Source organism: Leuresthes tenuis, unplaced genomic scaffold (genome assembly GCF_036924035.1).
Source record: "Leuresthes tenuis unplaced genomic scaffold, fLeuTen1.0.hap1 SCAF_3, whole genome shotgun sequence".
NCBI lineage: Eukaryota > Metazoa > Chordata > Actinopteri > Atheriniformes > Atherinopsidae > Leuresthes > Leuresthes tenuis.
Window position 1 is genome coordinate 30,043,997 of NW_027325357.1, and position 144,179 is coordinate 30,188,175.

General features: G+C 41.2%; 1 protein-coding gene across 3 annotated transcripts; it reads left to right on the top strand.

The window, feature by feature from the left end:
* The first annotated feature begins 3,494 nt into the window (after positions 1 to 3,494).
* fbln2 (fibulin 2) lies at positions 3,495 to 117,766 on the top strand. 3 transcript variants are annotated; one of them, XM_072382941.1, is made up of 17 exons: positions 3,495 to 3,615; positions 5,150 to 7,033; positions 57,139 to 57,259; positions 58,887 to 59,016; positions 59,884 to 60,070; positions 64,898 to 65,107; positions 71,679 to 71,807; positions 74,958 to 75,059; positions 87,486 to 87,620; positions 89,088 to 89,225; positions 99,191 to 99,334; positions 101,067 to 101,195; positions 102,445 to 102,570; positions 103,475 to 103,591; positions 106,420 to 106,548; positions 108,467 to 108,590; positions 116,487 to 117,766. In XM_072382941.1, the coding sequence occupies exons 2-17, from the start codon at positions 5,257 to 5,259 to the stop codon at positions 116,845 to 116,847; spliced, it is 4,059 nt and encodes a 1,352-aa protein (XP_072239042.1). In that variant the 5' UTR covers positions 3,495 to 3,615; positions 5,150 to 5,256; the 3' UTR covers positions 116,848 to 117,766. The 3 variants fall into 3 exon arrangements, with proteins under 3 accessions (XP_072239042.1, XP_072239043.1, XP_072239044.1); XM_072382942.1 differs by having other exon boundaries at positions 71,682 to 71,807; XM_072382943.1 differs by lacking the exon at positions 71,679 to 71,807.
* Positions 117,767 to 144,179: the final 26,413 nt, after the last annotated feature.

A 144,179-nucleotide genomic window follows, 5' to 3' on the forward strand; every position in this document is an offset into this window, starting at 1 on the left:
TGCAGATCCGGACGGCATCAGTTCCACAAAGTCCTCTCCTCAAGTCCTGCGCAGACCAACTCTGTGGGATTGTGGAGCACGTCTTTAACCTGAGCTTGAAGCTGGGGAGAGTTCCACAACTGTAAAAAAAAAAAAAATCCTGCGTTGTGCCGGTGCCAAAGACGCTGCACCCAAAGGACCTCAACAGCTACAGGCCAGTGGTGCTGACATCGCACCTGATGAAGACACTGGAACGGCTGGTCCTCGTACATCACTCTAGTGGGACCATCGATGGATGCATTACAGTTCGCCTACCAGCCCAACATCGGGGTGAATGACGCCGTCATCTTCCTCCTACACAGCCCTCTCCCACCTTGAAAGGCCTGGAAGCACTGTGAGAGTCACATTATTTGACTTCTCCAGTGCTTTCTACACCATCTAGCCTCTGCTTCTGAGGGACAAGCTGGAGCTGTCAGCCGTGGACCACCATCTCACATCGTGGATTACGGACTACCTCACCAACCGCCCACAGTATATGAGGACTAAGGACTGTGTTTCGGACGTGGTGGTCTGCAGTACAGGGGCTCCACAGGGAACAGTCTTGGCTCCTATCCTGTTCACCCTGTACACTGCAGACTTCAGGCACATTTCTGTACACTGCCACCTGCAGAAGTTCTCTGATGACTCTGTTATAATTGGCTTTGTTCTTAGACATTATGTATTCATATTTGGTATTGTACTAAATAATCTATGTTCCTAGGTTGTACTTTTCCACTCTGATAATAGATGACCTTAAATGGTCCAAGACTTTTAAGATAGCAGAACTAGACTAAATAACTGGGTCAAATGAAGCGTCTCTGTTTTGTCAGACAGACTGGTACATTCCTAAAACAGCACTCACACACACACAGCACAGTACAGCAACCCCCTTACCCTATCTGCCTACCTGTAAGTCGCTTTGGATAAAAGCGTCTGCCAAATGCTTAAACATAAATGGAGAGTGGACTCTTATAAGTACCCGTGTGTTCACCTGAACAAAAAACCAGACTGCTCATAACACCCATGCACTTTACAGGAGCAGACTCTACCTGCTGTGGAAACTCAGGTCCTTTGGAGCGCAGGGAGCGCTCCAAAGGACCGTCTTTGACGCTGTTGTGGCATCAGCCATTTTCTCCGCAGTGGTCTGCTGGAGCAGTAGCATCTCTACAACAGACAGGAAGAGACTTGACACACTGATCAAGAAGGCCAGCTCTGTCTTTGGTTCCCCCCTTGACTCAGTGCAGGTGGTGGGAGAGAGGAGGATGACCACAAAGCTATCATCAGTGATGGACAATATCTCCCACCCCATGCAGGACACCATCAGTGCACTGAGGAGCTCCTTCAGTGACAGACTCCTTCACCCCAAGTGTGTGAGGGAGAGATATCGTAGGTTCTTCCTTCCTGCTGCTGTCAGACTGGTTAATGTACAGGTCTGACCCCCAGTAGACGACACACACACTCTTCAGGACTGGGAACTGTGAAATAGAAATAATAATAATGTGCAGTACTTAATGTGCAATAACCACTGTGTAATACCCACTGTGCATTATAATAACAACAAAAATAATAATAATCAGTACTTAATGTGCAATATTCACTGTATAATAACCACTGTATACAATAATAATAATATCATAACAATGTGCAGTATTCAATTGTCAATATCCACTGTATATAATAATAATAATGTGCAATTTTATTTTTACGAGCCTATGTACAACTGCTGATACTGGTGGTATTACCTGCTATTGTATGTCTCTGTTTTCGTTCTTCTCTTGCTTGCTGCTGTAACAATGTGAATTTCCCCATTGTGAAACAATAAAGGAAAATCTGATCTATAAAAAAAAAAAGCATAAGAAAATATATGTTCACCCCATGCCTCAACAGCTTCTACCTCCTAGTAGGCCTTATCATGCCTCGAAGAGCCTAAGTTAAACGGACTCCAAAGCAGACTTAAGAAATGTTGTAAAAGAGTGTATGCTTTCACAGGTGGATGTGAGTCAGAGTGTAGATGGGGAATCCAAACAGGATGAGCGCTAAAAGCTTCTTAGCGAATCTGGGAAACACGGCCCTTTATGGTTACATGCCGCCATTCCGACATGAACCTCAAATGATCGGAATGGCGACACTTAATTTTCTATCAAACGTCCAGCCATTCCGACACTTTTTTTCCCCTCCTATGGTCGGAATGGCGGTATGTTCTATATTTTTTTTATCAACATTCTGACAATGCTTTTAATAGCCTATTAAAGTCTATTTTTAGAGGAACTCCACAACTTCGCAAATCAACTAAATTATCATCAAAATCTCCTGAAATTTCAAATGTCAGAATATAGGTATTAATGTAAATCGGGCGAGTCTGAAACATGTTAGATTAAGCAGAAATACAGTGTCAGTGACCTGTCACAGCAGCCAGCTGTGGCAGAGCTCTCCACAGAGCCCATGCTGTTTTGCACGCTGGCATCATGTGCAACATTAATAATTACAATTACAGACATCAATGATAGCTCACCTGTGTCGGACATCCCGGTGCTGCAAATAAAACCAATTTAATGTATTAGGCTACCCAAAACGTATTATTATTATTATTATTATTATTATTATTATTATTATTATTATTATTATTATTATTATTATATTAGTTTTAAATCAATAAGTGAACAGTATTTGTCTATGTTTGTCACTCCTTTTTGTGTAATAAACATTGAATATCATTAATTTGCTTTTGGAGTGCGTTTTGAAAATTACCACTTCCTCATGTCAGTATCCGACACACCAACATGACAGCTCATACACGCACACACCAGATTTATAGTGAATAGTAACAACACAGCCCTTATGGATGAATCCTATGTGCCATCAACTTTTATTTTTATTTTTAAAATCCGAAATAAGCCCACATCCACCTGATCTTTCGCTCTGACTGCTTGACCCTTAAATCTGTACACATGTTTTAAAACATGTAAAATGCATGAACAGAAAGAAGGGACTCACCTGTTGAGTAACACATTTCCTTATATGGAAAGCCTTGTCGGAATGGATTTAGAACTGGTTAGGACCAGATGGTTTGTTGTTGTTGTTGTTTTTCAATGTCCCGATGTTAAACACTCAGAACTGAAGCTAACTGAGCAAACGTAATTTATGCATATTGAGTTCATTCCGACTTCCAAACGACAGTGGAACAACATTGGTTCTCTGTTTTCCCTGACATCATACTGTCATCTTATCATGTCAGTAAATGTCTTCTATAGATCACCACTTATAACCGTGTTTAGTGGTGTACTGTGCAGATGTGACAGCTCTAAATTAACCAGAAGTCAGCTGAACAGTGTTCGTAACTGAGAGTTTACCGAGTCAGCCCCTCCAACTTTCCTTGTACAGTGTTGGCGGCCCCTGTCAGCAGAGCCTGCTCCTCATTATGGATCATGATGGGATCTCCACTGGAATCTCCGCCAGGGGAAACTTTCTGTACCTCCCCCTCCGCCTGCCTGGTCCCAACAACGCGTCGATGGTCAAAAGGTTCTCAGTCGAGCTCAGAGGACCCGGCAGCCGTCCGGTCTTAGAACCAACCAGAACCAACGGTCTGCACACGACAAGGTAACAAAAATCTATCTCTTGACGCGGCTTTTCTTTTTTTTTTTTTTTTTTGTTAAAGTGACAACAGGTTTGATGCTTGTATCCGCTAACCGGTGCAGTCTACAGTCTGATCCGTGGACGTTGTGACTGGAGCTTTATGTGTCACTCAGCAGAACTTATCTGTAAACTTTAAGGCGTAGCTTTTCAGCTTCCTTCCTGCTTCCAGATGCCAATGTCGCAGTCAGTTATAAGGTCTGAGAGAAGATACCATGTACAAGATAGAAAACCATAATTTTTCTGAAGGTCTAGTCTGTTAGAATCAGTTATGTAAAGAATATACGGTCAATTGCAGACTGTTTGAAAAAACTGTAGAGTTTTGTGTAGTTGCCTGTACAACTACAGGCAACTATGTTTTGTTGTTTTTATCTCTTATGCTTCACTGTACAGACTAATCTCCCTTTATGAGTTTCAAAGACAACTTTTTCTTTTCCTTTTGTCTTGTAAAAAGCATCTGCTCTTTTTGTCCATGCAGACATCTGCCTTACAGCAGGGACTGGTTAGAAATCAGCTGTGTGTGTGTGTGTGCGTGCTTGGTGTGCATGTGTGTGTGTGTGTGTGTGTAAGCAGAAATAAAGCGAGGAATCCTCCCTGCTCTCACAGCTGTGGGAAACACCAGCTTGGATAGTTAACACATATTTCCTTCCTGTGCTTCATAGTTGTATGTTGTGGTTTGATCCCCCTTTGCACTGTGAAAATACAGTATCATAAACACATGATTTCCATTGAAGTCAAAAAAGTTTGAGTTTGACGTAAGAGGTATGTGTTTATTTGTAGTGATTACCTAAAGACTGGGGGGAAAAAAACATGCCTCAAATGATTGATGATTAATAGATCTGTCCGAAAGTAGTTTTTTCAAAAAAGAATGATGTGTAGTTTTTGGGAATATTTCAAATTCAGAGCAGTGCAGTGTGAAGGAGAATATGTTAGTGACACATTCATGGCTTTGATTTGTATGTTGGTGCAATTTTACAAAATTACCCAACAGTTATACTGTTTAGTTTATATTATCCTTGATTTCTGCACTTTGTTTAAATTAACTAATGTGTGTCCATAGTCCCTTTACATCTGAAGCTTTTAAACATATCATTTAGAGCAAGACTCATTAGCCAAAGTAGGTCATGATTCTACAGGATCTCTACGCCGCTAATTATTTCAGGGAATAAGCTTTCCTTAAAGTACTTTTTCTGTGTTCAGCAGTACAATTTCAGGGTTAACTACAAAACAAGATTATTTGAGCAACTTTTGTGAATATAATTACAGAGGTAGTAGAATGTTAGAGGTTTGACAGGTTCCAGGTTTTGTCTGGACAGCCTGCATAACGATTCAAACTCTATGTCCCAGCTGATGCAAATAAAGACAATATTGTCTTAATGTTATAAAACTGACAGTGAGGCTGTATAAGTTGGACTGTGATGATTTTGGCTACAAAACCAGATGGTGGTCTGCTTTCATTTAAAAAAAAAAGTCTGACTGTTTCTCTCACTCTTCCTTGCAGAGAAAAGGTGATTCACATCAGCAGAATACACCAAAATCATTGAAGAGTAACTGAAGACTCAAGACAGTAACTGACCTCCTTTGACTGTCATACATTCACCAATTGCCATGGCTCGACCTGATACTGCAGTGCTGAGATGTGCGTTGTTTTTTCTCTACCTGATTGGCTGCTTGTGCCAGCATGACTGCACCGGTGTGGACTGTCCCCTGTTAGACAACTGTATTGAAGAAGCGCTGGAGAATGGGGCCTGTTGTGCTTCATGCTTACAAAAAGGATGCACATGTGAGGGTTACCAGCACTATGACTGCATCCTTGCTGGATTTGAGAATGGCAAAGTCCCTGAGGGAGACTCTTACTTTGTTGACTATGGTAGCACGGAGTGCTCCTGCCCTGTCGGAGGGGGTCCAATCAGCTGCCAGTTCATTAGCTGTCCTGAAATACCACCCAACTGCATTGAGGTTTTAGAGCCTGAAGATGGCTGCATGCAGTGTGAGCGCATTGGATGTGTTCATGATGAGAAAAAGTATGAGGCGGGCCAATCCTTTCAAATCGATCCTTGCTGGGTTTGCTACTGCCCTAAAGAGGGAGGGGATATAATGTGCTCTCGTGTACCATGTGATTCCCCGAAAGTCTATGAACACACAGAGGATGATACATCCAGCAGACGTGATAGTAACCCATATAGGTTTGATCAGCAACGCCCCATGTATCAATTCTCCACACCGTCTCGCCCACCTCTAAGTGGGTATCTTCCTCTCTTTAAATTGCCACTAATTGATAAAGAGGACTCAGAAGACTATGATTATAGTCCTACAGACATTACAGACACCTATCCACAATTTTTGGTGCCCCCCACCCAGTCCTCTATCTCCTACAACAAGGCTCTATCTATCTTCCAAGGCTCTGGTAGACTTGATGGAACCTCAACCCTTTCAAGGTTAAACATACAAGGCAAGATGGAGCTGAGAGAACGACACGGAGTTCATGACCATCCAACAGACAGAGAGGAAGTGACAGAAAGTCCCTTTAGTGTTGAGCTGGGAACTGGCAGTCCACACTTAGAGCCAACTATCTCATGGCAGCTCTCACAGGGTCTAACAAGTATACAAAGTGTTTCCTTCAGTGATTTGAGTCCACCTACAGATTTAGAGAAGCAGGTGGATGCACACAGGAGTTTGGAAAGTGTTGAATTTCCATTAAACCAAAGTTTACCATGTGAATTTCCCTTAGAGTATCCAGATGTGAATTTTAATAGTGCAGTTCAACATCAGAGAGACAGTGAGAAAGTGGCACATCTCCAAAATGCATCAGAAAGTGTCATGCCAGTCAGTCAGATGAGAAGTACAGAGGCATTACCAACTCGGGAAGAAGATTCTGAAAGAGTAGAATTTCCACGATATATGCTGAGAAATGTAGAGACTCCAGTTCATTCCCAGTCAAGTACAAATGATTCAAAAAAATTACATGGACCAGATGACAGGACACTGTTGAATGAAGATCATATAGAGGAGGAAAAGGAGGAACAGAAAGTAAATTTTCAAAGTTTTACTGGACCTGAAGGAAAGGACGTGCCCTATCTGAGCAAGTCCGAACAACTGGAGAGACTCCACGAGGACTCAGAGATCAGCAATCCTACCAGCAGCTATGAAAAAATCCGATCTGATCCCAGCTCTGCTTCAACAAAAATGCTTGAATACCAGAAAAGTCCCTTGCCCAATTTTATCACCACCACTACCCAGCTACCACTAAGGCTCATACTGGATGAGGGTCTACCCATGGGAAACCTGCCTCACATTACAGGCAGAGAGAAGGTAAAGTCTGAGGAGAAGAAGGAAGAAGAAGAGGGCAGCCGTCTCCCTGTTTCACATGTCAAACCTGAAGGAGGTTAGTCAAAAATACTGACAGCTCCAGCCACTGCCAAAAAGGATATTCATTTCTTTACATTTTTTGGAAGCCAGTTGATTTTCCAGTCACATCACAAAAAGATACCAACACGAACTAAAACAAGCTAAACATTTTATATGCCTGATAACTTGAGCAGAGAAATCAGATTAGGTTGGAAAAAAGTAAAAAATGTAATTTACAAATTTTGAGACCCAGATTTGAAGGCTGTTAATCATTAATCACAATTATAGATATTCAGTTGAAATATGTAAATGCATCAACTTCCCTTGGACATATTTACATAAAAACAGATTCACGTAATAGTGTGTAGCAATTATCAATACCTCACAATCAAGCTGGAGACAGCGACCATTACATATGCAGTCCACCCACTAACGGCAAACTGAATGTTTATATATGTAGAGGAGAAAACAGAATGTTTCACATCACTCAGAAGATCTGTGTTCTTTATTGATAACTTTTGTTAGTTGTGTTTTTTTTCACTTCACTTTTTTCACTGCACTGTTGCCTGTTCTTACAGCATCTGATAAGAAAGATCTTTCATTCTTAAATGTAATCCCTCAAACATCTCTCTAAACAATAACAAAAACTGATTCCCCTCCTTTTTTTGATTTTCTTATGTTGCCCTCTGAGCATTATACTTCTTCTAAGTGCCTCATGGCGACAATAAGGATCCATTGTGCAAAGAGATATAATGGGTTTATTCTAAGGTAATAAAAATAGTTACATTAGCAAACAATTAGATAATGATATTTTATAATCAATATAGATTATAATCAACTTGTAGTTACACATGAGTATATCAGAAATTATGTCAAAAAGAAATTAGCAAGAATTCCCGGCAGCCTCAGTCCTAAGCTGTATTCACATATATCTTTAAGAATAGGCGTCTATGCTTGCATGTCAAAAGAAATACATGATCTGCTCAAAATGAAATATCCTATAATAATATTCAAGTCTTTATAAGTAAATATGGCCAATAAACTAGGTTTCTATCAAGTCCCACTCCAGCAGTTATTAACCCTTTAAAAAGGTATTTGTGTTACTCAAAATTGTACTTCTCAAAACCAAAAAACGTTCATGTTCTTAAAATGGCTTGGCGCTGACTGTATATTTTTTCTCAGTCAGTGAGCGGGTATCTTTGAATTTGAAAATCAGCCCCACGCACATCTCCACCAATCATCTTTCTCTGTTTATTCTGGTTGAGTTTAGTTTATGCTATGCTCTGTTTAGCACATCTAGCATTGGTGTGGTTCAGCTGTGTACATTTGAACCAGTGATTAGTTCTCAAGAAGAGGAAGCAAAATTATACAAGATCACATGCAAGCTGAAGTATCAGAATGGTAATTACTATGGTTTTCAACAGTATTGGAAAGGCACTACTCAGCAGCCAAGAGCTGCAATGAGTGGGGTCCCATAGCAGTACTGCATCTTATCTCTCAGCCCATGGTTCTGAGGTCACAGCTCTTTTTCTTAGCTTGGCAAGTTCACAAATTCCTGATTGAGCACTCAGCTCAGAAGTTGTGGCTCGTTCACCCAAGAGCTCGTGCAGCAAGCCAACAAGCTCATGACCAAGCAACTTCCTCTGCTTGTTCTCAGCTGAGCTTGTGGCTTCTGAGCTCTTGGCCAAGCGAAGCTAAGTCGACTAGATTGTCTGACTTCCGTCTTTTGAGCGTGTAGGTGTTGCTTTGGAGATTCAAAGCATAATAATGAAGCAAAAAGCTTGATTTGAAATAGAGGGTGACTTAGAGCAAAGAGCAAATTAGAGCTATTTTGAAAGAATCCTGCATTGAATAGTTGACATATCTGTTTTCTGACAAGTATGTATGCTTTGTTTTGCTCAGATCTGTGGTTTTGGATCCAGTCTATACCTTTATTACTGGAAACATAGACTGACTTCTAACGTTAATTTTAGATTTTTTATATTTCCAGATTTTGCACATTTTCTTTTACATTTTGAATCCATCATGACTTTTTTAAATCAACATCCCTAGTTTTTTGCTGTTCAAAGTTGTCTTTGCCTTTTTTTCACTCACTAAATACCAAGACAGGCTAAATGTCATGTAAAAATGGAGTGGAGACAATCACAGGTCACCAGCTATCAGAAAAGGAACATAAATAGCGAACCTGGGGTTTGTCTGAACCAGGAGTCAAACACTCTTCCCATGGTGTACATCCTCTCACAGAACTCTCATGTCAGTCACCACCATTCTTCAGCTAAATGAGATGGATGGACTGGCCGGGGGTCTAGATTTGGTAATATCAGAAAAGGAACATTTTAACAACTCTGTATCTTGCAGCTTTCGAGCGCTTTTGTTTAAGAGGTTTTTCTTCAATGTAGATGTTTTCATCTAAAGAAGATTAAGAAACTGTAGTTCTGATCATTCAGATGTTTGTGGTGACCATTCAGCAGTGCGAGCTGGACTGAGAGATATGACTTTTTCCATGATTATCATAAAATTGGGTGAACACTTCATCTCACACATTTAGCTATTCTGTTTACATCACTGTACGGGGAAAAGTTAAATATGTGCTCTTGGGTACGGTCCCAAAGACTGACATGTGGCTACAGATTGAAGGACAGTGTGTTGACTAAACATGTCATTTTTCTGCTGACTAAAAGTGCTGGGCTGCTATTTGAATATTTGGTCTGGCTTTTAAAAGGCGTGTACAGTATGAGGCAGCAGCAGATCCAGATGTCGATGCCCCAAAGGTCTTGTATCCTGAGATATAGTGTACACTCTGGCTACACTGTAGAGAAATACAGGGATTTAGCACAACATCAACAATACTCGTACCTGTATTCTGATGCTTAAATTTATATGAGGTTTCTATTCAAACTCTGTGAAGTTCCGTAGATGTAAAATGACATCATTCGTCAAAGACATTTATTGATTCTTTCATGAAAGATACCAAATGTTCTGGATAAAAGTCCAACATGTTATATGTAATTGCTGGTTTTATATTGGTCTTTTATATTTTGCAGGACTTCAAAACAGAAAAAGTTGAAAGTTAAAAGAAAAAAATACTGTGGACATTACATTTACTCTTTATTTACAAACTATATGAACTCAAGTTGTTTCATGTTACTTCTTTTGTTAACTGAATTTGTTCTTGATATCTATACATTTTATACCTTGAACACATCAAAAAAGAATTAGGCTGGGTGAATTATTGGGTTAATAAAAAAGGAGGATTTCCAGTTTTTCAACTAATGTGTGAGGAAAAACAATGTTCCTCAAAGAAAGATTGGAATGAATTTGCACATTTCTCCCTCAACAGTATGTAATATCAATAAATAATTTCAGGAATCTGGAGGAATTTCACTGTGTAAAAGACAAGGGAGTAAACATAAATCTGTGATCTTCAGTCCTACATACTGCACTGCATCTTGAACTGACATTCATTAATATCTGATATAACTACAAAGGTAAGGGATTACTGTGGGAAACCTTTGTCAGGCACAACAATACAGTTACATTGACATTTTCACTTAAAAAACTTTACTATGCAAAAAAGAAGAAGCCTCTTATTACCCTTGTCCAGAGGTACCATTGATTTCTCAGGACTCTGAGACATCTTGGATGGAATATCTTTTTCTCTGGACTCTGAGACATCTTGGATGGAACATTACACAGTGGAAACATGTACTGCAGTCAGTCCAATCGATGTTCTGATCTTTTTTTGGAAGAAATGTTCCAAACCAAAGACAGAAGGGTCTTCCAGACCATCATCATCTACAACTCCAAAAGCCATGCACTTTGACACTATGGGGTCGTATCCGTGCTCTTTGCCAAGCTTATTTACGCTCTGTGATGGCAGTATTAATGTAGGAAGGTTCATCAAGGTTTTAGAGCAACATATTAGTTTGTTTGCAGGAAGAATAGGACAAAAAACAACTCAAAATCGTCATCACTTGGTATCCTCAATATCAGAATGCCTTTTAGGTGCTGTAAGAAAAAATGGCAACAAAGTAGTAAAAGCTTTATTGTAGGCTACCAACTTTTTTTGGAAATTTTAAAATGGATATATATTAACAAATAGAATGAAGTGAAAGAGGCAAACAATGAAATATCTTGAGTTCATCGCATCTTCTTTTAAAATAAAAGTCAAAGTAGATTTAGAAATGACAGGTTTTTTTGTTTTTTGATTTTACAATTGTTTTTTCTTTTTTTCCTTTTTTTTTTTAACATTTTCCATTCGATTCCAACTTATTGTGATTTTAGGTTATTGCTTCCTGCTAAAATGCTACATAATGCATTGCCAGTCACCATATATAGTCAAGATGCTCTTTAAATAGGGCATTTGGTTAATAAAATGATAATTCGTCATCTTTTAGGAAGCTGGCCTTAATCAGTTCATCTTGTGTAAAGATAATGTGATCTCACACCATGTACCATACTAAATTTATTTGAATAGTCTTTCATTGAAGTAAGGCAGAACTTTGGGTGGTAGTCTAGAATTACAACCTGATCCTGAACTGATGAAATTATTTGTAGGAGTGACAGAGAGCCCTTTTCCAGATAAAGTACTTTCTCCAGATGGAAGTGCACTGGACTACACTAGTGGCTGCTCAAATGTTAGAGATAGAGATAAAAAAGGAGCAAATAGGGCCTCTCTCGAGGCTGCTGATAATGCTGTTTATCAGCACATGCTCTCAGCATTAACAAGGCATGCAGGATTTGGCAGGATTTGGCAACATCTACACACATCTAACCAGCTCTTCCTACAAATGTAGCTAACATTTACTTTGAACATATAGATGCTCACATGTGTTAAATACAGTAGTGCTGCAGGTATTTTTCAGGGGAAGCAAGTTGATTTAGTCAGTTTGGCATGAAAAGGCGCTTCACACAAATTCACTCGATTACACTTAATTTGACTTGTTTGCAGAATTTGTTTTGATTGATTATTTTGAGTTGTTTTCCTGTCCCCGCATGAACTGAGTTTGATGAGTGATGCTCAGCCTGTCAGTCAGGTTGATTGACTGGCTGGTCAATACAAAGAGGATGATTTATTTGACAGGTAGCAGCACATTGTCATTGGAGACAGTTGAGTCAGTCCTGAGGTGGCTTTTCAAAAGTTACCATCAAGATAACTCCAACGCCATGACAAGCGCTGCCTGCGTGTGACTCAGATTTTCATCAGTTACATCTCAGACAGAAATTTAGGAATCTGCCCAACTTGAATAACTTGTGAAGTTACGTAAAGCACCTATTTATCTGTCATTTCTTAAGCTATTTTAAGGACCTCATTTTCTATCACGTACTGTAACAGTAACCAGAAACACTACACTGCTAGCCTTAACATTAAACTTTAAGTAAATAAATAAACCACTTTTTAACTGACCATTACTCTGCCTGATGGATAGAAAAGGCCAGGACTATACTTGCTTTTTAATCACACGCTCATGTAAGCAGTTTGCTCCATCATGGGTGTAATTATTCACTTACTTGCCTTTGTACTACACCTTTTACTGGAGGACTCCACAAGGGGACACAATAGAAGACAAAGGCTGGAAAAAACATGTTTGTATGCTTGTCACTATGTAGTGCCAAAGAAAAGGTAATTGTGTACTTTCTCTCTAAGCATGTCTTCAAAACATCTTGCCATTTTAACCTTAGGACCCAATATCCTATCAAATTTGGCCCTACATTGCTTCACATATTGTAGCTTCCAAACACATAAAGTTGATTTTTGAGGATGTCCACAAACGACCATGAAAAACATGTATATCCTTAATTGAAAGCTAATATATTTCTGACCTAAGACTGTCACCATTTGTAATACCAGCTTAAAGAGATTTTGATTTAAAGGTGGATTTAGATGAAGGGTTCGACAAGAAGAGGGTTGAAGGGACCATTGACACTTTAGTTAAATTAACCTTTTTTCACTTGCTTTATATTTGTGGATCACTGTATTCCAATTTCTTTCCCCCGTTTAAGACATTAGGTCAAATAAAGAAGTTTCACATATAGTAAAATGGTTAAAGCATTTCAACCACTATATTACTTGATGATTTGAAACTTTTTCTGTATTCTAACCTGCACATCTTCTGCTGAAGTGAAACTCTCATAAAAAATTGTTACTGCAGTGTCAAAACTCAGGCATTTTGCTTCTGTATCATTAAGCAACTGGAAGCATAAAACTAAAGTCACTTAAAAGAAGATTTTATTTCAAGCCCCCCAACAAATCCTCCACTCCCTGTCCTCTCTGTAACAATAGGAGCTCTTCTTCCTTATACCTTGGCTCAAATAGTCATAACTATCACATTCAGCTTCCCAATTCAATCAGCGAAATAATGTCTTCTAGCATGTGGAAATGAATGATTCCATGCAGTTGCACAATGTTTGCGGCTATGACTTACAAATTGACGATTATATTTGGGTCTGATTAGAACTGACATGGTGTACCTCCTGTGCAAAATAACAAGACCGAAAGAAGTGAAATGTAATAGAACATTTTTAAGATTTCATATATATATTTATTATACGTAAATAAGCAGCAATATACTGGTAGAAAGTATGAAATTACTATAAACTTACAGTTATCTTACTGTTGTGCTCTGTAATCCAGTATAAATTTGTATTGTTGAAAGTATTATAATAGATGCACTGCATATTGACAATCGAGTAAAGGCAGAAGTAATTTATTGTTTATTATTTTTTATTGTTTGAAATATAATGTTCTAAATTCTTTGAATTAAGTAACACTTAAAGACATACTATTTATCTCCTAGCATGTGCATGTGGCATTCCTAATTTATTAGTTGCAAATGTGGTTTACAAGTTTTTCCTCTCATTCATTTCTGACTTTAAACTCTAATTTTTGGTTTTCTTATATAATTTCCTCAGACTTTTTTGTCTCATTCATTTACCTTTTTTTCTGGACTGAAATGACTAACTGTTTCTACAGGGTTGATGAATAGTTAGTATTAAACCTTTCACATTTTACATAAGACCATAAACATATGAATATCCCACAGCAGAAAACATGTTTTCCTTCAAAAGAAGACTCTTCTTGACCCTGTGTGCCTTTCTGATCCAGATTCAAGGCCTAACCTAGACAGACCCCTGAGAAAAACTGCAATCAAAATGCCAGTCAGACTTTGAGGTGGAGACAGAAAGGATGGTTCTGGAATATGCTTCAGTTTTGACTGCTCAGACGGGTCTGAACAAACAAGAACAATTCTTGCTTCATCATTCTCTTAGAAACTATTTCAACTCCTTGAGCAGAGCTCTTTTAGCAAACTTTCTCACACCTGCTTCAAGGTATTTTGCTTGAGATCAGTAAGTGCAAGACAAATGTTTCCATCTGCTCACATATATTCACCCAGCTTCCTCTAGATATAAAGTGTTCTCAAGAAATGTATCTTTGATCTGAAATGTTGGTCTGTATCCAACCAGTGAAGTATGGACACAAAGCCATTTTTTTTGTCTAGACTGCTGATAGGGATGATTTACCTCTTCAAAAGAATGACCATAAAACAGCTCCAACTGAACTTGTATGTGATGACTGAATTTCTAAAGTGCTTTCCCATATGTGATGTTGGCTGAAGTGGCTTAGACTGCTTTTCCTGTCTAAGTGGACATGTATCCTATTTACATCTGATAATTTTTTGTCATGGCATCATATGAACATGGACATGAACACGAACAGCAACAAGAACATTTATATCTCTTAACCATGACCATTTATGAGAGAGAGCAAAGTAGAAAAGTTTAAGATTTGGGGAAAACATTGTGTCAGCTGGGTCTGGTGCTCATGGTTTCGGCATCAAGTCCTCCAATCAATGCAGTCGTTTGTTAATACCCATCAGAGCCGACATCATTTGCAAGTCTTTCCTTTAAGAAGCCACAAAGTTCTCACAGGGAGGAAGGAGAGATGTGGAGCGCTGAGAACCAGTTGACCAACGTATGATGCAAGATCGAGACAAACATGACAACTGTTTTTTTTCACTTCTGTGCTGTTCAGTCAATAACACGACAACACTTTATTGAAGCACTTTTCTCACTTCATTGTTGGGACTGAAATACACTCTAAAAGACACAATGTAACTGTCACCCTCCTGGACACCACTCTCACATTTCACATGTGGGACATTCCTCAAACTAATAATTCAGGTTGTATCTGCCTGCATGAACATAAAACCCATGGGCAAGTTTTGGTGAAGAGGAGAGTTTCATGTGTAAAATACACATTGTTACTTAACAAGATATGGATGTTCCTGGATGTTGCATGTGAACGTTGTCATGTGGTGAGAATGCATTGAGACATTGGGCGTGCATGTTGTAATGTAGCGACACTTGTAATTGTATTATGTAAGCTGTGTGTTTTGAATTTTCAAAGGAAAAGAGTTTGGAAAACAGTCTTTGTACAATTTGTGAAACTGCAACATATTGTGCTAGGATTCATATTGTCTTTTTCTGTACTGATTCCTGTCGTATTTATAAATGCCTAAATTGGTGACCTAGTTCTGGTTATTCTCAATACAGCCTCAACTCTATTAACATCTTAAGTGAGTGGAGGGCAGAGTTTTGTATCACAATTTTCTTAATCAATCAGGTTCTCAGTAGATCCCTTCTCATCACTGAAGCGATTATTTGAAAAATAAGTTTGTACTGACAAATCATTAAATTATTGTGAATATTGTGTATATCTCAAGAAGCCCCCCCCTAAAAAGATCCTGTAGAGTGCAGTTGGGTGTCAGAGTCTGCCCTGATGAGGAGTTCTGAGTCCTCTAAAGGAAGGTAGTGTCGGGGAGTGGGTGCCTGCATGACACAAGCATGAGAAACAATGAAGGAAGGTGCCATTTCTGAGTGTTAGGATATGTAATGGAAGGTGCTGAACGCATGCAGCGATTGGATGAATGAGAAAGAGTGGGAAGCAGGAGGATAAAGGAGAGGCTGGACTAGGAGTGGAAAGCATGACAGGACCAGGCTCCATCTCATTGTTGAACCACAGTCAACTTTACTTGTTTTAGTTTCTAAAAGAGAGGGTTTGAATACTTTATCAATCATATTTTTCTTTGGCCCCGCCATTCCTGTCCAAAACATGTATCTTCGGTGACGTGATCACAAGTAGATAGATGTAATAACAAAAAGTGATGTTTATGGCCACCAGTAGGCGGAGCTATAAGCATGTGTAAATTTGGGCATATGTATACATTCTGGGTGGAGCCCAAGTGCAACCTATGAAGTTTGGGGTAGATTGGATAATGTATGTGGGAGTTCTTTGTTTTTTATGGCGAGCAATGACCAGTCGTCAAACTTTGAGGTTTCGCCACAGCCACACCTTTTAAGGTTTGAGAAAGCTTTGCAAGATTTTTTATCCCCCATGGCTTAAGAGTAACCTGGCCAAGTTTGAAGCCGTTAGCATTTAGTGTGTAGTAGGAGTTTGATTATATGCAAGGTGTGGAAACAGGCAAAAATGGCGCCAAAACGCATGTTCCACTCAAAATGGCCGATTTCCTGTGGACCTGGCACCATGGCTTTTTTGTGCGTCTGGGCACGATGAAGTCATCAGGGTACGGCAAAATGACCCCATTCGTTAGGTGTCTTTGCTGTTGTATGTAACACCTGGTTGAATAAAAGAACCAGTTATTAATGTAAAATAAATAAAATTCAAATTGTGATGTGGACCAGTTATTCAGAAGATTAGATTCACTCGGGAGAAATGGGTGTGAGTAGGAAAAGACAACAAACAAGAGATCACTTTTGTGTTATATTAAAAATAAGTAAAACATATAATTTATTTCGATATGAATTGATTATCTTCTTCTCGGTTTCTATACAATAATAACACAAGACAAAATTAAAAAAAAACACAAACTATTCCCTCTTTTCCTTTACAAATCCACCTGTCAAGTAAGTATCTAAATTTGATGTCTAATTCTTAGTTTAGTGCTAATTTAGTTATTATTCTAATTGTCTAGTTTAATTCTAATTCTGTATTTTTAATCCTATTTTAGTGTGTTTCTTACTGTCAGGTGGTTTCCTTAACTTATGCCTCTCTCAATCAAAACAATAAACAAAGATAAATAAAAATAGTTACAACAGTAAAAGTAGGCTATACAATCACAATATATCACAAATAAACAAAATCGACTTCTCTGACAGTCTAGGTACAGTGGGGTTTGGCTCGCCACTTCAGTTCAGACTGTAATGTCTGACCAGCTGAACTGAAGAATTTGAATGTTGTCCATAAAGAAGGAGGGGATGATGATGAAAGGGGGTGGGGATGATGATGAGGAGGGTCACAATCAGCGCACACACACAAGCTCCTGGCCTTGGAAGCACAAGCCAGGAAAATAATCAATATGAATCTAAAACACACCTTATAAATTATGTTATGTGATTATAATATATATAATATATAATATAATATGCAGTGCATTATAATATCATTTATATTATTAATATAGAGTAAAAACAAAACACACCTATCTATAATTACAAACTGGATCAGCTGATAGTCAGCTAATTCACCGGCAACAATGCTAACACTGTAGCCGTTAACATTTAAAATTAGCCATTGGTAGCTAAAACACACCTTATAAATTATGTTATCATTGTAATATTATTTTTTATCTTATTAATATTACGGGGAAAAAAAACACCAAAACACACCAATCTATATTTAAATATTTGCAAACTGGATCAGCTGATAGTCAGCTGATTCACTGGCAACAATGCTAACGCTGTAGCCGTTAACGTTTAACATTAGCCGTTGGTAGCTTGCCAACGTTTCTTTTTTTTTTTTCTTAACAGTCACTGAGCTACTATTTTTTCTTTTTAGTTCCAGGGCTACTTTGTGGCGGAGTATTGTTTCACTCACCAAGGGTCTTTGATTTAAAACAGCAGGATTATTACTGTTCCAGGAGGGGTTTCTTCTTCTTTCTTTCTTTTTTATTTTAGCGGCTGTAGCTCAGGAGGAAGAGCAGTCGCCCACCAATCGGAAGGTCGGTGGTTTGACTCTGGCTTCCCCAAGCTACATGTCGAAGCGTCCTTGGGCAAGACACTGAACCCCACGTTGCCTCCCAGTGTATCACTGGGGTATGAATGTGTGTATGAATGATTAGAAAAAAAAGCACGTAGTTAAGTATCATAAGACGTGCTGTATGTATGTGTGTGAGTGGGGTGAATGCGGCATGTAGTGAAGCGCTTTGAGTGGTCAGTTAGACTAGAAAAGCGCTATACAAGTACAAGTCCATTTTCAATTCAATTTTATTTAAATAGCGCCAGATTACAACAATTGTCATCTCAAGTAAATAATATAGTCCAATTCAAGCCAATTGGAATTCAATTCATTGTAATCATAATCCAATTAATTCATATAGAGCCAATTCAAAAAATAATATCCTAGCTAAGGAAACCAACAGATTGCACCGAAACTTGTCTTCAGTCCAATCTCCCGTCCTGAGCATGCCTGTGGCGACTGTGGAAAGGAACGACTCCCTTTTAACAGGAAGAAACCTCTGGCAGAACCAGACTCAGGAAGGGTGGCCATCCGCCTCGACCAGCTGGGGTTTGAGAAGACAGAAAAGAGGGAAAAGAGGAGGGAAAAACACCATAACACCATTCTAAGGATACCTGTTTGAACAGGGAAACACAAGTTAATAACAACAATAATGTCACATGTACATAATATCATTTGAGAAATTAAACAGGGAAAAGAGAGCAAAGTGAGGAAAGGTGTGACAGATGAGGTCCCTCAGCAGTCTAAGCCTATAGCAGCTTTACTATGGGATGTTTCAGGATCACCTGAGTCATCCCTAACTATAAGTTTTATCAAAAAGGAAAGTTTTAAGCCTAATCTTAAAAGTGGAAAGGGTGTCTGCTTCCCGGACATTTACTGGCAGTGCTCCATTGGGAAACTGAAATACACACATTAAAAACAATACAATTATATAACTATATAGTAATTATGGATATGAAAATAGCAATAGATAATGAATAACAATGACAAGAAAAACTAAGTAGTAAAATAGTTAATTAGAAAGCATATTTACACTATGTACATTTGTGTGTGTGTGTGTGTGTGTGTGTGTGTGTGTACATAGTAACATTAGTTATCAATTATTGTCTGTTGAAAATAAACTGTCAGAAGTTGGAGTTATATAGCTTGATAGCCACAGGCCAAAATGATTTCCAGATGCATTCAGTGGTGCACTGTGATGGAATGAGTGTCCTGCTAAATGAGCTCCAGTAATGACCAGCACGACATGTGGCAGGTGGGAAGTGTTGTCCACTTTTGTCCTTAAATTGGACAACGTTCTCCTCTCTGACACCGCTGCCAGGAAGAGTCCAGTTCCAGCCTTACAACGTCACTGGCCTTGCAGCTCAGTTTGCTAAGCCTGTAGGCATCTGCCACCCTCTGCTGCCCCAGCATATAACAGCATAGAGGATAGCACTGATTACCACAGACTCATAACATACATTGCCATGGAGGAAACATAGATGCTATAGATCTGTGAAATGCCATAAGGCCACAAACAAACTACATGCAGTCAATCAACAGTAAAGAAAAAATTAAAAAAAATATTCAAGTGGAAAACATTTTAGATCGATGTCAATCTTCCCAGGAGTGGATACCCCAGCATGTTCATCCCAAGGTCAGAGAAACTGCACAAAACCGAAGAGCTAGATGTCATACTCTACAGATCTTGGTTAGCATTTTAGATGTTAAAGTTTATGATAGTACAATTAAAAAAAGATTGAATAATTATGATTTGTTTGGAATAGTTGCCAGGAGAAAGCTTCCTCTAAAAAAAGAACAAGACAACACTGCTTGGGTTTGCAAAGTTGCATCTGAACAAACTGCAAGGCTTCTGACACAAGAGACTGTCTAGTTCCCCAAAACGTGCCCATAGGTCCTTCATTCCTACAGGCAGATATGGCTTATAATTACATTCAGTAAATATGTGACCTCTTAAAGGTCAGGAGAGGACGTGCATGTGAAAGATGAAAATTATGTCCATGTTGGTATGACTGCATTGCAAAAATATTATTTTTGCCCTATCCATGGTAGTTTTCTTACCCTACCTGAGAGCTGCTACTGTCAACAAGGAAATGATAGAACTGTTTCACTAAAATGTTGTCCTGTGATTGACATAATGTATGTTGTTCTCAATCTGATGTCACAGAAAGGCCCATAGTTAAAAGCACAGTGTTTAGGGGTGCTCGCTGGTTGAGTGGTAAGGAGCATGTCCCATGTTAGCAATGCCCATTCGTACTTTGGGCTGATAATGCCTGAGTCCTGACCGTGCTGATCTTTCCTGTGTCTTCCCCCAGACTATCAGGGACCTCAGAGACTCAGGACACAAACGCAGGGTCTTTTCAGATGCAAAGAGTGTTTATTAATATAACACAGCACAGGCAAGGCAGGGCAGGATCTCCAAGAATAGCAAAGGAACAGGCTGTGGAAACCTAAGCGCTCTCCTCAGTAACTATGGCGGAGGATGAGCGCAGCTATGAAAGTTACAAAGCATAAACCGCTCCAACTCAGGAGGAAAACAGAAATGCTATGAACAATTTAACAAAAAACAAAGACATGCTCCCCTAACGAGGCGGATTTAAACAAAGGATGCACTCGAAAAATAGAGGCACTATGAAACTTGAATTATAAACTTAAAGCTCTATGAAAGGTTGCAACGAAAAATCTCTCCTTAAAACAGAGGAACAAACAAGGCTATGAAACTTACCGTTTTGAATAAATAAACTATGACTATGAATAAGAATAAGAATAAATTACAAAACAAGATGGCTCTACAGGAGGATCGCTTCACTGCAGGCTCGTGGAAACTGTAGCCAAATTATATATCGCCAGCACACAAGGCACCAACAATATATATTTATAGCGGACACACATAGCGTGATGTGATAAAATATAAGGATTTATCCGAAAGTTCTCACTATCTGAATAAACCTTATTTAACCTCGTTTTAGGGCACCACCTTCAATCGAAGGAAAAAGACAGAATCTTACGATTCTGGTATGTTAAATTAATAATCAATTATTAATTAATAACTAATAAATTCCAGTCTCATATAGTCGCTACTCGTGAATTCTCATTTTGTTGGACTCACACGTACGTAAAGAACACATACATAAAAGCCGGTTGATTTTATATATGTATAAATGAACCATTTATTAAAATTACATGACCAAAGACATGAACCTTAAGACAACAGGAGAAATGCTTTGAATATGGATGATTATATAAGAAACACATAGAAACACTGAATTTAAAGGCTAACAACTTGCGTTAGTTTATAATTTTAACAGCAAATTCTCTCGACACCCACCGCATACCGTCTGAAATGTAAGAACAGGGCAGATCTTACGGTTAGGTCAGCTCCGAACCACAGGTAATCGCCAGTGGGTCCCACTGGGTCTCTCTCGGTTCCGCATCTCGCGGCCTTCGTTGTGGTTGACTTTCAGGGACTGGACCAGTCGCTTTCCTGCGCCGGAGAATGGCTTCCTTCTGGTAGCTTGAAGACGAACGGATGGTGTGCCGTAATTCACCGCAAAGAATGATTAAACTGTCCAAGGGTCGAGTTGGTTTTGGTTACTGACCAACTCTGATGAGGTGAACTTAAATTCACCAAAGATTGACAAAAACGTTGCTATAGAGAGGAGACAGGATGACAGACGAACAAAAACGCAAAATGTATCTTTCTACTACATTCTTCCCTTTCTGTCTTTGTTCGGACTTTCTTACATCTCATCTTCCTCTCCTGCCATTTTCATAGACTCTCTGCCAGACTCTTATTCCATCAATTAGAGCTCTCTACTCTTCATCTTCTCTACTGATCTGGACCTTCAATATTCACTTACAATATTCTGTCCATATTCTATTCAAGAACTGTCAATATTCTGTTCAATAACTATGCAATAACTGACTTTTCCTCGCGGTTTCCAGAGTTTGATTCGCGGAGGCATGACGTAGACCTATGCTACACTTTCAGCCAATGGTATGCCTGAAACTGTTGTGACGTCTGCCTGGGCGTATTTTGTAAGGCGACCTGCAAGGAGGTTTGCGTCAAAGGAGTCTCAAAATTCAGATGGATATCTGTAGAGTTACGAAGTATGAATAACGAACCAACCAATGTTATTTTCCTGTGTTAAACACAGAATACAATAAGAAACAGCTGAAGCATTGGTTAACTGTTGCATTATTTCATATAAATGTCACATGTCATATGCAAGTTGTTGACTTAGTTTTGGGTTTGACTATTTAGTACTATGAACCACTCGGGCGCAATGTGGCTACATAAGCTGATTAGTAATTTTCCATAATAATAATATCTTCCGTATCATTCCATGTATGATCATGAAAAGGGGATTAAAATGCAACTTGTGATATCACTGAGAACATGAAATAACTTGTACAAAGATACAAAGCACATTTAATACAGTTTCAAGATTCAGCTAAAAAGTGATTCTGGGTGAGATCCTTTTGAGAGGTCCATGCTGCGTCTGTCTCTGGCTTGAGTCAGAGTCAGGACAAACGGTCACCATTGTTTACTTTGAACCATATAAGGTCGGAAGGGTCCTGTTCTGGTTTTCCCCAATACTCTCCTGAAAGGATCCGTTGTTTGTTCAGCTTAGTTAGCACTAAGCTATTAATGCATTTATCTAAATTTATGGCACAGGTCTGTGGAAAGAGGGGCTGAGAAAACTCCCCCAAAATGCTTTTGTGGGCAAAGGTTGTTGTAAATTTCTCTTCTTTGATGTAGAAATCCCCCATCTGGTATTTCCACACTGACCATCCCCACAAAAGAATGTTGCAGTCATTTAAAATCTCAAGTTTGTATTAAATTCCACACTTGAGTTTGCTACAAAACTATGACTGTGAAACTATGGCTCAAGACAAAGGCTGGTAATGAATCTCGTGACGAAGACAACATACTGGCACAAGACAAGGGAAACGCAGACTATTTGAACACATGAGGGACCAAGGGGAAAAGGTGGAAACACTTGGGAATCAGGGAAGACAATGAGACGCTTGACACGGGAAGAAGGGCAAGATACCTGAAACGAGAAAAGGTCAGTGCTTTTTCAAAATAAAACAGGAAATGACGAGACAAGACATGAAACAGAACGTAAATCGTGACACAGACTCTCTCTCCACTGACCATTAAAGGCAAAAAAAATGTTAATAAAGCACAGCGTTTAGCTGCTCCATCAAACCGCCTCCTTCCTCCTCATGCAGACTTTGTGGCTCACTGACGTGATTGTAATTCATATGTCATATTCATTTGACTTTCGTCTTTGTTAAAAACAAAGGAACTAGTGTCCCTAAGGGCTCCCTGGTCGGGGACAGGGACGTCTGGGTTTCTCTGTTAAAGCTGCTGCCCCTGCGACCCGACCCTCGGATAAGCGGCAGATGATGGATGGATGGATGGATGGATGGATGGATGGATGGATGGATGGATGGATGGATGGATGGATGGATGGATGGATGGATGGATGGATGGATGGATGGATGGAAATAAAGTGTTTTTCAGTCTACGTTTTGATAACTAATGTAATGTTTCCTCATTTAATTTTACCGGCCAACAATAAACATTTTTACAATAAAAAATGAAAATATCTGGTGTGGACTATTTGAATCACTGGGATTGAAATGATTCATAGTATGTCAAATGATGGGGGCCGTTCGGTCTCTGCATGACCAGTGTCAGAGTTTGGTCCGCATTGCCGGCAGTAAGTCGAATACGTTTCCGATGAAGGTTGGACTCCGTCAGGGCTGCCCTTTGTCACCGATTCTGTTCCTAACTTTTATGGACAGAATTTCTAGACGGAGCCAGAGCATTGAGGGTGTCCGATTTGACGAGCTCATAATCGGATCTCTGCTTTTTGCGGATGATGTGGTTCTGTTAGCGTCGTCAGGCCGTGACCTTCAGCTCTCACTGGAACGATTCGCAGCCGAGTGTGAAGCGGCTGGGATGAGAATCAGCGCCTCCAAAGCCAGAAGGCGAAGCTCTCTATTTACTGGTCAATCTACATTCCCATCCTCACCTATGGTCACGAGTTGTGGGTAGTGACCGAAAGAACGAGATCGCGAATACAAGCGGCCGAAATGGGTTTCCTCCGCAGGGTGTCTGTGCTCTCCCTTAGAGATAGGGTGAGAAGCTCAGTCATCCGGGAGGGGCTCGGAGTAGAACCGCTGCTCCTCCGCATTGAGAGGAGTCAGATGAGCTGGCTCGGGCATCTGGTTAGGATGCCCCCTGGACGCCTCCCTGGTGAGGTGTTCCGGGCACGTCCCACTGGGAGGAGACCCAGGGGGAAGACCCAGGACACGTTGGAGAGACTATGTCTCTCGGCTGGCCTGGGAACGCCTCGGGGTCCCCCCGGAAGAGCTGGAGGAAGTGGCCAGGGACAGGGACGTCTGGGTTTCTCTGTTAAAGCTGCTGCCCCCGTGACCCGACCCTCAGATAAGCGGCAGTTGATGGATGGATGGATGGATGGAACTAGTGTGTTTTTCATTCTACGTTTTGATAACTAATGTAATGTTTCCTCATTTAATTTTACCGGCCTACAATAAACATTTTTACAAAAAAAAAAGAAAATATCTGGTGTGGACTATTTGAATCACTAGGATTGAAATGATTCATAGTATGTCAAATCTAATTTAACACTCAACTCTCTGGGTCTGTTTGTGGCGCAGATGTGTAACACTGTTATTGATGAAATTCTGTTTAGGACTAAAGAAGAGAATAAATAAATAAGAGGGAGGAAAAGTTGTCCTGTCAGAAAATATCTTTAAATGTTGTGTCTCATGAAATCCATCATGAAATTTCATTGAAGCTGTTTATCAGTTTCTTCATTACTCGCTTCATCAGCTCAGCACAGTTCTGTGTCCATTTGCTCACAAATCTGTCATGATGACAAGTAAAGGAAGCAAATTTCTACCACTACCATCAGTCATAGAAAGACACTGATTGTTTCTTGGCTCAGCTCTTTGTCATCAACAGAATTTGTCTTCTGTGTTTATGTTCTGTCATAGCAGAACCACCTGCATCACCTGTCTCGGTGTGCCTCCTATGCTATAATTTTTGGTTTCTAAAAAAAAATTGTAATTATGACGCTTATGTCACATCATTTTTAATTACAGAAATAAACAAATGAAGATTTAGACTCAAAACCATTCACTGTTTGGCCTTGGCTCTATGCTTGCAATTAAACCACTGCTGTTTTTATCACTCAAATACTCCCCTCACCAACAGCACTGATTAGGGGCACTAGAGTTATTGATAATTATTTCGACTGACTACCTCCGAATGGCATATTAATTTGTGTTGGATGTTGAGAAAGAGGCGAGGTAATTTGGGGCAGGCACAGTATTTTAATGGTTGTTATTCAGAGGAATTAAAGCAGCAACTGTTTTGTTGAACAGAAAGACAGTTTTTACCCATTTCATTTTTCATTCAAAAAATGCTTTCATTGTTCTGGCATATGTTGTCAGTTAGATCTTCTTGAAAAAAAGCCTCTGGTGCACATAAGGAAATTAGTTTTATATGGCCCAGTTATTTGGAATGAGGTGGTAGTCTTCTGTCGCTGCCTGTATTATTTATTTTTCCATTGCTTTGCTCTTAACTGACGTTGCATCTTCTGTAATTTGATCATTACTTCCAGCAAAAAATAGAGGCTTGAGTTGTATATCCAGTGTTCCCTAACCCTAACCCAATTCACTTTTTAGCTTGCAGCGGGCAAACTGAAAAAATAAATATTAGCCATAATTATGTTTTTTCCTTGCCAAAAAAAATCATGACACTTCTTTTCACTAAACATAATTACTTCCTGTTGTTGGTATGCAAGGATTGGTGGTGTTGTGGTTAGCACCATTGCCACACAGCAAGAGTGTTCCTGGTTCAAATTATAATTGTGTTTAGTTTACATGTTCTCCCTGTGCATGTGTGGGTTCTCTCTTGGATACTGTCCAAAAACATGTAATTTGGATTAATTGACCCAAAAAATTCTATACTGACTCTATATTGACCCTTGGTGTGAGCGTGGCTGGTTGTTTGTCTCTGTGGCCCTGTGATTGAGTGGCGACCTGTCCAGGGCTTCTTGCCCAATGACAGCTGGGATACGCTTCAGCCCCTCTTCGTGGCCCTGAGTTGGGTTTAGAAAATGGATGGATGCAAACTCCCATTTGGCATTTTCTTATCGATAATGTCAGTCACGATGGACTATAAGTATTCTCACCTTGCACAGTACAACCTGCTGCTTGGCTAATGACCCTAGCTGATTCTTTAATTAACTCTTGGTTGGTTGGACACAACAGCAATGTTTAACTTAAGATCATGTAGAAGTCACTATGTAATTAAAACTAGCTTCTAAAACTAGCAACATTTTTGGTATATGGATCTTAGCTTTATGTGGGGATGGGAGTTAGCTTAAGATCTTTTTTGTAGCTGCATTTTGGCATCATTAATGTCTCTGTCTTACTGTGCTGTTTGGCATGTGATCATTTAAAAAAAAAAAAAATGTAATGGTAATAGGCTATAAAGTACTTGATATCACATAGTGAGAAGCAACACAATTATTTTTACAGTTATTATTATTATACAATTATTATACAATTATACAATTATTATACAATTATTATTACAGTTATTCACAATGTTGGTGGAAGACCTGCCCAATTATAAGTTTTGACATCAATGACTGTCAAGTGTTCTGCATCTGCCCATCACTGTCATCCAGTTCAGTTCCATCCAGTTGTTTTGGCACAAGGAATTCATAAGCTCTGAGGTTTTTTTCTTCTTATGTAAAGTCTATATGTGGATGAAAGCAGTTTTACATGTGAGGGATGGGAGTTTTGCTGTTGCCCAGGACCCAGATGGGAATTAGTGCAACTCCCACGAGCCCCAAATGTTCTTGCGTCCTGCTGTTATGAAAGTCTGTACCTCTACACTCTCCTGCCGTGAGCCTGGCTTACTGCATGACCCCAGCCATCGAAGTGATTCTGCTTTCTTAGGAGCGCAGCACACAGGCTGCGGAGTTTATCACCACAAAGTATGATCCCTTGAACATTTGCATTCCACGGGCACACAATGCACAAACCAAAACAATGTCTCAAGTATTTACATAGGGGCCAAGAGAAAAGAAATGCAGATTCTTACTATTGTAGCACTGACCAAGCAAAATGTAACACAGAGAAGGAAAAGTAGTCCAGTTATTTGCATTGCCTCTAGCTTTTTTTTTTCGTTTTCTCTGAAATGAATAAGGCTGTTGCTGTCTTGGCAGAAAATCACTGACAGATGTTTTCTTTGTTGTTACTCTCAATAATGGAGAGTGTATATAGTAGAGGATATTGATTCTCATCGCCTGTTACATTTCTTTCATATAACAGCTTGATGGGCCTCTTTTACATATCTTAAGTGGATCTGTGAGAGCTTCCACCTCTCAGTGCATTATCTCCCTCTTTGCTCACAGCTGATATCAGCGCCAATTTGCTCAGCCTCTTTGGCATGCCTCTAAAAAGTGCATGATGGTAAAGAGTGGGTCCCTCATCTGTCACAAGTATAGTTCTTATCTATGAATACAAAGAGATGGCTGAGTTATTTTTAATGACAGTCAGTTGCATTTGCCAGCATAGGATAACAAGTGCTTGGGTCTAAGATGGGCTATAATAATCTTTGTTTCTTGCTGAGGAGAAGAGAAGATAGTTAGGGAAAGAGAACATGTTTATTTGTGCAGTTCATCCTGGCATCAAGGTATGAATGGTTGTGAAACTGCCTGAGGAGAGACTATGCTGCATTGTAGGTGCTGGGAAGGTGATACCTGAGACCACCTCCTCTGTTCAAAGATGGTTTCTCCAGTTTAACATAGATAGCTTCCTTGACTCCTCTATGAAACCATCTGCCTTCTCTGTCCAGAATGTGGACTTTACTGTCCTCCAAAGAGTGTCCCTTTTCCTTGAGATGTAGGTGCACTGTTGAGTCTTGACCTGAGGAGGTGGCTCTCCTATGTTGTGCCATGTGCTTGCAGAGCTGTTGTTTGTTCTCTCCTATATAGAGGTTCACACACTCTTCGCTGCACTGCACTGCATACACAGCACCACTCAGTTTGTGTTTGGGTGTTTTGTCGTTTGGGTGAACCAATCTCTGTCTGAGGGTGTTCTTGGGTTTGAGGTGCACAGGAATGTCATGTTTGGAGAAGATCTCAGTTTCTCTGAGACTGAGTGAATTAGTCCATTTGTCTTTGCTGATTTGTTATGACGTCAATTTTCGCATAACTAGATTTTCCGCCATCTTGGATTTTGTTGAAAACCTTAAAAAATTTTCTTCAGTCACACATTTTGACCGATTTTCATGAAAATTGTCAGAGTATCTTTGGACCAATCCTCAAAAAAACTAGGAGACGGATTTTTCAATTTCAACTTTGTTCACCCACTACAACCAATCAAATTTGGCGGTGACTACGCCAAACAGGAAGTGAGGCCATATCTCAGCAACCGTATAGTATTGTGACATCAAACTCATAACACAGACTCATGACTCCTTCTTTAAGAGGCCCAAGAATGTTGGTGACCTTTGACCTTTAGGGTGTGCTATATTTAGCAAAAATGCATTTTTGCTCATATCTTTGGACCTGTTTGTTCAAAATGAGGTACCGTTGGAATCCCTGGATAGAGACGAGGTCAAAGCACCCTATGACGTCATCCGCGCCATCTTGGATTGTCCGCCATTTTGAATTATATCAAAAACTTTGATAAGTCTTGCTGCAGCATTTTAAGTCAGGTGGAGATGATGGGGGAAGCAGGGGCAGGATACTACAGTATAATGAATTACAGTCATCAAGTGAGAATACGCAAATGTGTACATAACTCTTTCTAAATAAGCAGTTGAAAGAAAAGACCAGATTTTTCTAGATTGTCTTAAGTTGGAAAAAACAAGACTGAATAACATGTTATAATCAACAGTATCAAAGTGGAAGTGGAATGTAAAATAACTAAAATCCTGTGTCGTCTATCTGCAGTCAGCGGTATGTCACTTATCATCCTAACAACAGCTGTCTTTGTTCTGTTTTAAAACAGTCTTGAAAAGATAAAGGGGAACTATTGAGAACAGCATTAATTACCTTAGACAGAACTTTGAGATTGTGGTTGTTGTTATTCAATTCTAACATTGCTGTGGATACATTTAGAGTTCATGGACCATGCTGCCAATTTATGAAACATTTTATAACTTTATGTGACTTTTTATATGAACGCTCCTAGCTTTTCAGAAAGCTTAATAAACTTTTGACGCTGAACTTAGAGAGTTAATTCCTACTTTGGAGCTGCCCTGGTAACTGATATTTAGAGGAGAAAAGCAGCAGATATTTCTCACAAAGCGGCCGGATACAGGCCCATGGCTATGAACAGGCTGATTGTTGACGGACGTCTGGGGCTGATAAGATTGCTAGACATAAAAAGGGCTGACTGGTGGTGGGAGACCACAATGGCATGCTGGGTATTTCTAGTGATTAGCATTTTTAGGTGAAGATGAATAGCTGTTGACACCAGCAAAAAAAGCTGCTGACCTTTGTGTAACCCTGGTCCCATGTAATTAAAATAGATCTGGAGTGGTTAATGCAATGAAACTGGGCCTGGGCTCGTTGTAGGGAAATACAACTGTGTTCTATAGTTTACTTTGAAAATGTATACTTTCAATAATATTGCCTATTTTTGTAATGACCACCACAACTGCACTTTTTATGCAAAAATATTCACAAATATTTATTTACAATATGTAAAAAGTTGTGTCTTGGTGTAAAAAACAAAACAAAACACAGGCTTATTCAATGGTAGGAAAGAAAAGATTTTCAAAATAAACTTACAAGCAAATAAACACTTTTACTTTCCCAAAAGCAAATCTATCTTGAAACTTGTCTCAAATGAAAAGAAGAAAAACCCAACCTGTTGCAGGCCTGTTCGTTGCTTGGGTGCGATGGGCCTGAAAACTAGATTGGCCTTTCAAAATCTTTTCACTCAGGACTGAGCGTAAAATAAAAGCATGTGCATGAAATGACAGTACTCAGGAGTCCAGCGTTAGGTTAGTAAGGGCAGAAGGGAATGAGGGATATTAATCTCACTACAGCAATGGAAATGACAGTCACAAAGGAAGAAAACACAGCTGGGCTGGGCTGGGCTGGGCTGGGCTGGGCTGGGCTGGGCTGGGCTGGGCTGGGCTGGGCTGGGCTGGGCTGGGCTGGGCTGGGCTGGGCAAAAGCTTCGATATGTCGCTAATCACGTTACACATCCAGTCTCTTCACTATAACAGTTAGCTATAGCACACAATACTGTCACACCGTAATGAAGTGCGGGCCCCGGTGCGGTCACAGAGTCAGGAGGACAAGAACTCTTAGTTCAAACAAAAGTTTATTAGTTAACAGAAAATCTCACACAGAGGAAAAACCTGGCCTGGTGAGCAGGGAAGTCGGCCTGCAGAACCGGAACAAAAAACCAAGGTAATCCAAGAACTGAAAATAATCCACAAAACATCAAGGGTCAGGATCCAGGTCGTGAACCAAACAGGCATAACAAATACATTAACACACGAGCAAAGAAAGGCGGAGAAGACCAGGTATTTAAACTAACGGGGCAATCAAGGGAAGATGGAACACAGGTGAGTTACGAACCAGGTGTGACAGTACCCCCCCTCCGACGACCGCCTTTAGGCGGCCCACCAGGCTTGTTAGGGTGGGTTCTGTAGAAGTCGGTGATGAGGGCATGGTCCAGAATAAACCGACGTGGAACCCAAGAACGCTCCTCCGGCCCATAACCGAGAACAGTCAACCAAATACTGGAAACCCCTGCCACGACGTCTGACATTCAGAATCCGATTAACTGAGAAAGCAGGATGGCCATCCACGACCAGGGGGGGAGGAGGAGGTTCAGCTGGAGGACCAAGTGCACAAGAGGTGACTGGCTTTAAGAGGGACACATGAAACGTGGGGTGTACCTTAAGGGAGTCTGGGAGCTTAAGGCGCACAGCCGAGGGATTAATGATTCTGACCACTGGAAAAGGACCAATGAAACGAGGGGCCAGCTTACGGGAATCTACCTGCAAAGGCAGGTCCCTGGTGGATAACCACACCATCTGCCCAGGCTGATAATCAGGAGCGGGCGAACGCCGACGGTCCGCCAACAGTCGGTTCCGGGCAGCGGACCTAACTAAAGCAGCCCGAGCCTCCAGCCACACTCTGCGAACTCGTCGCAAGTGTTCCTGAACAGAAGGGACGGACACATCATCCTCCTGGGAAGGGAACAAAGGGGGTTGAAAACCATACATTACCATGAATGGCGACATACCAGTAGCAGATGTGGAGAGACTGTTATGAGCATACTCCACCCACGGTAGCTGAACACTCCAGGAGGATGGGTTACGTGCACACACACATCTTAAAGCGGCCTCCAGGTCCTGGTTGGCCCGTTCTGTCTGGCCGTTCGACTGAGGATGGTACCCAGACGATAGACTAACCCTCGCCCCCAATGCGCCACAGAATGCTCGCCAAACCTGGGAAGCAAACTGGGGTCCCCGATCAGAAACGATGTCCATGGGGATACCATGGAGACGAAAAACATGATGAACCAAGAGCTCAGCAGTCTCCAGAGCAGAAGGGAGCTTCGACAGTGGTACAAAATGCACAGCCTTAGAAAAACGATCGACAATAGTAAGGATGACAGAGTTACCTGCAGAAGGAGGCAGACCAGAGACAAAATCCACCGCGATGTGAGACCACGGCCTTGAGGGAATGGGGAGAGGGTTCAGCAAGCCAGCGGGCCGTTGGTGCGAGGCCTTCCCTCGGGCACAGACAGAGCACGCTGCCACAAACTGATTGGTGTCACGGACCAGCGTGGGCCACCAGAACCGCTGTCGAATGAGCTCAAGTGTGCGTGCAGCCCCAGGATGGCAGGCCAATCTGGAGGAGTGCCCCCACTGCAGCACCTGAGACCTAACGTTCTCGGGAACGAACAAAGAGTTAGGTGGTCCGATCTCTGGACGGGGACAACGGGAAAGGGCCCTCTTAACCTGCTGCTCAACCTCCCAATGGACCGCTCCCACAAAACAGCTTGGAGGGAGCACAGGCTCAGAAGGATCAGTCAATGGTTGTCTCTCTGTCTGACGGGAAAGGGCATCAGGCTTTAAATTACGGGAACCAGGTCTATAAGAGAGTGTAAAATTAAATCTGCCTAAAAAAAGTGCCCATCTGGCCTGTCGAGAATTCAGCCGTTTGGCTTGCTGAAGGTAGGCCAAGTTCTTATGGTCCGTCCAAACCACAAATGGAATTTCTGCTCCCTCCAGCCAGTGTCTCCACTCCTCTAATGCCAGAACGACTGCTAAAAGCTCCCGGTTACCCACGTCATAGTTGCGCTCAGCCGGAGACAGCCGGCGAGAAAAATACGCACACGGATGCAACTTCTGTTGTGAGACCTGCGAAAGCACGGCTCCCACACCACTGTCAGAGGCATCCACCTCCACTACGAACTGCTTAGAGGCATCAGGGTGGATGAGAACAGGCGCAGAGGAAAACAGCTCTTTAAGTCTTGAGAATGCCTTTGCAGCTTCAGAGGTCCTGGTAAAAGGGCTGGAGGTGGAGGTAAGTTGGGTGAGTGGTGCAGCCACCTTACTAAAATTCCTAATAAAGCGCCGGTAAAAATTAGCAAAACCAAGGAAACGCTGAAGTTACTTGCGGTTCTCAGGTGCGGGCCACTCAACCACCGCCCTTACCTTGGCTGGATCAGAGCGAATCTGACCTCTTTCAATGAAAAAGCCCAAAAAAGAGACTTACTGGACATGAAACTCGCATTTCTCAGCCTTGACAAATAATCTGTTCTCAAGCAATCTTTGGAGAACTAATCTGACATGCTTGCTATGTTCCTCCAGTGTGCTAGAAAAAACTAAAATGTCGTCCAGATAAACAAAAACAAAACGGTTGAGCATGTCACGGAGTACATCATTAACTAAGGATTGAAAAACTGCCGGTGCATTAGTTAACCCAAAAGGCATGACCAAGTACTCAAAATGGCCAAGAGGTGTGTTGAACGCCGTTTTCCACTCATCCCCCTCACGAATACGGACAAGATGGTATGCATTCCGAAGATCTAGTTTGGAGAAGACAGTGGCTTGATGAAGGGAGTGAAAAGCTGAATCCAATAGTGGCAGGGGATATTTATTTTTGACAGTGATAGCGTTCAGACCACGATAGTCAATGCAGGGGCGCAAGGTCTTGTCTTTCTTAGACACAAAAAAACCCCCAGCACCTACAGGGGAGGAAGAGGGGCGAATGATACCTGCTGCCAATGACTCCTGTATGTACCTCTCCATAGTCTCTCTCTCGGGACGGGAGAGGTTGTAAAGGCGGCTGGAGGGGAGAGGGGACCCAGGCAGTAAGTCTATGTGGCAGTCATAGGGACGGTGTGGTGGGAGAGAGAGAGCTTGATGTTTGCTAAATACCTCAGCCAAGTTATGATAACAAGGAGGAACCCCAGAAAGATCAGGAGAGACGGAAGGAACTATGGCAGGAGGACTCAAGGCTGGAACAGCAGATCTAAGACAATTATTGTGGCATGCTACACTCCAGCGAATGATTGTGCTCTGTGTCCAGTCAATGTTGGGATTGTGCAGTCTAAGCCAGGGGAGACCTAAAACCACAGGAGTATGAGGAGCAGGCATAACAAAAAAACTGATAAGCTCATGGTGGTTACCAGAGATAAGTAAAGATAAAGGAACAGTCTGGTGAGAAATTACAGACAACAACCTACCGTCTAGAGCATTTACCTTACGAGGTGCTGTAAGTGACACAACAGGAATATTATGTAGTTTAACAAAATCTGCGGAAATAAAATTCTCATCTGCCCCAGAATCCACAAACGGATCTATAGCCACCTCCTTAGAGTCACAAAATAAAAAAGGCAGACAACCGAGTACATGTGGAAGGAAAACAACTTGAATCTTGGCTCACCTGGGTCCCCCCCTCCTCAGGTGAGCCTAGGCTTTTGGCAGATTGGGGCAGTTCTCTCGAACGTGGCCGGGTTGGCCGCAATAAAAACAAAGCCTCGCTTGAAGTCTCCGTTGACGCTCCGTCGGAGTCAATCTGGCCCGTCCAAGCTGCATGGGTTCAGGAGGGGGCAGGACAACAGGAGTATGAGCACCTGCTGGAGTGGACACCTCCACCTGTTGGCCAGAGGCAGAGCCAAACAACGGGGTACAGGCGGAAGCGATGCAGCTCCGGTCACGCTCCCGGCGTCTCTCTCGCACGCGGTTGTCCAACCGCCTCGCAAGGTCTATTAAATCGGCCAAGGATTCTGACTCATCCCGAGCCGCCAGCTCATCCCTCAAATTGTCATTCAGGGAGCGAAGAAATATTCCCATCAACGCAGCATTATCCCAGCCGCTCTCCGTCGCCAGTGTGGAGAACTCAATAGCGTGGTCGGCTACTGACCTGGAGCCTTGGCGCAGTGAGAGCAGTCGGTTGCCCGCCTCTTTACCACGAACAGGATGGTCGAAGACCCCTCTCATCTCCGCCATGAACCGCCGGTAGGAGGAGCAGAGCTGGGGGTTGCCCTCCCACGTAGCCAGCGCCCACTGTGCAGCCCGTCCGGAGAGGAGGCTGGTGATATACGCCACCTTGGCGCGGTCCTCCCGGTACATCCGAGGCTGCAACTCAAACACCAGAGCGCACTGGAGGAGGAAACGTCCACAGGCTCCCACGTCCCCGCCATAACGCTCCGGCGTCGGGAGATGGGGCTCAGGAAGAGGGGGCGTTGATGGCAGAACAGCGACAGGTGGCGGATAAGCAGCACACAGTTCCAGTCTCTGAGAGAGGGAGGCGACGCTAGAAGTCAAGGACCCCAACGCCTCCATAATGTCCTTGAGGTCCTGGGCATGCTGTCCCAATAAAGAGCCCTGGGCGGTCAGCGCCTGGTGAACCGACTCTGGATCCGCGGGGTCCATTTGGCTCGTGTGTTCTGTCACACTGTAATGAAGTGCGGGCCCCGGTGCGGTCACAGAGTCAGGAGGACAAGAATTCTTAGTTCAAACAAAAGTTTATTAGTTAACAGAAAATCTCACACAGAGGAAAAACCAAGGTAAGGTAATCCAAGAACTGAAAATAATCCACAAAACATCAAGGGTCAGGATCCAGGTCGTGAACCAAACAGGCATAACAAATACATTAACACACGAGCAAAGAAAGGCGGAGAAGACCAGGTATTTAAACTAACGGGGCAATCAAGGGAAGATGGAACACAGGTGAGTTACGAACCAGGTGTGACACAATACAGGCATACACAATCATATTCACCTCTTGCAGGTTACACCAAAGTTTAAATCAGGACCACGAGTAATCGACCTTGACGACAAAACTTTAAATGCTTCCCACTCTACCATGCCTCCTCAGTTAACTCTCTGTTCGTTAGCGTCTGTCTCTTTCTCTCTGCGTGCTTAATACTTCCTGCAATAACTTGTGCCACTAGTCCCACCCCTCACCTGGTGACGTTACTGATAGGTTACACATATAAACACAACTTCTCCTTTTCTCTCTCAGATGAACTCAAAGACTTTTATATGAACTTATCTTTTAACTGTAAATTTTCTTATTTATTACACTGTACATATTATATTTATGCCTCTTAACCAGCACATTTTAAAACCATTTTTAAGTATCAGTAACTCTTATTTATGAACTTTTGTTTTTATACAGCCAGTTATTACATTGTCAATTATCTTTTAAGCTCTGTAACTTATATTAATTTGGTACAGGGCTACATTTCTTAGAAACAAAAGGCAATGGGTGAGTGGAAAATAGGCTACTTATGGCTTTGTCTCTGATGAGGCAGAGAGAGGAGTGCAGAGCTCCACTGTTGAGGACTTAATTTTTCAATATTCATGAAAGCACAAGCTTCAGGGATGACCCTGACTCAGAGCTAGGACAGTTCTTTCAAACCCGCAGTTCATTATTTTCTCATCTGCTTTACAGATAAGACCCTTGGGCCTGAGAGGGAAGAAAAGCTGAAGATAAATGGAGATGATACATGAACATCGGTGTGGCTATGTTATATCTGAATGTCCATTTAGGAAATTAAAAACAATACTGATGGTAATACTTTAGTACCAGGTGACCAAAAAAATTATGATTTTTCATTATCTGCCCAGGAAGCAGGAGCACAGTGTTTATGTGTGAAAACACACCTGTCTTCCAAGCTGGAACTGAAAAGAAGGGAGAAAATTAAATTGTTGTAATGGATGTGATGTTTGGTTGACAATGTTTTCCACTGACAGGAAACAGAAAATCAAAACTTATAGGATGAAATTTAGATGTGTGACTGAGCATCCAGAAACAATATCCTCTTTTTTCCTCTTATATTCAAGTCTAATATCACAGGTATATGACACCAGATGAATTGAAAATGAAAGAGAACATAAGAAAATATCAACTAAATATACATTTTGTGCTTGTGAAATATATGTCTTGGTGTCTGTAATCACTGCTAACTCAAAAACTTAAAAAACACAACTGTGGCATTTTGTCTGGATTTGTGTAAAAATGCCTCATTCTCACATTCTTATATCTCTTCATTAACCAATGTTTTGGATCTCAGGAAAGCTTCAGTTTTTCCCGTATTAACCCCTTTAGCAAAGAAAATACTGGACCTTTATGAAAGAAAGGAAATAATTCCTTTCTATAATTCCTAGAGGAAGCAACTTTCAAGGCAATGCTGATCTCTGATGATCTTTATCTAGTTGTACTGACAGAGGAGGACAGAAGGGTGACTGAGAGCAGCCTGTGACAACAGTCAGTGGGTTTACATGATGAGATTAACTCGATTATAGCTATAGTTGGGTTATGCTCCTTATCTGAGCAAGGGTAATTATCCTTGGATATAAGGCGGTGAATGAATCCAATCACTGGCACAAAGCATGTCATACTCCAGTATGATAGGTGGCGCTGTACCCATCTTAACTATCGCTAATAGAGCCACCAACAACAACAACAACAACAAAACTAAGGCATTCGAGAAAGATGGCGAACGAAGAGTAAGATGAAGCTACGTCCCTCTACATTTAGTTTGTGATGAACATGGTTATGGTACAAACACGATGCACAACGGCGCATTCTCCATCGCGTTGTTTATTTCTTTCCGATGGCGACAACAACAACAGTAATATCGTCTCATTCGACTTCCGCGTGATGATCCCGGGAAAAATGCGCAGAACGCTCAATCTGATCCACTGCCATTAACATGAACGTTTAGTTCTCTTTCCAGTTATCAGCACCTCATTAGAATTCTTAGTGAGCGATGCTCCTCTATTTTTTTGTATTTTTTGGGCCAAAATGTTGTTGGCCTGTAGATTATTACAACCTTTCACAAATGTTACAGCAGCTGAGTGTCTGCATTTCCTTCATAGGCCCAGTAATTTGGTTGGTGTTGACAAAAGTGGAGAAAACAGAGACTAGTAAGATGAATAATGAAGTACAAGCAAGTACTGATAAAGTTTATGGGTCAGCACCAACTCTTATAATGGGGTCATACGTAGAAAATTACAGGTGAGCTATAAATCAAGACTCAGAAATCTCAATACTTTTTATTAATCTACAAAAGTCACCACAGGTTGAATGCACAATAACAACACAGCTAGTTTTCTAAACTAGCCGTGTAGCCTCTAAACTAGCTGAGATTAACTCATGTCACTCCTGACCCATCAGGCAACAAAAACAAGTGAAGATGTTAGCTAAAATTCTGACGTTCAAGGCAGGTGACATTAAAATGTATCTCCAAAAGATTTTTTCCCCCTTATGGGGCCTGTTCCTTTGGCCTGTAATTTAATATTACAGATAGTGAATATGATAAATGTGATAATCTTTATACTGTACATGCTGTCTGAGACAGCCTGTCTCTTATCCAAGAGCAAGTTTGTGTGCTTTTAATCATTTGTAAAACTTATTAGCATGAAATGTCTGCTCATTTTATCAAACACTATAATGTTTTTCCTTCACATGGAGGAAGGAGGATCAAGAGGAGAAGGAACAGGAGGAGAAAGAACAGGTTTCCACTCAAAATATTCAAACCAGATGTCTACGTCAAGTCCTGGCTTCAAAGTCATTGCTTAGAAAGCAAGAAAGCAAGAACCCGAAAAAGCATTGAAAAAAAACATGAATACGATAATCTTTGGAAACTGTTATGAGACACTGAGAAACTAAAAACAGAGGAAAAGTAATGTAAAATGCTGAAGTTGTAAATTCTGTTGTAAAATACATGAATTACAACCTCCCAAAATATAGCATGTTTTGTCTGTAGAAGTTCAGCAAAAACATGCGTCAGAGACTATGTTACTTTATCTTGGCCCAGCTTTCGCAGTACGTTTGCCACATGTGGTTCACTTTATGTCCACATTTCTCAGCTGTTAGTTCACTGTTTATTTTGACCAATATGTGTATTGGTGTCTTTATACATTGAGATTACCCTAGACTCCCTGAATCTTATTACAGTATTATAAACTGTTGATGTTTACAGACCTAATTATTTGATTAATTCCATTGGAGAATATTTATTTTAGAACTGGTTAATGATTCCCTGACTGGGTTTGATACAAAATGTTGAGCCAAGAGTCATGGTCCTTGGTTGGAAAGACTAAGCCTTTGGTGGATGTTCCTTTAATGCCCAATCCTGACACCCTTACCTTTCACCAATAAATCTGATCATTGTAGAATCTTCCAGAATGGTGTCACTTGTATAGTGTGTAAAAAAATTGTAAGTTTGCCCCATCCTCCCTTGTTTTTCAAATTTTTATTCTTTAAGTGTCTAGCTGGGCTTAAAAGCGAGAATTGTTCATGTTTTCTATATATAGTCAAATTGCTCTTTTCCTTTCCTTGCTTGTGTCTATTAAATACAGGTTCAAATAATGTTTTCATTTTCTGGTAATGTGACTTCAAAATCATTTAGAATTTTCTTAATAGTACAGCACACTATGTGAACTTTAATTGTTCATTGTTTTGGTTTTTCAGTCCTACATCTCAATTGTTCTTGTTCAGCATAGTTGCCCTCAAGCAGTAACAATAAAAAATAAACAAACAAAAAAAAGAACAGCAACCCGACCAATCTTCTATATACACTCTATGCTTCCTGCTGAGCGCCGCACAGCAGACAAAGATGGCAACTAGCTGGTCAACATCCTGGGTAGGGTCACAAGGTGGATGAAGACTACATCAGCTGACGCTGACGAAAGGCAGCTACACACTGCAATTATACCCTAAGTATATGTTCACTGCAAGCCACACTGTGGCACAGGCATCTGATGAACTTGGCTATATCATGTTTGATGTGTTCAGATTGTGTACAGACTGACACAATGATGATACCTGTTCAAGTGTAGCATCTGTGGCTGTGAAAAGGAATTAGTGAAAAGATTTTATGAGCTGACAGACTGAAAAATTACTTTGAGCGGTTCCTCCTGTGTACTATGATGTGTATGACTTTGGTCACTTCTTTGTTATTCTTGTTATTCTCTCTTTAATTCTAAACCATTCAGGTCTGTTTTGGTTTTGACCAAAATGCATGAGCATCACATTGATTAGGATCGGCTCCCATCTACTTGAATGCTCTTGCAAAGGCTTATGTCACAACTCGGTCCCTCCGTTCGTCCCAGGATTGTCGTCTAGCAGTGCCTATACCACGCCTAAGACAATCCAAACTCTTTTCATGTGTCGTCCCACGATGGTGGAATGACCTACCGAGCGCAACCAGAACAGGGGCGTCCCTGTCTATCTTCAAGAAGCTCTTGAAAACCCAGCTCTTCAGAGAGCATCTCCTATCCTAACACTTACCTTGCACTTACCTACCCCCTCTATCTCTGCACTTTATCTTTCTGCACTTCTTTCTATGCCTACACCCTATCTCTACTCTGTCACCTCTGACATAGTCAGACTAGTGGGTTCCTTCTATGTAGTTTATTGTTAGCTTTATATAGCTTGTTAAATCTTCATTTGTAAGTCGCTTTGGATAAAAGCGTCTGCTAAATACATAAACATAACAAACATAACATATCATTCCATCCAGTTTGGATTTGTTGGTTAGTTGACGAAGGTCAAAACAAGACTCAGGAATCTTTCTGTGGCTACCTTTGGTCACAAGACAATGTGACAATGGTGATCCTTGAAGCTCTCTCACTGTCTAATGTAGCACTACTGTTTTTAGCTATGATCAAATATATTAACATGATTGCTTGTATTGGTAATTTTTCTTCTGAGACAGCTGAGAATCACGCAGTGTATACTGGAATTTAGAGAACATCAACCAGGCATGATCACAGTTATGAACATGCCGAATAAACAGTCACATGCATATCTTTGGACTGCGGGGAGAAATTGCTGGCACAGGGAGATTATGAAACCTCCACATGTAAAGGCCCACCCAAGGCCCAAAAAAATCAAGCCCAGAATATTTTACAATTACAAAATTGAAGCTAAAAGCTGAGTGACTATAAGACTGTAAGATATAAAACTTGTCACTGAGCCAGAAACATGATTCTAAAGCTATGCTTATATTGCTCCTTCCTAAGTTATGTATTTACAGAATGCTGTATATAATTTGTGAATTTTCAGACTTTCTTCTCAATCACATATGGCCCCGTAAACTTAGCTTGAAGGCTCACTTTGATAAGAGTGCTACTGAACGCAGCTTTAAACCTGGAGACTCTGTGTTGGTTTTTCTTCCAATTCCTGGTTCAGTGCTTCAAGCTAAGTTTACGGGGCCATATGTGATTGAGAAGAAAGTAAGTGAAACCGATTATGCTATTCGTACTCCTGATAGGAGATGAAAGACTCGTGTATGTCATGTGAACATGCTTAAGCCTTATGTTGCCAGGTTCAGTGAAACGGTTCTCTCTCCTCTACCTAAGGTGTTACCTGTAGCCTTAACAGCAGTGCTGCCATGCTATTCTCCTCAGGATGATGAGCTAGTGATGCAGGATGCTCCTGTTCTGTGTGCACAGCTGCCGAATTCGCAAGTGTTGGGTGATTTGGATAATTACTTGTGTCATCTTTCAGGGACAGATAAGAATGACATTCTCCATTTAATTGAAAGTCATCCTACACTGTTCTCAGATGTACCAACCCGAACCACCGTGTTACATCATGACATTGATGTTGGTGACTGTCCTCCTATTAAGCAGCATGCATATCGTGTGAATCCCACAAAACGAGCTCAAATGCAAAAGGAGGTTAAGTATTTGCAACAGCATGGCCTGGCTGTTTCCAGCTCTAGTGCCTGGAGCTCACCATGTTTACTAGTGCCAAAAGCTGATGGAACACCACGCTTTTGTACTGATTTTAGGAGACCAAATGCTGTAACTAAACCAGATTCTTTTCCTCTTCCTCGTGTGGAGGATTGCATAGATAGAGTTGGAGCTGCTCGCTACGTCACCAAGCTGGACTTGCTAAAGGGCTACTGGCAGGTACCTTTAACACCATGTGCATCAGAGATCTCTGCATTTGTGACACCAGACAGTTTTATGCAGTACACAGTCATGGCATTTGGTACGCGCAATGCCCCTGCCACTTTTCAGCGCCTTATGCAAATGGTGCTGTCTGGGGTGGACAATTGTGAGGCCTACCTTGATGACTTGGTAATCTATTCTGATGACTGGCAGTCCCATGTGAACACTTTGTCTGTTGTGTTTCAGTGTTTGCGATATGCTTCCCTCACACTGAATCTGACAAAATGTGAGTTTGCCAAGGCCACCATCACTTATCTTGGAAAAAGGGTTGGTCAGGGTCAAGTGAGGCCAGTGGATGCCAAAATAACAGCCATCGCTGAGTTCCCTGCTCCCACCACTAAACGAGAACTGCGTCGTTTTCTTGGGCTAGCTGGTTACTACCGAGGTTTCTGCCGTAACTTTGCTGCCATTGTGTCTCCTTTGACTGACCTCCTGAGCCCCACCAAGGATTTGTTGTGGGACACCAAGTGTGAGCTGGCTTTTCAGTCTGCGAAAGCTCTTCTGAGCTCTTCTCCAGTGTTGTTGGCTCCTAATTTTGCTCTGCCGTTTAAGTTGGAGGTTGATGCAAGTGGGACTGGTGCTGGTGCTGTACTGCTGCAAGAGGATTCTTCGAGTATCGATCATCCTGTTTGTTATTTCTCCAAGAAGTTCTCCGCAGCCCAAAGTAGGTATAGCACCATTGAAAAAGAGGCTTTAGCCATGCTGTGGGCCCTCCAACATTTTGAAGCCTATGTTGGCTCAACACCACAGCCGGTGTTGGTTTTCACCGATCACAACCCTCTAGTCTTCCTAAACCGCATGTATAATAATAACCAACGGCTCATGCGGTGGGCTCTAATGGCTCAGAATTTTAATATCGAGATTCGGCACAAGAAGGGGTGTGATAATGTTGTGGCCGATGCCCTCTCACGTGTCACCTAACATGTCAATGCTGACAGCATGACTGTCATCTTAAGGGAGGGGGTGTTACAGGTCACTGTATATTTTTGTTGCCATCCTTTGTATGTGTCTGCCATGTCTCTATGTTTAAGGTGCAGTTCCCTGAGAGATGATTGAGGGCACCTGCATGAGGCTGAGGGCGCGGCTTATATAAGCGGATCTTTCCTCCGCCCCTTCTCTCTCAACTCCCTGACACAAGATCCCATCCTTTGTTTGTGTTGCACTTCTTTTTTGTTGTAAATAAATGTTATTCTTTTCCATCATACTCAGTATGGTTTTCCTTATTATGTTGTGACTTTGAGCTGGTCGTAACATAATGGGGGCTCATCCAAAGTTTAGTTTGGAGTAGGTGAGTAAGTGCTTTGTTTCCCTAGACCCACGTTTTCCTTTTTTTTTTTTTTGGGTTTGTTAGGAGGTCCATGCTTGTGTTGCCACATGAGGTAGGGTTTTTTTCTCTCTGAGAGTTTGCCTGGTTAAGTCAGCCGGCGGGTGTTGGTGTGACCATCACCACTTTGTTGTTTTTGAGCGGTAACCCTGGGGTGGCCCCTGGCGTGCCCAGGAAAGCCGACAAAGACTAGTTGAGTCCTAGTACGTTAGGTAAACAGTCTTAGATAGAGAGGGAACCAGGTAAACTCTAGAATAGGTTAGTTAAGACAACCTCTAAGCTATTGATAGCATGTGGTGGCATGTGCTTGCCTTTGTTTTCCACATGCAACCTTGTTGGGTGAGTATGGGGAGTTATAGCAATTTTGTTTTGTTTTGCGCAGTAGATTTTGTCAAATGCTAGGCTGTAGTGGTGCTCTTATAGGACTATATGTGACCCTGATGCTCATATGTGAATATGTGGGTTTTGTTTGTTGGTCACATGGTTTTTGTAGGGATTACAATTGTGATCCACTTTCTTCTCAGTGGAGAGGAGCAGTAGACTTCAGCGTTTGAGTGGTTTTGGCTCAGGTAGAAGTGGCAGTAGTAATACTATTTCTATACTGTGTGGCGAGAAATAGTTGTGGAGTAACTGCTATGGTTTAGCCTAGTGTGTTCTTTGTATGTTCTAATTGCTTATTTCTGGCTTTGTGTAGTCTGATGGTGACATTAACTGTGCTTGTTGTTATAAAATACTTTAATTCTTTGTGGAAGTGTGATATTGTGTGATGTTGGAGGATTTGTAGTAATTTACTGTGCTTGGTTTTGGTAGCACTTGCTGTGTGGTAGTGTTACTGTGTTGCACCGGGTTGGGCCTCAGTGGCATCTTTTTATCTTTGCATAAAGTTATTGTTTCAACCTCATTATGGAGTTTGACCTAGAGAGGTTTACTGAAGGTCCTACAGCAGAGCAGCTTTTTTAATTACAGTAAGGCACAGCTCATGTCTATTGCACAGCACTACTGCATTGAAACTGCATCAATTTCTCTTAAGAAGGATGAGCTGAGAGCCAGAATAGTCACTGCTCTTGTTCAGCAGGGGGTGCTATTGAGTGAGTCTGAAGATTCAGACTTAAGTCGTCCTGTTAAGGTGTCTGCTGGTAAGACAGAGGCTGTGCAGTTGCAGACTCAGGATGCTCATTCTGTTCGTGTGCAAGAGTTGGAGTTCAAAATGAAACAGTTGTAAATTGAGACAAAGGACAGAGAAGAGGGGAGGAAGTTGGAAATGGAGAGGTTGCGGCTGGTACATGAGGAGAAAATGAAAGAGTTGGAGTTGAGGTAATTTGAGATGCAGTCTCAGAGTACCAGTTCTCGTACGTCTTCTGCTTCCCCTCGGTTTGATGTTGGGAGGAACATTAGTTTAGTCCCTTATTTCTCTGAGAAAGAGGTGGAAAAATATTTTGCCCATTTTGAGCGGGTAACCACCACATTTGACTGGCCAAAAGATGTATGGACCTTGTTGCTGCAGTGTGTCTTAACTGGTAAAGCACAGGAGGTCTACTCTTCATTAACACTCACCCAAAGTGCTGACTATGAAATTGTTAAAGTAGCCATCTTGCGGGCTTATGAGCTGGTCCCAGAGGCCTATAGACAGCGATTTAGAGGTAGTCGTAAGGTTGACAAGCAGACCTTTGTATAATTTGCTAGGGAGAAGGAAATTCTGTTTAATAGGTGCTGCACATCTCAAAAAGCTGAAACCAAAGATCAACTTCGTGAGTTGGTACTTTTGGAAGAATTCAAAAACTGTGTTCCTGAAGCAGTTGCCACCTATCTGAGTGAGCAGCGTGTAACCAAAGTTGGGGATGCCGCTGTGCTTGCTGACGAATATGTCCTGGCTCACAAAGTAATTTTTAATGATAAACCTTGTGAAGCTAGGAACTATGCTTATCCTCATCCTTTTCGCTTTAAAGCTGGCAGTAACAGTCCTGGTTCTTTAGTTTCTGCTACAAAGCCTGCTAGTTTTGGCTCTCAAAATTTTGAGAGAGTTTGTTTCTTCTGTAAAAAGCCTGGTCATGTTATAGCTGACTGTCATGCTCTCAGTAAGAAGCAGAAACCTGCTAAGCCAGTGGCATTGCTCGCTTCAGTGTCACGTCTGACTGGGGGAGAAGATGGTCTCAGTCAGCTCACTAAGGACAGACTTGGGTTGGGGAAAGGACTGAGTGAGTCCAGTGGGAACAGCACTGAGCCTGACCTATTTGCACCTTTCCGTATGGAGGGGTTAGTGGCCACCTCTGAGTTAGAGAAGTTTGTCCCAGTTCGTATCCTAAGAGATACAGCAGCCGCTCAGTCTTTGTTGGTGGAGGGAGTATTGCCACTCTATGAAGAAACCTCTACCGGTGAAAATGCTTTGGTGCGGGGGTGTGGACTGACTTGGTTTGAAGCCCCATTGCATGTTGTGTATTTACAGTCTGGCTTGGTGACAGTGGCTATTCGCCCTGAACTTCCTGTAGAAGGAGTGGACATGATTCTGGGTAATGATTTGGCTGGTGGGGAGGTGTTCCCTATGCCCATTGTTGTGAACAACCCAGTTAGCTCTAGGTCTGTTAACGAAGGTGATCAGTTATCTCAGATGCCAAAAGTGTTTCCTGCTTGTGTTGTAACTCGTGCTCAGTCAAGAAAGGTTGAGGATGTAGTAGACCTTTCAGAAGTGTTTAGTGCCCCACATGAAGAAACTGTCGAGATTGTGTCTGCTGGTCCCTCTGCCACTTCTGAGTTAACTGTAGCTAAACAATCTATTGATTCTATTGTAGGTGATCCTGTTGAGGTTACATTGTACCATCCTGTCACCTTGACTGATGAGTCGGAGACTCAGGTAAAGGTTGGCAGGGAGCAGCTGATAGAGGCTCAGAAGGCCGGTCCTTCCTTGGCCAAGTGTGTAGCAGCAGCATTGTCTAAAGATAAGATTACTGCCTCTCAAGTGGCTTACTACTGGGAAGATGGGATTCTCAAGCGTAAGTGGGCTCCTTCAGCTGATGACAGTGGGTGTAATACTGCATACCAGATTGTTGTCCCTGCTGGTTACCGTGCACAGATATTGAGCTTAGCCCATGATAATGTTTTGTCTGGACATCTAGGGATAGCTAAAACTTACTATCGTACATTGAAAGCATTTCTTCTGGCCTGGTTTGAAAAGAGATGTTTCGAGACACTGCCACTCATGTCACATATGTCAGTTGGTTGGGAAACTAAATCAAGTGATCCCACCAGCTCCACTTCATCCTATCCCTGTGATGGGTGAGCCATTTGAGAGACTAATCATTGATTGTGTTGGCCCATTACCCAAATCAAAATCTGGTCACCAGTTTCTCTTGACTTTAATGTGTGCTGCAACTTGATACCCTGAGGCAATTCCACTGCGTTCACTTAAAGCCAAGGTGGTAGTGAAAGAATTGATGAAATTCTGTACCACTTTTGGGTTGCCAAAGGTTATTCAAACAGACCAGGGTACCAATTTTCTGTCAAAAGTGTTTGCTCAGGTATTAGAAGAGTTGACTGTGAAACATCATGTCTCTAGCGCCTACCATCCAGAGAGCCAGGGGGCACTAGAGCGCTTCCACCAAACCCTTAAGACTATGTTGCGTGATTATTGTCTTGAAACTGGTAAGGAATGGGACGGGACAGAACTGGTATTTGGCCACACAGTTCGTGGACCGCTGAAGTTGTTGCGTGAGCAGATGACTGGCGTTGCTTCTCCTACTCAGAATGTGTTGGACTATGTCAGTGTTTTCAGAGAGCGTCTTCATCATGCCTGTGAGGTAGCAAAAGAAGCACTGTCTGGCTCCCAAGATAAAAAGAAGTGCAACACAAACAAAGGATGGGATCTTGTGTCAGGGAGTTGAGAGAGAGAAGGGGCCTCTTCAGGAAAGATCTGCTTATATAAGCCGCGCCCTCAGCCTCATGCAGGGGCCCTCAATCATCTCTCAGGGAACTGCACCATAGAGACATGGCAGACACATACAAAGGATGGCAACAAAAATATACAGTGACCTGTAACAATGGATATATAAGAAACGATAACAACTGTTTCTGAAACTTTATTGGTTAACTGGAGTGTAAAAAAGGGATTAATGGGATTGAAGAAGCAAAAGCTAAAGACTTCTACAGTGTTGGGTTTTGAACCTCTGAAGTTTTGTCACTCTAAACGATTAATTTCACATTACACATAATTTGTTGGAATGTTATTAGACGAAATATTGATTGGTGTAGCTTTGAGGCTTATCCCACCCATCTACTTAGTGTGAGTAAATCTGTGGAATACATCAGTCTTTAGACAGAGAATTAATTCTAACATTCAAAAAATGCTTTCCCTGGAGTTATTACATACTATTTCTGTTTTGATTTAGAAAAGAATGACCATTATATCAGTCAGTCAGCACTAATTGGCTAATATTTTTGGACAGCCATGAATCAGTGTGGCAATTCAGTAACTCAGTGTCTCGTCACTTCATTAGCTCCTCGAGCATCCACACGACTGGCGCGTTACTGGCTGCAAACATTTATTACATCAGATGCTGCAGTTGATGTCTGGTCATAGTCATTCATTCTGCAGCAGCACAGATGTGTTGACATGTGACTAACATGTGGTGTGAGGAAGGTCTGTGTTTGGCCAGACAGAGTAATGATGGTTGAGCAGTATGAGGTCAGCGTAATATGTCCAGACAAATCCCATAGGAACTTTTAAGCGGACAGATGTCTTTTATTTTTGGTCTGTTGCTGTAAACTGTTTGATTTGATGGTAAGGCAGCGCTGCCATCATGGCTTCCATGTTGATTCTTTCAACAATTATTAAGAAAAGTGTGGTTTCTGAGCTACACATGTTTTGTCTCCTTATTTTCTCAGTAATTAAATGGCTACTTCTGAATATTAAGATGCATCTCATTCTGTGGCTGAACCCCATGTTTGGCCTTTGGAGAGCAATTTTGTAAATCTAAGCTGTGCTGCCGTGTTTTTATAGAGAAAAGTGACTTTTTTTCCTGCAACTTTTTCTAATTGTACTGCCATGAGTTTTAACATTTAACATGCTAACTGAGCACTGTCGATTTTGAGATGTAGCTCTTGGATTTTTTCTGAACAAAGTATTTTTCTATTCTAGTCTATTTTTTCTTACTGTAGAATGATGGACTCCATCATTTAATTCCCCAAAGTCTCAAAGTGAAGTTCAAAGCAGAGTCATTTCAAGCCTTTGGGATTAGCATAGTTTAAACATATTACCCTGTACAGTCAATACAATGGATATTACATCAAGGATATAAGAAACAAAGCATACACAAAATCTATTAAGAGTGCCATATTTGAAACCAAGTTAATACAATTTTCTGATATAGCTGGTTTTAATTATAAGAAATAAACATAGTTTTCAACAAAAATTCACACAGCAATGCTAAATCAACTCTGCTGTGTTTAAAGCATAAGTCTAGATGTTTTCTGGTATTAGAACACTAACAAAGTAATTGGAATTCCTTTCTGTTTTTGCTGTCATAAATGAGGTTCATATCTTCAAAGTTGAAAAGATTTTGCAGCAGCATGAATTTAAAATATATGCAAATGATCTGCTCTGTATATAAGCCAACAAAGATTTATTAAGTTGAAAAACAAGAGTTCTCTGTCAGTGGCATTTTTTGATAGGGCACGGACTGAAGTTTGATGTGTTTACTTGAGTGCTCATGTTAATATGAGGATAAAAGCAGCAGAGTGAGACAGCTGTAGGGCTGACGTGGAGGCGATGATGATGTTGATGAGCTCTTTCTGTAGTGCCAGGCAGGGGCAGCGGCTGTGTGTCCATCTGCTGACTGAGCTCCATCACAGCTGCAGGCCTGTTGTTAGACACTCAGCTTTGGGGAGGGATTTCACTCTTAGTGGAAATGACTGTCAGCATGGAAACAACTGTCAGTGATAATTGTGATGGCTGTCATGTCAGCACTTTGTGGCCAAACTCTGCCTCAGATGATCTGAACTTTAAACAAAAAATTTATGGTAAAATCATCAACACAAATGTGTGGTTATGAAATGAGAAAGACATGCATTCAGTTATGGGTATTTCATGGGTTCCAGGTTAAAGATGCTAAAATGGATGCTACTTTGAATAAACTGTCAGGAAAACTGAGATGGTCTTTAAAAAGGGGCCATTACTACGTACGTTGTCACTCAGCAACTAAAAATGTTGAATGATCTAGAGACATTCAAAAAGATATTCATTGCCAGCCTCGAACCCAGTTATTCTTTTGACTTCTGCTCCACGTAGTGATTTTCCTGAAAAAACAAAACAAAAGAAGAAAACCCACAGGGTTACATTATGGCCTTCACTTGCAGTTTCACAGCTTTGTGTCTGAGGATAAGTACACAGAAACTTGGGTATCTTTAGAAACAAGCCTTTTTCTCCTCTGCCCCTTAAAGAAAGCGCGTTCACACATCCCCACAAATTTTTTTTAGTCCATATTAACGTAAAACATAACCAGAATAACACCAGAATAAGTTCCACATTGAGAGTTATCTGCATATACACAGGGTAAAAGTTGTAGAGCTTGCCTTGTTATTGTCCAAAGATAATTGTTGCCATGTGTTATCTCCTCCCACCAGTTAAATAGTTCACAGGGCAACTTTTATTTGTCATAGCTGTCTTCTCTTCAGTGTGTGCAGGCAAAGCAGTTCAATACAACCACCTATGTTGTTCCAACAAATCTTGTAAAAAAACAGGCTATAAGCATTTTTCCAGCTGGTTCTATGTTGGATTATGTAGTCATGAACTTGGTGTGCATTCAATATAGTCAGAGGGAAACTGCATTTATATGTAAACATGTGAAAAGTACTCTTAACAAGGTTGGCACTGGCATTATCTTCCTGGAGTCTTCTGTTGTCATGTCAACAAAAGGGAATTTGGCACATATTCTGACATCAGACCAATGAGTAACAGTGCACAACATGATGTTACAAGCTAAAATCCTCCGTTTTAAAGCCCACATGTGGTACAGTTGGAGTTAACCTGTAACTAACCCTTCACCCTGTAAGGTGTTTTCCAAAAACTTCAGTTTCAGCACCCCATATGTGGCAAGGACAGTACTGCTGATTGAATTAACCCTAAATTAATCAGTGCAATGATACCAATTTGAAAAGAGAGATTTGCCCAGGCGTCAGAAGTACATCAGACAATCAGTAGAATAATCGGCATACATGTTGTTGCTTATACAGAAATTGTATTGGAGAATGGCAGTAGAGAAGCATGATGGTAGTGGAGATGGTCATTTATAAAAGTCACCATATCACCTGTATTAATAGGTTTGGATGATTCGTGCCACCTCATGCATTAATTATCTTATTAGGTCTTATCTGTTATCTGTTATGAACTGTACTTTATGCAAAACATTCATAGACAGCTTGACTCCCAAGGCACCCTGGACAGAAGTATTCTCTTTACTCCCAACTGACACTAAGCATAGCACAGTAAAGGAAGTTAATTGTTCAATACTCAAGCAATGTCAGAAATTAACTAAAAACTGGTTAGATAATTAATTAATCTCTCAAAGTTCCCCTCCAACATATGCTCTGAGACATATGAGTGAAATAGGGAATAATCACGTCTCTCTATCCTCCTGCCTGACTGGCTTTGTACAGTATGGGGACTGTCCAACACGTGGAGAAAAGACATTAGATCTGTTTTATGCTAATGTAAATGAAGCTTACAGGGCAGTGTCTCTTCCACCACTGGGTAGATCAGATCACAGCATGGTCTATCTACAACCCACATACATACCTTGTGTACAAAGACTTCCTGTTACTAAGAGATTTTTCAGAAAGTGGTCACCAGAGGCACGTGATGCATTGAGAGACTGCTTTGATGTCACAGACTGGGCTGTCCTGCTGGAGGAAGAAGAAATGGACATTAACATGGACAGGAGGGTCAGCACCATCACTGACTACATTAACTTATGTAGGGACACTGTGATTCTAGTGAGGACTTTAAGCTGCTATCCTAATAATAAACCATGGATCACCACTGACATCAAAGACCTCCTGAACCAGAAAACGATGGCGTTCCAGAATGGGGATGGAGAAAGGTGGAGGAATGTACAATGGGAGCTTAAAAAGACACTACATCGAGCTAAGGTGGAGTACAAGAAAAAGGTAGAGAGACAGCTGGAGAACAATAACACCAAGGAGGCGTGGAGACGTATGAGGACCATCGCTGGATACAGACTAGTGGTGCAACGGATCATCATTGATCCATGATCCGTTCGGATCGATATCTTCGGTTCGGCACGCACGTGATCAGCGGATTGATTTATGTTCAGTCCACTCACAGCATAGTCATGGTGAGCGGAGGAACGAAGGAGCTTGAACGCCCTGCGTCATTTAAGTCCCCTGTATGGGGGGAAAAGAGGTTAGTGGGTACAACCATGATGGTGTGTAGACACTGTGGCACAAGAAAGTCAAATGACAGTGGAAACACATCAAGCATGGCCACGTATTTGAAGTAACATCACCCCGGTGTTTCACTGACAGAAGTGAGAACAAAAGCTGCTCAACAACCGCATATCACCGTGGCAATTATGCAGCCTCTTGTTGCATAATCCAACTGGGTTAAAGCCATCACAAACGCTATAGGTGATTTTATAGGTGCAGACATGAGGCCAAATTCGGTTAAAGGAAGAAAATATGCCTTTTTATGTTGCACACTAAGTTGCTTTTCAGTAATTATGTTAAAAATAAGATATTATGTCTTGTGCACATTAAGATGATTTTATATATTTAAATCTAATAATTGAAAAGTGTTAATAAACAAAAAGACCAAACTTGTGTTTATTTGTCTTGTCTGTTTTTTTTTTTTCTTTGCTGATCTGAAAAATTATCCGATCCGTGAGTTTTTGGATCCGTTGCACCCCTAATACAGACTGAAAAACTCTGTCTGTGGAAGGTGATGTGGACAGAGCCAATACTTTCAGCGAATATTACAACAGGTTTGATAGTGTGTCTTTTTCCACCTCTGCTGCTGCTCCCTCCACCCCCACCACTACAGCTGCTTCCTCTATACTGCTTCCACTGCCCAGCTGTACTTCCTCCTCAATGGCAACTCGCATCGCCAAGCCTCCTCCTCTGCCTGACTGCACCTCCACCTCTGCAGCAACTCTCACCAACAGGCTTCTTCTGTCCAGCTGTACCTCCACCTCTTCGGCAGCTTCCACCACAAGGAATCCTGAACCCAGCCACACCTCCCCCTCTGCGGCAACTTCCAGCACCAGGCATCCTGAACACAGCTGCTCCTCCACATCTATGGCAGCTATCACATCCAAGCCTCCTGAGCCCAGCTGCACCTTCATAACTGTGGCTGCTCTCACTCCTGTCGTCATCCGTCTGCTACAACCTCTGTGTCTAACTATAGAGGAGGTTGGAGCTGAGCTCAGGAGACTTCAGTCAGGGAGGGCTGCAGGCCCAGATGGAATCTGTCCAAGGCTTCTGAGGACTATGCTGGTCAACTAGCAGTTCCTCTTCATAGGCTCTTCAATATGAGCCTTCAGATGGAAAAAGTCCCAGTGCTGTGGAAAACTTTTTGTCTCATGCCCAAATTAGGGCAACCGGTGGAGCCGAATGACTACAGACCAGTGGCTTTGATTGCTGAAGATCTTGACCCCCTCCAGTTTGCCTACCAGAAACACATAGGAATGGAAGATGCGATTCTGTACATGATGCATCGGGCATATGCTTATCTGGATGTGCCTGGTTCATATGTGAGAATCTTTGACGTTGATGTTCTTTGACTTTTCCTGTGCCTTCAACACCATACAGCCTCCCATACTGGAAAAACAAGCTTCTAGGTATGGATGTGGCCCCCTCCCTGACATCGTGGATTATAGAATATTTGACTGCCAGGCCACAGTATGTCTGTCTATTCAGTATTTCTGGAACACTAGATTGCAGAACTGGGGCTCCGCAGGGTACCGTTTTGCCGCCATTTCTTTTCACCCTGTACACATCAGACATCAGGTAAAACTCAGAGTCCTGCCACATACAGAAGTATTCTGATGATACGGCTGTTGTGGCATGTGTGTGGGGGACAGGAGAAGAAATACAGGGACTTTGTGTAGTCCTTCTATGGCTGAACCTAAAATAACTTTTTGCTCCTGAACACTACCAAAACCAAAGAGCTGGTGGTGGACTTCAGATCTAAAACTCCATATCAGTTAAGCTTAATTTATACTCTTGCAGAACGTCGACGATGTCGACGTGACATCACTATTGAGCATTTGAAGCTCTGCGTCGAGGGAACACGTTGCTCTGCAATTCACCATGCCGGTAGTGAGGTGTGGCTGTATGTTTGTGTGGTTTCAGGGGTTATAGCCGAATCCTTGCTTTTCTTCCGGTCATAGTTAACAACAGTAAACAATGGCAACCGAGGCGGAGTAGCTGTATTTGCAGTTGGAGCTCATCAATATTGAAGAACAAATGCTTAAATTGCAAATGTTGAAGTGCAGGCGACGGAGAAGACATTCGCGTGGGGTGGTCTGTAAGACCAGTCGAGGCTGGGAACGGGTGAATTTACAGCACTGGTTGTGTGCACTGGTGTAAATTTACAACCTGGATGAACAAATGCACTTTAGATGTACTGAGGTGCACGTCAGGCTACGGTGGAGGGGTCCACATCAACGTCGTAGCTACATCGGCGAAATGATGTTGAAGCATAAACTACGACTTAGCCTGCATTGATGGAGGGGAGATAGAGACTGTTCAGATGTGCAAATACCTGGGGGTGGTGCTGGATAATACACTGGAGTGGTCTGCCAACATATAAGCAGTGTACAGGAGGGGCCAGAGTCGTCTCTTCTTCCTGAGACGGCTCAGCTTCTTCAATATCTGTAGAGATATGATATGCATGTTTTATCACACTATCATTGAGAGTGCACTGTTCTATGCTGTTGTCTGCTGGGGGAGTTGCACTTCAGACAAAAACTGCAGGTGCCTGGACAAACTGGTAAAAAAGGCCAGTTCTGTTGTAGGCAGAAGACTAGACCCTCTCAGTACTGTGGTGGAGCAACGGATGAGGAGGAAATTATATTCCGTTTTGGATAATAATAGACATCCTCTCCACAGCATCCTGGCAGGTCAGAGGAGCAGCTGCAGTGAGAGGCTCATCTCACTGCGCTGCAGGACAGAGTTTCACGAGGTCCTTTGTCCCCACAGCCATAAGGCTTTTTAATAATGACTGCTGACATGTTCTCCTCAAATTTGTTTTATTTTGTCATTGATTATTATTATTGTTGTTGTCGAGTATGAAATCATTGTAAATATTTATAGTTTTTTGAGCTATTCGACTAATTTGAATTTCCCCCACTGGAGGATGAATAAAGTATTTTTCTATTCTATTCGCAATGGTTGAGCATTTCCTTATTTGGAAATCAGAATCAGCTTTATTTCGCCAAGTACGTAGACACATACAAGGAATTCTTTGCCGCCAGATGTTGTCTTTCGCATGCACTTTTCATAAATAATATTAAGAAGAAATAAGAAAAAAATGTATTTACATAAAAACTGTAAGTGGCAGTTGTAAAAAAAAAAAAAAAGAACTTTTCCAGTATTTTCCAAACGTTTACTAAGGTTACTGCTGTGGGGAAGAAGCTGCTCCAGTGCCTGTTAGTCATGGTCTCGAGGACTCTGAGGCACCAGATGGAAGCAGTTCAAAGAGACTGTGTGCAGAGTGAGTCTCTTAAAATCCATTAACATCTCCACCGTCTTTAGTGTGTTCAGCTCCAGATTGTTCTGACTGCACCAGATCACTCACTGGTCCACTTGCTGTCGATATCCTGACTCATCTCTGTCACGGATAAGACCGATGACAGAGGTGTCACCAGCAAACTTCAGCAGCTTCACAAGGGAGTCCGTGGAGGTGCAGTCATTGGTGTAGAGGGAGAAGAGCAGTGAAGAGAGGACACATCCCTGGGGGGTGCCGGTGCTGATAGTCATAGTGTCCGTGGTGAACTGTCCCAGCCTTACCTGCTGGCTCCTATTGGTCAGGAAGCTGTAGATCCACCTACAGAGGACAGGTGGCACAGAGAGCTGAGATAGTTTTGTTCAGAGGGACTGAGAGATGCAGTGTTTCTTACTCAAAATTCCTGATTAAAACAACCAGGATTTTATATGGAGCATAACTGTGGAAGACAGAAACAGAGTTTATTTAACCTTAGAGAGAAATCATTAGAAAACTAATATCACGTAAAGGCCCAGTATCATTTTGGTTTGGATTAGAATGTGCAGGTATCACCGGAAGTCACGATGTGGCATGTTTGAACAGAAATGCAGCTAGCTATCGCATTGGGTAGAGAGGAAAGGACTGGTTTGAGAGCTTAATCAATGTCAGGTGTGTAAAGTCACGACTGTGCAGACCTCACAGAGCTGCTAGTGTGATTCTGGACTCTATATCTTGTCATCCAACAGCCATATACTAACACAGCTGTTAATGATGGAAGTCCTTATGCATAGGATGAAAAGAACATTCACAGTCCTTTTCCATTACATGGTACTGCACTGGACTCCATGACTCCACTCAGACCTTTGGAGGTCTTTAATTGTAGGTAGTTCCTGCTACCAGGTACTTTTTGTGGTACTGTCAGGGCCTTGGACACAGATGCAGGGTCAGTTCAATGTCAAAATGTTTATTTACAATAAACTGCAGGATGGGGATCTCCACAGAGAGCAAAAGAAAGTGCTGTGAAACTCCTGAGCACTCCTCAATAACTATGGCTGAGGTGAGTGCAGCTATGAAAGTTATAACCAAAAACTCTCTCCACTCCAGGAGGAAAACTGAAAGGCTATGAAAGATAACAAAATAACTCTCCTAAGCTCTCCTATTGAGGTGGACTTAAACGAAAGACGCTCTCTTAAAACCCGAGGCACTATGAAACTTAACAATGAACTTAAGCACACCTTTAACGGTGGCACAAAGATCTTTAAGAATATAACACAAATAATCTCTCCACTTGCGGAGGTTTCTATGAAACATTAAGAACTCAAAATCTCTTCAAACGGGAGGAACAAAACCAGGCTGTGAAACTTACCGTGGTGAAAACTAAAGCTACGGCTTAAAGAATAAATTATAACAAAAGGATATGCTCTGCAGACTATTTGAGCACATGAGGAGCCATGGGGAACAGGTGGAAACACTTTGGGAATCAGGGAAGACAAACAGACAATTGACACTAGAGGAAGCGCAAGGTACCTTTCAAAATAAAACAGGAAATGATGAGACAAGACATGAATCAAAACTTAAATCGTGACAGGTACCACCGTAAACATATACTCACACATGGACACAAACCAGTACAATTTAAGAACCACTCCCACTCAGGCTAAAGGAATACCACCAGTATTTGCATTAAATAATTCATAAGAAAATTATGTGCAGCTTGCAGCACAACATAGACTAAGACGTACACAAGCCACGCTCACCCACTCACACATTCACACAAAATCTAAGCACGTATGAGATTTTGTGTGAGTGGGTGAGCGTGGCTTGTAGTGTAAAAGGGCTTTGTGTGGTCAACTAGATTAAAAGCGCTATATATACTGTAAATACATTCTATTTACCATTTTACCATTTAGAAAAGACTAGAGTCAAATTGTCCAGTCTTGCTGAACCATGCAGTGGATAAACAGCAGTTTTCTCCTTGTTGCTCTGTTGTGGCAGTCATCATGTAGCCCGTCACCTTTCTTATACGCAGCTACCCGAGGGCTCGCATCAAACTTTTGAAAACTGCAGCAGCATTTGTGGTGCAAGTGGTTTAGTAGTGAGTGGTTCAATCCCTCTGCTATTCTTTGTGAAGACCTAAATTTCATATTGTCCCCTATAAAGAGTGTTGTATGTGTAAATGGGTGACTAAAGACCAGTTTATAATGTGCTTTTTAGAACCAAGCCAAAGTTAAAACGTATTATAAAAATGGATACCATTTACCAATAGAAAAACTGAGAAGCTTTGCAGCAGACTTGAGTCAAAAGTTTCCAATAATAAAATGGACTACTGTTTTCTATACCTCATTAATCAGCTGGATAAATGTTAAAGGCGCCTTTGAGGCCTGGTGCAGTCTACCATATGCTTCTGTCTCACAACTTACAATATTCTTAGCATGTGTCTGTCTCCTCTGTTCAATATGTTGCAGCCGACTCAGAGGAATGACTGCAGAATGGTTTTAAATCTTTCTGTCTTGTGTGTGTTCATGTATGCATGCCTGCATGTCTCTTGACTGAAGATCCAGTCTCTGCTGAGAACCTGCTGCAAGCCTGCTGTGCTACTGGCCAGAGATGGGCCAGGGAAAATTTCCACTGCAACCACATGCCTGTGCTAAACAATGACAAACACTCTGTTTGCAGGTAAGTGATATATCTTCAAGTTGTAGTGGAATCAAACAAAGCTTAACGAGCAATTACTTAATAGTACATCCATCCATCCATTTTCTATACCTGCTTAATCCAACTGTCGGGGTGGGGTGCTGGAGCTTATCCCAGCGGTCATCGGGATAAGGCGGGGTACACCCTGGACAGGTCGCCAGTTTAACAGTACATGTTTTTATTAATATTTTTGAGTATTTTTTAACTTTATGATTTAAACTAGAAGTGCACCCTAAAATTTTTAGACATAACTTTAAATATTATTATAATAATAAAAATTTAGTGGGATCTGCTTGAGTGTCAGTTGCCGCTGTCACCTCACTGCAAGAAGACTCCCAGTTCAAGTCTCACCTGGGGCCTTTTTGAGTAGAGTTTGCATTTTCTTCATGTGCATGCATAGGTTCTTTCCAAGTACTCTGGATTCCTCCCATAGTCCAAAAAATTTATGTTAGGTTAATTGGTGAGAAAGACAAAATGCTGTTAAAAAAATGGATGGCTGGATGGACATAGCACTAACTTAAACTGTAAAAGACAGCACACCAACCCCACTCCTTGCAGTCTCTCCCAGCAGGATATTCTTCCACAAAATGCTTGAGAATGGCTTAGAATCATGATAACAGCTCAAGGTGTTGACCCAGCCACCAAAGGATCTGATTAAATTATATCTATACATTAGTATTTGGGAGGTGGTTTTCATTTTGTGGCCAATTTACCCTAATTTCCACACCATAAGGCGCACGGCCGTTTTTTGTGAAAATTTAAGGCTTTTAGGTGCGCCTTATGTGTGCACCGGATTCCAAAATCTGTACCTTGCCCTGTTACCGTGGAGAGCGCCGAGCATTCATCGGGGACATTAAGCCCCTTCCGCATCACTCACCGCTTTCCCTTCGCGCCGCTCACCGCCCTCTTCACTTTTGCCGCGCCTTTTCGCTCTTGTACATTGGAAAATAATGGCAACTGGCCACTTCCGTCGCTCGCTTTGCCTTCGGTGTGAATCCAGGATTAGGCAGATCCCAGCCATTCACTCTGAATGGGGCGAAGATTGTATGGAGCTCATACTTAGCGATTGAATCGTGTCATCATTAATGCTTTTGCCTATGTCCCAGTGAGTGCCTGTTCTTCAGTCTGAGATGGGTGATGTAGACCGATGTGCAGTTTATTAGTGTAAAAACGACCGACGATGTTGTCCTTGACCATGGGACCATTTCCCGCTGACACAGGGATGTAATACATACACTACATGTGCTGGTAGCAATAAACCAATCAGAGAACATTAGGTAATACGTACGCCTTATAATCAGGTGTGCCTTATGTATGGGTTAAGTACAGAAATGGACCCCATAATTGAGAGTGCGCTTTATAATCAGGTGAGCCTTATAGTGCGCAAAAATACAGTAATTATTTTCTTGAGGGTTCTCTCCAAGCTGATGAAACCATTTGTAAAATTTAAACTTAAACTTTCCCTTTGAATCTTGTGGAATGTTTCAACATAAACTGAATGTTCTGGAGCACAGAGCCTAAAAAAAACTAGCAATGTGTACCTGTTCAAATACTCGTGTGTTGGGCTATATATTTCTTATGTGTGTAACTGCACATGGTTGTGTTTCAGTCTTGCACAGAAGCAATGCTGCCTCAGCTCTGTGAAGGAGAGCCAGTGTGAATCAGGTGTGACATCAGCCAGAGCAGGAGACACATGTGAAGCTGATGAGGAGCACTCCTGCACAGAAGACTCCTACCAGGTACATGTAATGGAAAATTGAAAACAAAGAAGACAAGAGGAAGACAGCTGAGTCATTGTCAAAAGACATGGGATCATAGGTGGATGGTACACACTTTTACTGGCCATATTTTCCATAAAAGAGAAAATGATTAAAGGGTACCTTAAAAGAACAAAGGAACTATTTGTATGAGTCAGGTATAGTATGAGTCATTATTTCTGATGAAAAAAGTGGTGAAAAGAAGCAAAGTAGAGTTTTGTGAATTATTTATTGCCATAATAATAATAGGAGAGCTGTGCCCGTTTGCTTTGGACTTAAAACTGTGAAAAAATCCTATTGTTTTCATCATAGTGATGACATTTCAGTTTTCATATGTGGGCCAGCAGAGGGATCTGTTTCCATTTACTGGCAAACAGGTTGAAATGTATTAGTACAAAATTGCCTAAATCTCCCATTACTCTCATAGATGTGAATACTTCCATATGGCAAAGGGACTGCTGTTGCTCAGAGTCAGCTCAGGCAGCATTCCCTGCTCCTGTAAGAGGAAACCTGAAGGTTTGGCCCACCAGCCATATGTTCATTTGTACAGGCCGCAGGCCAGACCATCGTGCCAAGTCATTCATTCACAAGGTTTTTGAAGGAAAGTTTCAAGAAAAAGTGATTGTCTGGTTTTCTTTGCAAGACATGTGGTTCAGCTTATGGCGGCAGCTGAAATTCTTTGTAGCGGGATGAGCCAGCCAAGCCAGTCTGTTCCAATTTCTGACCTGCTGTTTACTAAGCTGGTCAGAAATTGGAGAGCCATAAAGAGAGGTGGCGATTAGAGCTGTAAGGGACCCTAATAATGCACATTCATAACAGGCTCTTTTGTGCGTGTGTGTGGATGGGTAGGTGTGCTGCAGCTGCTGTGCACTTGGCTTGTGGATGCGTAATGAAGGACAACGTTGTGATACCATCCTGCACCTGAGCTACCCGTGCAGTCACATCTTCCTTACCTGCTGTGAGGAAGAGGAAGGTCTGGGCCGGTTCCAACTCAGTAGAAAAGAGAAACCCAGATCAACTGCCCTGCCCAGAAGAGGTATCAACTACATACTGCACAGAAGTTTATGAAACTCAAGGTCAATTTAGTGAGTTTACTATGCTACTACTACTTATTCTAAGAATATGATACTGCATGACCTGATGTAATTTGACCATTTTCCATACAATGAAATGTCAATTTAAGGTAGACTAATTAGAAATGTCACCACAAATTGACTGATGTCACTAAAACTTTGACTTTGGAGAGTGCATAGTTTACCTTTCCATACCTTTCCAGAAAAACAAGACAAAAATACTATTTGATACTGGCATACGGGACTTGGCTTTTCATAAGCTGTTTTATGACAGGCAGCAATTTCTTGAATGTTTTGTGACATTTCCTTTTGAGAATATCCTTTTAAGCTTTGACTCTACTCCTAGAACTTTACCACCATAACATTATTTCCATATGACAAAGCAGACAGTAGACTGAGTGTGCAGCACAGACTACCACACACCAAAGCAAAATACTTCACTGACAATTTTACTCTCAAAAACTTTCTCGTCTGCAGTTGAACCACAGACAGCTGGTGCTGATTCAATTTATTAGTCACTCCTCTTCACAAATCACTTGTTGAACTGGTATAGGTTGTTCAAACACGGCGCCGTAGAATGTAAAGACCAGTCTGCAGATTTATACTTAATTCAAAAACACATTGTAATTTCTCCTTCACACATCATCTCTATCAACTCTGGGCTTCATTGTTGCTACAGTTCTGTGTTTTGTTCAGAATTTAGAGGCTAACAATAGCAACTGTTGCTTTTATAGGCTCCTTTTCACATAGGTTAACAAGTGTGTTTCAGTAATAGTGGAGCATTTCTTGACAGATGGGAAATCAGATTTTCCAACTTCCACTGGGAAAGATATTAAAGAAAGCCTTTTAAAAGTCAAATATCCTTGTCTGGATGTAAAACCTTCGACAAAATACAGGTAAAATATTATTAGCTCATTTCTTCAAGTGCATAAGCTATAAAACTACTATAAAAAGGCTGCACGGTGGTGTGGTGGTTAGCATTGTTGCCTCACGGCAAATCCTGCCTGCCTTCTGTGGGAGGTTTACATGTTCTTCATGTGTATGTGTGGGTTCTCTTTGGGTACTCTGGCTTCCTCTTACCATCCAAAGTCATGCATGTCAGGTTAATTGGTGATCCTAAGTTGACCCTAGGAGAGAGTGTATAGAGATACAGTGAACACAGCATGATTTGAACTTTAAGATAGGTTTAAGATCCCTTGCAAATCTTAATGGACCACCAAATGATTTATTTTCAAACTTTGAGAGCTCCAAATAATTTTTCAATACATCTCCCCTTTAAGTTCCAGGGAGGCTGATTTATTCACCAAAACATCCTCACTCAGGGCAAAAGTACTTTTTGAAAACTTTTACGATTTGGCTGACAGCTTTTGCCTTCAGCAACAGTTGCCATTTTTAAAAGAAATGTTAATGCATTATGGTGCCTTGGACACAGATCGTCTTTTTTTTAATTCAACCCCTTCAGCAGCACTTCCAAACATGTCTTTTTACAGCAGCTACACTGAACACTGCACTGAAACATAAAAACCAGACTGGGCTTTAAGTGTCTGGTCCTGTTAGATGAAATTAAAAACTGAATGAAGGTAAAAACATTTTTTAAATCTGTGATCTTTGGGATTATTTTACTTTTGCAATAGGAATTTCATGCTCTTTTTTTTTTTTTTTACATTTAGGTACAGAAAGACAAATGCTAACAAATATGGACAAGACCACATGTCGTATGCCACTCATGTAAATGTCAGTTGTCTTCAAAACTGCACAAGTATATAGGTCACTTTTATAATGTTCAACAAGAAATTGAATATTTCTTAGATATAAGTACATACAAATTAATGTAGGAAAGCTTTGAATCGATTGAACCCAAGCTGTTTGAAAATCTATTGATGTAAATGTCTTTAAAATTACTTGCATTAGATGTGTGATGGATGTAAAACACGCTGGCACAAGCAGCGAAACAACAGCCTGAGCAGCCATCTGTTTCTGATTCATCATAGGACACGTAGATAGTTTCCCATTACTCTGGAATGGTAATGTGACTCTGGACCAATCAAGTCAGAGCATCTGTCTTTTGGATGATTAGACATGGCCCATACTCCACCTGCGACACAAACTTCAATGAGGGTGAAATATAGACACACAACATAGTATTGCAGTTTATTAGTCAGCCTTTGCTTTAATTTTAGTCATTTAAAGGGAATCTACATATGTAGTACATATTATGGTGAGTTAAGGGTAGTCTCCCTGCTGCCTCAGCCTGTTATTTCATTCACAACATCAGAAGAATTCCTCTTAATCCTGTCCTTTAACAGCCTATGCTGTAACCATCAACTGCAGCTCATTTCCTTTGGCTTTAAAGGGAAAATTTGAATGATGTCACTCAATCAATTAACCCTCTTAAAGCTGTGACAGGTTTAGGAGCTGCACAAACTAGTGAAGCTCTAAGTCAGCTTGTCTGATATAGCTCCCTCTTTCTCTCTCTGTCTCTCACTCTCTCACACACACAACGCATACACATTTTCCCAAGATGCAAAAGGGATGCCTTTTACTTCCTAAGTGTTTTATGGTTGAAAAATCAGATAAGATGCACTGTAAGTATTTCCATGGGGGATATATTCTCAGTCTTATGACTTGCTGTCTTTTAATTGAAACAGGACATATTTAATCGCCTTGCTGCTCGGAATCTAAACCAGGTAGAGACTGTGAGAAATATCTACTTAAAATGGTTACAAATGGTTACTTGATTCATTCTATTTGTACCCTTCAATGTATTCTCCCCTACAAAAGCAAAAAAATAAAAATAAAGGAAAGTAACTAGACAGTATATTACAAAATCTGTTGTACTGTGTGTTATTATATCACCACAATGTTTCATGTCTTCTAATGTCAATAAAAATGTTAAGTTAAAATCCTAAAAACTATAAAAGCTGTTACTACACAAGTTAGCAGGGACCTGTGGAAACTATTTTGGCATGCAGAGAAATCTAAAGCTTAGCAGCTTTTCTTTACAAAGAGAAGAATTACTGTTATTTCAATGACAATATTGAAAGACACAAGATTGAAAATCAGGACATACGTCCAAAAATCAGGAAACTTATTTTTATCCTCTTGAACCACACGTACATAATCACATATTACAAACTGCTTAAAAACATTTTGGCCTTAAATTAGGTTTAAAAAGGCCTTTTACCACCTCTAATCTCTTGCTACATACACAAAGTGTTTGTGTTAAAGACATAATTTACAGCTCCATTCAGAGTGCAAAACATTATCAAATGTAATCTAATGAAATTTCCTAACGGATCATAAAACAGAAACATCAGTCCAATGCATAAATAGGTAGCAATTTCACAATAAAGGCTCAGAAGTTGTACAATAGCTTAATTTTCCTTCCCCAGCCCACTACAGCGATACAGCCCCTGTCACACTTCTGATTATGTGTTCACTCCTGTCAGCACGTGACGACTTTGAATCTTTGACAAAAATGCCATGTTAGCCTGAATAAAAGCAGGGTGGCTGGCTTTTAACCCGAATTCATACTTTTCGACATGATTTTTACACGCGATTACTTACTTTTCTACTTTGCTCCGATCCACTGATGATTAGGGTTATGAATTAAAAATTCATGGTTTGGCTTAGATGTTAAAACATACATGACTGGCATCAGAAATATTTTCATTATCACATACAGTTCTCATTATGTGATGTCATACTACCCTACACAAAACACCTATCAACCAAATTGTCATCTCCCAATTCTTATTGTAAAACAACTACTAAATAAACATATAGACAGTCATTCCTAATTCATAATTTCAGGTGAGACAGGGTTGTTTATTTTGAGCCAAGTCTTTACCATAGTAGGTGCATTCAGATCAAACAGTTCCAGTGCTCTATGAGGCTTATGGGCACTGGTGCTCTTCCCAAAAGACAAAACCCTTAGATGGTTTTTATTTTTCTGGATCACCAGAGATAATAGGCTCTGTTGCTTTCATATGTCCAACTGATCTGCATGCGCTTATATCATCTGGATCATTCACGATACAGTTACAACGCAGATAGTTCCTCTTACTTTAAAGCAGGAGGAAAAACAAGACCCTGTAAAAGGAGTTCTATGAACAATTTTGGATTCTTCGATGCGGACACAAAATAAAGGGAAATTGCTATAATTGTTATAATAACTTTTTAGAATTGCTTGGTGCTTTTCAGATGTCTACAACTACAAATGTGGTTTTAGGAAAGACCATAGACTGTATATGATCAAAGAATGCATATAAATCGGATTTCAAGAAAACTCTTCAGCTCTATCCTTTTATCCAAATATGGTTTCTTCTGGTTCCCAAAGATGGCAGTGCCAAATTCAAAACTCAAGGCTTCAGAATATGAAATATAAAATACATCTTAAAGTATATATAATAAACAATACATGGATCATAGTACAGTGGTACTGTTTACTTCTTATGCTTATACTTTAAAACAAGTTCTATCTCTAATATGCATCCATACTATTTGAATATTCGTAACTTCACTTAACCGAGAACTTTGAGTGTTTCTTGATTACATTTATTGTAAAAACATTGTGATGAGCAGACAAACAAATGCTATTCCCGGGGAAGCTGCTTATTTTCCCAATGCATTGTCAGTCGTTAAGCAAAGCAGCATACAACTTTATTGTGTAGTGCCCAGTCCATTAAGTAAGCCTAACAAAGATCGAAAAGACTCAGAACAGTTATGAACTAGTTTTAGTAAGGTTACCCACCACCTCTCCACCTTCTTTCCCAAAACCCTGTTTGCAGTCTCAGATGGCAAGTTCCCCAAGGAGGCCTTCTCCATCAGTGCTACAGATGACGCTGCCAATGCGGTGGAGGAGCAGGAGGATGTGGATGAGTGTCAGCTCTATCAGGGCCAGCTGTGCCAGCACACATGCACCAACATCTGGGGCTCCTACCGCTGTGGCTGCCACCAGGGCTACATCCTGCAGCGAGATGGACACTCCTGTGCACCAGGTACAAGCTCCCCACAGGGTGTGGATTCAAAAACAAAACTTTGTGCTGTTTAGGCTTTGTGCTGTTTAGGCTATACTACTTAACATAGCTCTAATTTAGCACTGGGAGAAATCCAAAGCTTGCAGTGCGAAACAAATTTTGTGTTTGCTTATGTTCAAACCCTGTTTCTTGCATTGTGAAGTCAACAAAAAGTCTGTAACACCATATTGTGTTTATACAGTTTATAGAGCCAAGGTGTGGTGGCTGTCCATTCTTAGCATTTTCTAAGCATTTAAGAGTACCTATACTAGGGGTTTTATGTCCAGCTAATTGGGGTTTGATAAAAAATACTCATTAAGAAAATAAGTTGCCATTTAACATTTCTGGAAACTAACAATTTGTGCAAAATCAATGTTGTTGGTGTTTTATTGTATCTGCTTTCATTCACGCGTAGCATGTCTATATGCCTGATGTACCTTTTAACATTTACATTTTCTTGGTTATAGGAGACATATTCAACCATTTTTTTTTAACAAGTTGGCATAATCTTGAAGTTTCTTTAAAATGTAAGAGATATGCCTTTGTCAGAATTTCCTATGGCTCAATACCAACAGTTGTCTTCTCATAGCTGAAAGAACACTCCTCAGACCAAGCTGATTTAGGGGTGGGGAGTGAAGCAGTGAGCAGCCTCTCACTGTGCCTTACTCTTGGGGGTGTGCGCCTTTCTGGAGACTGATAGCCTCTCCCTACCAGAGACACTTCTGAGTGAGGCTGGGGAGAAGCAAAGTTTGACCCAGTAAAATGCAAGTGTTCAACTAGGAAGCATTCATTTAACAAAGAAATGGCCCAATAATATGTTAATAATATAATAATGACATAATAATGTTATGTTTCACACAGTAACACCAATAACTTCCTGGAGTTTCTATACATCAGCTTCCTTACCTAAGATGTTAGCGTTAGCCAGTGCTAAATGGCAAAAAGGATTAAATAAAATACCTGGCTTAATCATTTTCAGTTTCTTAGATTTCCCTTTTATGAAGTTTAGCCATGGAGAACTGGAACTGTTTACACTTTGAGACACAATTTCTTCACAAATCAAGCACAGAACTGGTCCTTGTTGGTAAAACAGTGATTTAAAAAGTGGTTGCTCCAAACACAGAGTTTTTTTGCTAACTCCTGCCGGAACATTACACTCAATTTTAATTTATCCACTGGGCTCTCACATGCTCTGCGGCTTGGGGTAGATGTAAGATAAAATAGAACATTTCCATGTGAAGGTGACCTCATCGTACTAGTAGGCAAAATGCAAACAAGAAAATGAGGATAGAGCTCAGAGGTTGAAGCTGTACAGAAGAGACGGGTGAGCTTGACAAGTGACTTAACATTTTACTGAAAATCTGGACAGTTTACTGAATTAGACTTTTTCTAGATCTAGGGGGCACTAAACAAAGCGTCTGGCTTGTATTTTTTTCAGTCTTTTAGTTGGCAGAAAAAAAAATAAAATAAATGCACGGTGGTGTGGTGGTTAGCACCATCACCTCACAGCAAGAGGGTTTTCTGTGTGGAGTTTGCATGTTCTCCCCGTATATGCATGGGTTCTCTCCGGGTACTCCGGCTTCCTCCCACCATCCAAAAACATGCATGTCAGGTTAATTGGTGACTCCAAATTGTCCATAGGAGTGAGTGTGAGCGTGCATGGTTGTTTGTCTCGTTTGTCTCTATGTGGCCCTGTGATGGACTGGTGACCTGTCCAGGGTGTACCCCGCCTTTCGCCCGATGACTGCTGGGATAGGCTCCAGCCCACCCGCTACCCGATTGACGGTATAGAAAATGGATGGATGGGCATAAACTACCTGCTCATGGTGAAAAATGCATGGCTTGCTGTTAAACACCTGCCCATTCACCAGGAAATGAAGATATGCAGACAATGTGTGTGCTCACGTTCAGATAGAAATGTAAAATACCTGCTTTCCCTATGGAGATTTTTGTAGCCAGAAAGTGTATCTGCCAGAATGCAAAGAGGGCCAGTGTTGCACATTTAGTAAACTGGCTTTATAGGCTTTATAGGCTTTACTATGACTTAAATTGGACTGAAATTGAGCTTCTTCTCTATTACCTTTGATCTTGTCATTTTGCATCTGAAAAACTTGAGATTGGGTTTGATAGCATTAGAGTTTAGTAAATCATTGTTGTAATTTACTCTCAAATGTCTCTTTGGTAATTGAGAAAAGAGACTAAAGCATGGCTCTTAAATCTCACGCAATGAGCGTGAGACACACACATTTCAACAAGTTCTCACGCTCACATGCCACACATGGTATTTTTCACGCTGAAAAAAAAGTATAATATAAATTTCTCTGGCTCGCCGCTATCGCTATGGAAATGACAGGAAACAAGCACACCTCCCATGAGTCTGAGCAGAGCAACACTAGCAACAACACTAATGATAATATAAGTAATGACAAACCTGTCCAACCACCAGATTTTTAGAATTGACTCACGCTATCAATCCATCCATCCATCCATCCATCATCTGCCGCTTATCCGGGGGTCGGGTCGCGGGGGCAGCAGCTTGAGCAGAGAAACCCAGACGTCTCTGTCCCCGGCCACTTCCTCCAGCTCTTCCGGGGGGACCCCGAGGCGTTCCCAGGCCAGCCGAGAGACATAGTCTCTCCAGCGTGTCCTGGGTCTTCCCCGGGGTCTCCTCCCAGTGGGACGTGCCCGGAACACCTCCCCAGGGAGGCGCCCAGGGGGCATCCTAACCAGATGCCCGAGCCACCTCATCTGACTCCTCTCAATGCGGAGGAGCAGCGGTTCTACTCCGAGCCCCTCCCGGATGACTGAGCTTCTCACCCTATCTCTAAGGGAGAGCCCAGACACCCTGCGGAGGAAACCCATTTCGGCCGCTTGTATTCGCGATCTTGTTCTTTCGGTCACTACCCACAACTCGTGACCATAGGTGAGGATGGGAACGTAGATTGACCAGTAAGTAGAGAGCTTCGCCTTCTGGCTCAGCTCCCTCTTCACAACGACTGGTCGGTGCAGAACCCGCAACACTGCAGACGCCGCACCGATCCGCCCGTCAATCTCCCGCTCCATTCGTCCCTCACTCGTGAACAAGACCCCGAGATACTTGAACTCCTCCACTTGGGGAAGGATCTCATTCCCGACCCGGAGAGAGCATTCCACCCTTTTCCGGCTGAGAACCATAGTCTCGGATTTGGAGGTGCTGATTCTCATCCCAGCCGCTTCACACTCGGCTGCGAATCGCTCCAGTGAGAGCTGAAGGTCACGGCCTGACGACGCTAACAGAACCACATCATCTGCAAAAAGCAGAGACCCGATTCTGAGGTCGCCAAATCGGACACCCTCAACGCCCTGGCTGCGCCTAGAAATTCTGTCCATAAAAGTTAGGAACAGAATCGGTGACAAAGGGCAGCCCTGACGGAGTCCAACTCTCACCGGAAACGTATCCGACTTACTGCCGGAAATGCGGACCAAACTCTGGCACCGGTCATACAGAGACCGAACGGACCCTATCAAGGGGTCCGGCATTCCATATTCCCGGAGCACCCCCCACAGGACTCCACGAGGGACACGGTCGAACGCTTTCTCCAAGTCCACAAAACACATGTAGACTGGTTGGGCGAACTCCCATGCACCCTCCAGGATCCTGCCGAGGGTATAGAGCTGGTCCACTGTTCCACGGCCAGGACGAAAGCCACACTGCATCTCCTGAATCCGAGGCTCGATTATCCGACGGATCCTCCTCTCCAATACCCCCGAATAGACCTTACCAGGGAGGCTGAGGAGTGTGATACCCCTATAGTTGGAACACACCCTCCGGTCCCCCTTTTTAAAGAGGGGGACCACCACCCCAATCTGCCAGTCCAGAGGCACTGTCCCCGATGTCCACGCGATGCTGCAGAGGCGTGTCAGCCAAGACAGCCCTACAACATCCAGAGCCTTGAGAAACTCAGGACGGACCTCATCCACCCCCGGGGCCTTGCCACCGAGGAGCTTTTTGACCACCTCGGCAACCTCAGCCCCAGAAATGGGAGGCCCCGTCTCCGAGCTCTCCGACTCTGCCTCTTCCGAGCACGTGTTGGTAGGATTGAGGAGTTCCTCGAAGTACTCCCCCCACCGACTCACAACATCCCTAGTTGAGGTCAGCAAAGCCCCGTCCCCACTGTAAACAGTGTTGACTGTGAGCCGCCCCCCCCCCCCCTGAGACGCCGGATGGTGGACCAGAATCTCTTCGAGGCCGTCCGGAAATCGTTCTCCATGGTCTCACCGAACTCCTCCCAGGCCCGAGTTTTTGCCTCAGCAACCGCCGAAGCCGCAGCCCGTCTGGCCTGTCGGTACCTATCAGCTGCTTCCAGGGTCCCACTGGCCAAAAAGGCCCGATAGGACTCCTTCTTCAGCTTGACGGCTTCCCTCACCACTGGTGTCCACCAGCAGGTTCGAGGGTTGCCGCCACGACAGGCACCGACCACCTTACGGCCACAACTCCGATCAGCTGCCTCGGCAATGGAGTCACGGAACATGGCCCATTCGGACTAAATGTCCCCCACCTCCCCCGGGATATGGTTGAAGCTCTGCCGGAGGTGGGAGTTAAAGCTCCTTCTGACGGGGGATTCTGACAAACGCTCCCAGCAGACCCTCACAATACGTTTGGGCCTGCCAGGTCTGATCGGCATCCTCCCCCACCAGCGGAGCCAACTCACCACCAGGTGGTGATCAGTTGACAGCTCCGCCCCTCTCTTCACCCGAGTGTCCAGGACATACGGCCGCAAGTCCGATGATACAACCACAAAGTCGATCATCGAACTGCGGCCAAGGGTGTCCTGGTGCCAAGTGCACATATGGACACCCTTATGTCTGAACATGGTGTTCGTTATGGACAGTCCATGACCAGCACAGAAGTCCAACAACATAACACCACTCTGGTTCAGATCGGGGGGGCCGTTCCTCCCAATCACACCCCTCCAGGTCTCACTGTCATTGCCCACGTGAGCATTGAAGTCCCCCAGCAGAACGAGGGAGTCTCCGGTAGGAGCATTCTCCAGTGCCTCCCCCAGAGACTCCAAAAAGGGTGGGTACTCTGAACTGCTGTTTGGCGCATAGGCACAAACAACAGTCAGGACTCGTCCCCCCACCCGAAGGCGGAGGGAGGCTACCCTCTCGTTCACTGGGGTAAACCCCAATGTACTGGCACACAGCCGGGGGGCAATAAGTATGCCCACACCTGCTCTGCGCCTCTCACCACGGGCAACTCCAGAGTGGAAGAGAGTCCAACCCCTCTCAAGAGGACTGGTTCCAGAGCCCAAGCCGTGCGTCGAGGTGAGTCCGACTATATCTAGCCGGAACCGCTCAGCCTCGCGCACCAGCTCCGGCTCCTTCCCCAACAGAGAGGTGACATTCCACGTCCCAAGAGCTAGCTTCAGTAGCCGAGGATCAGACCGCCAAGGCCTCTGCCTTCGGCTGCTACCCAGCTCACATCGCACCCGACCCCCTTGGCCCCTCCCACGGGTGGTGAGCCCGTCGGAAGGGGGACCCACGTCATCATTTCGGGCTATGCCCGACCGAGCCCCATGGGCACAGACCCGGCCACCAGGCGCCCGCTGCCGGGCCCCACCCCCGGGCCTGGCTCCGGGGGGAGGCCCCGGTGTCCCATATCCGGGCAAGGGATCACGAGGTCCAAATTTTTTATTCATCATAAGGAGTCTTTTGAGCTGTTCTTTGTCTGGTCCCTCATCTAGGATCTGTTTGCCTTGGGTGACCCTACCAGGGGCTTAAAGCCCCGGGCAACATAGCTCCCAGACTCATTGGGGCACGCAAACTCCCCCACCACGATAAGGTGACAGCTCAGGGGGGAGTTTCAATCCTGAAATGAAAAATCAGATGTGCTGTAAAAAGTATGGTTGTTTTATTTTTCTATTTTCTTTTTTTGATTTTGTGCTCTGGAACTGCACAGTGGTGTGGTTGTTAGCAAGAGGATTCCTGGTTCAAATTTGCATGTTGCATGTTTTCCACGTGTATGTGTGGGTTCTCTCTGGACGCTACAGCTTCCTCCCACCACCCAAAAACATGTATGTGAAGTTAATTGGTGATTCTAAACTGACCCTAGGAATGACTGTGAGCGGGTTGTTTGTCTCTATGTGGCCCTGTGATGTACCGGCGACCTGTCCAGGGTGTACCCTGCATCTCGCCTAATGACAGCTGGGATAGGCTCCAGCTCCCTCCCCCTGCAACCCTGAGTGTGTGAACTTTAATTACATGAAATTAGATAACTGCAGTGCAATAAAGATGTAGTATTCTGTTACACTTAAGATTGAATACCAGAACCAAAATGGATTCCATTACCATTATAATGGCACTGGTGCAATAAGCATTTAAAATTAGTCACAACCTCCAATGAAAGATAATTTGCTGACCTTGCTGCTTTGTAATCAAGTGTACTGAAAAACACACCTAGCACTTGTCAAATGATGTCTTAAAATATATTGCAATAATGTCCTGTTTGTACTTGATCACCAGTCAGCTGAAATTCTTCACGATGCTCGTTGTCTCTGTTGTTGTTGCCAAGCAGTGAGTCCCAATGAGGAAAACACTGTCAGAGAAAACAGTCCAGGTGGTGGTCCAACACAAACCCCTGCCACCACCACTACATCCAGCGCAACCACAACAATATCCGTCCATCTGGATCCCTGTGCAGGTAATACAAAGACAACACTGTAGTGCATTTATCATCACTGTGAGCAACCTCAATTTAACACCTCTAGCACACTCACATGAAAACATACATATCGGACATTTATACAGACAGTGGAATGCATTTCACATATTACTTTTAACAAAAGGAAGAATTTGATCCTTTCAGTGCTGATCATGAGCATTCTGAATATATTATTTATACAGTATGGTGTGAAAAATGAAGGTATTAAAAGAAAAGTGAGGCTGCAATGATGAGTTTTTATCCACAAACTTCTTACACAATACAGAAAAATGCTTCTTTCAAAACAGTACTGGTTCTCCTTACTTTGCCCACTTGTAAAGTTTTTCAATGTGCATGACTGTTTTGCTGTTTTACAATCTTTGCAACTTTTCACGGTTCTGTGGATTTATGCTGTCTCGCTGTCCTCTGTGTCCTCAAATAATCCCGCACTGACAACATGATGGCTGCCTGGATTTCAGACCATCTGTTGCATCTAGTTACACATCCAAATCCTCTTTCTTCAAAATTATTTTTTTTTTAAAACATTCATGTGTGGATATGAAACTTTTTCACATGAGTATTCCATTAGTCCATTTAAATAAAAGATTTTTCAGATTTTTCCTCACATGTTACCAACTCTACTGTGTGTATGGTACAGTGCCTTGAAAAAGCAACCCGTGGCATTTTTCTTATTTTCTTGCATTCCATCCTGTCAATTTAATGGATATGTATTTGGAAAGATACATATATACATTTTTTTCTTTTCAATTCCAATAAATCAAAAGAACTGAAAAACTCTCTTTGCTTTAAAACCCTAAAGTAAGATTAGATGCTGCCAATCACACGGATTAGTTAATTTTAGTCCACCTGTGTGCCATCTAAGTGTCATATGATTTCAAGTATTACTTCAACTTCTTTCAACAGTGTTAGTAACTCTGACCTTAGAAAATGCTAAGCATGTTTGATCTGAGAACCAGGCCGGGATATAAAACTCTGTGGCAGCATGTTGATCCAGTAGTCAGTCAGTGATAAAAACTTAATGCTAAAAGTTGCAGTAAAGCAGAGTGAAATAGTCACAGAGTAACTAATGTTATAAGGAAATTAATAGTGTTCACTGCTCACAGATGTTGGAGGTGTGTCACTGGACACCCTTATTAACAGATTTCAGATTAGCTCAAATGAACCACACTGGGCAAACATAGCAGAATTTGTTTTAAGCAAACCAAAATGCTTTCACATATCATTATTCTGTATCAGTTTAAGTCAGTAGTCCTAAATTGTGTAAATCTGGGATCCAAGGAGGATTAATTTTCATGATAAGGGCAGGACATTCAGCTAGATGGAATAGTTGGATAGTTGATAAGCAGTCCTGTTAATAACATTACAGTGTTGGAGGAGATCTGTTTTTTGCTTGTCTTAGATACAGCTCAGCTGGGACTGGAGCTGTCCTGCCCTAAAATCGTGAACTGAAATCAATGATAAACGGTTTGACAGTCCAACTCTAAAATTCAACACAACATAGTTTTCAGACTTTTAACATGCTTTAGGATAATTATTTTTTAACAGATATAATGTGTTTGCATGCACAACTCTAGCAATGTTTTACACAGACTTAAAAAAAGACTTAATTTGCCATTTTTACAAGCTGACAATCTTCTGAGATTTTAATGGATTTCTGTGATGTGTTTTGGTCCAATTGAGACAGACAGCAGCAGCAAAACAGCAGCTTCTTTCTTTTCTATTAACTTACATCTCTATACAGGCAGATTATTTTAGGGCATGAAGTGACCACCAAACTTCACGTTGCACCCTTCTCTGTAAAGTGGCTTAAGTTTCCACAGCAGTGCTGAACAGCTCACTGAATGACACATTTTCAGATATATGGAAACATTAGTAGAGACTAATGACTTCAGACACCCAAATATAAGCTCTCAAGTAGTCCTCTTTATTTGAAACTACCGTATTTTCCGCACCATAAGACGCACCTAAAAGCCTATTTTCACAAAAATCAGCCGTGCACCATATAATCCGGTGCGCCGGATTCCAAAATGTGTCACGGATAATACACAAATACAATGGAAATTAATGGCAGTTGGCCACTTCCGTTGCTCGCTTTACATTTGGTGTGAATCCAGGGTTAGGCGGATCTATATGTTTTAGTAAGCGCCTTCTAATCAGGTGTGCCTTATGTATGGGTTAAGTACAGAAATGGACCCCATAATTGAGGGTGCGCCTTATAATCAGGTGAGCCTTATGGTGCCTAAAATATGGTATTTTTTAAAATATTTTTCTTCTTGTAGCAACACTCTTATCTCTATATCCTTCCCTTGGCAAATGTTTTCTGTTTCAGATTTATGTTTAATTGGTTCTGAGGGCATTTGGGTTTCAGCAAGATATTCATGTATGGCAATGAAGTGAACAAACAGTAGAAGCCCACTAAAGCAGCTGCATCTGCTCAGCACATTAACATCGCTTTTCCTGAAAGGAAAAAAAAATTGCTTTCACTGAAACCAAACCTGCAGGTTTGGCTGGCGAGATGTGTCCTTGTGCTGCCTGACTGTCCTATGGCAAAGGGCTCACTCTTGAAGAGAAGAGGGACTGTTACTGCACTGCATGCGACCTCACTGATAAAAGGTTCAATCGTAGCGGAAGCCCTGTGTCGCAGCAGTGTCATGAGCTGAATCCTAATAGGTCTAAAGGAGATCACCTGTACAAGCCTCAAATATTGGCTTCCAGTAAAAGCTCCTTCAAAGTTTCTCAGATTGTTAATAACAACAATATCCAAATCACGCAGCACTCACCACAGGAGAGCTTTCTCTTGAAATATGTTGGTGAAAGACTGTGGGGAAACACTTCCTGGTCCATTTTCTTGTTGTCACAGAACTATTGTCTTCTAAATGGGGAAATTTGAATCTGTTGTGAAATTGCAATGGCTCAAAGGTTTCTTCCAGCAGGGAGTGATGATCAGTGCAAAAGAGTGAGGTGTAGGTGAGGTCTACAGGTTCTTTGAAGGAGCAACACAACATGGCAAGACAACTGAGAAAATACAGCAGGAAAATGATTCATAATAATGAGAGTGAATGACTGTGCTGCGGGTGTAGCTGTGAGAAATCTGGAGATGGCCGTGATCATGCTGCTTGTGTCTTTCAGAAAATGGTGCCTGCAGTCAGCAGTGTATAGCTGTGGGAGGGCAAGCTCGCTGCTCTTGCTTCCCAGGGTTCTCACTGATGATAGACGGGCATACGTGTGAAGGTAAGGATCATCACTCCTTGTCACTTTATCATTGACAGTAATTGGAGCTATTACTGAAGTTCATGTATATCCTAGAGGTCCCTCCGTCAAGAAAGGTTTGCACAAGTTAACCCAACACCATCAATATATGAGTCACTGCTCAATAAGTGAGGAAGACAAAGCAGATACAGACATGTTAACAGGCAAAACAACAATTGTAGGAGAACTGTTATCCAGAGTTTGGGACACTTTTTTAATTTAATTCAGTCTGTTATGAACAGGGAAAAATGCTGGTCTTGTAATCCTAAAAAATATATTGTCTGAATGGCTTCCCACATGAGTGGAACATGAGTCACCAACATACAATTATTTTGCAGCAGCATTAGATACAATGATAAACACAACATCTGTGCACATACCCATCTTGTCTTCAAAAGATCCAGTGTGGCAGCAGGAGCATCTTTAACAAAAGGTCAGACGTCACAACAACAGTTTATTGCACTGTTAATGACTCGAAATAAGAAACAGTTTAGCAATATTGTTTACATCATGTCCTCATTATAATCAACCTGTCAACCAGTGCTGGTGCACTAGTCAACTCAAGAACCAAAAAATACAGTGACATGAAAAAGTTAGGGAATCAAATCACCTGTATGATCAGGTGGGTTGTGTCATTTGTTGATTTTATTTTTTATTTTTCTTATTTTTTGTTCATAGACTCATGACACCTTAATGGGACGCAACAGCAATACTGGGCCCAGGTGTGCCCTCCTCTGCTTTTACCTCTCCTGTAGGTCATCTTGCAGCCCAGTTGGTGACTTTCGTTTTCCTTCAAAGCCAATTGCTGCTTTACTCAGCAGCCTCTGATAGATTTACAGCCTGTCTGAAGGCCTATCCTCATAATGCTCTTCAGGAGACTATGTCGCTGTTGAAGTAACTAGAAATCCTATATGCCCAGTCTCTACAGGAAACACCTGGGTATATCAGCCACGTTGGCCCACCTTGGTTGCTGTGTCTGTGTAATTCAGGCTTTTGTGTTTATAAGCTTCCTTTGTGGCAGTCTCCCATAGAACTGTTACCGTTTGGGGACTATGAGGTTTACCAGAACTGGCCGGAGGTTGGTTGTGACGAATTCGGATGGGAAACTTATTTTTTTATCTAGATTACCTGCCTTTTCAAATTGCAGGCAGAGGATTCTTTCAATTTCTCAGATGATTTCACAGGAAACAGTCCTGCTCTCACTTTGGGGTTCGTACCTAGGAACTGGAAGGGCATTTATGATTATGATGATTCTTCTTCCTTATAGAATGTTTGCCAGTTGATATAGAACAATGTTCTGCCTCCGGGTGTAGCAACCTTGAGACAGACTGGTTTTACAGCGAGTAAGGATGTGCTTTAATGTTAGTGGAGTTTGACAGAGCAAACAAAGAATCTTCCATCTCTTCCTGCTCTCAACGAAAGCGGATGCATTTCTCTTCTCTCCCCTATCTTCCCTCTCCCTTATCTCCCCTGTTTGTTCTCACGTCTGGTCCTGTCTTGTCTCAAACTTTTTGGTGCCTCTCTCTGCATTGCTCTCAAAATTTAAAATCATGGAATTGGTCAATTGGTCTCTCAACGCAATTGACAAAATTTTCTCGACGAGAAGCTCGGGTTCAGGGGGAACCTGTCTGCCCCGACAGACTCCTGGGAGACGTGGAGGGTAGTGTGCCTGGCGATTCTTTCCGTTGAGGACATTGAGGATATTTACATAGACGGAGACAGCTGTCAAAAGCCCCCTTAAGCTGCCCGACATGATTGAAGCAGTGGTCAGAGCTATGGTTATTAGACTGTGGTTATTAACCGCAACATGGAAAACATCTTGGAGAAGCTTTTGGCTTTGCAAAGGCGAATGGATCGATTTGGTAACCAAAATGGACAAACTGAGTAAGTCGTGTCCATTGAAATGAGACTACTCGCCCTAACCCAACAATCGTAATCTAATCTGCATTCCGGCCCTCCACAGAACAGCCTTGGCTAAGGCCGCTGCTGGAACAACTCCCCGCTCTGAATTCCTTTTTCCTCCCTCCCTTCCTTCATGGACACCTGGTGATTGTTGACTCCATCTGGGACCATCTGATTGTTGACTCCATCATGTACATATGCAGCACACCCGCCTCCATCCCAGTCCTTCAAGTTTGTTCTGCGTTCTTATGTGTGAAGCAAGCAAAGGCCCCACATTGTACTGCCCAAGGAGCATAATCTGGATGCTGTGTTTTTTTCCCCTCCACTCGCCTCTTGTTTTTCCTCCTCTTTTCCCTGGGAAGTCCATTGGTGTGGAGTGATAGAGAGACCATTTGGAGTTTGAGACCGGGTTTGCTAATCTATCTGCCATTTTCTGTTTCCTAGTCACAAAGCTATTCAGTTGCAAAAGTTTATAAAAGTGTTGTTGTATGGCTTGATGAAAAGTTAACTTTTTATTTGATATGTTGGCAATGTGTTTAAAGGCTTCAAAATAAATTGTTTTGTTTTTTTTATTTAAAAAGTACTTTCCCTTCACTGACAGAAAGAAAATTACACAAGCTTCAAGTCTCCAAGTTGGATTACAGTGATGATTTTTATATGCATGCATCTTCATGCTTTCTTAAATACATTTATTTGACATTTCATGCTGTATCTCACCATTGCCTTCTCTAAACCAGATAAGAATATACATAGCTATTTATTGCAAAGCCATTGTTAGGCAAACTATCTACTTGTATTTCCAGTCTTCTATCTTATTGCCAGTATAATACAAAAGAGTTCCTACCTCCAGAGTTCTTTAAGTTCTAAGATACACTCAGAGCTTGATAAAACTGATTCTACTTCTGTGGTTCTTATGCATGGAATGAGTTTCAAAATATTACCATATTAATTATTACACTTCACTTATACGCCCCACCTCTTGCGAAATTTTCTTGCAGCTCAGCCCAGAACTGTCGAAGTAATCCTGTGAATAACCAAACAAACTGAGCCAGCCACACAACCTCAATGATGAAGTCATTCTAACTTGTGCACTCCTCACTGAGGTCGATTTATAGGTCGATTTATTTTTTTTTGTTGTTAAAGGTGGAAAAGTGATGTAACATGACAGGTGAATTGCCAAGACATTCACATTTCGCTGTTTACTGTGGGAAAGGCCACTCCCACGAGAAGAATGTCCTATCATGCCAAGACCTTTTTTTAGTAAGGAATGGCCCTTCAGTAATAAATCTTTAGCACAAGTTAGTAAAATAATCCATGAATTTGTAAAAGGGTGAAAACTTGGCAGCCACTCTGCTTTGTAATCCAGCCGTTCATAAACTCATGGGATAATACTTTCCAGATGCAAAGACAAAACATAAGAGTTACCCAACCGATCAATTCATTCAGTGCACAGAGGGATTCCCACATGTGAACTTGTGGGTGGCAACATTTGGTTTAGACTAAACTGAAACAAATCAAATAGCAAGACAAAATCTGAGGTTCAGGGTTTGTTTGGGGATATACTGAGGATTTAAATAGACTGTGGAGAACCCGTTGATGTGGACAAATCACTCGCAAGCTGTGAAATCACTGTTAAAGCACAACCACCTGCAGTGTTTGTGGCTATCTGTAATTTCTTTAGCTCATGGATGGCACCTCTATCTGTTTGGTTTGTCCCATATCAAGGTTGTATGATGTTGGATTTGTAGGTTTGTGATGTATTCACCTGCGCATGAATATGGCTTAATTTTAGCATCTTAATGTGCAGATGTTCCCATGGAGATCTGTCTGAAGCAAGGCGGGGGTGTGGGAAGAAAGCTGAATAGTAAATGCACAGGTCAGACACTTAATCAGTAGTTTTTCTGAAGATTCCCCAGTCAAACACACACTTACACATCACTAATACGTGCAGACAGCTTCATCCATTCATGAACTGTGACTAAACAAACCATTGTTTGCTGAGTTATTTGTTTTGCATTCCTCATGCACACGATTTGACTGTTATCAGTCTATTCAATGGACGTTATCAGCACACATCAGTCCCATTTATATGGGCTAGTAGGGGCCTACTAAACCTACTGGTAGGCTCAGGTGGCTGTTATCGACCATTTTTATCAGTTGGCCATTACTTCAGTGAGCCAGTAGGGGGAGAAGGCCTGTTATCATGCATGTGCTTTTTTGTTTGTTTGTTTGTTTTTCAACTTTATTGACCAAATGTGTATCTCTCATAATATATTGTTTGATCATGTCATAGGATCTGAATCGTATTGGAGTAAAAATGTGTTTACAGATTATACATATATATTTTGTGCGTAGCTATATATAGTGTAATTATTATGTATATATAGTGTAATTATTAGTTTGGCTGTTCTACATATTTTATATATTAATGAGAAATGTCTTATTGCGACCCTATAAACAACCCTTCTTTGCAAACTGGAAGTACTACGAGTACGGTGTTCATTTTGTATGATGTTACTTGGTGCAGCTCTAAAAGTATATGAAAATAAACTTATGTAGTTTTTCTTTGTATTGATCATCTAGATGAAGTGCAATTACTAGTTTGGCCGTTCTGGATATTTGATATATTTAGTATATGTATGTTTTCAAAACCCTACTTTGCAAAATGGAAGAAGCGGCCAACGCAAAACCACATTTCTACAATAACAGCTGAATATCTAACATAAACTAACATCTTTAAATTTTTTTAAACATCAATCATATAGATGAAGTGTAATTACTAATTTGGCTGCACTAGATATTTGATATATTCAGTATATCTATGTTTTTAAAACCCTACTCACAACCCTATTTTGCAAACTTGAAAGAACTACAAAAAGGCGCTAATTAATATCAGATACAATACACAGAATCGTATTTCTTATAATTTGGAGTGGTAAATACTAAATTTAGAGTACAAGGAGAGATTTAAAGAGGTGGAAAACACATTTATGTGATCCGAATTTAATTGTGAAATTGGTGAAAATTAATTTTTTACCATATTTGATAGCGCCCCCACTTGGTGGCAATACCCATATGGGTATAGTCACATAGCTTAAGTCAAGAGCTCTCTATAACAGTTGGTCCTATATCTATAGCCTCTTCTGTTAATGATTAACAAGCCTTCCAAATTGCACTGAGGTCAAGGTTCAGAGGTCAATATTTCAAGGCAGGACTAATTTCAATCTTCACACTGACATATGTTACTCACCAGGTCAAGGTCTTTTCAAAAATATCTTTCATTTTGTCCTACAATAAATTTTCACCTCTGTTTGGCATCAGCCTCTTTCAGGTGTAGTTTCTAAGACCATTTGATTGTCCAGCCTGGATGAAATAAAGTCTTTGGATTTTTTTGTCTTTTTTTGGTCAGAAAGAACTTTCAGGGTATTGATGATTTTCCCAATCATGTTCATAATTTTGGATTTGAGCTAGTGTTTTGCTTTATTTTACCCATAGGTTCGTGACAATGGGCATGCATTGTCAACATCCCATACCCCAATGGCAGGGCACTCACTTGCCCCATTTTGCCTAACACTAAACACTGTAAATATTTACGAGAGTGTATACTTATTTTTAACATTCCTTTTATTTCTATTGTTATATATATATATATATATATATATTTCTCGTTTTTATGCTGAGTTGGTTTTATTATTATTATTTGTATATTCTATGCCTTTTCTTATTCCTTAAATGTGTACAGTTGCAACAAATGAAATTCCCCCTGGAGATCAATAAAGTATTCTGATTCTGAAAACATATGCAGCACACAGTCAAGTCATGCACCACAAAAATAATAAATAATAACAATAAAGATCATTCTTCAACAAGTAGCACTCTCAGCACCTCAAATATACTGCCCTGAACCTGCAATACATCTTCTGTAAAGACGTGCGTGCGTGCGTGCGTGCGTGCGTGCGTGCGTGCGTGCGTGCGTGCGTGCGTGCTCGCGCGTGTGAGAGTTATTCGTCTGCTATATTCACTAGTATGATACTACTACTTGTTCATCCCTATATTAATCAGCCCAACTTCTTCCAACAAATCAGATACACATATAACCAGATAGACATATGTCTATGTTTATGTCGGCTTAAGTCGACAACCAGTCGATGTGATATGAAAAGTGGTTTGCTAACACATTCAGGATATAAAATCTAAATGATTCATACATACATAAATAGGAGTCATGTTTTTGGGTAAGTAGCTCTTTAACCAGCTAGGAGTGGTTGCCAGGTTCACTAGTACCAGCGGTTTTTACGCATTACGTGACAAGTCCACCTCCATTAGGTCAACAACCACACTCAATTCAATTAAATTTTATTTATATAGCGCCAGATTACAACAATTGTCATCTCAAGGCACTTAAGTAATATAGTCCAATTCAAGCCAATAGGAATTCAATTCATTGTAATCATAATCCAATTATCTCATATAGAGCCAATTCAAAAAATAATATGCTAGCTAAGGAAACCAACAGATTGCACCAAAACTTGTCTTCAGTCCAATCTCCCGTCCTGAGCGTGCCTGTGGCGACTGTGGAAAGGAACGACTCCCTTTTAACAGGAAAAACCAGACTCAGGAAGGGTGGCCATCCGCCTCGACCAGCTGGGGTTTGAGAAGACAGAAAAGAGGGGGGGGACACACCATAATGCCATTCAAAGGATATCTGTTGGAACAGGGAAACACAAGTTATTAACCACAATAATGTCATATGTACATAATATCATTTGAGAAATTAAACAGGGGGAAAAAGAGAGCAAAGTGAGGAAAGGTGTGACAGATGAGGTCCCCCAGCAGTCTAAGCCTATAGCAGCTTAACTATGGGATGTTTCAGGATTACCTGAGCCATCCCTAACTATAAGCTTTATCAAAAAGGAAAGTTTTAAGCCGAATCTTAAAAGTGGAAAAGGGTGTCTGCTTCCCAGACATTTACTGGCAGCTTATTCCACAAGAGAGGGGCCTGATAACTGAAGGCTCTACCTCCCATTCTACTTTTAGAAACTCTGGGAACAACAAGTAAACCTGAAGTTTGGGAGCGAAGTGCTCTGTTAGGAAAATATCTTACAATGAGATCTTTAAGATATGATGGAGCTCGGTCATTAAGAGCTTTATATGTGAGGAGAAGAATCTTAAATTCTATTCTGAATTTAACAGGGAGCCAATGAAGAGAAGCTAAAACTGGAGAAACATGATCTCTCCTGTTAGTTCTTATCAGAACTCTGGCTGCAGCATTTTGGATCAGCTGGAGGCTTTTCAGACTTAAAGTTTCCAGCGCTTCAGGGAGAAATTATCTAGTTATATTGTTACTCTAGATGGTATTTCCTTGGCTTCTAGTTCTACAGTGAGGAACATTGGAGCTATTTTTTAACAAGATTTTATCATTTGACTCACATATAAAACAAGTTTCTAGGACTGCCTTCTTTCACCTTTATAATATTATAATTGTAATATTGCCAATATCAGGAACCTTTCTCAGGGTGATGCAACGAAACTAGTCCATGCATTTGTTACTTCAAGATTGGACTACCGTAATTCTTTATTATTGGGCTGTCCCACATATTCTCTGAAAAGCCTCCAGCTGATCCAAAATACTGCAGCCAGAGTTCTGATAAGAACTAACAGGAGAGATCATGTTTCTCCAGTTTTAGCTTCTCTTCATTGGCTCCCTGTTAAATTCAGAATAGAATTTAAGATTCTTCTCCTCACATTTAAAGCCCGGAATGGCCGAGCTCCATCATATCTTAAAGATCTCATTGTAAGATATTTTCCTGACAGAGCACTTCACTCCCAAACTGCAGGTTTACTTGTGATTCTCAGAGGTTGCGAGGCAAAGCCTTCAGATATCAGGCCCCTCTCTTGTGGAATAAGCTGCCAGTATATGTTCGGGTGTAACAACCAGTTGGGTTGGGCTGTGCGTGACCCTAGGCCCTAGGCCGATGGCCAGACTTCCGACAACGTGGGACCCAGGAATGGAGTTGGTCTGGCGGCCGACCAGACGACCAGCGACAAGGGAGCCTGTCCGGCAGCCGGCTAGACTTCTGGCGATGTGGGAGCCGGTCTGGTGGTCACCAACGAGGAGGAGGCTGTGCAAAAGGCAGGACCCCCTTCAGAGCAGCAGTGGGAAGAGGCAAGCCCACCCAGGCACCCTCTGGCGAAGACGAGAAGAGAGGCAAGCCCGCCCGGGATGGGCTCTGAAGGCTGGCCCAGGAGGTGGGGACGACAACACTGGAGACTGTGGGGACGGCGGCGTCTGGCGACTGTGGCTCTGGAGGGACGAGGGAAGAGGCGCCCCCGGCAGCCACTCATGCAGACTCCAGCCCAAAGAACTACGCCAGGGCCGCACAGCTCACCCTCCTGGCTTCCTCCAAGATGTAGGTCGTGTCTGTCTGCAGCATGTGAATAGGTTTCTCTTTAAAAATATCCAAGAGTTGATTAGATACGTCTAACCTCCTTGACACGCTGGATTGTGTCCCCTTGCAGGCCCAGAGGTCGCCGACCAGCTCCCAAAAGGTGACAAAATCTGCTGGGTCTATACTGGCAAAATCCTTCTGTCAGACGTGGGGTGGAGGGAGGACCCAGATGCAGAATTTCAATGAAAATTTTGATTTATTTGACAAAGTGAACAAAAAGCGTGGCTGAGCTGGATAACAAGAAATCTTAAACTGTGGAATAAATAAAACAAAACAAGACTATGGAAACTTAAGGCAAAAACCTAACCTGACCAAACCTGAAGAACGTGAAAAGTGAGGCGAAGATTTTGCAATAAACTGAGGGAAACCTGGAAACTAAATACTGTGGGGAGGTGACTAGTGGTGGGGTGCAGCTGTGAAACAAAGACAGGCGACTTGAGTGAACCTAATGTGGCAAGGGAAAAAACATGACAAGAAATAAACCTAAAACTTGAAAACAAGACCTGACAAAAAAACAAACTCAAAACATGACATGACACCGGGATGCAGACACTCTTTCCAATTTTAAGACTAGGCTTAAAACTTTCCTTTTTGATAAAGCTTATAGTTAGGGGTGGCTCAGGTGATCCTGAAACATTCCATAGTTAAGCTGCTATAGGCTTAGACTGCTGGGGGACCTCATCTGTCACACCTTTCCTCGGTTTGCTCCCTTTTTCCCCGTTTAATTTCTCAAATGATATTACGTACATGTGACATTATTGTGGTCATCAACTTGTGTTTCCCTGGTCCAACAGGAATCCTTTGAATGGTGGTTTTTTTCCCCTCTTTTCTGTCTTCTCAAACCCCAGCTGGTCGAGGCGGATGGACACCCTTCCTGAGTCTGATTCTGCCAGAGGTTTCTTCCTGTTAAAAGGGAGTCGTTCCTTTCCACAGTCGACTCAGGCATGCCCAGGATGGGAGATTGGACTGAAGAGAAGTTTCAGTGCAATCTCTTGTGTTCCTTAGCTAGGATATTGTTTTTGAATTGGCTCTATATGAATGAATTGGATCTTAGTGGACTGGGAACCACATGTTGGGGATTGCTGCAAGATCATGATAACAGGCTCCTTTTTTCCTTTGCTTTTCATTTTGAATAACGCAGTGGAAATAATGTCGGCCACCGGACAACTTTGATGAAAGAACAACAGCGATTTTCTGTACCACTGACAACACACAAACATTGGAAATAGTTCTGTCCATCACTGGGCATGAAGCAGAGCCGAGCCCAGGGGACTGGGTGAACTCCATACGCAGTGTGATTTGTCCCTGGAAATATCCTCCCGACCATGGAGATAGCAGATGTCTCTCAGTTGGGAAACAAACCAGAGCATTTGGAAGCTCCTGAATTTTGTTTTACTACTTCACAGTTTATATAGCACATGTCCTGTGGACAATTTCAAAAGAACAAGTTCTTAACTTCACTGATAAGATGATTGCGTTTGCTGCAGCCCCACAGAGGCTTCAGATGGTGCAGTACAGTAAAGTTTGTTTTGTGCTTTGAGAGATGTAGTTTTTATAGTAAAGCACACAGGAGGCGAGTAGCTGAATTTTAGGTGTTCTACAGGTGCATACTGAAAGCCTCCCTTTGGGAAGGTGTTCTAAAGCACAGTTCATTCAGATTTGCAGGAGAACAAGTTTTCAAAGTTGTGAAAGACAGACAGTAATGGACTGCAAACTGAAACAGAGGAAGAACAATGAATAGTGTGTAGAAATTATGGTCAGATTCCCAGTAGACTGCGCCTCATTTTGAGGTGATCCTCAAATCTGGATGGATGCCACACAATGATCCCTGTCCAACACTATCAGCACATTCAGCAAATCAGGAGTGCACTATGATGCGTGATAAAATAATGTAGCAGTTAGATAAAGACAGAGCGGCAATCCAGTATCTCAGCAGGAGCCCACCAGTGTCATAAATCAACAGCACCAGTTGTGCTGCTGTTTGACTGATAAGGATTTAAGCGTTTGCAACTGTGTGTTTTATTTCACACAAACATGCCTAATGAGCAAAATATCTCACAGCACCTGCCAAGGCTTGATATCTTAAATCTGACTTGGGATTTTCAAAGTAGTCACTGTCCAGATTTAATGCCCTGCCAAACAGCAAACAATCTGTGAGGGTCGTGTAGTTATCAGTGGGACTAAAAACAAATCTCCATTATCCAGCTCAAATAAAGTCGCCTTTGTCTTTGTACAACTTCATGCTCACCAGCGTTCCAATAATGAAAGCAAAAGAGAGACACTTCTGTCACAGTTTTCTTTCATTCTGTTTTTTCACAATATCTCCTGTGCAAAAATCAGTAGTATAATGCAACTGTTTCTTTACTTTTAGCCAGTACAAACATATTTGCATGAATGGTTGGCAACAAAACAGAAAAATAAACTTTATATAGGTACTTTGTACCTACAAGGATGGGGACAATGTACCTGTCCACCCTTATAGGAATTGCTCAGTGTGACTTAACAACACGTAGCTTTAATGTGTTGTAAAAATAAACACATGATTTATTTTTTTTATGTCCTTTTTACTTTTCCTGAACAGAAATCACGACCAAACACAGTTCATTGGATGCATGTCACATTTGTATTCTGCTTTGTGCCAGACACCCTTTGCGTGTGTTTGCTTCTCTGATTCTCTTTGTATTCATATACTGTATATTAATAGTGTATTAATAATACAGCTGTATTTCCAAAGAACTGGTCTCATTCACGTTTTTTGTTTCTGTCGTCAGATGCTGACAAGAGTCTGAAGCTGTGTCTGTTTATTTTTCTATGTTTTCTTTTGCACTATGAAGCACTATGATATACGTGTGTGGCCTTGTGTGCTATACAAATAAAGTTGAGTTGAGTTAATGAAATCCTCAATTTATATTCACAGCTACATCTGAAAAAAATCACCATCTACACAATTTAAAAACATCTGTGCAGTGACTTTGGATATATTTAGTTGTATGATGATCTCAAAGAGAGGAAGTTAGAAGAAGTAAGAATGTCTCGGAACGTCTTCTTTGCAGCCTCCTAATACACCACAAGGACAACAGCTTACAGACACTGCTGCCTTTGATTGAATAGAACAAAGACAGAGAAATGTTCCCTTACCAGGAGAAAAAAACCTCACTCCTCCTTGGCAGTACCTTGGATGTCGCTAAATTTTAACCTCGTCTGCTTTGAAAAAAAGCAAAATAATTAAGTTAAATCTGTTACATCTGGCATGAAAAAATGGATGTGTGGTGTAAGACCCTGTCTTTATGTGTCTATTATCTAAAGCTGGGCAGATAGCAGACTGGAGGGTAGATTTGTCAGTTTCTTTCTGAAAAAAGCTGGAACAACCTGGACAAGAAATCGATGAGAGTTCTGAGACTGAAATAAGACATGAAAGCCGCAGGCCAGAAAGGATTAAATCAGTGACATAAAATACAAAAATATTCTGAAGAACAGTTGGCTTAACTACAGATTGAAGCGATTACTCAGTATGACTTCGTCATTAACCACCACTTACACATTAGAAATAATCATTAGCTTGACCGTTTATATGAAAAATATTGTTCGTGCTGCTTTAATGTTCAAAACCATGACTTTACTTGGTCTGTAATATAGTAACTGCGTGAGGGGTCACTCATTACCTCTGTAAGAGCATTTCGGACAAACCTTGACCTCCTTCCTTTTTTATGTAATCACAAAAATACAAACAAAAATTCTCAGTTTCTGAAAACACCATCCATTCTTTTGTTTCCCAGAAAAGTTTATAAGAGAAATAAGAAATTTGTAGTGTCCTGTTTAGCCTCAAACGATGTAAGAATGACTTCCCTTGTCTCGCTTTTATTATTTTTTGCTAATCTGCTGCTGAGTCATTGAGCAACATCACTGTGACAGTCAGGGAGCAGGAGCACAGTGGCAGAAGTTCATATAGGTCCTGTCCATCAACATTCTTTAAAAGTCATGCTCCATCTCATCAGATATTCATTATCAAATCCTCAACCCCATAAACCTCATTCACAGTCATCTTTGTCTTCTGCAGATGTGGACGAGTGCATGACCAATACCCACAGCTGCCAGCCAAGTGAGCATTGTGTGAACACAGTGGGTTCATTTGTATGCAAACTGCAGGTCATTTGTCCTGCAGGCTACCAGCTGAAAAACAGCGTTTGCCGAGGTGAGTTTGTTGGTCTTGATCTATTTCATCAAGCCGATTTTCCCAAACATCTGTCCCAGAGCTTCGGAAGCAGTCAGAAGTACACAGAAGTAACTAAAGAAGTGGAAGAAGAAGCCAGTAACAAAAGACAATAAGCACAAGGGATAGATTGTGTCTCATTTGTAAAAAGAAAGTGTACAGCATGTTTGAAATGTATGGAGCTGTACAACTCATTGCTCAACATGGTGCCAATTTCCCACTAGCTCAGCTGATTGTCAGTTGCTTTTGGTCTGTCATGTGTTGAATCAACTGTAAAAATCCGAATACTAACCAGATGAAAGGGGGAATATCATCTTCTTTTAAAGTGGAGCTGGACATACTTTGATCGATAAATCAGTTTCCCTCCCGTGCTCGCATACTGGAACAAGGAGAGAGGTCCAATTAAATGGCCCAGTTGAGCAATAACTGTGAGGATGAAACAGTACAAAGTGTTGCCAGTGTTAGAACAACTTAAAGAAGACCCAACACCAATAGCTTAAACTGAGGCAGTGCATAATAGATACTCATGGTAGCAAAACATCTGCTGTTCTGGTCCTTACTCTTAATCCAATTTTGGATCTATGTCATCATTAGTTACAAAAACATTTTGAAATAAGAAATTTAAAAAATCCTGCTAATCATTTCCACTCAGAAATTCCTCTCAGACACATCTGTGGTCATGACTCAGTCTTTGACAGTAAAGCTTTACTTTGACATATGCTGGTGTTTTCTGGCTGCCGTGGTAATGTTTGTGCTTGTGCAGATGCCCAGAATCTGTATGTGACAAGATAATCTCCCAATAAGGCATCATTGCACAGGCAGTGAAGCACTTTGAAGCTCTCTGACTCGTGTCATCAGCACTTGGCACCAGGAAGACTAATCAATGTAGCTAGATAATGAGGGTAATATTTAGTCGACCATCCAAAAGGGGAAAAACTAATTAGCTGCATGAAAGCAAAGGTCTCTGCTGTGATGCTGGCAACTTATCCCCACAATGATTATTGGTAAAGAAAAAACAAAACAAAATTAAGTCTTTTCGCTCAAAGGAACCAGTGTAACACAAATTCCTAAGAAAAGGGGCTCTTGGCACCAGAGTAAAAAAAACTCAATTTGAACTCTATCCATCGCTCACAAGATCCAATAACTGTCATTTAGGGAGTTTTGCTCAACTTCTGTTAATTGCGGAGCCAGATGATCAAGTGATTCTTTTATTGGAATTGTTCCTCCAGTTAAACATTGGAATGGTGAATGATTGAATATCTGGGATGTTTCATATGCTTATTCTATGCTTGAGCCACAGTGCCACCTGCTGTACTGTTAACACTTTGAGAGCTCAGAGAAGCTGAGGGAGTTGACAGCAGATTGGAATCGTAAACAACAGCACAAAGTGATAATTTTTTTTTATCGAGATGTCTTATTGAATTTATATTTATCTGGTCCTTTTTTCAGACATCGATGAGTGCACGATGAGAACTGATAACTGCAGTGAGGGCTATGTATGTGCGAACACACTGGGCTCTTTCCTGTGTAACCCCAAGCACAAGTGCATCAGTGGTTTCACGCAGGACTCTCATGGCAACTGTATTGGTAAGAGACTGTCAGTGCTGCTCTCTGTTTGTAAAGGAAAAAGTCTGATCATGTGACTATTAAATAGCCAGTTGAAAATTAGACCTCCTTAACAACCTGATTCCTCACTCCTTCTATCCAGCTTTGTGTTTAAGTGATTTTTGGAGTGTTAATTTACATTTAAGAAACATTTACTGCTGCACTGATGTCATGGAAATCTTCAAATGTCTGTTAAGTGTGTTTATGTTTATGCATTTAGCAGACGCTTTTATCCAAAGCGACTTACAAATGAAGATATAACATTACAGCTAACATCAAAGCTAACAATAAACTTCATAGAAGGAAACTACTAGTCAGACTCTGTCAGAGGTGACAGTGTAGAGATAGAGTGCAGGCATAGAGGAACATACAAAGTAGTGTGTCAGAGGTTTGCTCTGTAGACCTCAACATCACCCTGACAACACCCTCTTTTAAACATCATGGAAGAACTACGGGGCTGCACGGTGGTGTGGTGGTTAGTACCGTCGCTTCACAGCAAAAGGGTTCCAGGTTCAGTTCCCTACAGGGGCCTTTCTGTGTGGTTTGCATGTTCTCCCCATGGGTTCACTCCAGATACTCTGGTTTCTTCCCATCATCCAAAAAGATGCGTGTCAGGTTATTTGGTGATTCAAAATTGTCCCTTGGAGTGTGTGTGAGCATGCATGGTTGTGTGTCTTGTTTGTCTCTATGTGGCCCTGTGATCGACTGGCAACCTGTCCAGGGTGTACCCTGCCTCTCGCCCAGTGACAGCTGGGATAGGCTCCAGCCTCACTGTCACTATAGAAGCCTTGTAAGGTGGTTGAACAGCTTTGGAGACTTTTATGTAAAGTGATATCAACAACTCACTAGAACTCACCATATAACATGAAGCTGCAGGTGACAATTATTCCCTTTTTGGTTTTATGTACAGATTACTTAGCCTACTACTACTGAAAATACCACTTAACCTTAGTTAAACCTTAGTTAAAGAAAATGATAGTAAATTCCAAAACCAAGACTTTTGCCACCCAATACCAGGTTTCAATTTTATGCATTTTTGTACAGGAATATATTCATCTTAACAGGAAGTTGTTTGTGTGGAACAGTTGCCCAGTAGATAGCTACGACACGGTTGAATATTAAGGAGGCAATAAAACGTCTGCAGTTTAACGGAATCGATCATTCTGCTGTTATCATTCACGCTTAACATGAAATGGTGTCAGGAGTGCAGCAGCAGTAAGTAGCAGAAAAAAAGTACATCTACAAGTAGAAGTGGAAGTGCAGCAGGAGAGTAAACTTTATTTCGTCAACTACACAATGGCGAACAATGAGGGTGACACTAATATGGATGGCGCACAGGCTCCCCAGCTTGCAGCTAACATTTTTAATACACTTCCAAATACAATGTTCTCAATTCAACTTCCAGAGGCCTTCAACTTTTCAAAACTCCAAGGGCCTCATGTACAAAGACTTGCGTGGATTTCCTACTGAAACATGGCGTACGCGCTAACCCAAATGCCCTCCCACGCACAAAAATGTCCGGATGTATGAATCTGTGCGTACGCATGAATCCAAGCACATTTCATTTGTACATCCCAATCAACGTGGAATTGAATGCAAATGTCGGAGTACCGGACTCCTCCCTGTAAATGCCCCTACCTAAATATGCAAATCATATTTAAATGAGCCCTGCACCTGCGATTCCCCTCTCTGCATGATCAGAAAAAAAAAGAAAAAAGAAGATAGGAAAAAAGAAGAACTTCATGGAAAGCGAGATGGAGGTGCTCGTTTCTGAAGTGGAGGCCCGCAAAAATGTGCTCTTTGGCATGCTGTCCTCCGGCATAAGCAGCTAATTAATAGCTAATTAATTTAGAAGAGTCTCAATTAGTCTGGAAAGATAGTTTAATAACGTATAAGAAAGCACTTCGTAAAGCTAGAACTGCTTATTATTCATTATTGATAGAAGAGAATAAGAATAATCCCAGGTTTCTTTTCAGCACTGTTGCCAGGCTGACAAAGAGTCCGAGCTCTGTTGAGCCATGTATTCCTTTAACTCTCAGCAGTGATGATTTCATGAGATTCTTCATCAATAAAATTGTTTCTATCAGAGAGAAGATTAATGGAATCCTTCCCATTATTATGACAGATGTATCATCAAGTAGAGCAGCTTTAGAAGTATCTTTCGAACCTGAATTGTATTTAGACAGCTTCTGTCCAGTTGATCTTTCTGAGCTAGCAACAGCAATAGTCTCTTCTAAACCATCAACTTGTATGTTAGACCCAATCACAACTTTTTTGTCTAAAGTTCTTGAAAAAATAGTTGCAGTTCAACTTTGTGATCATTTACATAGAAATAATCTGTTTGAAGAGTTTCAGTCAGGATTCAGAGTACATCATAGCACAGAAACAGCACTGGTGAAAGTTACCAATGATCTCCTGTTAGCTTCTGATAGCGGACTTGTTTCTGTGCTTGTCCTGTTGGATCTCAGTGCTGCATTTGATACGATCGATCACAGCATTCTGTTACAGAGACTTGAACATGTTATTGGGATTAAAGGAACTGCATTAGGCTGGTTTAAGTCATATTTATTTGATAGATTCCAGTTTGTTCTTGTAAATGAAGAGTCTTCCTCACATGTTGAAGTAAGTCATGGAGTTCCTCAGGGTTCTGTGCTTGGACCGATTCTTTTTACTTTATACATGCTTCCATTAGGTAACATTATCAGACAGCATGGCATAAATTTCCATTGTTATGCTGATGATACTCAGCTGTACTTATCTATGAAACCAGATGAAACCAACAGGTTGGTCAGACTACAAGCCTGTCTTAAAGACATAAAGACCTGGATGACTCAGAACTGTCTGCTTTTAAATTCAGACAAAACTGAAGTTGTTCTCTTTGGACCTGAGCGCTTCAGGGAGAAATTGTCTAGTTATATAGTTACTCTAGATGGTATTTCCTTGGCTTCTAGTTCTACAGTGAGGAACCTTGGAGTTATTTTTGACCAGAATTTATCATTTGACGCACATATAAAACTGGTTTCTAGGACTGCCTTCTTTCACCTTCGTAATATTGCTAAAATCAGGAACATCCTGTCTCAGGGTGATGCAGAGAAACTAGTTCATGCATTTGTTACTTCAAGATTGGACTACTGTAATTCCTTATTATTGGGCTGTCCCACATATTCTCTGAAAAGCCTCCAGCTGATCCAAAATGCTGCAGCCAGAGTTCTGATGAGAACTAACAGGAGAGATCATGTTTCTCCAGTTTTAGCTTCTCTTCATTGGCTCCCTGTTAAATTCAGAATAGAATTTAAGATTCTTCTCCTCACATATAAAGCTCTTAATGACCGAGCTCCATCATATCTTAAAGATTTAATTGTAAGGTATTTTCCTAACAGAGCACTTCGCTCCCAAACTGCAGGTTTACTTGTTGTTCCCAGAGTTTCTAAAAGTAGAATGGGAGGTAGAGCCTTCAGTTATCAGGCCCCTCTCTTGTGGAATAAGCTGCCTGTAAATGTCCGGGAAGCAGACACCCTTTCCACTTTTAAGATTAGGCTTAAAACTTTCCTTTTCGATAAAGCTTATAGTTAGGGATGGCTCAGGTAATCCTGAAACATCCCATAGTTAAGCTGCAATAGGCTTAGACTGCTGGGGGACCTCATCTGTCACACCTTTCGTCACTTTGCTCTCTTTTTCCCCCTGTTTAATTTCACAATTGATTTTATGTACATGTGACATTATTGTGGTTATTAACGTATGTTTCCCTGTTCCAACAGATATCCTTTGAATGGCGTTATGGTGTTTTTCCCCCCTCTTTTCCCTCTTTTCTGTCTTCTCAAACCCCAGCTGGTCGAGGCGGATGGCCACCCTTCCTGAGTCTGGTTCTGCCAGAGGTTTCTTCCTGTTAAAAGGGAGTCGTTCCTTTCCACAGTCGCCACAGGCACGCTCAGGACGGGAGATTGGACTGAAGACAAGTTTCGGTGCAATCTGTTGGTTTCCTTAGCTAGGATATAAATTTTTTGAATTGGCTCTGTATGAATTAATTGGATTATGATTACAATGAATTGAATTCCAATTGGCTTGAATTGGACTATATTACTTAAGTGCCTTGAGATGACAATTGTTGTAATCTGGCGCTATATAAATAAAATTGAATTGAATTAATGTAAGAGGAGTGGGTGGGAGAGCGTGTGCAAGGCTGTCAATGCTGTGGGGTCTGAGAAGCGCACACAAGCAGAGGTGAAAAAGGAACCCCAGTGTGCACATCACCTGTGGGCACAAGCAGTGCATGGCTCCTTGCTGTGTTGCGCTTCAACGTCGGCTGCAGCTCTGCGCACATCCATTGGGGATGGTCGTCTTCAAACAGCCTGTGTGTAGATGATGCAGGAAGAACTTTGCTGACACAGACTTGGTCGAACACCGAAACCTTTATTGTCAACCAGGTCCGTATAAGAATTACAGATTGATGCACCAAGTCTGGAGAGATGTGTCAAGCCCAGATTCCCCAAAATCTCTGACTTACTGTGGGTGTGCTCTTTGTTAAGTCAAATCTGCCTTTTTTTAGTGAGCTTGAAGATGTTGCCTGTTCCCATCACCAAACACAAAGCCCGGACATGGTGTGTGCGTAATTTTGAGCCTATTCTTGGAAAAACTTACTGGGGGTAGGTTATTCTCAAAATGTCCTGATTTATACCCATGACTCGCTTACACAGCTGGCAATTACTTCTTATCATTTTCCCAGAACAACTTTGCACAGGTGGTAAACATGAGACACTACACCCTCGAAATCACTGATGAGCCAGTTGTCATCATGTGCCAGCAAATCCTCTCTATCTCTGAACACACGCTCTCTTTCAATTGCACTATTTGCTATGTCTTCCAATACCGCTAAAGCGGCCATTGTTTTTAATAGTATGCATTGCAACACTTTGTGAATGCTTTTATATCCACTCGTGTAATTACAGACACATGGGTGTGTTAATTGTTCAGTGTTAATTGTTCAAATGTGTATCAAATGTGCACATCACATTTGATACACACTTGTACTTGTACACACTTACTACTGTAACTGCAGCAGTCACGCATGTGATTAATGCTTCACTGACATTGGGCACATTTCCTACCACTTTCAAACAAGCTCAGGTTACACCGCTGCTAAAGAAACCTTCCCTCCCTCCAACTCATGTGGAGAATTATCGGCCAGTCTCTCTCCTCCCGTTTCTGTCTAAAATCCTTGAAAGGGTGGTCTTTAAGCAGGTCAACGATTACCTCTCTCATAACAACCTCCTTGACCCAAACCAATCTGGGTTTAAAAGTGGACACTCCACCGAGACGGCTCTGTTAGCTGTGACAGAAGCCTTAAAAGAAGCCAGAGCGACAGCTAAGTCCTCTGTACTTATCCTGCTCGACTTATCGGCTGCATTTGACACTGTCAACCAAAGTATTCTTTTGTCCATGCTCTCAAGCATGGGCATCACAGGGAGAGCACACTCCTGGTTTGAATCGTACCTCACTGGTCGGTCCTTCAAAGTATCCTGGCTTGGTCACACTTCTGCAGCGCACCACCTTGCAACAGGGGTCCCCCAAGGCTCAGTACTGGGACCTCTTCTCTTTGCCATATACACCAACTCACATCCGATCACATGGCTTCTCATACCAATGTTATGCTGATGATACCCAGCTCCATCTATCATTCCCACCTGATGACCACACGGTCTCAGCATGAATCTCAGACTGTCTCTCTGACATATCAGCATGGATGAAAGCCCATCATCTCCAACTTAACCTCCCAAAAACTGAACTGCTTGTCTTTCCAACCAAACCAACCATACAACACAGCATCTGCATCCAAACCGAATCCCTATCTCTTGCTCCATCAAAGGTTGCTAGAAACTTGGGTGTCATGATTGATGACCAACTAACCTTCAAAGATTACGTTACCTCGGTTGCTCGTTCATGCCGCTTTGCATTACTAAACACAAGAAAGATCAGACCATACCTGACCTAACATGCCACCCAGCTCCTGGTGCAGGCCATGGTCATCTCCCACCTTGACTACTGCAATGCTCTCCTAACTGGTCTCCCAGCCTGTGCTGTGAAACCTCTGCAGATGATCCAGAATGCGGCGGCGCGTCTGGTCTTCAATCAGCCTAAAAAAGCACACGTCACCCCTCTCTTCATTGAACTCCACTGGTTACCCTTAGCTGCCCGCACCAAATTCAAGTCACTGATGTTAGCCTACAAAGTGCTTAATGGAACGGCTCCCATCTACTTGAATTCTCTTGCAAAGGCTTATGGGCTTCACACGTCAATCCCCCTGCACCCCACTCTACTTAACCCAGAGCTTCCTGACAGAGCAACTGTTACACAGAAAGAAAGAGAGAAAAAGTTTAAGGACATCTCAGTGTTCAACAAGAGACATCGTGTGAAGGATAGCAGACTCAAAGGCACAATGGTTTCAGTCCACTCCACGCCCCGCTCATATGTCGTGGACAGTATTATGCCAACAGGCATAATCTTGTTCCCTTGATGGAGGATGTTCCTCAAAGTCTAACATCCTGCTCGTTGACCTGACCAGTCGAGATGGTCTCAACCACACCAAACCACTCAGTGTCCCTAAACCAATATTCAAAATACAGCTACACCTGTTCTTACTAGAACCACGTTTGGCGGGGTGGTGATAAAACCTCAGAGACTGAACCTGTCAAGTACATCGAGGACTCAGGACACAGATGAAGGGTCTTTTCGGATTCAAAGAGACGTTAATAATAATATCACACAGAGCACAGCAAGGCAGGGCGATCTCCAGGCAGAGCAAAATAACGGGCTGTGGAAGCCTAAGCGCTCTCCTCAGTAACTGTGGCGGAGGTTGAGCGCAGCTATGAAAGTTAACCAACATAAATCTCTCCAAACTGAGGAAAACAGAAAAGCTATGAACAAAACAAAGACATGCTCTCCTAACGAGGCGGAGTTAAACAAAGGACGCACTCGAAAAACAGAGGCACTATGAAACTTAAAGCTGTCCTTTAACTGAGGCGACTATGAAAGGTTGCAATGAAAAATCTCTCCTTGATAGCGGAGGAACAAACAAGGCTATGGAACTTACCGTATTGAATAAATAAACTAAGGCTATGAATAAGAATAAATTATAAATCAAGATAGCTCTGCAGGAGGGTCACTCACTGCAGGCTCGTGGAACTATGACCGTGGAAACTATGGGTCAAAGTAAGGCTGGTAATGTAGCTTATGGGGAGAGACAACATTCTGGCACAAGACAAGGGAAACACAGACTATTTGAATACATGAGGGACCAAGGGGAACAGGTGGAAACACTTGGGAATTAGGGAAAACAATGAGACGCTTGACACGGGAGGAAGGGCAAGATACCTGAAACGAGAGGGGAAAGTTAGTGCTTTTTCAAAATAAAACTGGAAGTGACGAGACTGTTTGAACCACTGCCATCAGGAAAGCGGTACAGAAACATCAAAACCAGCACTACAAGGCTCAGGAACAGCTTCTTCCCCAGAGCTGTGAAAGCTATCACCCCCTATCGTGTAGTTTTACCTCAGTGTGCCTTTAGGCCGTAAGTCTGTAGAAAATTATGTTATCTCGTATAATGACAATAAAGACTCTTGATTCTTGAATTGCAATTTCTGAAAATTGATGACAACATTTCCTCCAGCTGTTTCTTTTTAATATAACTTACTTTTACAGCCTTTTGTTGATCCCATGAGACGTTTTGCTGCCATCAAATTCGAGATAAGGCCATATTTTTCACCAAATTCTAAAAAATGTTACTTTCAACATTTGAAATGTTTTAAAAATAAGATATTAGATACAATATTGTTTATTTTACATTTGAACATTTTTGCATTCTGTTTTTATTTCCATTTTACACAGTATTCCAACCTTTGAAATCAAGTTATTGAAATAAATGTAATTGTATTGCCACTCAGTAGCTCTGCAATGCAGTAAGGGAAGGAAGTGTTGTTCATGCTTTTCCATGAGCTGTTTTTATTTATCGATGCCTTAAAATTAAGTCTGTAGTAAAGCCAGTAGCAGTCATATCTCAAGAAGGAACTCCATGAATAAAACACAGTAAAGATTTTCTCAACCGTAGTGATGGGCTGGTGATTCCCCTAACCATAACCCTTTATGCCTCATTACTGTCCCACTGACACTTATGTCTTCTCTTAAAAGGTTTCCTCCTGTATGTGTTGACAACAACATTAAAGTTGGCTACCAAATTATCAGTAAAGGGGAATGAACTGGCTCCATTCTTTCTCCGAATTGGAAGCCAAGTTGAGCATCCAGCATGACAGAGGCTTTAAACGACTAATACTGATTTGGTTAGACATTTAAGGTGTCTAATCAAATTAGTAATACTGAATGGAGTGCTGTCATAAATGTTTAAAATGCAAATACTGAAAGTAGCTGCTCTCTTTTTCCACAAATATTTCCACACATGTTCACATTGTCCTGCCACAATCACACATGGCGGCCGTGGATGGATAAAACATCAGAGATCAGAGAGTTGAAGCTTACTCAGTGACTTTGATACCAATCAATCATAAGACAGTCTGATCCAATACTTGAAATTGTATCAGGACATCTCTACATGAAACGTCAGTTTTTCCATAATTTGTACACTTTCAAAGATATGTGCAGCCAAAAACCAACATACAAACAATGCAGTAACACAAAAGATTTTTTTGATAATTTTTGACAATTTGCTTGCAGTTTGGGAAATATCACAAAATAGTTATAATGCACAACTCTGGGTGCTCCTGATGTCATCAGAACAGCTCCTACACTCACATAATGGTTGTCAGTAGAGTCATTACAGATCTGTCATTAAGTGTGGAAGACTTGCTTTATAGGTTTTCAAATATCTATTTCTAATTCAGTACTCTCCTCTTTTTTTGTGCTTTGAGTTTATGTGATTAACCTTCTGTGAGCTGTGTGTCTGTTATTCAAAATATGTGATTTCACAGTGACATTATTAGTTATACAGCACTTTGATATTAGTTAACAACATATATGATACAAACAATTCAGCCTTGACGTCTTTGTGATTTGTCATATGTTTTGTTTCTTCACCACCTACATTCATCTGTATAAAATAACACAGCATCTCTAATGCTGCTTTAATGCTGCACTCAGAGAGAGACATTGTTTGTTTCTAAGGGCAGTCCCATGTCTATGACATTTAGTTTTTGTATTTGCTGACATAACTAAGTGGCTGGACATAAAGGAAAGATGCCCTGCTACTTTGGAGCAATTTGAGTACTAGCTCAGAAGAAACACTGACTGGTCTGGAAACATACCAACTCTTCACCACTTTTACTAACTTGTTTCTTTTCTTTAAACAGATACTCCAAAACATATGAGATAAGATAAGTTCAGGGTTCAATCAATGGTCAAAATTTACATATTATAACCCTTTATTGACTAAACGTTTACATCATTGTAAGGGACAAAGAATTTCCAAAGTGACCACCGTCATACTTATTTGAGAGCTGCCTGATATTCACAACTGAAATCTTGATGACTTGCTGAAAAAAAAAGATAAAAATTCTGTTTTTGAAGCAATTAAATATTGTTTTTAAGAAGTTAATTACTTGGTCATGTAGCTGTTGAAAATATGGGAATCCTGACCTATTATAATGTGAGTTGAAAGGTTACTGGTTCCACTATATGTGTAGGGAACAAGTATTTATTGTGTGGTCATATAAACTTAAGACAGAACAGTTACACAAATGTCAGATGAACTACTTCAGACTTGCCAGTCTGACAAAACTGTGTTGTTAAAGGGTGAACAGTTAAACATTAAACTAATTGTTCTGTTGAAAGTATTGTGAAGAAACAGACATAGTCAGGCCTGTCAGTAAGGATTGACCCTCCCACCAATCATCACTCTCCTCAGCTACTGTTAGGCTTGACTCTCTGTCTTTGTGATTGTACAGACATAAATGAATGCAGTAGCCCGAGTGAGCCGTGCAGCCCGGATTCTAACTGTGTTAACACAGTGGGCTCCTACACATGTCAGCGGAAGATAATAATGTGTAATCGTGGCTACCACCCCAACCCTGATGGAGCCAGCTGTGTCGGTGAGTTTTACCACTTAAACATGCAGTATTGACACAGGAGTAAAGCATTATGGAAGTTATCTTCACTCTTCTGTCCTGGAGCTGCAAAAAAAGAATAAAAATATAACACAAAACTATTGTATTTGATAACTTAACATTCTGGCTTCGAAAAGTGCATGTCAGTCAATCATTTATTCATTTCATACAAGTTTTTGTTGTTGTTGTTGTTATTATTGTGTTGTTAGGAACATTTTTCTCTTCACACTGCTAACTGCACTATCACTTAACAATACCTAACAATACAGCTTTTGGGACTACACCCTGTCTGTTTACTTTGCTAAAGAAGTTAAACAAGCCCACAACCCTAACTTGCTACAACAGCTACCCAGCTAATGAAGAGCAGGACTGATTGTTAAGTAAGTTATGGCCTCATTCAGACACTCACTGCTTTCCAATAGTCTGACAACAACTGATTACGTCAGTCAGTGGGGTTACATGAGTGCCATCGGATCAGATTAATTGCTAAATTACAATACGACTGAGTTGTTCAGTTCATGTAGACACCTTAATCTGACAAAAAAACGGATCGGATCGACTTACTCACGATCAGATTATGACCCCGAGATAACTCGATCCAAATGTACACCAAACGTGCATGTAGACGGTTGAAGCACGTTATGGATTGGATTGAGCGTTCTGCGCATGCTCAAGATGTTTTCCCGGGACCGTCACCCGGAAGTCGAAGGAGACGATATTACTATTGTTGTCACAGTGTCGGAAAGAAATAAACAACGCGATAGAGAATGTGTCATTGTGCATCGCGTTAACCATGCTCATCACAAACGAAATGTAGAGGGACTTAGCTTCATCTTGCTCTTCGTTCGCCGTCTTTCTCGAATACCTGAGTGTGTTGTTGTTGTTGGTGGTGGTGAAGAGGTCAACCGGAAGTGGCTCTATTAGCGATAGTTGAAATGGGTACAGCGCCGGGATATGATATGCTTTGTGCCAGTGATTCGATTCATTCACCATCATATATCCAAGGATAATTGCCCTTGCTCAGATAAGGAGCATAACCCAGCTGTAGTTATAATCAAATTAATCTCATCATGTATACCCACTGACTTTCATGCATGACTGAGACCCTGATGCTCGCTATCCAGACAGCACAAGTCTGAACTGAATGCAGTCATGTTAACTTAAAGATTCTGCATATCCTGTCGACTCTACATATCCATATGGGTGTATCTGTTTATAGGAAAGAATTTGTCTGTAGAGTAGTTACAGTCACAAGCCTTTAGTTTCCAGCCAACATGTGCATGTGGGGTTTTTGTGGGTAAAAAAAAAGTGGGAAGGTGGCTCATAAATAAGCCCCTCAGGGGATTATCCATTAGCTTCCATATTTCCCTGTGCTAATATTCCACATTTATTATGCTTGACTACGTGACTGCTAATTAAGCATGGACCCAAAATGGGCATCTTATCTGGGGTCAACTAAGGTCAACCACATGGGTCAACCCAGGAGATTTTCTTTTGATGGTCTTGGCTGGCTCATTAATAGAAAATGCATACATAAGTTCCAAATTAGCAACAAAAACGGGGTCGCTGTAGGTATGATAAATGAATAGGCAAACATACATGGGGCCCATCGAGTACCCATTGTATCCTGTACCAAGCCCATGTGGGCAGTTAACATTAGCAGTGCCATAATTTGGAAGACGTTATTATGGGTTGAGCTTTTTGTTTACGTATCCAGACATTGATGAGTGTCAGATGGGGACGCACCACTGTGGAGGGGGCCAAATCTGTCACAACCTCCCTGGCAGCTACCGCTGTGACTGTCAGACTGGCTACCAGTATGATGCCCTTCGAAAAGTCTGTACTGGTACGTTTCACTGAATCAGGTCTGCTGATGATGATGATGAGCATAAGGAAGGTTCAATCATGCAATTTTTGAAGCTCTGAGGGCTGAAGCTGTTTAACTGGATCATTCAAATTCTCCTTATCTCAAATTCAGATTTCTTAATGCAGTGTCATAACAAGATAACTTGTTTATCCCTTCATCAATATTAGGAGCTAAATATTTAGAGCTAAATACAAACAATGTATTCCACCCATTACTTTTTCAATTCCCTTTTCAGTCTACCATATGGTGGATATAGATAAGAAATGTCTGTTTATTTAAGTGAAAAAGACAAGCGAGTCTGCTGCTCTTGCTAACTGAGGAAACAGATGACGGAACACCTCATCAGGAAGGGAATTATGAAAAAGGCTTCCATTCATATTATGTACATCCTCATATTAACAATATGTAGTTACATACAAGTTTTACCAACAAAATTAAGGAAACAAGCTTGAATGTTGCAAAAAAAAAGTACTGAATATGGCTCAGAGAATTGCTGAAAAATGCTGAATATGATTAAAAAATATTTAGATCTGTATGGAGAGATACGCTCACTGTAACCTTCCTTGAATTTCTTCATGAAATAGACAGAAATGGCATATTTTCATTACAGTTTCCTCATGGTTTCCATCAAACATATTAACATTGTAGCCCTTCATAGACATATGGGTTCTGCGTTCTTGGCTTCCAAAAAAGTAATGCACATTAACCCACCACTGTTACTCTGTGGTAATTCACACACACCAAGCAGAGGTGGCTCAGCACCACATTGATACACAGATATTGTGGAATCAATTGGGAAAAGTTATAGCTACAAGTGTTCCATCAGAATTATGTAAAAATGGTAAAAGAGGCAGACCCAGAAAGCATGAGAACAAACGTCTCCAGCCTTGTTTACGTAACAGTTAATTAAAGTGATTAGCAGGGAAGTGACAGCACAAGCTGTGAATGAGTTTATTTCACCAACTGTTTTTTAATGTAATTCTTGAAAGTAAGAAGCTCAATTCAAACTCAAAGCAATCTCGTGAATAAGCTGCCTTTTTAGAAAATTATCTAATTTGTCAGATCTAATTGATTACATCTGTGGAATTATTGTACAGAATTATGTAATTTGGAAAAAATAAAATCATTAGCAAGGTGGAGAATTTAGTCAACACATTATTCTCTGTGTGACTGGAACAGGCGTGGAGTCCTTTGTGCTGTCTAATAGCTCCTCCTCCTGTACTGACAGATGTAAATGAGTGCTGGCGCTCTCCTGGCAGGGTATGTGCCCAAACCTGTGAAAACACCCCAGGCTCCTTCTACTGCTCATGCACAGCTGGCTTCTCCCTTGCATTTGATGGCAAGAACTGTGAGGGTACGTTAGAGTATGTTTTTTTTTTCTTTCTCGCCCCTCTGTCAGTGAACATTCATAAAAAAAATATAAATATTGCCTAGCTCAGATGGTCTGTCTCATTTTTCATCAAGAAGTTATGATACAGAGACAGCACTTACGGTAGAATGCCATTATGAAGAATCAAATTTAGTCCTCACGCAAAGTTTAAGGTTAGATGGCTTTCTTTGTTTAAGTCTTCAGATGGAGGGTCATTTTCTTTGGATCTCATGAATGCAGAGTCATCAGACATTGCATACATAATAGTTTCTTAGCTCAGGCACTGTCAATCATCTGAGAGTTGTAGAAATGTCTGTCCTTCAAAGAGTCAAGCTCACCAGGAGCATAATTCACACTGTACCAGCATGTCATAGCTGTTACTAAAGGATATTAATCAAGGTGTGATTTTTCAATTATCTAAGGGTTTTCTACAGAACTTGTCTGAGAGACATGAGCAGGTTTCCATAAGTGCTATTCACATTTACTAATACCAAAGTAGTTAATGTCTGGTACTGGTTCAACTAACAAACTTCAGTGTATGGATTTTACTAAATAAGTTTATTTAATAAGGATAAATTTGCTAGTATTTTATATTATTATTACAGTCAAGAAACCATCCTACTGCACTATATCATTACAACACAGTAGAAATGTCAATCTATTCCACATTCTGTATATTAATTATTGCATGAGTCATTTTTATGCCCTGTTTTAGTAGCATTTTTGGTATATTAATTTGTTTATCGAGTCAGTTTTTTGTTTTTTTCCTGTACAAATCATTTTCGTATTTATTTTAGATAATGGTACTTTTGGTCTTCCACATTATAATTCCAACTTTATCCTTACAAGAACATGGTTCTAACCACATTTTTTTCTTTTCTGTGTGTAGATGTAAATGAATGTGACAAAAACCCCTGTAGCCAGGAGTGCGCCAACATATATGGCTCATATCAGTGCTACTGTCGGCAAGGCTATTTCCTGAAAGAGGACGGGCACATTTGTGAAGGTATTTTCTCCAGGGGTAATGTATAAGCAGTGAGGACACTACAACAAATGAACAGAATAGACAATAGAAAATATGAAGTATATGGACATACCCACAGTGATGTCACAAACTGTCAATGTTAAAACCTTTATTTTAATTTAATTTTATTCTATTTTTTGTATTTATTGTGTGTGTTATTGTTTTTTTCTTAACTGCACTTTATGGGGAAAAGAATCGAGGAGACTATTCATGTTCATATCAGAGGGAATGGTAAACCATTAAATATCTAATATCACTAAGTATACTCAATTTTCTCATCTATCTTATTTCTAATGGCACCATAATTTACTAAATGAACACCATCCTGTAATAAAGAACTTAGGTCAGACCATATGGAGGTCTCATAATATGTGACCACATTGAGTATATTTCTCTGACCAGGAAGCTATGTCAATCTTTTTTAATACAGTTTGTGTATAATATTTATACATTACTCTTTTTTTTCACGTCGACCCCATGTATAGATACTGTCTGCTGATTAATTAGTTAACACTTTTTAAGGCAATACACTGCCAGGGTGCAGTGGTCCTGTAATCAGGTACACGTGAAAAATAATGTAAACCAACTTAACATAATTGAAATGTTTTGACAGCTCCGCTGACAAACTCCAGAATAACACCACTCAGTTTCTCAGTTATAAGCATAAAGAACCTCGATACCTCTTTAATCTAAAACACATTGACGGTGCAGTACTTGGGAGCATCAGATGAGTGAAATGCCACCTGTCGCATCAGTAGGAATTATTTGTATTTCATATTGATCCTTTTACACAACAACCACCTGGAGAGAAAAAAAATGTGATTGTAATCACGGTTGGTTGTAGAGCTTTGGTTGTTTCTTGACCTATAAATTAATCCCTCCTCATCACTTTTACATACACTTTGATATGCAACAGTGCCGCTGTAAAAGCAGAGAAGAATAAGCATGAATAAAACTACTAAAGCACCATTGGAGAAAAGCTGTTATGGGATGGGAACCAGGAGGTATGATTAAGTAATCTGTACTTTCAGGAGTGGAAATACTTGAAAACAGGCAAGTGTCACGAAATTATACTGAGCTCCTTGTAGAAGGGTGCTCCCTCACGGTCAGCCACCATAATCGAAAATGATAAAGATAGCTGTTGCGTATTATTCAGCATCAGTGTATTCTGGCCTTTAAGCAGGATTTACAGATACAATGCATTAATGCTCAACAGTGGGCAAAGCTAAATTTTCAGAATCTATTGACAATCAGTCATGAGATAAAACATGAATTCGGTCAGTTGATTTGACTGGCTGCACTGCTTTTCTCAACTTTTACAAACTACACCAGCAAAGTGAGGCAGCAGATCCATGATTCAGTTCGGTAATGCAAGTGAATGAAAAATGAGACGATGCCTGAAATATGTACATGTAAATTGTGCATTAGAGTTTTAACAAAACATTTCCCTGTAATTAAAATGTGTTGCAACTTTTGCACTGGAGTACATTAGAGATAGTTTAGGTGTAGTTATTAAGAAACCTTCTGTTTTACACTGATGTGGTTCTGTCATCAAGTGTCCATAACAAAAAACAACAAAAATTCAATTACATTTTTTTAAATAAGATAGACATATCAAGTGATATGTGACAAGCACATGCAAACACATCCAATCTCATCAATCACTTTACACTTTCACTGTGATAGCCTTTTCTTTTTTTTTTCTCATCCATTTTCTGTCCACAATGTCATACTAAACCTGGGAACCAGGGAAAATGTTATATATCTTTACGTACACACTTATCCCTGAGCTGAGAAGGCTAAGGGATGTAAACATCAGCACTCACTTGCTTTAGCATCTAGTAAATTATATGGAAGAGACAGCACTTGATATTTTTTTTCAGTTGTGTAAACTAGATATTGACAAAAGTTGCTCAAGGACAGGGATGTCAAACTCCGGTCCTCGAGGGCCGCTGTCCTGCAAGTTTTAGATGCTTCCCTGCTTCAACGCACCTGATTCAGATTAAATGAATCTCTTCAAAAGATTGTTACATTCTGCACAAACCAGCTAATGAGGCATTGATCTCAATTAGGTGTGTTGGAGCAGGGAAACATCTAAAACAAAATGTTTAATAGCTACACTGGTCCACAAGGGAAAACGTAGTCATGTCACAATTTGGCTCCCAAAATTGTGACAATACTACGTTTTATTTGATCTATTCATTGAATTATATTATACAACATATTATTGAGGACAGAACAGGGGTTCTATATTATTATTAGACTGTACTATTGTACAGATCTCTTCGCTGATTTTTTTCCTTGTCATCTGCTAATTTCTTCAATTCCTCTGGTGTCACCTCCTTGTGTCGCTTCACCTTTTTCTTTTGATATTCTCTTTTTCTTTTTCTTCTGCTCCATCCCAGTCTTAAGTTCACCAAATAAGTTAAAAGAAATGATAAAATCACTCATGTTTTGTCTTGCTGTTGTGATAAATAAACTGTGAAATAACGTTGAATCTCTGTTGCTATGGTTTCCAACTAGTGTTTGAGCAATAATTTAGAACTGTCATCAGGCAATTTGACCGAAATGTCTTTCCTAGGTCTAAATTTACACTTTTTAACCTACACCCTCCAGCCAATCAGAATTAAGTATTCACCCAGACCATGGTATGAAAATAATAACACTATGATGCAAATGCCTAAGACAGGAATGCATACTAAGCTAGCTTAAAAAGCACACACACACATGCTTCCTTTTAAGCCCCTTTGGTGTTCTGATTGGACTTTAATCTACAGTAACTGATAAGCAAGCTTGCATGTATTTAACAGATATTGACGAGTGCTCCCAGAGCATTGGGAACCTCTGCACCTTCCAGTGCATCAATGTTCCAGGCAACTACCAATGTGCTTGTCCTCCTGATGGATATGTTATGTCAGTCAATGGACGTACCTGCAGAGGTAAGGTGTCAGTGAACTCATAGTTTGTCAAAGATGCATGAATAGTTGAGAGTTAAAACATGTTGATTTATATGCACTTTAATACTTTTTGCTTGTAAGGTCCAAGATAACAAAGGTGATGTGCTGCTTATAGAATAGCCAGCATAAAAATCGTTCTGCTGATGCAGATAATAAAAATTGGGCCACTTCAATATCACTTCATTTATGATATCAGTTGTTCAGAAATGTGCCAGTGCTCATATATCTTAAGTTTCGTTTTAAGAAAAGAATTGTAGTGACAAAATAAGACTAATTAGGCCCCTTTCCGACAATCATTCCTATCCATTAGTCTGGTTTGGTGATTTTCTGTTTGGGATGGCAACTCTAGATTTGACTTAGTAACATTGATTAACTGCAGCACTGAGTAATTTTTTTAAGCATTTGAGCCAAATCAGCTAGAGTAAGCTGTGCGTAAAGGTTTTCTAGCTGCGACTGAAGCTTCTGCTCTCTGATAAGAGGATAAGGGATAAGGTGAAACATTTTTCTCCCTTATGTTGGTCTCAACATAAGGGAGAATTAACTAGAAGTACAAATAAAGTGTAACCAAATTTCAGTTTCCCATTAGCTTAAATTGTCAGAATGCCTTAATGATAAAGGGTTGTAAAAATATGGCTTATTGAAACAAAAGTGGAATTGTGGCTCAATTTGTTCCAGGTTAGAGAAACATTATACCATCTAGGGGTAAACTGACCAATTGAAATCAAATCTATGTTAAATTTTAAAGATGTTTTTTTTTTAAAGCTAATTTAAACAAAAAAAAAAATTAGTTCAAGTTTCTGTATTTGTTTATATTTCTGAAACCATTTGTTGAATGGTCATCAATCTATTGGAAAAGCCTGAAGAACTTTCCAGTGATTTCTCTGCCTTATAAGCTCTCATACAAGCCAATGTAACGTTAGCTGTTGCTTTTGGTTGTGTATTCTGCAGTTACAAAACCATCAGCTAGCAAATCTCTGACACCTGCTTGAAGGAACTGCCACCATCCAACTTACATAATGTAAAGTTATAGTTTGTTTAGTTTATTAAATTTGTTTGACAGGGACACAGTACAAGTACACCATATGTTTCTCTACTGATAACCAGAAGATGTTTTGCTCAAGATTATAATCATATATTTTTTGGCTGTTCCTATCCACCGCCATTCTGGATTACACAAAGCAGTTCTTGTCAGCTTGATATGAATTTCTATCGCAAAACAAGAACACTGTACCTCTAGAGAGGCTTCCAGAGTTTTGTATAATGGTGCGGCCTCTCATGACACGTGACATAAAAGAAAACATTTGAGCTTATAACAACTACACAACTAAAGTACTGCAGTTAAACCCTTAGGAATAATGTACTGACTTCAATAAACATAAACATACAGAAAAAATTATATCAGTTTACATACACTGATTTAGAATTTTGCTGTACATAACTACCGGGAACTACTGCCCTATGTATCTTTTTCCATCTTACTGATATCCAGCAAAAATAAGCCAATGTAAGACATCCTGTCAAAGATTTAAGAGACATTTCCTTTATATTGAGTTTGTGCAGAATGTTTGGTACTGCATCCATCTCTCCTTATCCACAAATCTATCCTGGCAGCTAAGAAATAGGTATCATGCTAAGCTAAGCTAATTACAAGCTGACTCGAGCTTCATGCATCTTCAATAGACTGCATTTTCTACAATGCTGAACTGTTCCCAACTTATATTTTTCAAACATAAATCCAACGGATGCAAATAAATAATTGAGTTATTGTGATTCACATCAGAACACCTGCCTCCGTGGCCGTATGACATGGGTTAAATCCCAAAAATTAGTCATAATGAATGGACTCTGAGTTGGGTACTGTTAGTGTTTATAGTATTACTCATATTGTTTCTATTTCCAGATGTCGATGAGTGCACGACTGGCACCCACAATTGCTCCCTCGGGAAGACCTGCTATAACCTGCAGGGAGGCTTCAAGTGTCTCTTGTTCGACTGTCCTCACAACTACAAGAGGGTGTCCGACACGTGAGTCTTAGTTAGATGATCTCTCATCGACCTTTTAAATCTTGAAATATTTTGCTTTGATAAGTTTATGTATGAACTCTGATTTTTACTATATCGAACTACAAGCAAATCAAGCTTTTGATCCATCCAGCAATCACAGTGTTGTTTTGTTTTTTGGTACTGATACATACTGGCCCTTGATGCATTGCTCTTCAGTATTTCTAGTGATAAGGTTTTTTCAGTAGGTATCCATTTAGGTCCCCCTCAGGCTGTGAAACACTGCATGCATGTCCTTGCAGTAGTTCACAGAGGGGCCTTGTTAGCTGTGAGTCTGTGCTGGATAGCTGGTAACTGAACATGACCCCCATCGAGCTGTACAATGAAGTCAGATGGCTTTGATCAGCTGGGAGCTTCCTGGAACTGTCTCTGCTCCCCCCGCTTCACTGGAAAGAAACAACAAACACACACACACCTAACCCTATCCCCATACCCTCCGGACATCTTATCTAGAGACAGCCTTTTACCTTTAGTGTGGCATGGCTTTGCTTGCCAAGGAAAGACATATTTCATTCATGAATAGATTTGTCACCCACAGACAGAAAGCTGAAGTTAAAACATCTCCTGATCTGCCCCGTGTCAATTCTAAGATTCTCTTGCCCTGGCATGAGTTGTGCAAATTTGATGCTGCACTAAATCAAGGTCTGTTCTAAGCTGTAAATTCTGATGGATAAACTGTTATAAAGCATAAGAATGCAGACTAGGAATGCTCTTCAGCTTCTACCTGTAAGATCCACAGTTGCAAATTACAACAAGTTACAACATCCCTTTTACCTGTAAATTTCCCGTTGAGCTCATCTCCTTTTTCTTTTGCATGACTGGATTTGTCAGGATTAAAGTAAGTAAAATTCGTTAAATATTTTTTTTGTGTTTATTACAACGTGTAGAACATATTTAGTTATTTTGGAAAACATTTATCAAATATGATTTAGAGCTTGTTATGTCTATGTTGTAATTCTGCAACGCTGGGCCAGAGTGGTAGTCAAAATAGCCTGTGCTCTTTAAACATTACATAGGAACACTGCACTTCTCACGTGATCCCAAATTGAAAACAAAATGTAATAGAAATTTAAAGTGTTAGATGATTCATTGTAACTAAGCGCTAAATGTGCTTTTCTGTTAAATTTTTACTTTTAGCTTAGACAATAATTAAACACATGAATAAATGAATTGTATGGGATATTATTAGCCCAATTCTTTCAATGGAAGCCCAAGAACAAGCTGGATAAATCTTAAAATCTTAAGTATTTATTAGTGGTCATATGTAAAGTATACGGCAGAGATGGACTCGGAGTGACAGAACTCTTACAGGAAATCCGTCAGGCCGAGTCCCGATATCCGGAAACATTTCATATATATTATATTCAGCCTTATCTCACAGAGGTTGTACTTACACTTGACAGAGTATAATTGGCCAGTTTTTAGTGGCCGGAACACCTCACCAGGGAGGCGTCCAGGGGGCATCCTAACCAGATGCCCGAGCCACCTCATCTGACTCCTCTCAATGCCCCCTGGACGCCTTAAAAGTCTTGGACCATTTAAGGTTATCCCCCTTTTGATATAACTTTATTATGTGAGCTGTTATGTGTCAGCTGTTCTTCTTTGCAATTATCAGCAGCAAGCAAGTCTTCATTGCATATGCATGTGTAAATAGTAAAAAAATTGTAATGCATTAGCTAAACCTTTTGTATCAGAAGTGTTTACCATGATGCTGGGAACAGATCCTCTTTCTCAGAATAGTTCAACCTTCATTACTCAACTGATCATAACTCTGCAAAGAGCACATTTCTTGAAAATATAAGTATCACGCATGTATGTGTATGCAAGGAATATATGTATAACTGTTTAAATATGTCTTAACATTATTCTGTGTGTTTGTGGCCCCAAACCCAATCTCTGTGTGAAATATCAATTAATTCTGGCCCAAAACTGTATGTGGTTTGAGCAGTGGCAAGGCCCTGTTCAGCCATAGGTACCATCACAACACATAACAATAATTAACTAAGCTACAAAAATTTCTAAAATATTGAAACTCAAAAATTGCTTAAGGCTGTTAACATTACCATCAGGATCATCCACTATTCACAGCACATAGGAGCGAAAAACCTAATGGCTGATAACCGGGAAAATTCTCCTATGGCCCCATTCCCCCTTGGCAACCGACCACTTAATTATCTTCCAGTGCCTAAGGTCCCACTCCGAAAAACCGATTCACACCAATGGCAATGGATATATGTATGATTGGCTATGATTAACAATTGGTAAATTTAATTTCAGACGGACGCCTAATCAGTCACTTGGCTGCGAGTCCTGTAGTGGTTCTGCTGCTGATGCAGTTAATTTAAGCTGTGGATGAATGTTAGCAGGAGAGAGAACCGAGCAGCACAACAATGCAACATGTCATTTTCACAATGTTCTATATTCAGGAATTGCCTTTTAACAGGTCCAATCCCAGTGTGCATTGGTCGACCAATTAAGTTTTCATATGAACCCCAAACAAAAACAAAATCAAATCAACAAACCAAAAATAAATAAATAAATAAAATAGAATAAAAACAAAACAACTGGCCAGTTGATATAAACCATGTTTTAAGACAATACCAAAATACTCACCAACCTGCTGTACAGCATTAATAAGAAATCCAGTACCATCAACTTTTTCTGTGGAAAAAAAAAAACAAAAATTTTCAGCATAATCGACTTAATTCTCACTTGTTACTTACTACTAATTTATCTTTAATTCTTACCAGTGGCTGTGTTTCGTGATGCTGAGCCATCCACAGATAGTTCAGGATCAGCATTAAGTTTTTCTGTTTAAGTTGGATTAGAAACACTTCATGTGGTACCAACAGTGTGCCATCAGAGTTTCTTATAACATCACGTGATACAATAACATCTTTCCATACAAATTAGAATAAAAGACAAAAGGTTTATTTTATTTTTTTTGCATTTATCTCAATTCATCATTTATTTTTTGAGACGAGCCTTGTGGCCTCGTGCTGCTAACTTTTCCTTAGCAGTGCCACAGCATCGTGCTTGTGTTGGTGTGGTTCTCAACCTTTTTGAGTCACGACCCCCAATTCAACATGCATTGCATTTTTAGTTCTTGCTGTCTGCGCTGAAAAAAATCAATTGGTTTATTGAATGTCTCTTAAGTTTTACTGGCGTCAAGCTCTCGTGTGCCAGCACCTCAGAGCAAATGACACATTGTGGGTAGTCAACGCTGTTTTTTGTTGTGCAGGAAAAGCCATATTTCAAAAAGTCGGGCTGATATTTACGGAGCCTCGAACCTTTATCAGCCGCCGGTGTCGGCCCGGTCAGTGCCCTTCTTTTCTCTGGTGGTGGTTCTGGTGGCTGATCTTGGGACCCCTGCTGCTGCTGACTGTCTGGAACACTTTTTCTTTTAAGCCATTTTTCCAGCTAGCAAAGTTGCTGCAGATGTGGCTAAAACAACAACGCACCTGTTTTTTTTTAAATATATATTTTTCTTCGTTCTCCCCCAACCACTTCACCACAGAGTGCTTCACTGACCAGAATCTGACCCGCACAGATTAGAATCGCATACAAACGCTGCATTGATACAATGAATTTTGGACAAACAATGAAGCAGAAAACAACTGTTTTTCTGTTTGAAATTATGTAATTTAATATGAATGTATCAACGCTTACTTTTATAATGTTTAAGTTTACGTTCTGCGATTTCAGACTATGAACGCTTTCCGCAGCCGCCACTCCTGCTGACAGCAGACCGGGGAGAAAAAAACATTTCTTTGCTCTGATGATGTGTGAATGACCACGGCAGACATGAGACTAGTGGACAGGTTCGTTGTTGTTTTGGTGTAGCCTAGTTACGAACAACAGTAACAGGTTTTGAGTAATAAAATGCCTGTTTAAGACCAACCGCTTGTCGTCCTTCTAACGTCCAGTCGGAAGCTACATTAATTTTGTGCATTTATATTTTTCCAAAATGATTTGGCGACCCCCAGACATCATCTCGCGACCCCAAGGTTGAGAATGGCTGGTCTAGACATCAGCTCTTTGGTTGGAGATTGATCACTGTTGCCTTGCATGCATGCTTTGACCTAAGGGCCCACATTCTAAATATTGTTTTGTAATATTTTTCCTTTGCGCTTAGCAGTTTTGGAATATTAGCCAATGGTTCAGGATCCTTTTTGTTTGTCTTTGACGTTAATTAAGCCTTTAATCGTGCAGTTCAAAGCTCTGTGCTTTACCTTACGTAGAGCAGCTCTGCCTTCAGTTTATTCTGTTTTACTTAAGGTTTACGTCTTCCTTCCAGTATGTGTGGATGTATAAATGAGTGTGTGTGCATGTGTCTGTGTGTGGCCTTGGGTTTCACTGCTTTGTTTTATTTTCTTCTTTCTTGTAAAGCACTTTGTGCTGCATTTTCTTGTATGAAAGTGCTAAATAAAGTTTGATTAAGTGCACCAGATTAAACAACTTGGGTCATCTCCCATGGAACTTCTCTAATGAACCAGAACACGATTAAAACATCTCACAGAACATTTCATTCATCCCATGCATATCCTTTTTCGTTTGACCCACATGTTCTGACTGAGCACATGTCACGGGGGTGGTTGTTTCCTTGCAATAATCCACGACGAACTACTAACCACCCCTCTCCACCGATTGTAGTACTTTCCTTATAACTAGGAGTGTGAGCGGTACTGACGAGCCACAGCGTAGATGCACAATTAAGAAACATTTATTATATTTAAAAAAAAAACAACAATGTCCTTAAAAAGAGCTGGCATCCCTCTTTTAAAAACCCTGGTGCTCCCCGCTGGTCCCCACAACAACACGACGTGGACCTAAAACACAAGAAATGGCCGGCAGTCTACTGTACGAATTTAAAAAGGGTCACTCTCCCATCTCAGAGTAGACCTCAACCAGTGGCTAAGTGCATTTCTGTCAGGGTCTCACAGCTTTCGGGCAAAAGCTCCTACTTCTGCCACTACACGACCCAGAGTATCCAATGCATTGTTCCTGGTGTCCGATCGTCCCTTGAGATCCCTGCCGCCGGTGTTTCTTTCTAGTTCGAGTCTACTTCCACAAACAAAAGGCTTGCTTCATCCGGCCACCTGTCCTGCTTTTACAGTCAGTCTATGGGCGGGTCCAACAGCCGATTGGTTGACACAGCTCTCGGTCAATGGGTGTATTCACTGCCTGAAATCCTATTTGCCGTTCCAATCATGCATGCAATAACTCAAACTATATGTATAATATCCACACAATTAGAAATGATAGAAATCCAAAACAAAAATTAAATGAATAAAAAAAATTAAATGAATAAAAAAAATGAATACTAAACCAAATACACAGCACATAACAGAACCAGAATATCACAAGCAGTGTATGGCACAGATCAAATTGTACCATACCATCTTGTTTCTCAATAAATTGCAATTGAAGTGGGTTGTTGCCATTTTCCAGAGATCTTTTAGTCACCTGGTGTGGAGTGGTGGGAAGAGAGGGTGTGTCCAGATTATTGTAATTATTATTATTATTATTATTGTAATCTGGACACACCCTCTGGACAAGATTCTTTGCCACTTGAACCCGTTTTTGAATACTTTTGATTTTGATTTTATATACCAAAAAAAAAAAAAAGAATGTTTGCCATACCCATGCTTGGTATAATTATTTTCAGCATAACTTTATCTATATGATCTGATCATTATTTTTTCATTTTTACATACTTTATTAACACATTGGGCCCAAACATACACAGAAATGATCAAATCTGTATTGAAAAAGTATACTATTTATTACAATAAAAAACACAGAGACGCTCAATGAACTGTTTTGGAACTTGAAATGGTAAACATGGGTTGAAAAAATGAACAAATAAATGTAAAATTGAAATAAAGTAATACTTTATAGAAATATTTATCATGAAAAGCATGTATATTTATAGGCGTTTTTTTTACCTTGTCACCTGCAAGTCCTCAAAACAAAGTGAGTGCAAAATTATACAGAGAACTACACCAGTGTTTTGTATTCCCAGAGTCTCAAATAGCTACTCCCAGAGTTCCAAATAGTGCAAAATGTAATATAAGAGGTGAAATTTAGATGTAATCAAAGGTAAAATTGAGATGTAATCAAACTATATACAAATATTTAAATCTATGTACAATGGGACAATTTTTTGTCCCATTGTACATAGATTGTCCCAAAACCGAAAATGACTGGCAGTAAAAAGTTTTAGGTTACCAAAATCTCTTTTTTTAAATCATTCAGTCAGCTTGACACTAAGATCGATTAATAGTTCAGCTAAAAAAGTAATTTCCAAGTCCACCACAACAACCCACTTAGCAAGTTAGCAAGTACTGCACTTACACTAAGCTAGTAATTAGTAAACCAGGTGAAGCTTATTCACATACAGGTTTTAATATGAACTTATGGTTCACTTATATAATGAAAATTAATAGAATAAAAAAATTTAATTTCTGAAAGTTGGGTTCTTTGTTCTGTAACTTAAACAATAAAGGCCAAATTAGCAAAACTAGGCAAATGCAAATGAGCAGAGATATACAGTACAACAGACATGAAACCAATATTAAAATCAATTAATACGTTTAATAAGTTAATTAATGATGTCCTATACATCAATAGAGGGCTATCAAGAGAAAAATGCCACAGGCACACAGAAACAGAATACAAAAATTCATAAATAATTAAAAGGAATTTGATACAGTTTGTGTTTCTCTGTCAGCTTTGTACACTGGAATAAAACTTCCAGTGTTTCCTAAAAATGTTCATTACTGTTGTTTACATCAGGTGCTGAACCATTGAAAAGTCTTCTTGAGTTGAAAAAAAAAGAGAGGAGAAAGAATTAGACATCTTTAAAAATATACAAAGCTACAGTCACTTTTTCTGTAATGGGTGGCCTGACAAAGTATTAATCACAGAAAACTGATGCCTAATTTTGATTCACAGCAAGAAGGTTACCTGTTCAAATCTTGGCTGTCTGTGCACAGCCAGGTTCTCTCCTGGTGCTTCGACTTACTCCTTCAGTCCAACAACCATGCTAGGTTGACTGGTTATTCTAGATTGACCCTAAGAATGAATATGAGTGTGCTGCCTCTCACCCAATGGAGAATGAATAGTTTTAAGAGTAGATGTTGAACATGCCTACTACCAATGTTAAGCAAAAGAGCAGCTGCTTCAAAAGACTTAAGACACAGTAGTTGGATGGATGGATGGATGGATGGATGGATGGATCTGCTCACTGTGGTGGGCATTAGTTGTCATGCAGAATGAATATTGTTATGAAAATGATTATGCTGGAGACATATCCATGAATATTAACACATTAACTTTATCAGGAAATCTCTTTTTATTCAAAGGAGGGGAGCATCATTAATATATGTCATCAGGGGTCCTGAACAATAGTATTACTTTCGAACAAAATTCATCCTGCAATTAATTGACTTCATAACTTTTTGTTGTTATTTTCAGCAACTCAGAATGTTGTCAGAGATAGGCTGGCATGTACAATAGATTTAATCTTTGTGATCCTCAAACAGTCAATAAACACACCAGTCCACCTTGTCGACTGTAGTCTACTGTAATCAGGTACTACTAAAAGTCTACAATAAATGCTCTAGTAGTTACATCACCTTGCCCTTATACCAATGCAGGAGTTGTTATTGTTGTAAATAAAATATATGTTTAATTTATTAAATTTTCAATATGATTTGCTGGTATACCTATCAAACCTATCATTTTAGCAAAAAAGCTGTCCTTGTTTGTAGTTTTTCAATTCAACAAGAACACATTCTTCAATATTTTGTCTTGCATATCTCTCCTCTTTTTTCCATCTTCCCCGGTTCATTTCAGACGCTGTGAGAGGCTCAGTTGTCCCACCAACTCATTAGACTGTCAGAACTCTCCTGTGCGAATCACTTACTACCAGCTCAGCTTCCAGACCAACATCATCATTCCAGCCCAGATCTTTCGAATCGGACCATCCCCTTCCTACGCTGGCGACAACATAGTCATCAGCCTCACAAAGGGCAATGAAGATGGTTACTTCAGCACCCGCAAGTTGAACAGCTTCACAGGTGCTGTCTACCTGCAGAGAAAAGTCAGTGAGTCCAAAGAGTTCCTCATTGACGTGCAGATGAAACTGCTGAGGCAGGGGAAAATTACCTTGTTCCTGGCCAGAATCTATGTCTTCATCACATCCAACAGAATGTAACAGACTGGGACAAAAACTGCATTTTTCATATGGTGCTACATGTTTTTTTTTTATTCTCTTGAGTTTACACTTTTGTAAAGTATCAGTTTCCACTCATATTCACAAATTTTGTAAAACGTTGCTCAACATGTAACTGTTCACTTTGGTAGATTTTCTGTGATAATATTTCCTCAGACATCTTTTCATTGTATGTACCAAAGAGTTTGCAGATTGTGCCGATTTCCTGCACAGCTCACTGCATAAGTCGGGGGTTGGTGGTTTGCACTTGTCTTTACGCTATAATTTGAAAAATATTCATTTTCATGATAATTATTTTTTGCAGAAAATTTAAAGATAAAGAATAAAGATTTGCATAAGTAGAAATTAGGGGCACTTATGTTGTCCCAAAACTGACAAAAAGTAATAAAAGCTTTTCAAAATTAATGTATCAAATGATTATACAGAAAGTTCAAGTGAAGCATGAAAACAAGTCTAACTATTTTGAATTTAACCTCCAATCAATTAAATTGAGAAAAAGTAAAACAATTGTGTGCTTTGACTGCATGGTGGTGTGGTGGTAAGCACAGTCATCCCACAGCAAGAAGGTTTCTGGTTCAACTCTCAGCTGGGGCTTTTCTGTATGGAGTTCAAAAGTTCTCCCTTAGCCAGTATGGTTTCTCTCTGAATACTCTCCTGGGTACTCCATTGACATGTTGGGCTAACTGGTTGATTGATTGATTAATTGACCTTAGGAGTGAGTGTGCATGGTTATTTGTCTCATTTGTCTCAGTTGGCTCTGTCATGGAGTGGTGATGTATTCTGGGTGTATTCTGCCTTTCACCACATGGAAAATTAATTATTTCAGTGTAAATATGTTGAACGTAGCGAACCCTGATATTAAGCAGGGTCATCCTGCTTTTAACAAAAGAGCTGTAGCTTCCTGCATGGTTGTTTGCCTCTATATTGGCCCTATGATGACAATGAGATGTCCAATGAGAGCTGTGATAGGCACCAGCCCCACAACCATTAATGTGATTAAGCAGGGATGGAAAATTAATGATAGTTTGCTTTTGTAGTCATTATCTTGGCCACTAATTAGCTGACAAAATATTTTGTCTGTTTTTCCAGTAATTTAACACTGACATAAAAATCTTATTGTATTGTATTGTATTAGCTTTATTGTTCACTCTTTTTTGGGGAACTGGTCCAAATTAGTATATGTGTGCACAAGGTAAGACTTTGTTTCCATTTCTTTTTTTTTATTAAATAAATTAAGCTGAATGTTTTAAACTTACTAAATAATGTCTGAATTCATGTTAAGTTTTTGGACAGTGAAGGATACTTCGAGTAACACAGACTTTATCCTTCTGGAATGACTGTTTCTTACTGGCTGATCGTGTAACATATAAGTCAATGCACATTAGTTTGTTGTGCTTAGAGAAATCTATACTCTTTACAGCCCTTGGTTTATATCATATTTTGATTGATCTGATTTAAACTGAGAATTTAAATTCAATGCAAATCTCACTAGAAAATAGTGAACAGTCCTGAAAATTAATATCCAGCATTCATTATATTATTGATCTGAAGGGTAACTTAACTGTTTGAACATTTGTATTACGTGTTATAGTCTTTCCTCTATTATAGGACACCTCTTTGTATGTCACTGCTTGTAATATTCTCAGGGTAAACATCATGCAATCTTGTTCTTACTAGACAATTTCCTGTGTGATGTGCAGGGATGAATATGCTGCATATTTCCACAAACCATCCAATAAATTAGCAAATTGTTGCCATTTTTTTTTTTGAAAGTGCAGTGTGTCAGGTTCAGTTTTTCCACATTTCTATTATTTTTTTTTACCAATGAGCCAACATCACCACCTACTGGCATCAAGCAGAAACAGACACCTACACTATATACACAACTTTAATAAAGTCAACCAATATGAATTAATTTTTCTGTAAATTCCTAACTGATTATGATTTTAATGTTATTTTTAAAACAAACTGCTTCTCACCATCTCTGAGCTCATCTTCTTCTCCTGTTTTTATCACTTGCTCCACAAAGAACATTTATTGTGTGTTACACCCTTTGACATTCCCACCCGGAAAGTATGTGTGCTTTGCTACCCAAGCCTATTGATACATCCCAATAGATAGCATCTCATTTGGAAACTAGGGAGGAGGTTTTCTCACAGGTCACTGAATAAAAAAACACCACAGTTTGACTGATACAAACTTTTAGATTAGTCTTTTTACTGAAACTATTGGCTTATAAATCAACCAGCATATAGTCTGAAATGGATGCTATATTTGTGTATATATATATATATATATTTACCTATACATATTTTATTCAAACATGGAGCTATTCTTATATCTCAGTATTTGTATCTCAATATTTCAGCCTTGCATATTTCACATTATCATGGCTTAGTTGTTTAGTGGAGAAAATCATGAGCCACACAAAACAGTGCATATTCAAGCCAAAAAGTATTTCTGAAGTTTTCAGAAACATGATATATATAAATGAATACATTGTCGATTCAAACTAGGAGTTAACCGAAATTTTGAAAGAGCCAGTTTGCTGTCTGCATTAGAGAAACAGGGCACCCAGTGTTTTGTACTTCGAAGCAGGGTTAGTGTTTTTTGCCATCTTTACATCAAAAGTTGCATGTTTACTGGCTAATGCAAACTGATTAAATCTTTTCCCGTCTCCTGTAGAAGCAAATTTATCCTCAGTGCTCTTATGACAAGAACTGATCACTACCTGTCCATGACAAGCCTGTAACTAAATGAAGCAATGGCATTACACAGTATCCTGCAGGCTGTGTTGATTTCTTACAATCTCAACTCTCTGAGATGATTAGACTTTATTATTTTTAACAGAATCGTGTTGATATTAGCTGCCAGTTGTCTCACAGAGAAGTAAAATTTCTCAATCTCTTCTCGTCTATTCTCTTCTCTTATCGTCTCTAAGTTGTAGCGGTCAGTTTCAGAGCATCGATGTGAGAAAGAAAAAGTGAGCTGGACCTGTTCTTGCAGCCTTGATCACAGTCACTTCAGTGAATAGTGGTGTGTGCACCCTGATGTTGTGTTCCCGTCAATGCTATTGTGAGCCGGAACACTGAAGAGTCATTTGACATGAGACTGAATGCTTAATTAACACATGTAAACGCACTTATTTTTTATTTTATTTTTTTTATTTTATTTTTTTTTTTTCCCCCCTTGTCCTGTTCAGCATTATGGCAGCAGAATTGTAGTCTGAATACCTTTGATGCCAAACAGATTTGCTTTGCCAAGGGAAGTTTTATAAATGTAAAGCTCTCCTTGATGCCCATTTATTTATTTCTGTTTACAATATATGACATGTAATTGAACTGAACCGGACCGGGGGACAAGGAAAGAAGAAGAGGAAAGAAGGGGAAACAGAACAAAAATAGAAACAAAAACCAGACAACCAGCTGCTACACCTGAAAAAACAAAACAGACAACAATCCATGGCCTCTGAGGGGAATACAGCCTTAGCGCCACCAGGAGCACCTGAAAGCAGACAAGCAGAGAAAAAACAAACACACAACCAAACAAAAACAAGCACAAGAAGCGGTAATCGCATACAACACAGCTGTGAATATAGATGACCTGAGACGACATGATAATACATCAACTGCTTAGCGACCATGCTACTGGGCTAATAAATGTGTGTGTGTGTGTGTGAGAACATGCAACACCCATGGCACAGGTGTTATGAGTGTATAAGTGTACAGAGCCACAATCCACAGCCCCCCCCCAGCAATCAGAAGCAGGCAGAGAGGGCCACAAGACCCAGGCCACCAGCAGCCCCCACGGAGCACAGAACCCAGGAAGCCCACCACAGGGACAACCACGCATCCACCCAGAAGACTGCAGAGGAAGCCCCCGGACAGAGCCCCCATAAGCATAGGGCAGAGGCCCTCCGGGAGCCAGGGGCAACAGCCCACCGACCCCGCCAGGCCCCAGCCGCCCAGACATGGGCCGTGCACTGGACCTGGGCCCCGGGAGCCCGAGCGCCCCCAAACCCCCCGGCAGAGGCCCCACCCAATACTCAGGAGGGCCAAGCGCCCCAGACAGCCACACAGTGGGTCAGCGCCTGCCCCAGCGCCCCTGGCCAAGTGCCCAGGGAGTCAAGACGTGCCCACAGGTGGGTGAAGTCGCGAGCAGCGGGGAGAGGCAACGCCGCCCCCCATCGGGAGAAGCACAAGCAGGCCAGGCGACAGCAAGTCCCAGATCCAGGCCCAATCATCACCACACACACTTTCACGTCCCATACATCCACACGTCCTCCCTCCCTCAACTCCGCTGGGGTGTAGCGCAGCGGGCACACCAGGGGGCCAACAGCCCCCCAGCCACCACAGACCCCGAACCAGCAGAACAATTAATTAATACTCTTGGCCCCTCCCGCCTCGAGCAGCAACCAGGAAGCAGGGGTGTGGGAAGAAGACCCCTCCCCTCACCCTTCTGGCTCTTCAATATTTTCTAATAGTGAGCGATTAAAATTGAGGGGCAGCCAAACTTGTAGAACTGGGAGCGTGGCCCTCTGGGCAGCCTACATACCCAAAGAGCCCCGCCCACCAGATGCCACTCAGTGTAACCACCCCCCAAGACCTAATGTGTGTGTGTGAGTGTGTTTGATAAGTAGTAATGTCTAAGGTGTAATTAAAACAGGGGCGGGGAACTGCAGAGTGCAAACAAAGGGGACCACCTACGTGGCCCCATCCACTACACCCCACCGAACACACACGCCCCCAAAACCCTTCATGTGTGAGTGTGTGCTGTGTACAGGAGCCAGAAGGGAGAGGGGTATGGGGATATACACCGGGGGAGCTACTCTCCCCCGGAGAGGGCAGCCAGGGACTGGCTGCAATAGGCATCAACGCTACCTGGGAGCCAACCCAGGGCAGGAGGGGCTGATGTCCACCAGGCTCGGGGCCTGCAACGACCATATACCGGGAGCTACTGTACCCCCAGAAGGTACCCATCCCGCCCCACCCCACCCCGGAGGACGTCTACAAAAAACAAACAAACAACAACAAAAAACAAACAAACAAACCACCCGGTCACACCATTCGCAGCAGCCCGGGCCTGAGACCCACCATCACCCAGCCCTCCCAGGCCCCCCCCCAACAGGGGAAAAGCACCCCCCCCCCCACCGCACGCCCCAACACCCTGAAAAAAAAAAAACCATCTGCGGACACCTTGGAGGTCCCAGAGCAACAAGCCCGGCACCAGGACCTGCACCAACCCACCCATACTGTGGCGCGTCCAGGACAACCCAGCCCCACCAGGCACAGGCACAGGCAAGGCCCCCCCCCGGGCGCAAGGCAGCGCCCAGCCACCAGGGCCCAGGCCCAGCACCACCAGCCACGCCAGAGCGGCCCGGCCACCCGGCATAGAGCCAGCAGCCACCACCCCAAGGCCCCTAAGGGACCCCGCCCCACACCGCAAGACAGTCCCACCCGCAAGCCCCCAAAACTGCCCTCCAAACCCGACACACAGTCCCCCCCAGCAATGACCAACCCGGTCCCCACGACCCGAGAGACCACCAGACGCCCGAAGCCACACAGCCCCCCCAGCACACACCCAACCGCCCAGAGCGACAGGACAGCAACCCACCACCACCACTATGTGATAAAGCTAATCAGAGGGGACCAGAGAGAATTAAATTCAGCCAATTGATGTTTTGAGGAGGCAGACATTGTTTCCATGCTAATATAGTCTAAAAGAAAATTTCTAAACTGGTTAATACACAGATTGTTCTTCGCTTTCCAGTTCATGAGAATAGTTTTCTTTGGGATACATAACACTGTGAGAACCATGTGTGCTGAGTTAATTTCCATGTTGATGTTGTCTAAGTCACCCAGTATGCAGAGTGTGGGGCATGCAGGGATGCTACACTTTAGCCATGTTGATAGGTCCTCACAGACTTCAAGCCAGAACTTCTGGACAGGCGCACAGAACCACAAAGCGTGTGCATAATCATCAGGTGTGTTATCTGTGCAATGTGAGCAGATGTTTGAGTGTGTTAGACCCATCCTGGACATCCTTTGTCCTGTATAGTGTGTTCTATGAAGAATTTTGTATTGTATGAGCTGTAAATTAGAATTCTGAGTCATTCTGAAGGTGTTCAAACATATTTGTGGCCAGAAGCTATGACTAGAACTGATGGATAAATCTGCCTCCCATTTTGAGGATGGAAGAGACATTGTGTCATCTATTTTAGACAATAATTTATATATTTTTGATAGTAGTTTTGGGGTGCAGATGCTTAGAAATTCTGCTACCCTAGTCGGGAGTTGTAAGTCTGGTTGGTGGAGGATATATTTCTTTGTTATTATAGACTTAAGTTGTTGATATTCTAGGAATTTATTGCTGCCTATCTCGTGTTGTGATATGAGCTCATCAAATGAAATAAAATGTCCATTTTGGATTATATGTTCCAGATGTTTGATTCCTTTGATCTTCCACAGAGTAAAGTTTAGCATTTTTTTGTTTTGCAGTATGTCAGGATTGTTCCAGATGGGTGTAAGCTTACATGGGACAATTGAAGACTTTGTTATTTTAAGAAATTCCCACCAGGCTGTCAGAGAGGTGCTGATGTTAATGCTTTTGAAACATTTGTGAATTTTTACGTTTTGACTAATAAGTGGCAGGTCAGAGATTTCCAGATTATCACACGATGCTTGTTCTATATTTATCCATGGTTCATCTATTGGGCTAGGTTAAACCATTTTGATATATACTGTAACCTATTGGCTAAGGAATAGTGCTGAAAATTAGGTAAATCTAATCCACCACAGTCCTTGGTCTTCTGTAGGGTTTTTAAACTAATACGTGGTGGTTTGTTTTTCCACAGAAATTTGGAGATGCAAGAATCTAGTGACTTAAACCAAGTAGCAGATGGTTTTATGGGGTCATTGAGAACAAATAATTAACTTTTGGTAGTATCATCATTTTAATGGTTGTAACTCTCCCCATAAGTGATATAGGTAAGGACTTCCAACGAGAGAGATCGTCCTCTACTGTCTTTAATAATTGCACATAATTTAGCTTGGAGAGCCTGGAGGAAATGTTTATGCCTAAATATCTGATATTTCCTGACTGTAAAGTGATCGCAGGTATATTCTGGACTCTGCAGTTAATGGGCAGAACTGTGGTCTTAGACCAATTGATAGAGTAGTCAAAAAGTGCTGAGAATTTATTTATGAGTGTGATCGTGTGAGTGAGAGACGTTTGAGAGTTCTGAAGGAAAAGTAAAACATCATCAGCATAAAGACTTATTTTATGCTCAATATTTTGGGGTTGGATGTCTTTAATATTTCTTTCTTGTCTGATAGCAGCTGCTAAAAGTTCGATGAAAACTGCAAAAAGTGAGGGAGAAAGTGGGCAACCCTGTCTTGTACCTCTCTGCAGACTGAAGCTTGGAGAGGTTTGATCATTTGTCCTGACACACGCATTTGGGGAGCTATATAATATCCTTATCCAGTTGATGAAGTGTGACCCAAACCCAAATATTTTTAATGCTGCGAATAAAAATTTCCAGTTCATTCGATCAAATGCTTTTTCTGCATCTAGAGAGACTATTGTGGTTTCCAGGTTGTTGATGGTAGAATAGTCTATGAGATTAATTAGCCTGCGAGTGTTAGTGGATGAGTGTCTACCCTTTATAAAACCTGTCTGGTCAGGATGTATTATAAGTGGAGTTATTTTTTCTATTCTTTTGGCGAGGGCTTTACAAATTATTTTGAGGTCTGCATTTATTAGAGATATTGGGCGGTAGCTGGATGGAAGTATGGGGTCTTTTCCTGGTTTCTGTAGCAAGATAATGTTAGCAGAGTTCATGTGTGGGGATAATCTGCCATTCTGCTTAACTACCATTTTGTGAAATGCAGGTGCCAAAACAGTCCAAAATTCTTTGTAGAACTCTGCTGGAAAACCATCTGGTCCCGGGGCTTTGTTACTAGGCATATGTTGAAGGGCTTCATGGAGTTCTCCTATTGAGAGAGGTGAATCCAGAGCCATTGCCTGTTCGGTTTGTAATTTTGGAAGGTTGACATTACTAAGAAACTGATCTATGTTACTGTCTGATGGATCATTTTGTGATGAATATAAGGTTTTATAGAAGTCCCTAAAAGCATTGTTGATTACATCGGGGTCATGGGTGACATTTCCTTTTGAGTCTTTAACAGAAGTGATTGTTGTTTTCTCTTTGTTTCTCTTTAGTTGGTTAGCTAGGAACCTTCCAGATTTATTGCCGTGCTCAAAGTTCTCCAAGCGAAGTCTTTGTATCAGAAACTGTGTTTGTTTATCAATAATTTTGTTTAATTCAAGTTTAGCTTTTCTTAGTTCATTCAGTGTGTGTTCCTCTTTGGAGGTACTGTAGACAATTTCTAATAATTTAATCCTGAGTTCTAAATCTGATATCCTTGAACTTTCCCTCTTTTTCTTATTTGATGAAAAAGAGATTATTTTGCCTCTCATAACTGCTTTTCCGGCTTCCCAAAGAGTACAAATTGACATTCCTGGCAGGTCATTATTTTCTAAATATACAGACCATTCCCTTTTGAAATAATTAATAAAACCAGGGTCTTTTAGTAATGATGTATTAAATCTCCAATTCCTAGCTGGTGGTGTAACTCTGTTATTCTTCAGTGTGATAGAAACTGGAGCGTGATTCTGATAGTGATGGGGTGGATTTTGGTGTCTGAAATATCCCTCATCAAGGAACTGCTAACTAAGAAATAATCTATTCTTGAATATGAGTGGTGTACCGGTGAGAAGAAGGTGTATTCTCTAAAAGTGGGGTGGTGGGAGCGCCAAGCATCACAAAGACCAAAATCTTTCATATACTGTTTAACAATATTCGTGGACTGCCAGTTCCGCTGACTTCCTGAAGTACTGAGTCTGTCTACTCCTGAGTCTAATACCATGTTAAAGTCCCCTCCCATGATGAGTGTGTTATCTGAGTGATCAGAGAGTGAAGTGAAAAAGGAGTGAAAAAATGAGGGGTCATCCACATTTGGACCATATATATTTGCAATGCATAAATTCATATTTTGAATAGATAAATTAACTATTAGAAATCTACCTTCTGGATCTATAACTGTGTTGTTTACGGTGAAATTTACTCTTCTATTTATCAGAATGGCTACACCTCTTTGTCTGGAGTTGTAACAGGCTGAGTACACATGAGGAAACTGTGCTGTGGTGAGAACATCAGCTACAGTCTTTGATAAATGAATCTCCTGTAATAAAACAATGTCCGCCTGTAAATCCTTCAATTTATTGGAGATTTTTAATCTCTTCTCTCTGGACCCAGCTCCATGCACATTCCATGAGATAAACCTCAGCGTGGACATGCTCAGACTAACGCAGTGAGTGCTGGATGCTTGCTAAAAGCATCCCGTGCGTGTGTGTGCATATATGCTTCCATGAACATGCCATTGTTGGTGTTTCAGTTGTCAATATGAGCTTGCTACAATATGTACTTGCGCTGTCGATGCTGTGTGGAACTTGATTATGTGCTCTGCTCAAAACTCTATGTGCGCCGTGCTTGTTAACATTACTTATTAAGGTGGAAACACAGCGGGTTGGGGAAGAAAGACAGAATAGAAAAACAGTGCAAAAGAGTGGAAGTGTGAGATAGAAAAAGGAAAAACAAAAACAAAAATATAGCTGCAAGCAGCGATACGGGGTCTAGCAGAATAGCAGACAAGCTGCTCAGAAAGGCATCATGAGTCCATAGACCAAGTTTGGTGTTTGAAATGAACTCGTCTTCATCCAGGGATTCCAACGGTACCTAATTTGTCCAATTTGAACCAACGGCTCCAAAGCTATGAGCAAAATGCAGTTTTTCTACTTATAGCGCCCCCTCTAGGTGGAAGTGCACCTGACTTCTTGGGCTTCATACAGACTTGGTCATGAGTCTGTATTAGAAGTTTGATGTCAAAAGATTAAATGGTTGCTGAGATATGGCCTCACGTCGTGTTTGGCGCGTCATCGCTGAGTTTGATTGGCTGCTACGGGCAAAGGGAAACAAAATAAAAAATTCCACATGATAGCTCTTGTGAGGCTTGGTCTGACCATTCTATGTGTCAAGTCCCGTAGAAATCAGACAATCTGGGTGACCTGTAATGTGTTTTGAAGGTTTTTGATATAATTCAAAATGGCGGACAATCAAAGATGGCGCGAATGACGTCATAGGGTTGGTTGACCTCGGCTATATCCAGGGATTACACCAATACCTGATTTGTGAAATTTGGACAAACGGGTCCAAAGATATGACCAAAAATGCATTTTTGCTAAAAATAGCGCCACCTATAGGTCAAAGGTCTCCAGAATTCTTGGGCCTCTTCAAGATCGAGTTATGAGTCAGTGTCATAAGTTTGATGTCAAAAGAATAAATTGTTGCTGAGATATGGCCTCACGTCCTTTTTGGCGTTGTCGCTGTTAACTTTGATTGGTTGTATTGGGTGAACAAAGTCGAAATTGAAAAATCCGCTTCGTATCCTTTGTGCGGATTCGTCCAAAGATAATGTGTGCCAATTTTCATGAGAATTGGTTAAAATTTGTGACCTGTGAAACTTTTTGAAGGTTTTCAACAAAATCCAAGATGGCGGAAAATCTAGTTAGACGGAAAATGACGTCATAGGGTGCGTTGGACTCGTCATCATCCAAGGATTCCAACGATGCTTTGTTTTTGAAATTTGGATCAACGAGTCAAAAGTTATTTAGCTGAATGGGCTTCAAACTTTGACCCGTTGGTGGCGCTAGAGAGTTTAGAATTTTGGCACGAAATTTGTTGAATTTGCTAATGGGATGTTCCTGAAGATATGGGCCAAATTTCACAACTTTTTACCATTGCGTTAATGGGGCTGCCATAGACTTCAATTGCAGCGGAAAGTAGAAGAATAAATATAGCTGCAAGCAGCGATGGCGGGGTCTAGCAGAACAGCATGTAAGCCTGCGGCTGCTCAGGAAGGCATCATGAGTTCATAGACCAAGTTTGGTGTTTGAGATGAACTCGTCTTCATCCAGGGATTCCAACGGTACCTCATTTGTCCAATTTGAACCAACGGCTCCAAAGCTATGAGCAAAATGCAGTTTTTCTACTTATAGCGCCCCCACTGGGTGGAAGTGCACCGAACTTCTTGGGCTTCTTACAGACCTGATCATGAGTCTGTGTTAGAAGTTTGATGTCAAAAGAGCAAATGGTTGCTGAGATATGGCCTCACGTCCTGTTTGGCGCGTCATCGCTAAGTTTGATTGGCTGCTACGGGCAAAGGGAAACGAAATAAAAAAATCCACATAATAGCTCTTATGAGGCTTGGTCTGAAGATTCTATATGTCAAGTCCCGTGGAGATCAGACAATCTGGGTGACCTGTAATGCGTTTTGAAGGTTTTTGACATAATTCAAAATGGCGGACAATCCAAGATGGCGCGAATGACGTCATAGGATTCGTTGACCTCGGCTATATCCACGGATTACAACGGTACCTCATTTGTGAAATTTGGACAAACGGGTCCAAAGATATGAGCAAAAATGCATTTATTCTAAATATAGCGCCACCTATAGGTCAAAGGTCTCCAAAATTCTTGGGCCTCTTCAAAATCAAGTTATGAATATGTGTTATGAGTTTGATGTCAAAAGATTAAACTGTTGCTGAGATATGTCCTCACGTCCTTTTTGGCGTAGTCGCCATCAACTTTGATTGGATGTACTGGTTGAACAAAGTCAAATTTGAAGTAAAAAACGAGCAACTTTTGTGCGGATTGGTCTAAAGATACTCTGTGCCAATTTTCATGAGAATTGGTCAAAATTTGTGACCTGTGAAAATTTTTTAAGGTTTTCAACAAAATCCAAGATGGCGGAAAATCTAGTTAGACGGAAAATGACGTCATAGGGTGCGTTGGACTCGTCATGATCCAAGGATTCCAACGATGCCTTGTTTTTTAAATTTGGATCAACGAGTCAAAAGTTATTTAGCTGAATGGGCTTCAAACTTTGACCCATTGGTGGCGCTAGAGAGTTTTGAATTTGGGCACGAAATTTGTTGAATTTGCTAATGGGACTGTCCTAATTAGATGTGCCAAATTTCACAACTTTTTACCATTGCGTTAATGGGGCTGCCATAGACTTCAATTGCAGCGGAAAGTAGAAGAATAATAAATATAGCTGCAAGCAGCGATGGCGGGGTCTAGCAGAACAGCAGGTAAGCCTGCGGCTGCTCAGGAAGGCGTCATGAGTCCATAGACCAAGTTTGGTGTTTGAAATGAACTCGTCTTCATCCAGGGATTCCAACGGTACCTCATTTGTCCAATTTGAACCAACGGCTCCAAAGCTATGAGCAAAATGCAGTTTTTCTACTTATAGCGCCCCCACTGGGTGGAAGTGCACCGAACTTCTTGGGCTTCTTACAGACCTGATCATGAGTCTGTGTTAGAAGTTTGATGTCAAAAGAGCAAATGGTTGCTGAGATATGGCCTCACGTCCTGTTTGGCGCGTCATCGCTAAGTTTGATTGGCTGCTACGGGCAAAGGGAAACGAAATAAAAAAATCCACATAATAGCTCTTATGAGGCTTGGTCTGAAGATTCTATATGTCAAGTCCCGTGGAGATCAGACAATCTGGGTGACCTGTAATGCGTTTTGAAGGTTTTTGACATAATTCAAAATGGCGGACAATCCAAGATGGCGCGAATGACGTCATAGGATTCGTTGACCTCGGCTATATCCACGGATTACAACGGTACCTAATTTGTGAAATTTGGACAAACGGGTCCAAAGATATGAGCAAAAATGCATTTATTCTAAATATAGCGCCACCTATAGGTCAAAGGTCTCCAAAATTCTTGGGCCTCTTCAAAATCAAGTTATGAATATGTGTTATGAGTTTGATGTCAAAAGATTAAACTGTTGCTGAGATATGTCCTCACGTCCTTTTTGGCGTAGTCGCCATCAACTTTGATTGGATGTACTGGTTGAACAAAGTCAAATTTGAAGTAAAAAACGAGCAACTTTTGTGCGGATTGGTCTAAAGATACTCTGTGCCAATTTTCATGAGAATTGGTCAAAATTTGTGACCTGTGAAATTTTTTTAAGGTTTTCAACAAAATCCAAGATGGCGGAAAATCTAGATAGACGGAAAATGACGTCATAGGGTGCGTTGGACTCGTCATGATCCAAGGATTCCAACGATGCCTTGTTTTTTAAATTTGGATCAACGAGTCAAAAGTTATTTAGCTGAATGGGCTTCAAACTTTGACATGTTGGTGGCGCTAGAGAGTTTTGAATTTGGGCACGAAATTTGTTGAATTTGCTAATGGGACTGTCCTAATTAGATGTGCCAAATTTCACAACTTTTTACCATTGCGTTAATGGGGCTGCCATAGACTTCAATTGCAGCGGAAAGTAGAAGAATAATAATAAATATAGCTGCAAGCAGCGATGGCGGGGTCTAGCAGAACAGCAGGTAAGCCTGCGGCTGCTCAGAAAGGCATCATGAGACCATAGACCAAATTTGGTGTTTGAAATGAACTCGTCTTCATCCAGGGATTCCAACGGTACCTCATTTGTCCAATTTGAACAGACGGCTCCAAAGCTATGAGCAAAATGCAGTTTGTCTACTTATAGCGCCTCCACTCGGTGGAAGTGCAACAGACTTCTTGGGCCTCTTAAAGACTTGGTCATGAGTCTGTGTTATAAGTTTGATGTCAAAAGATCAAATGGTTGCTGAGATATGGCCTCACGTCCTGTTTGGCGCGTCATTGCTGAGTTTGATTGGCTGCTACGGGCAAACTGAAGTGAATATTAAAATTTCACATGATAGCTCTTGTGAGGCATGGTCTGAAGATTCTATATGTCAAGTCCCGTGGAAATCAGACAATCTGGGTGACCTGTAATGCGTTTTGAAGGTTTTTGACATAATTCAAAATGGCGGACAATCCAAGATGGTGCGAATGACGTCATAGGATTCGTTGACTTCGGCTTTATCCGCGGATTACAACGGTATCTCATTTGTGAAATTTGGACAAACGGGTTCAAAGATATGAGCAAAAATGCATTTTTTCTAAATATAGCGCCACCTATAGGTCAAAGGTCTCCAAAATTCTTGGGCCTCTTCAAGATCGAGATATGAATATGTGTTATGAGTTTGATGTCAAAAGATTAAACTGTTGCTGAGATATGGCCTCACGTTCTTTTTGGCGTAGTCGCCGTCAACTTTGATTGGATGTACTGGGTGAACAAAGTCGAAATTGAAGAAGAAAACGAGCAACTTTTGTGCAGATTGATCCAAAGATACTCTGTGCCAATTTTCATGAGAATTGGTCAAAATTTGTGACCTGTGAAATTTTTTTAAGGTTTTCAACAAAATCCAAGATGGCGGAAAATCTAGTCAGACGGAAAATGACGTCATAGGGTGCGTTGGACTCGTCATGATCCAAGGATTCCAACGATACCTTGTTTTTGAAATTCGGACACATGAGTCAAAAGTTATTTAGCTGAATGTGCTTCAAACTTTGACGTGTTGGGGGCGCTAGAGAGTTTAGATTTTGGGCACCAAAATTGTTGAGTTTGCTAATGGGATGGTCCTAAAAATATGGGCCAAATTTCACAACTTTTTACCATTGCGTTAATGGGGCTGCCATAGACTTCAATTGCAGCGGAAAGTAGATCAATAATAATAGGAATACCAGCTAAAACAATAGGGTTCTGCAGCTTCGCTGCTAGACCCCTAAATATAGCTGCAAGCAGCGATACGGGGTCTAGCAGAACAGCAGGTAAGCCTGCGGCTGCTCAGGAAGGCATTATGAGTACACAGACCAAGTTTGGTGTTTGAGATGAACTCGTCTTCATCCAGGGATTCCAACGGTACCTCATTTGTCCAATTTGAACCAACGGCTCCAAAGTTATGAGCAAAATGCATGTTTGCTACTTATAGCGCCCCCTCTGGGTGGACGTTCACCAGACTTCTTGGGCCTCTTACAGACTTGATCATGAGTCTGTGTTAGAAGTTTGATGTCAAAAGAGCAAATGGTTGCTGAGATACGGCCTCACGTCCTGTTTGGCGCATCATCGCTGAATTTGATTGGCTGCTACGGGCAAACGGAAACGAAATAAAAAAATCAACATGATAGCTCTTGTGAGGCTTGGTCTGAACATTCTATATCTCAAGTCCCGTGGAAAGCAGACAATCTGGGTGACCTGTAATGCGTTTTGAAGGTTTTTGATATAATTCAAAATGGCGGACAATCCAAGATGGCGCGCATGACGTCATGAGATTGATTGACCTCGGCTATATCCAGGGACTCCAACGGAACCTGATTTGTGAAATTTGGACAAACAGGTGTAAAGTTATGAGCAAAAATGCATTTTTGCTAAATATAGCGCCACCTATAGGTCAAAGATCACTAAAATTCTTAGGCCTGTTAAGGATCGAGTTATGAGTCAGTGTCATAAGTTTGATGTCAAAAGACCAACTGGTTGCTGAGATATGGCCTCACGTCCTTTTTGGCGTTGTCGCCGTTAACTTTGATTGGTTGTAATGGGTGAACAAAGTCGAAATTGAAAAATCCGCTTCGTATCCTTTGTGCGGATTCGTCCAAAGATACTGTGTGCCAATTTTCATGAGAAATGGTCAAAATTTGTGACCTGTGAAACTTTTTGAAGGTTTTCAACAAAATCCAAGATGGCGGAAAATCTAGTTAGACGGAAAATGACGTCATAGGGTGCGTTGGACTCGTCATGATCCAAGGATTCCAGCGATATGTTGTTTTTGAAATTTGGATCAACGAGTCAAAAGTTATTTAGCTGAATGGGCTTCAAACTTTGACATGTTGGTGGCGCTAGAGAGTTTTGAATTTGGGCACGAAATTTGTTGAATTTGCTAATGGGACTGTCCTAATTAGATGTGCCAAATTTCACAACTTTTTACCATTGCGTTAATGGGGCTGCCATAGACTTCAATTGCAGCGGAAAGTAGATCAATAATAAATATAGCTGCAAGCAGCGATGGCGGGGTCTAGCAGAATAGCAGGTAAGCCTGCGGCTGCTCAGGAAGGCATCATGAGTCCATAGACCAAGTTTGGTGTTTGAAATGAACTTGTCTTCATCCAGGGATTCCAACGGTACCTCATTTGTCCAATTTGAAACAGCGGCTCCAAAGTTATGAGCAAAATGCATTTTTGCTACTTATAGCGCCCCCTGTGCTTGGAAGTTCACCAGACTTCTTGGGCTTCTTACAGACTTGGTCATGAGTCTGTGTTAGAAGTTTGATGTCAAAAGATTAAATGGTTGCTGAGATATGGCCTCACGTCCTGTTTGGCACGTCATTGCTGAGTTTGATTGGCTACTACGGGCAAACGGAAGTGAATATAAAAATTTCACATGATAGCTCTTGTGGGGCATGGTCTGAAGATTCTATATGTCAAGTCCCGTGGAGATCAGACAATCTGGGTGACCTGTAATGCGTTTTGAAGGTTTTTGACATAATTCAAAATGGCGGACAATCCAAGATGGCGCGAATGACGTCATAGGATTCGTTGACCTCGGCTATATCCACGGATTACAACGGTACCTCATTTGTGAAATTTGGACAAACGGGTCCAAAGATATGAGCAAAAATGCATTTTTTCTAAATATAGCGCCACCTATAGGTCAAAGGTCTCCAAAATTCTTGGGCCTCTTCAAGATCGAGTTATGAATATGTGTTATGAGTTTGATGTCAAAAGACCAACCGGTTGCTGAGATATGGCCTCACGTCTTTTTTGGCGTTGTCGCCGTTAACTTTGATTGGTTGTAATGGGTGAACAAAGTCGAAATTGAAAAATCCGCTTCGTATCCTTTGTGCGGATTCGTCCAAAGATACTCTGTGCCAATTTTCATGAGAATTGGTCAAAATTTGTGACCTGTGAAACTTTTTGAAGGTTTTCAACAAAATCCAAGATGGCGGAAAATCTAGTCAGACGGAAAATGACGTCATAGGGTGCGTTGGACTCGTCATGATCCAAGGATTCCAGCGATATGTTGTTTTTGAAATTTGGATCAACGAGTCAAAAGTTATTTAGCTGAATGCGCTTCAAACTTTGACATGTTGGTGGCGCTAGAGAGTTTTGAATTTGGGCACGAAATTTGTTGAATTTGCTAATGGGAATGTGCTAAATAGATGTGCCAAATTTCATAACTTTTTACCATTGCGTTAATGGGGCTGCCATAGACTTCAATTGCAGCGGAAAGTAGAAGAATAATAATAATAATAAGAAAAACAGCTAAAACAATAGGGTTCTGCAGCTTCGCTGCTAGACCCCTAAATATAGCTGCAAGCAGCGATGGCGGGGTCTAGCAGAATAGCAGGTAAGCCTGCGGCTGCTCAGGAAGGCATCATGAGTCCATAGACCAAGTTTGGTGTTTGAAATGAACTCGTCTTCATCCAGGGATTCCAACGGTACCTCATTTGTCCAATTTGAACCAACGGCTCCAAAGCTATGATTAAAATGCAGTTTTTGTACTTATAGCGCCCCCACTGGGTGGACGTTCACCAGACTTCTTGGGCTTCTTACAGACTTGGTCATGAGTCTGTGTTAGAAGTTTGATGTCAGAAGAGCAAATGGTTGCTGAGATATGGCCTCACGTCCTGTTTGGCGCATCATCGCTGAGTTTGATTGGCTGCTACGGGCAAACGGTAGCGAATTAAAAAATACCACTTGAAAGCTCATGTGAGGCTCAGTCTGAAAATTCTATATGTCAAGTCCCGTGGAAATCAGACAATCTGGGTGACCTGTAATGCGTTTTGAAGGTTATTGATATAATTCAAAATGGCGGACAATTAAAGATGGCGCACATGACGTCATAGGATTGGTTGACCTTGGATATATCCCGGGATTACAGCGGTACCTCATATGTGAAATTTGGACAACGGGTCCAAAGATATGCTCAAAAATGCATTTTTGCTAAATATAGCGCCACCTATAGGTCAAAGATAACCACAATTCTTGGGCCTGTTAGGGATTGAGTTATGAGTCTGTGATATAAGTTTGATGTCAATAGACCAATTGGTTGCTGAGATATGGCCTCACGTCCTTTTTGGCGTAGTCGCCGCCAACTTTAATTGGTTATTGTGGGTGAACAAAGTCGAAATTGAAAAATCCGCTTCCTAACTTTTGTGCGGATTCGTCCAAAGATACTCTCTGCTAATTTTCATGAGAATCGGTTAAAATTTGTGAACGAAGTTTCCTTTTGAAGGTTTTCAACAAAATCCAAGATGGCGGAAAATCTAGTCAGACGGAAAATGACGTCATAGGGTGCGTTGAACTCGTCATCATCCAAGGATTCCAACGATACCTTGTTTTTGAAATTTGGACCAACGAGTCAAAAGTTATTTAGCTGAATGTGCTTCAAACTTTGACATGTTGGTGGCGCTAGAGAGTTTTGAATTTGGGTTCCAAATTTGTTGAATTTGCTAATGGGACTGTCCTAAATAGATGTGCCAAATTTCACAACTTTTTACCATTGCGTTAATGGGGCTGCCATAGACTTCAATGGTGGCGGAAAGTAGAAGAATAATAATAAATATAGCTGCAAGCAGCGATGGCGGGGTCTAGCAGAACAGCAGGTAAGCCTGCGGCTGCTCAGGAGGGCATCATGAGTCCACAGACCAAGTTTGGTATTTCAGATGAACTCGTCTTCATCCAGGGATTCCAACGGTACCTCATTTGTCCAATTTGAACCAACGGCTCCAAAGCTATGAGCAAAATGCAGTTTTTGTACTTACAGCGCCCCCACTGGGTGGAAGTGCACCTGACTTCTTGGGCTTCATACAGACTTGGTCATGAGTCTGTATTAGAAGTTTGATGTCAAAAGATTATTTGGTTGCTGAGATATGGCCTCACGTCCTGTTTGGCGCGTCATTGCTGAGTTTCATTGGCTGCTACGGGCAAAGGGAAACGAAATAAAAAATTCCACATAATAGCTCTTGTGAGGCGTAGTCTGAAGATTCTATATCTGAAGTCCCGTGGAAATCAGACAATCTGGGTGACCTGTAATGCGTTTTGAAGGTTTTTGATACAATTCAAAATGGCGGACAATCCAAGATGGCGCGAATGACGTCCTGGGTGTGTTGACCTCGGATATATCCACGGATTACAACGGTACCTAATTTGTGAAATTTGGACAAACGGGTCCATTGTTGTGAGCAAAAATGCATTTTTGCTAAATATAGCGCCCCCTATAGATCAAAGATCACTATAATTATTGGGCCTGTTTGGAATCGAGTTATGAGTATTTGGTAAAAGTTTGATGTCATAAGACCAACCGGTTGCTGAGATATGGCCTCACGTCCTTTTTGGCGTAGTCGCCGCAAAATTTGATTGGTTATTGTGGGTGAACAAAGTCGAAATTGAAAAATCCGCTTCCTAACTTTTGTGCGGATTCGTCCAAAGATACTGTGTGCCAATTTTCATGAGAATCGGTTAAAATGTGTGAACGAAGAATCCTTTTGAAGGTTTTCAACAAAATCCAAGATGGCGGAAAATCTAGTCAGACGGAAAATGACGTCATATGGTGCGTTGGAATCGTCATGATCCAAGGATTCCAACGATGCCTTGTTTTTGAAATTTGGATCAACGAGTCAAAAGTTACTTAGCTGAATGGGCTTCAAACTTTGACATGTTGGTGGCGCTAGAGAGTTTTGAGTTTGGGCACCAAATTTGTTGAATTTGCTAATGGGATTGTCCTAAATATATGGGCCAAATTTCACAACTTTTTACCATTGCGTTAATGGGGCTGCCATAGACTTCAATGGTGGCGGAAAGTAGAAGAATAATAAGAAAAGCTACTAAAACAATAGGGTTCTGCAGCTTCGCTGCTAGACCCCTAATAAGAAAAAATATAGCTGCAAGCAGCGATACAGGGTCTAGCAGAATAGCAGGTAAGCCTGCGGCTGCTCAGGAAGGCATCATGAGTCAATAGACCAAGTTTGGTGTTTGAAATGAACTCGTCTTCATCCAGGGATTCCAACGGTACCTCATTTGTCCAATTTGAACAGACGGCTCCAAAGCTATGAGCAAAATGCAGTTTGTCTACTTATAGCGCCTCCACTGGGTGGAAGTGCAACAGACTTCTTGGGCCTCTTAAAGACTTGGTCATGAGTCTGTGTCAGAAGTTTGATTTCAAAAGATCAAATGGTTGCTGAGATATGGCCTCACGTCCTGTTTGGCGCGTCATTGCTGAGTTTGATTGGCTGCAACGGGAAAAGGGAAACGAAATAAAAAAATCCACATGATAGCTCTTGTGAGGCTTGGTCTGAACATTCTATGTGTCAAGTCCCGTGGAAATCAGACAATCTGGGTGACCTGTAATGCGTTTTGAAGGTTTTTGACATAATTCAAAATGGCGGACAATCCGAGATGGCGCGAATGACGTCATAGGATTCGTTGACCTCGGCTATATCCACGGATTACAACGGTACCTCATTTGTGAAATTTGGACAAACGGGTCCAAAGATATGAGCAAAAATGCATTTTTGCTAAATATAGCGCCACCTATAGGTCAAAGATGGCCACAATTCTTGGGCCTGTTAGGGATCGAGTTATGAGTCTGTGATATAAGTTTGATGACAATAGACCAACCGGTTGCTGAGATATGGCCTCACGTCCTTTTTGGCGTAGTCGCCGCCAACTTTGATTGGTTATAATGGGTGAACAAAGTCGAAAATGAAAAATCCGCTTCCTAGCTTTTGTGCGGATTCGTCCAAAGATACTCTGTGCTAATTTTCATGAGAATCGGTCAAAATGTGTGAACGAAGAATCCTTTTGAAGGTTTTCAACAAAATCCAAGATGGCGGAAAATCTAGTCAGACGGAAAATGACGTCATAGGGTGCGTTGGACTCGTCATGATCCAAGGATTCCAACGATGCCTTGTTTTTGAAATTTGGACCAACGAGTCAAAAGTTATTTAGCTGAATGGGCTTCAAACTTTGACATGTTGGTGGCGCTAGAGAGTTTTGAATTTGGGTTCCAAATTTGTTGAATTTGCTAATGGGACTGTCCTAAATAGATGTGCAAAATTTCACAACTTTTTACCATTGCGTTAATGGGGCTGCCATAGACTTCAATGGTGGCGGAAAGTAGAAGAATAATAATAATAATAATAAGAAAAGCTACTAAAACAATAGGGTTCTGCAGCTTCGCTGCTAGACCCCTAACTACTAAAACAATAGGGTTCTGCAGCTTCGCTGCTAGACCCCTAAATATAGCTGCAAGCAGCGATGGCGGGGTCTAGCAGAACAGCATGTAAGCCTGCGGCTGCTCAGGAAGGCATCATGAGTTCATAGACCAAGTTTGGTGTTTGAGATGAACTCGTCTTCATCCAGGGATTCCAACGGTACCTCATTTGTCCAATTTGAACCAACGGCTCCAAAGTTATGAGCAAAATGCATGTTTGCTACTTATAGCGCCCCCTCTGGGTGGACGTTCACCAGACTTCTTGGGCCTCTTACAGACTTGACCATGAGTCTGTGTTAGAAGTTTGATGTCAAAAGAGCAAATGGTTGCTGAGATACGGCCTCACGTCCTGTTTGGCGCATCATCGCTGAATTAGATTGGCTGCTACGGGCAAACGGAAACGAAATAAAAATATCAACATGATAGCTCTTGTGAGGCTTGGTCTGAACATTCTATATGTCAAGTCCCGTGGAAATCAGACAATCTGGGTGACCTGTAATGCGTTTTGAAGGTTTTTGATATAATTCAAAATGGCGGACAATCCAAGATGGCGCGCATGACGTCATGAGATTGATTGTCCTCGGCTATATCCAGGGACTCCAACGGTACCTGATTTGTGATATTTGGACAAACAGGTGTAAAGTTATGAGCAAAAATGCATTTTTGCTAAATATAGCGCCACCTATAGGTCAAAGATCACTAAAATTCTTAGGCCTGTTAAGGATCGAGTTATGAGTCAGTGTCATAAGTTTGATGTCAAAACACCAACCGGTTACTGAGATATGGCCTCACGTCCTTTTTGGCGTTGTCGCCGTTAACTTTGATTGGATGTAATGGGTGAACAAAGTCGAAATTGAAGTAAAAAATGAGCAACTTTTGTGCGGATTGGTCCAAAGATAATCTGTGCCAATTTTCATGAGAATTGGTCAAAATTTGTGACCTGTGAAAATTTTTTAAGGTTTTCAACAAAATCCAAGATGGCGGAAAATCTAGTTAGACGGAAAATGACGTCATAGGGTGCGTTGGAATCGACATGATCCAAGGATTCCAACGATACCTTGTTTTTGAAATTTGGATCAACGAGTCAAAAGTTATTTAGCTGAATGGGCTTCAAACTTTGACATGTTGGTGGCGCTAGAGAGTTTTGAATTTGGGCACGAAATTTGTTGAATTTGCTAATGGGACTGTCCTAATTAGATGTGCCAAATTTCACAACTTTTTACCATTGCGTTAATGGGGCTGCCATAGACTTCAATTGCAGCGGAAAGTAGATCAATAATAAATATAGCTGCAAGCAGCGATGGCGGGGTCTAGCAGAATAGCAGGTAAGCCTGCGGCTGCTCAGGAAGACATCATGAGTCCATAGACCAAGTTTGGTGTTTGAAATGAACTCGTCTTCATCCAGGGATTCCAACGGTACCTCATTTGTCCAATTTGAACAGACGGCTCCAAAGCTATGAGCAAAATGCAGTTTGTCTACTTATAGCGCCTCCACTCGGTGGAAGTGCAACAGACTTCTTGGGCCTCTTAAAGACTTGGTCATGAGTCTGTGTTATAAGTTTGATGTCAAAAGATTAAATGGTTGCTGAGATATGGCCTCACGTCCTGTTTGGCGCGTCATTGCTGAGTTTGATTGGCTGCTACGGGCAAACGGAAGTGAATATTAAAATTTCACATGATAGCTCTTGTGAGGCATGGTCTGAAGATTCTATATGTCAAGTCCCGTGGAAATCAGACAATCTGGGTGACCTGTAATGCGTTTTGAAGGTTTTTGACATAATTCAAAATGGCGGACAATCCAAGATGGTGCGAATGACGTCATAGGATTCGTTGACCTCGGCTTTATCCACGGATTACAACGGTATCTCATTTGTGAAATTTGGACAAACGGGTTCAATGATATGAGCAAAAATGCATTTTTTCTAAATATAGCGCCACCTATAGGTCAAAGGCCTCCAAAATTCTTGGGCCTCTTCAAGATCGAGATATGAATATGTGTTATGAGTTTGATGTCAAAAGATTAAACTGTTGCTGAGATATGGCCTCACGTTCTTTTTGGCGTAGTCGCCGTCAACTTTGATTGGATGTACTGGGTGAACAAAGTCGAAATTGAAGAAGAAAACGAGCAACTTTTGTGCAGATTGATCCAAAGATACTCTGTGCCAATTTTCATGAGAATTGGTCAAAATTTGTGACCTGTGAAAATTTTTTAAGGTTTTCAACAAAATCCAAGATGGCGGAAAATCTAGTCAGACGGAAAATGACGTCATAGGGTGCGTTGGACTCGTCATGATCCAAGGATTCCAACGATACCTTGTTTTTGAAATTCGGACACATGAGTCAAAAGTTATTTAGCTGAATGTGCTTCAAACTTTGACGTGTTGGGGGCGCTAGAGCGTTTAGATTTTGGGCACCAAAATTGTTGAGTTTGCTAATGGGATGGTCCTAAAAATATGGGCCAAATTTCACAACTTTTTACCATTGCGTTAATGGGGCTGCCATAGACTTCAATTGCAGCGGAAAGTAGATCAATAATAATAGGAATACCAGCTAAAACAATAGGGTTCTGCAGCTTCGCTGCTAGACCCCTAAATATAGCTGCAAGCAGCAATGGCGGGGTCTAGCAGAACAGCAGGTAAGCCTGCGGCTGCTCAGGAAGGCATCATGAGTCCATAGACCAAGTTTGGTGTTTGAAATGAACTCGTCTTCATCCAGGGATTCCTACGGTACCTCATTTGTCCAATTTGAACCAACGGCTCCAAAGCTATGAGCATAATGCAGTTTTTCTACTTATAGCGCCCCCACTGGGTGGACGTTCACCAGACTTCTTGGGCCTCTTAAAGACTTGGTCATGAGTCTGTGTTATAAGTTTGATGTCAAAAGATCAAATGGTTGATGAGATATGGCCTCACGTCCTGTTTGGCGCGTCATTGCTGAGTTTGATTGGCTGCTACGGGCAAACGGAAGCGAATTTAAAAATTTCACATAATAGCTCTTGTGAGGCTTGGTCTGAAGATTCTATATGTCAAGTCCCGTGGAAATCAGACAATCTGGGTGACCTGTAATGCGTTTTGGAGGTTTTTGACATAATTCAAAATGGCGGACAATCCAAGATGGCGCGAATGACGTCATAGGATTCGTTGACCTCGGCTATATCCACGGATTACAACGGTACCTCATTTGTGAAATTTGGACAAACGGGTCCAAAGATATGAGCAAAAATGCATTTTTTCTAAATATAGCGCCACCTATAGGTCAAAGGTCTCCAAAATTCTTGGGCCTCTTCAAAATCGAGTTATGAATATGTGTTATGAGTTTGATGTCAAAAGATTAAACTGTTGCTGAGATATGGCCTCACGTCCTTTTTGGCGTAGTCGCCATCAATTTTGATTGGAGATACTGGTTGAACAAAGTCAAATTTGAAGTAAAAAACGAGCAACTTTTGTGCGGATTGGTCTAAAGATACTGTGTGCCAATTTTCATGAGAATTGGTCAAAATTTGTGACCTGTGAAAATTTTTTAAGGTTTTCAACAAAATCCAAGATGGCGGAAAATCTAGTTAGACGGAAAATGACGTCATAGGGTGCGTTGGACTCGTCATGATCCAAGGATTCCAACGATGCCTTGTTTTTTAAATTTGGATCAACGAGTCAAAAGTTAATTAGCTGAATGGGCTTCAAACTTTGACCCATTGGTGGCGCTAGAGAGTTTTGAATTTGGGCACGAAATTTGTTGAATTTGCTAATGGGAATGTGCTAAATAGATGTGCCAAATTTCACAACTTTTTACCATTGCGTTAATGGGGCTGCCATAGACTTCAATTGCAGCGGAAAGTAGAAGAATAATAAATATAGCTGCAAGCAGCGATACGGGGTCTAGCAGAACAGCAAGTAAGCCTGCGGCTGCTCAGGAGGGGCATCATGAGTCCACAGACCAAGTTTAGTGTTTGAGATGAACTCGTCTTCATCCAGGGATTGCAACGGTACCTCATTTGTCCAATTTGAACCAACGGCTCCAAAGCTATGAGCAAAATGCAGTTTTGCTACTTATAGCGCCCCCTGTGGGTGGAAGTTCCCCAGACTTCTTGGGCCTCTTACAGACTTGGTCATGAGTCTGGGTTATAAGTTTGATGTCAAAAGATTAAATGGTTGCTGAGATATGGCCTCACGTCCTATTTGGCGTGTCAGCGCTGAGTTTGATTGGCTGCTACGGGCAAAGGGAAACGAAATAAAAAGTTCCAGGTGATAGCTGTTGTGAGGCTTGGTCTGAAGATTCTATATGTCAAGTCCCGTGGAGATCAGACAATCTGGGTGACCTGTAATGCGTTTTGAAGGTTTTTGACATAATTCAAAATGGCGGACAATCCAAGATGGCGCGAATGACGTCAAAGGATTGGTTGACCTCGGCTATATCCACGGATTACAACGGTACCTCATTTGTGAAATTTGGACAAACGGGTCCAAAGATATGAGCAAAAATGCATTTTTTCTAAATATAGCGCCACCTATAGGTCAAAGGTCTCCAAAATTCTTGGGCCTCTTCAAAATCGAGTTATGAATATGTGTTATGAGTTTGATGTGAAAAGATTAAACTGTTGCTGAGATATGTCCTCACGTCCTTTTTGGCGTAGTCGCCATCAACTTTGATTGGATGTACTGGTTGAACAAAGTCAAATTTGAAGTAAAAAACGAGCAACTTTTGTGCGGATTGGTCTAAAGATACTCTGTGCCAATTTTCATGAGAATTGGTCAAAATTTGTGACCTGTGAAAATTTTTGAAGGTTTTCAACAAAATCAAAGATGGCGGAAAATCTAGTCAGACGGAAAATGACGTCATAGGGTGCGTTGGAATTGTCATGATCTAAGGATTCCAACGACACCTTGTTTTTGAAATTTGGATGAACGAGTCAAAAGTTATTTAGCTGAATGGGCTTCAAACTTTGACCCGTTGGTGGCGCTAGAGAGTTTTGAATTTGGGCACGAAATTTGTTGAATTTGCTAATGGGACTGTCCTAATTAGATGTGCCAAATTTCACAACTTTTTACCATTGCGTTAATGGGGCTGCCATAGACTTCAATTGCAGCGGAAAGTAGAAGAATAATAAATATAGCTGCAAGCAGCGATACGGGGTCTAGCAGAATAACAGGTAAGTCTGCGGCTGCTCAGGAAGGCATCATGAGTCCATAGACCAAGTTTGGTGTTTGAAATGAACTCGTCTTCATCCAGGGATTCCAACGGTACCTCATTTGTCCAATTTGAACCAACGGCTCCAAAGCTATGAGCAAAATGCAGTTTTTCTACTTATAGCGCCCCCACTGGGTGGACGTTCACCAGACTTCTTGGGCCTCTTAAAGTCTTGGTCATGAGTCTGTGTTATAAGTTTGATGTCAAAAGATTAAATGGTTGCTGAGATATGGCCTCACGTCCTGTTTGGCGCGTCATCGCTGAGTTTGATTGGCTGCTACGGGCAAACGGTAGCGAATTAAAAAATACCACTTGAAAGCTCATGTGAGGCTCAGTCTGAAGATTCTATATGTCAAGTCCCGTGGAAATCAGACAATCTGGGTGACCTGTAATGCGTTTTGAAGGATTTTGATGGAATTCACAATGGCGGACAATCCAAGATGGTGCGCATGACGTCATGAGATTGATTGACCTCGGCTATATCCAGGGACTCCAATGGTACCTCATTTGTGATATTTGGACAAACAGGTGTAAAGTTATGAGAAAAAATGCATATTTGCTAAATATAGCGCCACCTATAGGTCAAAGATCACTAAAATTCTTAGGCCTGTTAAGGATCGAGTTATGAGTCAGTGTCATAAGTTTGATGTCAAAAGAATAAACTGTTGCTGAGATATGGCCTCACGTCCTTTTTGGCGTAGTCGCCATCGAATTTGATTGGATGTACTGGGTGAACAAAGTTGAATTTGAAGAAAAAAACGAGCAACTTTTGTGCGGATTGGTCCAAAGATACTCCTTGCCAATTTTCATGAGAATTGGTCAAAATTTGTGACCTGTGAAACTTTTTTAAGGTTTTCAACAAAATCCAAGATGGCGGAAAATCTAGTTAGACGGAAAATGACGTCATAGGGTG

Bases quoted from the DNA above. Each gene is read 5' to 3' on its own strand.
- fbln2 (XM_072382941.1), top strand. From the start codon at position 5,257: ATGGCTCGACCTGATACTGCAGTGCTGAGATGTGCGTTGTTTTTTCTC. The intron at 89,226-99,190 runs GTAAGAGACTGT...GTGATTGTACAG, and splicing joins CTCTCATGGCAACTGTATTG to ACATAAATGAATGCAGTAGC. The intron at 108,591-116,486 runs GTGAGTCTTAGT...GGTTCATTTCAG, and splicing joins TACAAGAGGGTGTCCGACAC to ACGCTGTGAGAGGCTCAGTT.